Consider the following 130415-nt stretch of genomic DNA (forward strand, 5'->3'; position numbering starts at 1 on the left):
TTTATTGCAGTATTCTCATTGCTCTTTATCTTTCCTTCTCTTTCTCTTTATCTCTCCATTTTTGCTTTATCTCTTCCCTGTTTATTTATCTCTCTCCTTAATCTGTCTCTCTCCCTTCTCTTTGACCCTCTTCTCATTATCTCTCCTCCTTTTTCTTTTTTTTCTCTCTCCTTTCTCTTTCCTCTTCTCTGTTAATCCTTTCTTTTGACTTTCTTTATCGTACCACTTTTCTATTTATCTGTTGTCTTCTTTCCCTCTCCCTTTATCTTTATCTCTCTCTTGTCTTTCCTTTCTCTTTATCACACTTCCCTTTCTTTCTATCTTTCCCCTTTCTGTTTTATCTCTCCACTTTTCTTTAATTCCCCTGTCTCGCTACATCTTCTTTTTTTCTAATCTCTTCAATTCATCTATCCTGCTATTTAACTTTATCTCTTGCTTTTCTCCCAGTCCCCCCATTTCTCATTATCTTTCGCCCTCCTAATTATTCCTTCCTCCTCCCTCATTATCTCCACCCTTTCTCCCTCTCTCTCTCTCCTTCTTTCTCATCTCTCATTATCTCTCTTCTTCTCTTTATCCTAATCTCCTTTCTTCCTATCTTTCCCTTGCCTCTCCACAAGTAACTCACGCACACTTTTGTGATGGGATGACCTATACACCCGCCAAACTGTGCATCTTTCTGCCGAAACACCAGCATTTAACCCCTTCAGCACCAGACAGAACCAACATTGTAGCGAGAAGGGGGATGCCGCTAAACCGGAGCTGCATTGGTGCTGTAACTAGCCATACCTTAGCATATTCATCGCATGTACTGTCCTAAAAAGGACAGTGCGTTATTATAGCAGCCCACCCCAAACATCGGACAGGACCAATGCTGAGGTGAGAACAGAACTGGCTCACAAACATGACGCACTTCCCCCTTTCCCACTACTCACTTCCCGTCTCCCTCCTTCCCTCACCTCCCTTATCTCAACTGCAGATTTTCTTTGCACACTGTGCGAGCAGCCTCACGTTTAAGCGCTCATTGACCTTGCGTTACATGACCTTGCTCTATTCCTGCCTCCCTGGACCAGTACAAGATTGTTCGTAAAGGGTTGGTCTGACCTGGACTGGCTCAGATCGGCGGTTTTGCAGTATCCACGGAAGCCTCACAAGTGAGGCTGACTGTGGATCTGGGGAGGAAAGCCCTCCCCACAAGAAAAATGGCCGCCGCCGCACCGATCATCAAAGATCGCGGGGGGGGAGGTTAAAACAGCTTAGGAAGTGATTGGAATCGCTTCCTAAGCATAAATGATGTTGATTCCGAGGCATGTAGCAACACAACCCCTCTACCCTGATCGCCTTGTGATTGTTCCGAAGAGCATGCTTACACCTGTTTGGTAGGCCTCGTATTATACATTTGTATTATTTGAGCCTGTGACTAGCTTAGCGCACCGACATTTTTTCTTTTCCCTGTTTGCTCCGAAGAGCAACCACAAGCGCCATCATGTAAATGACGTTGCCGCCCCTCACAAGATGGGGTAAATTGAATTGGCGGCTTCAAAGATGTCCCAAATATGGGATGTGGGCACAGAGTGACCAGATGTCTAAATGGCAAAAAAATACACACCTCACAAAGGTGGCCTTTTTCCTCCCAAATAACACAACAAACCCATGCATGTGGTGTGTTGTTTGGAAGTGACATATACCAGGGGCAGTAAATTTATACCTGGAGTACAACATGTGTGCGAAAAAAAAAATAAAAAAAATGTTTACTACCATAAAGTTTGACAAGGGCTGATGGTAGAACTAGTGCATGAAAAGGGTTACAATACCAGCACTTGAAATACCTTGGGGTGTCTAGTTTTTAAAAATATATGGTTTGATGGGGTAAATTGCATTGGCCAGCTTCAAATCTACCTGGAATAGCACATGGAGCAGAATGACCAGTTTTGGGGAAAAAATGGTTTTGAAGTAGCAAAACGCTACTGGTACTTATTTCTCCATAACGTGCAGAAAAAAGCAAAAAAAAACATAAAACATTGGGTATTTCTAAACTCAGGACAAATAGTAGAATCTATTTAGCAGTTTTCTTCATTAGTTTTTGCAGATGAGTAAATAATTTTTTTACAAAAATGAGAAAAAGTCATTTTTTTAACAAAAAATCTACATATTTTAACATTTAATATCATTAAATGATATTTAATAATTTACTATTTTATAGTAAATTAGATGATATAATAAAAATTATGGTATCTAAAGAAAGCCCTGAAAAAAACCAATATATAATATGTGTGGGTGCACAAAATGAGAAAATCACAGCTAAACAGCAACACTGAAAAATGTTAAAAGAACCATTGTCCCAAAATGTACTATGTGTAAGAAACAGTCTTGTCATTAGGGGTTAAAAATACCCAATGTTTAATGCTTTTTTTTGTTTTCTTTGTAAGTTATAGGGCACATAGGATACAGGTAGCATTTTGCTAGTTTAAAACCATTTTTTCAAATCTGGTAACCCTGTCTCCATGTGCTAATGGTACATCTTTGAAGCCGATCGGGTAAATTTACATATATTTTTGAAAATTAGACATCCCGAGGTATTTAAAAAGATGTTAAAAAACACTTTCTATGCACTAATTTTAAGCTGTAAGCTGGTTCCATTTTCTCTCATGCATCAGAAAAATGTTGGTAGCCACCTTGTCAGGAACAGTTTATGAAGTCCAGAATACAGTCTGGATGTTTTATCTACTATTTATTAGCCTGTTTAGTTTATTTAATACATTTTGCATTCTTTACCTTATAGTGGAACTGATGGAAATCAATTATTTTTTCTTTAAAAAAATAAAATTATTTAAATGAAATTGATTTAATCAAACAACCCTGCTTGCGAGTAGAAAATGAAACTAGTAACTGAATTCTAACTCATACAGTTCACCTTGCATTACCAGCAAGTCGCTCTCTGATCATATATAATAAACTAAAAAGGGCCCATTCCATATATGCAGCACTCCATTTGTGGAGGGTGAAGAAATCAACTTTTTGAACTAGGCATCTGCACTGGCAACAGTTTATATGGTTGTCACCTAAATCTAACTGTAGCAGAACCATACAAGGCCCCGCCTCCCGCAAACAAACACGTTTCATGACCCCAGGCAGGGACTGGCTTACTAGGAAACCTAATGCAGCACTGGGGTGCAACACAGATGTCTATGTGGCCCGACGGCTGACTAACGTGGGCCCGCAGCTTAGGGTTACAAATGGGACAGGCAGCCTTTTTCAGTGGCATAGCTGGCACAGGCCTGACTGTTTCAGGGGCAGAGGTGACACAGACAGGCTGTTCAGGGGACACACATATGGCACAGACCTGTTTGGGTGTAAAGGTGGCACAGAAAAGCTGTTTGGGTGGCACTGTGGGATATGTTACTTGTAAATTCTGGGCCATGTAGCTTCTAGTTATACCCCTGGTGTGGCGTGTGGGCGATCACGCAATAAACCTGTGTGTGTGTGTGTGTGTGTGTGTGTGTGTGTGTGTGTGTGTGTGTTGTCCTTTTATTCAACTCGTGTGCCTTTGCCTGAAACTCTCAAAATGTAAAGTTGCGTGCACAACATGTGTGTTCGTGTTGAGCGAGTGTTGGAATGTAAGGGCATGTGACTGAAGTTGAGGTTGGTTAATTAAGCTTATAGAGGCAAATATCTAACACATTCAGTGGGAGTAGGCGTTTGAAGGAGAGCATTATAAAGGCCATACCTAGCAAATTTATCTGCAAGAAGGGCAGAGGTCACCCTGTTATAATGCGTAAATTGATGAAGTGACTTAAGAAAAGTGCTTTACAAACCATAAATGTGGTTTACAAAGGGCCATCCAATAAGCAAAAGCTTATTGGATTGGGCTCTTTATAAACTAAACTGAAGTCAGTAAGATGAAAGCTCATTGCCTGTTTAGTGAATAAACCTCCTTCCCTTCTTATGTGACTACTCATATGCATAATACAGTATATAAATTTTTATTATTATTTTTAATAATTATTACTATTAGTTTAAGCTGAGAAGAAACTCTGAACAGAAATATTAACCTTTCCTACTTTCCCTACAGCGGACACAGTGGGTCGGGTAAGACGAAGACGATCATGTTAATCACACAGTATCTAATGCAAAGAAAACAAGGTGGAAGGATTTCACAGGTGAGGGGCTTCCGCTGTACTACTATGTGGCAAGACATAGGTGAAATAAGGCTATAGTAAAATAGTTATAACAGGGCATGAGAACAATACAAGCTACATCTTTGAGTAATGTAGGCAATAATATATTTAATTTTATATCCAATCAGAGCTGACATTCACTTAGTGTATCTTTCTATTCTTCCGGTTACATCTTCTTATTATTTTCCCTTTTCGACTGTTCACAGCTCCCAGATTTCCTCACTGCCTTAGAGAGCTTTGGAAATGCTAAAACAGCATTGAACAGCAACTCCACTCGTTTTGGACATATTCTACATGTGTCCTTCCACAGGTAAGTGTCAGGAAGCAGAGGCATGATGAGGGAGGTGTGATGGGAGGGAAAGAGACGTCCCAGAATAGGCATCGTGCGGCTGTATAGATATATAAATAGTAAAGGTTGAGCTGGGCTGCATATGTTAAGAAGACAGATAGTCCTGCTATATTTCACCCTTTCCTTTACGATAACATGGAGATTGTAGTAGCTTCTCTGATTGGTCGGCCAAACTCAATAGAGAGGCAATCCTCTTGTGAGCCACCTTATCCCCGCCCCAAGGGTGTTAAGTAATTTGCCTCTTCTGATTTCTGGTTTCTTTGCATAAGTCCCCCTTGATGACAGGTCACGTACTAGGCACGTCACATAAATACATCCCGTTAATGACAATTGATGATTGCTTTCTTTGCTCAGCTGGTGTTGCTACAATGCCTCGACATTTGGCAACGCCAAATAAAAATGTAGGGGCCCTGTTTTGAACAGCCACCTGTTAGAGACATGCTGCCTCTAAAAAGATGGCGGCACCCATTCAAAATAAAAGAGGTTTCAGGGGGTCTCTCCAGACCTATAGCAGGCCATGCAGGTCAGTGGAGCCCAGCTCACTAATCACTGTGATCAATGAAATAAAATTAAAAAAATATATATTAGAAACATTGAAAATGTAAAATAGTAAATAAATATGTAAAAAAAATGCCACACTATGACATTAAAATGGGGACCATCCAGTTCAAAGAAATAGAAATAGGAATAGGTTAAAAAAATGTACCGTATTTGCTCGATTATAAGACGACCCTGATTATAAGACGACCCCCCAAATCTTAATATTAATTTAGGAAAAAAAGAAAAAGCCTAAATATAAGACGACCCTATAGGAAAAAAGTTTTACCAGTAAATTTTAATTCATTTAAACACTTTTTTTAATAAAAGCTATGCTTGAGAAAAATATTTTGGTTTTATTTCCTTCTATTTTCCAACCTGCCTCCTAGTTATGCACATCTGCCCCAGAAGTGCCTTATACCCCCTATATGCCACTGTGCCCCATGATATGCCTTTTAACCCTCTAAATGCCACAGTGCCCCATAATATGCCTTTTAACCCTATATGCCACTGTGCCCCATGATATGCCTTTTAACCCTATATGCCACTCTGGCACTTAGAGGATTAAAAGGCATATTATGGCATATAGGGAGGTTTAAGGCATTTCAGGAGGCAGAGTGGCATTAAAGGGGTTAAAAAGCATTTCACAGAGCACTCTGCCTCCAGAAATGCCTTACACCCCCCATTTAACACTCCCCCTCCCTCTTCCAAACTTACCGGTGCTTCTGAGTTGGGGGGGCGCATAACACAGGAGGATCCAGGTCCCCTGCATCTGAGCCCCCGGTGCTTAGTCCGGGCAGCATGTAGAGCTCCACGCGATATAATCGCGTAGAGCTCTACACGATACAATCGCGTAGAGCTCTACACGCTGCCCGGACTAAGCACCGGGGACTCAGAAGCACCGGTAAGTTGGAGGGGGCATAACACAGCAGGATGCATGTCCCCTGCATCCTCCTGTGTTATGCCCCCCCCCCCCCCGCCAACTTACCGGTGCTTCTGAGTCCCCAGTGCTTAGTCCGGGCAGCGTGTAGAGCTCTACGCGATTGTATCGTGTAGAGCTCTACGCGATTATATCGCGTAGAGCTCTACATGCAGCCCGGACTAAGCACCGGGGACTCAGATGCACCGGTAAGTTGGGTCGGGGGTTAACACAGGAGGATCCAGGTCCCCTGCATCTGGGTCCCCAGTGCTTAGTCCGGGAAGCGTGTAGAGCTCTACGCGATTGTATCGTGTAGAGCTCTACACGCAGCCCGGACTAAGCACCGGGGACTCAGAAGCACCGGTAACTGGGGGGGTGTTAACACAGGAGGATCCAGGTCCTCTGCATCGCTGCGGGGGATCTGGATCTTAGTCTCATAATCAGACCTATTTGAGGTCTGATTATAAGACGACCCTGATTATAAGACGAGGGGTATTTTTCAGAGCATTTGCTCTGGAAAAAACCTCGTCTTATAATCGAGCAAATACGGTATTTTATTAATTATTTTACAATAAGAGGAGTTAAAATACCAGCATTTGAAATACATGGGGGTCTAGTTTTCAAAAATATATAGTTTGGTGGGGTAAATTCAATTGTCTCAAAATAGAGCATAAGTGCAAACGGACTAGATGTCAATTTGTTTTTAAAAAATGTGCACCTCCCAAATTTGACCTTTTAGCCCCCAAACAACCAAACCTATGCATGAGTGATAGCACTGTACTCACAAGATGTTGCTGAACAAATATTGGGGTGTTGTTTAACAGTGACATATACCAGTAGCTGTAAATTCATTTAGAATGTGTGTGAAAAACATACACACAAAAAATACTACTGCAAAGTTTGACAAAGGGTGGTGGTAAAATGTGTGCATGGAAAGAGTTAAAATGCTAGCATTTGAAATACCCTGGGTTGTCTAGCTTCAAAGATGTCCCAAATAGAACATGGGGCACAATGACCACATGCCCTATTGCCAAATTGAAAAAATGATTTGCGCATGTCCCGAAGGTAGCTTTTTACAAGCCAAACAACCCAACAAACCTATGCATGGGTTCATACCTGAGCCACAATGTGTGCGAAAAATGCAAAAAAATACTACCACAAAGTTTGACAAAGGCTGAGAGTAGAATTAGTGAATGGGAAGGGTTAAAATATCAGCATCAGGCATATATGGTTTGATTGGGGGTAAAATGAGCTGACCCAAAGATGTCCCAAATAGCACATGGGGACAGAATGGGCAATTTTGAGAAAAAATGCGATAGAGAAAGTGATATGCTACTAAAACCCCCAAAAGAGAAAAAAAACAAACAAACATAAAAACATTGGGTATTTCTAAACTTGGGACAAATGGAATAGAATCTATTTAGCAGGTTTTTACATTAGCTTTTATAGATGAGTAAAAGATCATTTATAATTGTCATATTATATTTTTGCCCATTCATCCAGTATTTATGACGTCAGGCACTGATGTTGGACAAGAGCTAGCTGGCAATCTCCATTCCATTGTGTGTGTGTGTGTGTGTGTGATACTGGGGCGGGGCAAAGAAATAATGCACCAAGGCACCACTAACCCTGGGCTCAACAGTAATTATGATGATGGGGGTTGTAGCAGTTGCATCTGAGATACAAGAGAGTTACCATAATTGTGGGCATGTCTGTTTATCTACAGCTTGATTCTTCAAGACGATTATGAAATTCAAGCTCTTATGTGTGCCTCCACTGGAATATGTTGAGTTATGTCACAAAGCTATTAAGTTGGTGTTACTATTTAGTGTGGCAGTTATGAAGAAATAATGGGGGAAAATGTAAAAAAAAACTTAAGGACCAGGGCTGTTTTACAGGACCGGAACAATTTTCATGTTTTTACTCTCTGTCTCGGCATTTTTTCCGCACAAGTAAAGCTTTGTTTTGAAACCATATCCTTAAATGTAAGACATTATGTTGTAGTAATAAAATCGGCAAACCCCTCCCCAAATTTTTTTACAGTTTTACAGATATATAAATTGTACACAGCTAAAACGAATGGGAAAACAATACCCAAAATATATTAATTAAATTGCCCTGTTATGGCGCTCAATTAGAGCACATTCAATCTGTCAGCTTGAGTAGCAAATTATGGCCCCATTTGTCAGAGCGGAAAAACAGACTGTCATTTCACAGCTTGATCTCCCATTTACCAGCAGGGATTTAGCCCAAAATTCAATGATGATATATCCTCAATCATCAAGGAGCAGTTTCTTGTGATGTATCCTCTGTGTCAACAGTTGTGAATGGGTTAAACTAGGTATTATCGATAGGATAACTTGTTCTGGGGGAAAAATACATATATATGAGCGTATGCGTGAGTTTTCCTAGGTACAGTGTCAGCTGTTTAAAGGTGTCTCCCTCTGTCTAACTAAAACATATGTTTTATCTGTGTCGATGGGACAGAATCCTGAATAAGCCTTCAGTCCCGGCTGCTATTATTCTCTTACAATACCCTCTGAAGCTTAATCTAAACTTGTTGTCTATGTACATGTCTGGAAATGTTACCCCTGCAGTTTCATTTCATAGGCAGTTTCCTGGTCTGCTCCACACTGTTCCTGTCACAATGTTACATCCTTTTATTCATTTAGCCCAAAAGTACAAAGCAACCATTAGCTGTTTTCTTTTTGAAATATTTTTGCAGGGGAGTCATGGTGGGGAGCTCACTGTCTCATTATCTCCTTGAGAAGTCTCGGGTTGTTTTCCAGGTGGGTAAGTGTTAGGAAGTGCTTTTAAAAAGTTTCACTGCAAAGCTACTCTCTGAAGACCATCTCCATTCACAAAAAAATAACAGGCAATTGGTGAGAGAAGCTTTCACATCTTCTATGAGCTGCTAGAGGGGCTTCCTGAGCGTGAGAAGCAGGATCTGTATCTTCAGGAGCCAGAGACCTATTATTACCTAAACCAGGTAAGCTGGCCCATTCATAATTTAACGCATTTAAAAGAGAGATTCCAACATTTCCTCTAATTGCTTAAAACATGTAATTGTTTAAAGACCCCATATGTTTCTTTTGCTATGTAATCTTTTATGTTATTTACTTATCTGTCATTATATTTTCTGTGTAAAAATGTTGGACTTGATGCAAACCTGTTTTCTTGAAAAACATTTTCTTTTGTTTTATAGGGTCGTGCATGTCACCTCTTAGGAAAGAATGAGAAGTCTGACTTCCAACAACTTGGAAAATGCCTACGTGCGATTGGTCTTTCAGACAGCCAGCTGACCTTTATATGGATAATCCTTAGTGCCATCCTGCAGTTGGGCAACATCTGCTTTACATCATGTGAAGTACAAAGACTTTGACAGCACATAACAACAATTTGATCCACAAAGTCTGTCTCATTAGTAGATTTGAATCAAATAAAGGAAAATTTATTTTATTTGGATGCTTGATCCCATATGTATAAAATATATATAAAACAATATAGTGTGTCCAAAATTATGCAAGAAAAAAAATAAACAAAAAATAAAAAATATACAATGAATATCATACTAGCCGCAGAAAAAGAGAGACCGCTTGACGTGTTTTGCACCTCAAGTACTTTATCAAAACTTGAGGCGCGAAACACGTTTATTTCTTTTCTTGCATAATTTTGGGCACCCTATATTTTCTATAGATATGGGATCAAGCATCTGAATAAAAGACATTTTTTATACTTCTATCTTCATGGAGTGCCATTGTTCCTTTAATTGATTGATTTCAGTGTTGGAGTGGATGCTCCTTCTCACTAGAGCACCCGTGTGGGATAGCTGCTTTCGCCTTGCTTTTTATTTATGCGGTCTGAGCTGGCATTTTGTTTGTTATATATCATTAGTAGATTTAGTCTAAGGATTCTAGTGCCTTAGGCAAATTAGGCTGAATACAATTTCTGGAGCTAATCTATCACAAGTAATTGAATAGCAATGTGCAATACAGAATAGAGATATATTGGATCAGATTCATGAAGTGCATGACCTTAAATTGTGTTTTTTCCATTATAATATATGGAAAACATAGGTGTTCAATTGCCCAAAAGTATTCATTACAAGTTTTTCTCAAATTATTAAAAAAAACTCATTATATACTCACTCCAGTATCTGCACGCTTGCTAATTTATCAGAATTTGTTGGTGAGTCCTCCACCGAATCACCAACAAAAGCTGCCACCTAGGTCACCTCTATGGTGGGCACAGCACTAATTATTATGTCCTCTGCTTTGTCTCAGCAACGCAGAATTACATTCTCTTACTCATTTACCTCTAGAACTTTATGTGCATTGCTATTATATATGTTGTATACAACATGTAAGGTGTAGCTTACATTCCATGTTCTATTTCTAAAATATTTCAGACACTGTACATTTGCTAGACACAATGTGTTGGTGTCTTATTGTAGAATGAGGCAGTGGATTATCTTTTTATTTCCTCAGAGAGATTCCTATGGTCCAGCAACTGCTTTTAGCTTAACAGAGATTGGAATTGTGGCAAACCTGTTGCAGATATCCTCGGAAGGTCTTCAAAAAGCAATCACACAACGAGTCACAGTAAGTTGGTCATCAATGGGAAATCAAATATGGGTACCGATGTATTTGTGGTACAAAGCAAAACTGTTGGCCTAAGAAGCATTTCACAGCAATGGACTAAAACAATGTTGGGGCATGTAAAGTAACCAGCCTGTGGATCTTGCAATCACATGTCCCAAACAACTGAACAATAGGAACGTACTCGGTGCATTAACTGTTATCATAGAAGTGTGGCAATCCAAAAACACATTTGGCATACATACTATCAATAAAGGATTAATACACACAGGTCATTCCTATGAATAATCCCTGCATAGAAATATTTCCTCGCCAAACAGACAATCCATATTGATGTATGTTTTTATTTCTGCGATGAGTTTATTTTCATGATAGCGTAATTGTGTCATTCATGGGAAGTGAGGCCTGTTCTATTGTATCAAACAATGTACAAGTGATCTTTTTTATCTCCTTCCTCAGACAACATCCTATGATCAGGTGCTGTCCCCTCTCTCTGTAGAGTCTTCAATCGAAGCTCGGTAAGTACATCTGCATGGCAGGAATAGATGGTTAATTCTGTATGTGTCTGTATTTATGTATTTGGGGCATAGCAGGACCTCAGTCCATATTCATTGTAGCTGGAGTTCTGGTAGATGTTATATTTACCCTTTGGGTATTCTCCCTCTAGGGATTCCATCTCTCAGGCTCTGTACTCACTGCTGTTTGATTGGCTTCTGGAAAAAGGGAATGATTGGCTCTCTGTCCGCGAGACAGACAGCGCTCTTAGTATTATAGACGTCTCTGGGTTCGAGGTACAGTTTTTGTATAATGTATAATTGGTGCACAGGGTTGTGGTTTGTAGATTGCATGCTGCACTGCTTGGTGTGTCACAAACACAATGTGTAATTTAGCAGAATGAATATTGTATTACGTCTGTTACTTATATAGCCCCAGAAAACTCCCCAGTGCTGTTCCACCTACTCTATGCTGGTGATTGTAACACTTGTGCAGGCCTGGACTGGTCATCTGGCAATCTGGGCCCATGATAGGTGGGCAACTGCCCGAAATCCCTCCATATGCACCTGATCTGCACAAGCATGCAGCCCCAAACTGGATATGTCTGGCCACAGGCTACGTGAGCATAAAAACATAACGTGTGGCCTGTCATATACAGCGCACATATTAGGCTCTGGCCTTCATGTTCCAAGACCGCCTTGTTATCCCTACTCCGGCCATGCACTTGTGTTACTAAATGAACCATCCTTTCTATGTTGAGTGAAAAGGAAATCATGTAAAATATTGTTTTATTCATATTTTTGCCAGGAACACTTATAGAAAAGCTAGGTTGTTACTATAGAAATAAAAAAGCTTCTTAACATACTAGACAGTGCAATAAATGTAAATGTCCTGTTTTGTTATATTGATTCACTTACTTACTGCTCCCTGCTTGCTCACTGATGTCCCATACGCACTAAGGTCTGATGCATGCTGAATAACACGTGAATTTCTAGCTTGATTACACAGAGAGACATTGCTGTTCTTCAACTCCAGTCCTTGCCAGGTTGACCCTAAAAGATCGGTGTTGTTCATCTTCCATGGATTTCCTTCAATAAGGAATGATTACTGTTATGAAGTCTTGGTGTTGTATTACAGAACCTTGGGGTTAACAGCTTGGAGCAACTGTGCAGGAACTTTGCCAATGAGCTGATACAGTATCACAGTACACAGAGAATAATCATTCAGGAACAGGTACGCAGAAAGCAATTTGATGAACCAAGTCGAGTTAAATGGTGTATTCTCCCTTAACTTGTAAAATACAACACAGGCTGAGTACACAAAGGAAGGGCTCTCCTGGGCTGTTCTCTCTCCTGATGGAGCGATATCCTGTCTGGAGCTTATCACTGAACGTCCTCATGGCATTTTTCACATCCTTGAGGAACAAAGCGACCTTGCACAGGTTAGACCTTCAGACATCCTAGTATGAGATATGAGTGTTGTTTTGCAGGTTTTCAAGATGAAAGCATCATGACGTATGAAATATACACACGTAATATTGAAACAACACATTTCCAAGGATTTAAAGTGTGCATACTATGTGCGCAATGTATCAGTTGTATTTGCATTTACGTGATATTTTATGATAATGGTCAATGACCATCTTTGCTTGTACTGTACCCTCAGGCCACAGACCACACTTTCCTGCAGAAGTGCCACTACCACCATGGGGACAGCAACATTTACATCAAACCCAAATTACCTCTGCCTGTATTCACTCTTCAACATTATGCCGGGCCTGTCACATATCAGGTGATCTGTGCCATCTTCCCTAACTTACCTCATGTGCATGCTTGTAAAGCCATGTGGATTGAATTGTCAGTATCGCTCTATTTCATGATATAGGTTCATAATTTCTTAAACAAGAACAGGAGCAAACTCCCTCCTTTGGCCAGAGATGTTTTCATGAAGAGTCGGCTAAAGGTAATCTATAGATAAGTGTAAACCTTTTGAAAGCACCAACCAATATTTCCCATTATGAGTTCAGCTTTATATTCTGAGAAATAGAATTGCCCACTTTGTGAGTAACCAATGCTTTCCCAAATTGATTTTTGGTTCATCATTTAATTCATGTTTTTTTTTTTTGCATGATATTATGCCCCTTTGCTGTTTTTAACCATTGCACATTGTGCATTTTTATGTAGTTGGGTAAACAAACAGGGAGTTTGTCAATTGAATCCTGGTGGAGGCAAAATAAGCTGAAGGGTATGACAGGTAGGACATTTCTATAGGGCCACTGACATACTCAGTCGGTGTATAGGAATGTTGTTTATCTTGCCGTTGGCTTTGGCTTATTCTTGCCCATTCTGTTAATAATTGTTTCTTGTTAAACTCTTCCTACCCTAATCTATTTGTTGTCCGTATCTAAAAGTTCTTCTCCAAATCCAGCATCACCATTACCCGCAACATTCACAAGACTCCAAGTTGCACAGGCCAGTTCATAGACAATTTAGATGAAACTTAAGCTACCAAGGATGCATCTATTGTGTCTCTGTGCAATACAATAATCATGTCCATGTGTTCAACAAAGTGGTGTCCACATACATGCATACTAGCCACACAATGAATTATTTGTATTTTGATCTACCATTTTAATTCACATTGCTTCCCGTACTCTCATTATTTATTCCTATACAACAGCTTCTTTCAGATCTTTTAAAGAAGTCTAGCACTTTTAACCAGCAGGAAGTTCAGAAAACTAGAGGTAAATGCCCAGAGTCTACTCTGTCTCGGAGATTCCAGCTGTCAATGCAGGACCTGACCAGTCGTTTGGAAAGGTAAAGTAGGGGTAATTATAAAGTTTTTTTCTCTGTTTGCATGCATGCTGTTCGATCCATACTCTTTAGTGTTCTTTATCCAAGTGTCAAAATCGAGAAAAGCAGAATATGCCTTGCAAAGGGAGACCCTTAGAAATGTGTATTCAGTTTGAATGTGCCTTATTCGATGAATTGTATTTAACAGAGATGAAAGATGCATGATTATCAATTTAATGACCTGTCTAATATAAAAACGGGCACTTGTTAAATTAGGACACTTGCTTCCCTTTACACTGCGATACTTTTTAAGAACATTATCCCCTTTTTTTTAATACGTTTTAAGAACTTTTGCCAGAAGAAGTAAAAACATAATCCGTATTAAGTGTCAAAGTGAGCGAATTTCCACCAATGAAGACGTACATGATTCAGGCATGGGGCCTGGACAAGTGACATTTTCAGAATCTATACATTGAGATGAGTAGAAAATGATATATACATGTTTTATTTGTTATGTCATTTCTTTTAGGAATCGCACATTTTTTGTCCGCTGCATTACCCCCAATTCTAAAAAGGTAAAAGAGTGTCTAAAAAGGTAAAAGAGTGTCTAAAAAGGTGGAGGAGTGTTTAAACTAGGTAAAGGGGGGGAGGGAAACTACAATATAGAAGGGGAAGATAGTGTAGATAGAAAGCTGGGGCTTATAAATGTACCTGGGGGTGGAGCGGAGGGAGGGGTTAGAATAGTCAATAGGGATAGGCTTCATAGGGAAAAAAACCATACACCTCTAAATTGTATGCTTACTAATGCCAGAAGTCTGACCAATAAAACTGACGAACTGGAGTTAATAATGTCTGAAGAAAACTATGACATAGTGGGTATAACAGAGACATGGTTGGATGATAGCTATGACTGGGCGGTTAACATACAGGGTTATAGTCTATTCAGGAAGGATCGAAAAAAACGAAAAGGGGGAGGAGTTTGCCTTTATGTAAAGTCCAGCCTAAAGGCCACACTGCGGGAGAATATATGTGAGGGAAATGATAATGTGGAGTCATTATGGGTAGAAATATATGGAAAGAAAAATAATAAAATACTGATCGGGGTTTGCTATAAGCCACCAAATATAATGGAAGCAGCAGAAGATCAATTATTAAAGCAAATAAACAAGGCAGCAAATCACAATGAGGTGGTTATTATGGGGGACTTTAACTATCCCGACATAAACTGGGAAACAGAGACCTGTGAATCTCATAAAGGAAACCGGTTTCTGACTATAAGTAAGGATAATTATCCGTCCCAAATGGTACAGGACCCGACCAGAGGGGGCGCCCTACTGGACTTAATATTAACCAACAGACCTGACAGAGTAACTAATGTGCAGGTCAGGGGGCATCTAGGAAATAGTGATCACAATATGATACATTATAACTTGTCCTTCAATAAAGGAACTCTTAGAGGAGCCACAAGAACTATGAACTTTAGGAAGGCAAAGTTTGATCAACTAAGAGAAGCCCTTAACACTGTAAATTGGGAAAATGTCCTCAAAAACAAGAGTACAGACACTCAATGGGAGATTTTTAAGGATATCTTAAATTCTCACTGTGAAAGGTACATACCGTATGGGAATAAAAGAGTCAGGAACAAGAGAAAACCAATGTGGATAAATAAAAATGTAAAGGGGGTAATAAATGGCAAAAAAAAGGCATTTAAGCTACTAAAACAGGAAGGCAGTGAGGAAGCACTAAAAAGCTATCGGGGAAAAAATAAAATATGTAAAAATCAGACAGAAAGACTCATTGCCAAAGAGAGTAAGACAAACCCCAAAATGTTCTTTAACTATATAAATAGTAAAAAGGTTAAAAATGAAAGCGTTGGTCCCTTAAAAAGTAATGAGGGAGAAGTTATAGACGGGGATCAGGAAAAAGCTAATCTATTAAATATATTCTTCTCTGCTGTATTCACAGAGGAAAATGAAATGCCAGGTAATATACAGCAGGATGAGATAACTGCCCCAGTACATGTCGCCTGTCTAACCCAGGAAGAAGTGCAGTGCCGCCTAAAAAAAATCAAAATAGACAAATCACCAGGTCCAGATGGCATTCACCCCCGCGTTCTAAGGGAGTTAAGTAATGTAATAGACAGACCCCTATTTCTAATATTCAAGGACTCTATAGTGACAGGGTCTGTTCCCCAGGACTGGCACATAGCAAAAATATTCAAAAAGGGGACAAAAAGTGACCCGGGGAATTATAGGCCTGTTAGTTTAATTTCTGTTGTGTGTAAACTGTTTGAGGGTTTCCTAAGAGATGCTATTTTGGAGTATCTCAATGAAAATAAGTGTATGACTCCATATCAGCATGGGTTTACAAGGGATTGGTCCTGTCAAACTAACCTGAACAGCTTTTATGAGGAGGTGAGCTCAAGACTGGATCGGGGTGAATCGCTGGATGTCATATATCTTGATTTTTCCAAAGCATTTGATACGGTGCCACATAAAAGGCTGGTACATAAAATGAGAATGCTTGGGCTGGGGGAGAATGTGTGTATGTGGGTAAGTAACTGGCTCAGTGATAGGAAACAGAGGGTGGTTATTAATGGTACATACTCTGAGTGGGTGACTGTTGCTAGTGGGGTACCACAGGGGTCAGTTTTGGGTCCTATTCTTTTTAATATATTTATTAATGACCTTGTAGAGGGATTGTATAGTAAAGTATCAATCTTTGCAGACGATACTAAGCTCTGTAACGTGGTTAACACAATAGAGGACAGTGCACGATTACAAATGGATCTGCATAGGTTGGAGGCTTGGGCTGGGATGTGGCAGATGAGGTTCAACACAGATAAATGTAAGGTTATGCACATGGGGAAGAAAAATCCAGGCTGGGAATATGTATTAAATGGGAAAACACTGGGGACGACTGACATGGAAAAGGACTTAGGAGTTTTAGTTAACAGTAAATTTACCTGTAGCGACCAGTGTCAGGCAGCTGCTGCTAAGGCAAATAAAATCATGGGGTGCATCAAAAGGGGCATAGATGCCCACGACAAGGAAATAATTCTACCACTGTACAAGTCACTAGTCAGACCACACATGGAATACTGTGTACAGTACTGGGCACCAGTGTACAAGAAAGATATAGTGGAGCTGGAGAGGGTTCAAAGACGGGCAACCAGAGTAATAAGGGGAATGGGAGGACTACAGTACCCAGAAAGATTATCAGAATTAGGGTTATTTAGTTTGGAAAAAAGACGGCTTAGGGGGGATTTAATAACTATGTATAAATATATAAGGGGACAGTACAGAGATCACGCCCAGGACCTATTTATACCCAGGACTGTATCTATAACAAGGGGACATCCTCTACGGTTGGAGGAAAGAAGGTTTCTACACCAGCACAGACGAGGGTTCTTTACAGTAAGAGTGGTGAGATTATGGAACTCTCTGCCAGAGGAAGTGGTAATGGTAAACTCAATAAAAGAGTTCAAAAGGAGCCTGGACGTGTTTCTTGAAAGCAATAATATTACAAGTTATGGATATTAGATTCATAGGGACAGAACGTTGATCCAGGGATTTATTCTGATTGCCATATTTGGAGTCGGGAAGGAATTTTCCCCCTGGTATGGGGCAATTGGCATCTGCTTCATAAGGGTTTTTTTTTGCCTTCCTCTGGATCAACACAGTAGGGACACAATATGTATATAGGTTGAACTTGATGGACTTTGGTCTTTTTTCAACCTTATGAACTATGTTACTATGTTAGATCGTCTGAGCCCTATGACATTTGACACATCCACATTATCTTCTGCTACACTCCCAGACCTGTCCTCTGTGCTGACCTCTATGCAAAGACTAGGACTTAATGCATATAGTATGCCTGAATATTTCTTATAGCTGGGGCTATTTACAATCTTGTTGTTATTTCTCAGACTCAGACTTTGACTCATCAAAGAAATGACAACGATGTTTTATTTCACACATTTTGATGCTCAAAAAAATGTTTTATCTTCATCGCATTTAAATATGCAAATACATTTTTTCCTTCAAATAATAACTTAAAGAAATATTTAAGAATAATTCAACAGAGGGAACTCCTTTATAACATTTGTATTGATTCTTTAAATCCAGTTGTTCCTGCCAATGGAAAGGAGGACATTTCTTGTAATTTTGTACTGTTTCACGTATGTGGTTAGACTTAAGAAGGACATGGGAGGTGGGTGTTTTACTGATACTATGATTAATGTTTTGCATTATCCTGGTTCACATTTACAATAAATTATTGTAATATTAATTCTAAAATATATATCACCTATGTGTTATGGAGACCTAGGATACATCAATAGCATTGAAAACTGCTATATTCCCTAATGCCTAAAGTTTCCCTCGAGTTTATAAACTACATCCATAGTAGACACTTTATATCATCATTTCATAGGTTGCTCTTTGTCATTGAGAACATCTGTCTCTGTTGCAGCTTCCAGGTATATTTGATGTGGAGTTTGTTTCGTTACAATTGAGGAATTCTGGGATCATGGAAGTTGCTCAACTGATGAAAGAAGGTTACCCAGTCCGCATTCCACTGAAGGAATTTGTTGGGAGGTGAGATCTGAGACATCTGACAACATTGCTTAATTATATACAACCCTATAAGCATCCCCATTTATATTAGAAGTTCAGCATTAAAATATCCAAAAGACTTGAGATTATGTTTTCTTTTTGACAAACCTTTTTACTTGCTGGCCTCAGAAGAAACACTACTCAAAAAGATCAATTACATGATGTGAGCTCAAATGCAATCTCTAACAGTGTTACCCCTATAACTCTCAGGTATGCCCACCTGGCAGGAAAAAGTGTTTCATTCTCAGATGAGCGGGAATGCTGCGCTGCTGTCCTCACCAAAACTCTTGGGGATCCTTCGACTCTTTATCAAATTGGCTTTTCTAAGGTAAAGATAAACTTACAGGCAAGATGGTAAAGCTGTGACATATCAAATGCTGTTGGAAAGGGTATACCAAGGTACATAGGTTAACTTGTTAGTGCATCTTACTGTTTTAAAGTCATAGTAGCTATGTGTTAGTTAATTGATTGATATGTTCACATATGTCTACCTACATGAACTCAAGCTGCCCAGGCTTCAAAATTGTATCATGATGTTGATATTTCTCTAGTAGGATTTTTATGTAATACTTGGTAAAACATTTAACAGTTTGATAACAAATCTTTAAAAATCATCTTGCCAGAGAGGACTGGAATTCAACAAACCTGTTCTATAACAACAATGTGAAAACATATGTATTTTGTTGATTATTTCTACGTCTTACGTGATCTAATCAAAGTAAAACAGTGCCATGGCACCATAACGTGTCTAAATGGTTAGACAATTGGCTGAGTTGGTCCTATTGGGTTTTGCTACTGCTATACCTCAAGAAATTTACTTTTTCTAACAAGGAAAAATCTAGCATTTCTTGTTCAAAGTGGACAGAATGTAGTTAAGGGAAATAATTGTTACCCTTCAGGTTCCTCTCCTAATATGTGTCAATAAAATAATTAGATTCAAGAGACTCTGATCCATGTTGATTGTTAGAGCACCCTGGGTCCTAAACTAGACTGCAACCTGTAGAAACAGATTTTAGTGAGGTTTAGTCCACTATAGAAACTAATATAAATGGACCAGAAATTGTAGCATTAGAAAACCCAATTGCCATGTGGCATGAAATCATGCGCTGATAGATTGTTGCCATAGAAACAAAAACAATGTTTCTGCATTGGTTTTCTGTGATTATACATGTAAACAAAACAATACAATTTGAGGATGATAAATAATATTTTGTCTAAGTAGATCAGCATGTTAAAGAGTATTGAAATCTATGCAGAAGTTCTAATTCGGGCTAAAACTAGAGCATGTTACGTTTCACTTGGGGTTAGAAGAGGTTAGAAGAGGTGAGGTTATATTATGTCTCGCTGCCCTCTATAACACACTGAATTGACATTAATAATGTGGCTTTATGTACAGGTCTTTCTGAAGGAGCATGGAAGAGAGTTACTGCAGAAACGGTGGAAGGAGCTGCAGAGCATTGCTGCTGTTACTCTTCAAAAGAACCTACGAGGTTTCTTAAACCGCAAAAACTTCCAAGCATATAGACGCAAAATCACAGTAATCCAAGCCCATGTAAGGGGACACCAAGCAAGGTAGGCATCAGGAACATAAACCTTTTCCAGTTATGGCCAAAGACCTCGTTTGGGCTCAGATGCTTAATTATCTGTCTCCACTGCAGGAGACGTTACGAGAGGATAAAAAACACACGAGTGCAGTTTGGGGCTGCCCTGCTGATTTCCAGAATTCCTTCTATACAAAGGAGAAATAACCAGCTGAGGAAGAGGACAGTACGTGTTTATTTCATATCAATACAAAAATCCCCAGTCCTACGTTTCCCCTGTTCATTTATTCAGCTACATTAGCTAAATCTATATTGTATAAAGAAAAACTAGATCCCTCACAAATTATGGCAGTTTTACAATACAAATGTAGTCAGAAGAAGGGGCTCATATACATAGGGATAAAAAACAAAAAACAAATCCCACAATAGTGTAGTATGTTTGGGAAAAACAGACATACTACACTATTGTGGGATTTGTTTTTTTCTCCCTATCTTCTGACTACATTTGATTTTGGAGTATTTGGAGGTATACTCAGGCTGGGTGCTGCAGTGCAATATTGGGGGAGTATTATATATATTTTTGTTTTATTTAGTTCACATTCTAATGAGCACATATACCACGTGTTAAGGAATACTTTTTATTGATCAAGTTTTACAATACACGTCAGTAATACATTATACCTCATTTTATTTAATTGCTATATATGTGAAAAATGTGTAATCTAGCACTTGTACTTGAAACATTAGCTCTCCTCGCCTGACCCACCTTAGTTGATAATTAGCATGTGTTTTTTAACTGTCCAAAAGTTTTAGTTTGTATTTATTAGTGCTGAATATTATCTACCTCATATCTGACAGTTTTCCCAAACTAAGCAAATACTCTGCACATTAAGAGATGAATTGATAACCCTGTTTAACCATGTGAAATTTGTTCCCATATGCAAAATAGAAGCTTTCAATACCGCTTTATGACCTTTGATATATATATTGAAAATGCAACAGAATTCCATTTTAACTCTCAACAATGAGAAAATTCTGTTTATAACAACTCTTTGCTTCCTGTATTTAAACTAGTTTTCTATCCACGTAAAATTTTTATCCTCAAGTCTAAAACGACAAAGCCGTAGTAAGACACTGCATCAAATGCTTTGGCAAAACCTAAACAGACAACAGAATATCTATAGCACTACCGGTATCTGTTTGCAAATTGTATTTGTGACCCATATTAAAAAAAAAAAGAATAGCATACTCATATTTATCAAGTAATTTGGCAATGACCCAAAGGAGGGAATCTTGGAATGATTTCACTGAGCTCTTGAGGAATCCTTGGGTGATTGGCATGAGGACCAGTTCATTCAAACATGGCTGAATAGATAGACATTTACATATTTTCGATGTAACAACAACACACATTGCTGATTTTGTTCAAGCCCTAAGACCTCATATAAGCTCTTGTTTTCTCACTCATGGTGCGTTGTTTTCATTTTAACAGCTTTCACTTTTTCAGCTCCTTTGCTTGTGGATATGTTGAACTTTCCTTGAGATTTTGCAGCCAACTTGATATGTTTTCCAGCATAGTGTTCACGTGTATTTTTAGTCTATAGACAGACAGATTAGTAAAATGTTAATTTTACATAAAGGTAACCTGTATCGATGAATATACTTCATAAGTCTTCATTCTTTAGTTACAAACACAATATTTTATGAACTGATCTACTTTTCTCTAAATGACTAGCCAGTTTCATAGTCAATGGGGCTTGTGTAGTAGTGTTTAATATTATTTATGCAGACATTATCTATATCTTGCACAAATTATGTATCACCATGCAACATCTTTACATAGTCCTAGTAGACATGAGCGTTTGTTCAGCTTCTTGACAACAACCACTTATTTTGAAGCAGAAGGATACAACTAAATGGACAAAAACACAGTCCTTGTAGAGATTTATTCACTACAGAAGGATTTGACAGGAGAAGGTGCAACTCCAACGAACTTCTGCTTCAAGGAGAGATTGGTTGGTCTTGTATAATGTATGGTGGAATTAGTGATATTTGTTGAAAGGTTCTTCACTCATAGAACTATGGATTATGTAGGAACAGCTCAGTCCTTCTTTCAGGAGGAGCTCTCTGGGGTAGGCCCTTCATCGTGCAAAATTAATTTTATAAGTGGAACTGTTACGTCTCCTACAAACTATCACTTTCGTAAATAACCCCTGGAGGAATTATCCTAAAATCAAGAAAAGTTGTCAGATTCTCTGATCTTCCTGCGAAAAGGGAGATAAGATAACAGCTCTGAGTTTTCTCCTGTAATGCATGATTAGGTTGGAGAATAAGTTGCAAGGGATCTGAGACCATTCCTCCATACAAAATCTCTCCCGAACCTTCAAATTTTGCGGTCGACGCTGGTGGACTCTCCTTCACAGTTCACCCCAAGCGAAGGCAGATTGTTGTGGTAGTATTTCTCCTTTATAAAAAACAATCTTCCTTTATCGTGTTGATTCCCTTTAAGTATTTAAATGTTTCTATCATATCCCCCCTTTCTTCCAGGCTATCTATGTTAAGATCCTTTAACCTTTCCCGGTAAGTTTTATCCTGTAATCCATGAACCATTTTAGTATATACAGTCTCCAGTACTGTACACAAGACTCCCAAGTAAGGTCTCACCAGTGCTCTGTACAACGGCATGAGCACTTCCCTCTTCCTACTGCTAATACCTCTCCCTATACAACCAAGCATTCTGCAAGCATTTCCTGCTGCCCTACTGCATTGTCTACCTACCTTTAAATCCTCAGAAATAATCACCCCTAAATCCAGTAGACGTTGCGCCGGGTAGCCGGACCCTGACAAATATAGACATATAGACACATCCTCTTGATTCATAACATTTCCAGTTGGCTGCAACTTCTTAATTATTGCCCTGATGGTGTAAATGGGCATTTACAATGCTTTGGCTACTTTCTTATAGCCGCTTCCCATTTTGTGAAGCTCAACAACCTTTTGCCACGCATCACAGCTATATTTCGTGTTACCCATTGTGATAAATCACTAAAGGAATTTGGCCTATGTGTTACCTTATATTTATACCCCTGTGAAACAGGAAGTCATGGTTGAACAATTTCCTGTTTCTAGTAACCCAGGTGTAAAATATCAATTGGAATATACTTCATATATATATATATATATATATATTTACTCATGGGAATTCATAGGCGTGCCAATAATTGTGCCACACATATTCTGTGTTTTGTTTGTACCTTTTGTATTTTAAGAAAAGATTAATGGGATAAACAGTAAAGACAAATTTTAACAGCATTCTTTGCTCATATTTTCCAAGGGTGCCAATATTAGTGGAGTACATTGTATGTAACAAAATATATAGTATATATATAGTTCTTTTTTTTTCTGTATGTAACTACAGATACCACTACATGTACTGAAGACTATAATTTCTGTGAGATAGTGTGCATGTATGTATATGTATGTGGGTGTTTTACAATATATGTCCTCATCTTCTTGGATTCTTGAGGTATCAAAGGTCGGATGTCTAGAAGAGACACTCACGGGTATTCCTGTGTTCTTGAAGTTGTGTACACGTTTTCTTGTTCTCTTTTTTTTTCCTTTTGGACTTTGTTCTCTTTCGCTTACCGGGTGTGTCACATCTCTGTCACAAGGAAGCATAAGCAGCGCTAGTGAGATGTAAATCAGAGGGCTTGTTGCATGTCTTGCTGAAGGTATGTGTATTACAGGCCACAGAAAGAAGATGGGAGAGTAGTTTTGTGCTCTGGGGACAAGGGTAGTATCTGTGCATTGAAATCATTTGGCATGAGAGGGTATGTGTACTACATTGTTATTCTGGGTCCATTATTGTAAGAACCAATGTGTGCCTGTCATAGTTTATGTTTCTACATAAATATGTTTTTGTTTCTAATTTGGCAACCGTATATCGTACTTTGCATTTGTATAATTGTGTGTGTAATAACTGTCATTTTTTTACAGCTTAAAGATACTCGTCAGGAGACTCTACCCAACATGGTACGTTTGTATCTACTTTCTCCTTCGCCTCATCTCCGTACTCCATTTTACTTGCTTCCCTGTTTGGGGATGTTAGTCCCAGCGTTTCTGTGTAACCCAAAAACCTTTCCTATCAGCCTTTGAAAGGTTTTAACTCATTATTACCGTTTGTTGTGATTTATCTTGTGGCCTCAAACTATGTTCTTCTGTAAAGTGAGGTTTCTGGAATGTGTGATATTATATTCTACAGCATTAAACTTTTCTGCTGAAGGGTGTGTAATAACTATAGGATTATTTATACTTTGACCTGTTATGTTTACAGCTGAGCTTTGATACAGCCAGTCCCACATTATTGCTCCTGACACATACATTTGGCGCACTCATTCACAATGATGTTGTTAAAGAAGCTGGGGTTATGTGTTCACCAATCATGAAATTCGAAATGATAATTACCCATACATCTTTATTTTTTATTGTTAATTCAGACTTTCAAATATGCTTGTGGACAGGAGACCCTAAACACTGCATCAATGAAGTTTTAGTACGTAATGTTGGGTTTTCTGGAGCCAAAATACTGTAGAATGCATTTTATAAAAATCGTAGTTTTCTGGAACTGTTAATACAAAGACAGATTGGCAATGGAGACCATGAAAAAGCTTCGGTATTTCAAAAACACAACCCATTCTTTATAGAACCTATAGAAACACAGAAACATAGAATTTGATAGCAGATAGGAACCATTTGCCCCTCTAGACTGCCCATTTTTCCTCATGTAGAGACTCACACCATAATCAATCCTTGGTCTTGTCTAGGATAGCGTTATACCTATCCCATCCCTTCTTTAAATTCCTTCACTGTATTAACGTCCACCACACCCTCAGTAAAATAAAACTTCCTCGCATATCATGTAAACCTCCGACCCTCCAGTTTTAGACTACGGCCTCTTCTTCTAACGTATCTCTTCGGAAATAAACTTCCCTTCTGTACTTTGTTAAATCCATTTTTGTATTTTAAAGTTTCTATCACATCTCCCCTTTCTCAAAAAAATATGTACAGGTGAGAAAAGAACATAAATATTAAAATAATAGTAGAGGTCTATAATATACACTGAAACTAAAACAAAAAAAAAGTTTTCACGGTACAGTATTCATGTGCACAAACGTTAGGTGGCATCTATGTTGTCTTCGCTTTGAAATATACATGAATGCAGGGCCGGCCCAAGGCAAAATGCCGCCTGGGGCGAATTTTAAAATGCCGCCCCCCCCATTGTCTACCCTTCTTCTCACTCCCTCTCTATTATCTACCCTTACCCCCCCTTGTACTTACCTTTCAGCAGTCCTGCGGCGAGTCTCCCTGTTCGTCTCGTTGCCGGCTTGTTATGCTGTGCGTCGGAAATGAGGTAATCTTCCGGCACTCAGCATTACAAGCCGCCACCGAGACCGAACAGGGAGACTTGCCGCAGAGGAGAGAGAGAGGGGGACTGAGCGGGTACTGACAGCTTGGTAAGCGAAAACCACTCGGGGCCCTTTTCTCTCTCTTTCGCTTTAAAAAAAAAAAAAAGGGGGCTTGGGGCGGCAAAGTGCCGCCTGGAGCGGGTGCCCCACTCGGCTCCATTGTTGGGCCGGCCCTGCATGAATGATATATATGCATACACAACAATACTAGCTGCACTTGTATTTCCATCGTACATTTATCTGGTAGGTGTGCTTTTAATACTCACCTATCGCATTATAACTCTCCCATGTCTTTCATACCTTGTGTTTTACCTGCCGGCACTTGCACAGCAGGATTATTTTTACCTTATATATGCATGTTTGTGTCTGTAGATTCATATATTTATTTCCTTTTATATTTGGTAGAGCCTTGACGCTAAATAAAATAATATAAATAGGGCAATAATTTCTAATATGTAAAGAGCCATTGTATGGAAATGTTGTTGGTCCAGAAGGATTTTCACTGGAATGGAATCCTCTGCATTTATGTGGGTGCATGCTTTTCAGTAGCGATAGGTGAAAATAGGGCCATGGAAGTTAACAAAAAGTGCTATCATTCATGAAGTTCATTGTCTTGGACAGGACCTGACGCTACTGGATGTACCGGCAGACCTGGCTGCTGTTCTGAACTCCGCACAGTGTGAGTTTGAGTGGAGGATTGGGATATAATTTTACTTTTCAGTACAATGTGCTTAGCTCGTTGATACAAGGTTGCATTGTCTGTGTGGGTTGGTAAGGTGTGTGCCTCTGTATTTATGTCTGATAGTCTAAGGGACTCTCTGTTCACAGTCTCTTCCTATAGCACCTTGAAACATCCCTGTTTTCTCATGTTTTTCCCACAGTACAGTCCAGTTACCAAAATGCGCAAATCACTGAAGTTCCCCCACCTCAGATCGTGGTTCAGTCGAAGCTTTCTCTGCCTCCAGATATCGACAACTATCCATTCTCTCTTTTCATAAGATCATATTTTAAGGTATATATTTTGAAAAATACATATCCTGCCAGGGATATTTTGGATGCTCCTATGTCCTTGGTAAATTATGGTTTGCTCATCCAAATATTTTGTATATAAAAAAAAAATCTGGTGTGAAAACCTAGTATTTGTAGTAAAAGTATATTCTATGTCTTTACAGGATGCTGTCTTGCCACCCTTGGGCACACCTCTTCAGGATCCATTAACTCGTGTGTCAAGGGAAAGTCATGCTGCTGCTCTGGGGCTATACAAATTGGTGAGGAGTGCTAATGGGTGCACATGCCATACTGTCATAAGAAGCAGAGTACTTTTTAAAAGCAATATGTCATCATTTAAAATTATTTTGTTTGTCATAGGCTTTGAGGTTTGTGGGAAACACAGCAATGCCTAATTGGCAACTGAGAATTCTTGGTAATTACATAGCTGAGCGATGCCTGCAACAGACCTCTTTGACAGACGAGGTGCTGTGCCAAGTAGCAAGTCTGACAGTGCAGAATACCAATGAACAACAATGCCAAAACGCGTGGCTCTTGCTTTCAGCCCTTCTGAGCTGCATCACTCCATCACCGACCTTGGAAAAATACCTACTTAAGTATGTTTTGTAGGGTATTCTATGTGTAGTACCTGTTCGAAGGCTGTATTGTATGTGGTCACTCATGTATTCATATTCGTTATCACACAGGTATGTCTCGGATCAAGGCTTTGGGGGATATAAAGCCATATGCCAGCATTCTCTTCTTTGTTCAGGGTGCCATGGACAGAACAACCATGAAGCCTTCCGAAGTCATGCCCCCAGCATGCTTGAGTGGACAGCTAATGAGCGGAAAGGAAAGATGGTAGTTGATGTGCATACATATACTGGTGGGTTAAGAAAACATCCTGTAATAGCCTCTGCCAGATTTTACGACACCTACAGATTTTATGACATAATACTGGCACAACCCATGTTACCCCACAGTCTGTAAAAGGGAGCAGAAACCACCCATCTTCAGGAGGCCCCGTTAAATCTAGTGAATATAGAGTACTGTTTGTGCATTGACCATAATATGTTGTTTTTTTTTACTACGCCCCTATTGTATCTGACAAAATGCCTAACTTGTTGTCTATTTTGACTTCATGTGTCAATTACCCTTGCTCTCCCATTACTCTTATGCTAGTCCTGTGCCTTCTTTCAACTACTTGTCTAATTCTTATTTTTATACCATTCATTTCCACGACTAATTTATTATTACTTTATCTTTATTTTATCTGACTGCTCATGGATTATGTAGAGATTAAACGATGATGTAATGTGAGATTTCCCATCATAGTTTGGCATTTAGTATATCATTCACAAACTAAAGCAAGGTTATTAGTCTCTTCCACTTTATTTTTTTTAATTTGTTTTCTTCTATCTTCTTCTTGTGTACCAATTTCTTACCTATCCCTTCCCTTTTCAATTCCTTGTAAAAGTCCTAACCCTTTCTTTCCATCTTGTCTCCTTTAGTTTCCTTTTCTACCTTTTGAAACATTCTATTTTCATTTTGTTACTTTATTCCCTTTGTGTTTTCCTTTTCACTTTAAATATGTGTCTCTTGTTCTGATGTAGAAGAAAAATACTCCACTGAAATAGATTCTTGGACAACTGGAGAGCAAATTGCATGCTGGCTCCTGCAGTCCAGGTAACATTTTATTAATGTGCCCTTTGTGTATATGTGCAAATTACTCCTGTTTTTGTTAATTCGTTTTTAGGTCTGTTCCTTTATTATTTTGCTGATATTATTTTTATCTGATACAGAGGTATGGTGGAGACTCCCCGGGGCTGGTCTGTTTCTATATTGGATGGGGATCAGTGGCTAGATCTACCTGGAAATGAATTTTTGCTGGATGTGATCTCAGAAGTAGAAGATCGCACCCCTCCTGCTTTTTTGAAATCATCTGACTACCTTTTTGGAGACAACAAAATTCCAGAGCCCCCTCCAGACATTGCACCTCCACTCCCACCTGGACATCCAACATTCTACGCCCCCCCTCGTCTCCCACCCGCTCCTCCACCTGCACCACCTCCGGCACCCCCACCTATTCGGCCTACTATGGATAGGTGACATATCCATTATTTTATTTGAATGTTTTTTTGATGTTTAATGATTTTCATTCCTGTTGAGTGTAGACAGTATGGATGTGGTTCAGTATTTATCCAGAAAATGTGAGGTTTGGTCATTTTATATTTTCTATATAGCACTGTTACATACAGTGTGATTTATGTAGATTTAGTGGCTGCCTAACAAGCAGGATTGGGGGGAATCAAGGAAGGTTACTATTAAGTGTATTTAACGCATGCACGCAAAGACACTTTCCCCTTAGAAATATCACTCTTATAATCACCTCTCATTTTCAAGAGGATTTTCATGCATACATCTTTACCCATGTTAATAAATTAGAAGTCTACCATGACATGCAAAGGCATTTCTTTGTAGTGTACATTAATATAAATGGACACATTTATCACTTGCAGATGATGGCATAATGGTACAGTAGATACACAATCTTTAAAAAAAAGCACATATAAATGATATGATTATATAATATAATATGCAACTGTTCAATTATTTAATTTAATTGAAAGTAGATGTACAGGATGTACTGTTAGCCTGGAACCATAGGAGCAAAACTTCACAGGTAAAGACGATTCCACCACTCCACAAGAACACACGTGATAATTTTCATTACTCACCTTTTTACAATAAAAATGTCAGCATAATTCCTATGGTTTCTGACTTATGGGACACCCTGTGTGTTTCGTGAGACTTCCTAATAGACTGAGGTTTAATGACTGTAATAAGTTTAAGATTAGATGAAGTATTTAAATTTGTAATATGGATATTCCATGTCTTTCCTTTGTCACAGAGGTAATGTTCCAATTCCACCAGCCCCACCAATTCAAGCCCCACCTCTGCCAACTGCAGGTCAAGATGCTAGTTACTTGGACATATATTCAGCAAACATTGGAGGTCAGTGAATGGGTGTCTGTAGGGTAGTATTACCTAGGTGTTGCAGACGTTTGGTTTTATCAGGGCCAGCTACAAGCTTCCCAAAGCTCAAGATAAGATTGCTGTCATACGAAGGAACTTGGCAGCAGCAGCATCTCATACAGCTTAAAGCTGGATATGCACTGGCATAGGTCACCTGTGTGAGAGAGCTCGTTCTGGCTTTGATTTTCTCATTAATCCCTTTTATGGCTGTGATATTTATAATTTTGTGTGTCCTATTATCTTCCTTCTAACTTAGCTCTAAACAGGGCTGGCCCAAGGCAAAATGCCGCCTGGGGCGAATTTTAAAATGCCGCCCCCCCCCCGCTTATTTACCCTTTCTCTCCCTGCCGCCCCCCCCTTGTACTTACATTTCAGCAGTCCTGCGGCGAGTCTCCCTGTTCGGTCTCGGTGCCGGCTTGTAATGCTGAGCGCCGGAAATGAGGTAACCTTCCGGCACTCAGCATTACAAGCCGGCACCGAGACCGAACAGGGAGACTCGCCGCAGAAGAGAGATAGAGGGGCACAGAGCGGGTACTGACAGCTTTGTAAGCGAAAACCACTCGGCGCCCCTTTCTCTCTCTTTCGTTTTTTTAAAAAAAAAAAGGGCTTGCGGCGGCAAAGTGCCGCCCCTTCAAAAGTGCCGCCTGGAGCGGTTGCCCCACTCAGCTCCATTGTCGGGCTGGCCCAGGCTGTAAAGATGTTCTTACTCCATGTCCCTGTATCACATGTTATACTCTTAACGCTCTTTCATACTTCTGTTGTTCTCAGGACAGAGTGGCCCACAGAGACTTGACAACTATGTAGATCAGCTCTTCAATCCTGTGCTTTCCTCACCAACTGTAAGTATGCTTTCTGGACAAGGTTAGAGAGGGAGTCATTTTTCAGAAATAGGTTTACAGACTTGGCACAGGGCAATCACATTCCCTCAGAGGTTAAGCCCCGAGAAATCTGTTACAATAGCAGGTATCCAGTAAAGGGAAGGACAAGAGGCAAACTATGAATATCGTCTCCAAAGTCAGGCCAGGACTAGACGGTGAAACTGTACAGGTAGTTTGCCACCACACCAAGGGACATCACTAATGGAAAGTCCTAAAACCAATCCTGCTTCAAATTCACAAATTAATAGCTACTTGAGTTTAAGCAGGACAGTGTACAAGGCAAAGGCGACGGGGCAGTTGTCAACTGGACTGCTTCAATTTAAGGATTTAGGGCCACTACTAGAACCTTTTTCTGTTTTACTTGCAATGTGACATCCAACCACTAGAGTGTATGGGGTAACAGAGATATGTACTTTCATGTGAATTTATTACCCTATTCCCTCAAGCTAGGGTCTCATGAATACAGGTGGAATAGTTGGGCCCATATCAGCTTGTGATTTTGGGCTAATGATTTGATTTTGTTTGATTTTTGCATATTCTCTGCAGTTTGAGGTTTAGCTAACATTTATCTTTCCCTTTAAGGATTTGGATAGAGCCGAGAATCTTAATTGGCGTATGAAGGGTGGAGGTGGCATTGGACCGTCACACCAAGGCCCTTTTAGCCAAGGTGAGTAAGAATTCACTTATAGTCGCACAATTTACATTTTAGACAACTAAGCCACGAATGCAAGCTAATAGGTATATTAATGATTTGCAATGCATTTTCCTCTTTATTTAAGAAGACTTGATAATCTCATATTAAATTATTAAATTAATATTTGCAAAGATTGCCACCTTTACCTCCTGCGTAATATACCCTAACTCTGTCTAGATTACAAAATGGTTTGAGCGAGACCCTTCTTACCCTTTGTCTCTAAGTCCAAATTGTATGTTCCTGTTTACCCATTGTACGAGGGCACTATATAATTCAATAAATAATAACACTACTAATAATGATAATCATATCATATATGTACATGTACGTAATGCATATAACTGAGAGGTGCCTTTTAATTTGGTTTTTTCCTTGTTACTTTCATATGCATCAATTATTAAAGTGGCTTCCTGGTGCACTAAGTTATGTTATAACTATTAAAATCATACATTTTACAAACATAGAAACAGTTTTTTATTTAGCAACTTTTTTTATTGGAGTCTCATACTGTCACCAGAGGCAATGGTACATGGTCTTTGCTTAACCCAGAGGTAGAAACACAGTGACAGTAAGTCTCTGTGGTCTCCAATCCTGGAGGAAGAAATCACCTCTGGCCGCCTATGTAAGAACATTTTCTTATGAAAAGGACTGAGAATCCATGGATTTTACAAGTTTCAAAGAACACAAACAAACACTAAACAGACAAAAACCCACCAAAGTCTGTTACCCTTACATATGTCAGGTTACCATTCATTACCGAAACAAGTAACTCATTTAGCTTGCCTCGCCTGTTTTGCTGATTAAAACCCTCTTTCACCCTTTATTAATCATCCTCATCACAGTCAATAAGAAGATTGGGTGATTAGGCCCAGAAGGACTTGACCATAATACCAAGATGTGTACTGGACCATTTGTTTAATTGATTTTATTAACTCTAGGGAGTTGATACATGCACACAGAATTATAATGTCCCTGTGGAGACATTTATGTAGAATATCTCTCTTACCAATACCTAAACAATGACCATGAAACGTCCACAGGTTGTGAAATACATTGAGGTACTTTGGGTAGGTATTTCTAGGTGTTAAGTGGAAGGGATCGTTATCCAGACACCCCCTTTACTCCTAGAGCGAGCCCCTGGGGGTATTTCAAATATCCTATATGGACAAAACTATTGGGGCACCTGACCATTACACCAACAGGGACATGACATTTGGGACTGGTCCACACAGAGCCCTGACCTCAACTTCATGGAACACCTGGGATGAACTGGAATGGAGATTGCGAGCCATGCCTTCTCATCCAACATTAGTTTTTGACCCTTACAAATGCTCTTCTGTATGAAATATTCCTACAGAAACACTGTATATTGTGGACGATGTCATAAAAGTCCCTGTTGGAGCAATGGTCAGGTGTCCCAATACTTTTGACCATGTAATGTAGCAAAGAGAATTAGAGCATTAATTCCAACAATGCAGAGTATATTTGGAATGATGAACTACTGAGCTCCACTCCACACGAGTTCACCAAGGTTTTATATAGTACCTTAAACTCTTCTGTGAATTAACAGATCACCCATTGTGAATTTCTATAAACGTCTTTAATGACAATGAAGTTATAAGTGTATTAGAGAAACTACGTATAAAACCGTAACTATAATTTTCCACTAACAGTGTTATTATTATCATTGTGTTATTTAGGAGTTGGTTCAATTCCTTCATATGGAATGCCAATGATGAATGGAATGATGCCAGCCATGGGAACCATGCCATTGATGCCCACTTTGCCTGGTGAGTCTGTGCTGGCAGTGAATAATTCATTGTATGAGGGTTTGTTTGATCTACAAAATCAATATCTAAACCAACAAGTTATAAATAAAAAAACCCTTACATTACATTTATTACAAGTGATATTACACAATAACGTTAAAATTGACAGTATAAAATTTGACAATAAGATGATAAGATTGACACACATAAAAACATACTATAGAATAAGTATAGAATAAGTAGATGCTCTCGGGGCTTTCACTCTATTATCTATTAGCTAATCTATCTATACCTGATATAATATGCATGAAGGAGAGACCTAGATCGTCTCGAAAGCTTGCAATCCATTATACATCAGTTAGCCAAAAAGGTATTGTCTTTGCCAAATTTTCTTTCTCTCTTTCTATGGATAACAGGGTACAACGTTATACCGTTAAAGACATAATATTTAAAAAAAGATACACTGCATAAAAATGTATTTCCATCTGTTAAAGACAAAGTTAAAAGTTGGGGGCTTGACCAGTGTAATGAGGTCACTAATGTTTGAAAATATTGTCACCATAATGGATCACATTCTGTTACAAAGAAATCTGCATATGTAACTTCACTAATTCTCATGTATTTGTTTTAATTCACACAGCTATGATGCCCACGCAAGCAATGATGCCCCAAGTTATGCCACAGACTATACCGGTGCCTGCTATAGATCCCACACAGCTAGCAGCACAACAACAAGCATTCATTAATCAGCAGGCTCTTCTGTTGGTAAGGAGTTCAACAACAGATATGTCTGTTTTCTGCATGTATATCTAATACAAACCCTGAAAGGCTGTGATCTTTGAGTTTGTAAATTGACAATTAATTTCAACATTAAAACAATAAATAGCTTATCCCGGTGTCTAGTGCAGGAACATAGAATTTTGCCGCAGATACAAACCGTCAGCCCAATTTTTGCTCCTGCTGTAGAAACCTTTGCTTCTTGGTGTTGTCTACTGTTCAGGATAGCTTTATACCCAACCCATCTATGTTTAAAATGCCTGACTGTATTTCAAGATGCTGTTCCATTTAGACAAAACCTTGATGATCCATCCAAAATTCAGACTTAAAGAGCAAAAGGAGCGGACATCAAGAAAGATAAACATTTAGAACAGACTGCAGAGGAGAAAGTCGAGACAGTGGAATGCCAACCAGAAGAGTGTTGCCGTAGTCAAAATATGGCGCTACATGCTACATGTAGGATGCATATATTCTAAGACACAATATGATTCGGTAATCAGGGTGCAGATCTCATTGTATAATGAATTATCTGTTTTATATGCATCATACATACTGCCAGGCAGCATTTTGCATGGACGTAGTTGGAAACTAGGGATGTCTTTCTTGATTAGAGCAGGAGATAAACGAAGATCAACAGAAGTGGGAAAGGACTGGATAGATGTGTACATGGAGTTATTGGAAGAGATATAGATAGAGGAACTGCTATGAAGACCTTTGTAGCTGAGATACAGAATTTTACAAATGACCAGAGAAGAGATTACCGGGGAGGGGGTGTTAATAAAGGAACAGGCAGCAGCATTCATGATGGATTGTAAGGGAGCAACAATTAATATAACGGACACCAGCTATAAAACACCCCCTCCACCAATATAATTAATGTAAATTAAAAACAAAACGCTTTATTCCAGGCACAGCAAATGACTCTTCAGGCCACAATGCTATCTCAGCAACAGCAGTCACAGCATCTTCAGGATCCCCCCCAGTGGACCAGAGACCCTCCCGTGCTTCCTGCTTCCAAACCCGCTCCAAAACCAACACCCAAAGCTGCTCCTAAACCATCTCCTAAAGCTGCTCCAAAACCAGCTGTGCCCCCTGATCCAGTTCCTGACGTTTCTCCTCCTGCGACACACCCTGCTCCAGCACCTACCCCTCCGCAGCCTAAGCCAGAGATTCAGCAGTCACAGAAATCGAAAGAGGTAAACCGGCCGGACCAATTGGTGGCTGTAATTATATTGCAGGAAGGGGCAGAGTAAGAATTGAAGAGGATACAAGAATCTTCACCTTTCCTAGTGGCCTAATTTCTTGACTATGTTTGTCCCTTTCTACAGAGTGTCTTTGAGACTGATGATGAATCTGATTACTCCGAGCAGAGACGAACATTCCAACAGAAGTGCCGGTTCTTCCAACAAATTGGCGAGTATCTTCGGTGTACTTTGGGTAAAAAATAGGTTTATGTTGCTGCATAAAGTACTTAACCATTATAAACGTTTTAATTTTTTTTAAAACAGCTTCTCAAGATATTAAAATAAAATCATTGAAGCCTCCTTCCAAAATCCTGCTTCCTGGTACCGGCTCTGAGAGTAACAGTGATGAAGAGTTTCCTGAACCAGCACAACCAGAGCCCCAGCCAGCTGAGAGTAGGTGCTGCTATTTCATACATGCTGCATTTTGTGATGCCAAATGAGTGCAGCGGTGGCATATCTAGCAGCTTAGCATATTTCGATACTAAGGTTACCGAGCAGTCACCAAACGAAAGGATCAAATCAACCGTCAAATTTGCACCTTTCTGTTTTGCAGATATCCCCGTTCCAAAGGCAATTCCAGTGAAACCTCCTCCTCCTCCTCCTGCTGCTTCTAAAAAGGCAAAGCCTGAAGATAAAGACCTAGTTAAAAGTGTTGTAAAAAATACTCCAAAACCCCAACCCAGTCGGGAAATACGGGAAATTATTATGATGTATCAAAACCGCCCACAACCAGAGCTCAAGCCTTTTCAGCCAGTCAGGTGGGTGATCCACAGATCAGCTAATAAGAAAAAGCTAAAGTAGAGAGAATGGTAACATAATCATATATTGAAAAAACATGTCTGAGGCTAGAATGTTTTGGCTATGGGACCACAAACTATAATATAAGTGGCAGTTGTGGGGTCCCTATGTCATATTTGACCATTGAGTAGAGGAGCAGCACCACATATTTCTAACTCAAATTACTTATGGTCCCTGCTTCAAACATTACCAGTGGGCACTAATTTCCAGAACCATAACAGGAATATAGGTGGAGGAGAGTGGTAGGTTTTAATGGAAACAAATGACCACTCTACATGTGAAAATGCAACTTGTGCACTCTCTTCATATTCAATGGACTAGGATAAGAGAGGAGACCATGCTGGACCCAATAGCAGCACCTTAACACTGTGCATGTATCATTGATTACCTAGAATGTCAAAGGCATCAAGCTGACATTGTCTTTTTACAGGAGACCAGCAAAAAGCTTTCTGAAGACAAATGACCCAAAACAAGAGGCTCTAGAAAGACTTCAAATGGCTGTAAACCGTCCACCGGTGAGACAACTACATATTACATTTTGGGAAACGGTTTTAGGGCTGTCACTTCATAAAGTGTGACAAGTTTTATATGTCTCAGCTGCTACACTTTTCAACATTTTTTTGCCTTCAGGACCCTCCTAAACCACCCAAAGAAAAACCAAGTGAGAAATCCAGTTCTATTCGGGAGAAGCAGAAATCCCTTTTTGATGTGTTTCCACCGAGCTTTATTCCTCCTCCGCCAGAAATACAGGCTCCCAGAGAGGCAGGTGAGGAATATCAAACCAAGTAGGGTTTTGGTAATCCCCCAAGTAGGGTTTTTTGCCTTCTTTTGGATCAACTTTGTGTGAAAGGTTAAACTTGATGGACTGAAGTCTTTTTTTCAACATACTATACTATCAGATTCATCTCCAGTTTTCTTTAAAATCTTTTTTTTTTTTTACTTCTTGCTTTTCAGGGCGTACTCTCGATGATGACAATTCAGTAAGATCCATCCTCTCCAAGCACACAGCTAGCGTTTTCTTCTCATACAGCGATGTCTCCTGGAGATTGTACATGCGCAAAGAGGTAACTTCTGGAAGTCTTCTGAACAAGTCTTGAATTTAATTCTGTATAATACAAGAACATCTCACCACAATTTTAGCTTTTAATCCATTCAGTTTAGCCCAGAACTTGTCATGTGTTACGTTCCTCATGCATGTTAAGTATTTTCAGTTACATTTTATTTCACTTTTTACAGCTTTTCTATCCAAAAGAGAAGTTCACGCACCCACACTGCCTGAATCTCCTGTGCGAGCAGGTGAGTGGTCACGGGGTAAAAAGCAGAAAACAGAGGTGAATGTCTACAAGAAATATGTACCTAACATTAAGTCCTGTATGACAATGAGTATTTGTGTTATCAAGCATAGTGATGAAGGCTGTCATCATAACTTTAATTCTACAGACCGAAAGGAAGAATTTGAATATCACCTACTGAGTGAGGAGTCTTTCACACATATTATTAAATAAAATATTTGTTATACAGATTAGTGAAACAACTTGAACTTGACTTCAGAAAAAATGCTGCCTGTATGCGGTGTATGCGGTGTATGCGGTGTATGCGGTGTATGCGGTGTATGCGTGCAAACAGTCAATGGTTTTGCACATAACTTCAAGGCTGCCGCTGGGTTCACCTTTGCCATTTCCACGAATGTTGGATAAAAATCGCACCACACAGAGGGCATTTCAAAGAAATACTGCATTGGGCACAGTTTGATGTGTTGTGTATTTTAGGAAACTTTAAAACAGAATGTTTATTGGCTAAATACTGATGTTATGGTTTCCATTAAGAAATTGTGTTGCTATATCACTCCAGATCATTCGGGATACATTCTCAGAATCTGGATTCAGACTTACACGGGACGAAAGAAAGAAGATGAGGGACCTTCTGGGTGAGTGGATTCTCAGCTACGTCAGAAAACATCACTGGCAGGGATGGCATTACAATATAAGCACATTAAGGGGCTGTTCATATATAAACTATATATTTTCCAAAGCCAGTTCTTGCAGGGCAAGCCCCCCATTAGATAAGGTAGAGCGTATAAAGGATGGTTAAGCCATTAATTGAGAAATTATTGGTTAGTTAATGGGATATGTATACTAAATGAGTCCTTTATATAGGTAATATACATTGCTACTTATTGACTTTACTTACTCCAGGTGAGTTTCACGTGGGGAGTGATGCTCAATCCATCCCTGAGGAGTCCATCAAGAAACGCATTGTGATAGCTGCACGGGACAACTGGGAGAATTACTTCTCACGTCTTTTTCATGTTAGTGTAAGTGAGGAGAAATTATTGTGATGATGTTGTGCAAGTGGTGTGTTTGACAGTACAATACTCTCAAATAACCTGTATATTATATAAGCAAATACTATGTGGCCCTTGGTTAAATATTTTCAATGTGCCTGCATTCTTGCCTTGATAATGTCCCAGTTTCATTTTTTATGTTCATTTTAATGATTTCTGATGTGTTTGTAGCTAGAGGAGGACAGTGAATTGCTGATGCTAGGAGTCTCTCATAGAGGGATCCGTCTTGTGAAGGAAGTCAGTGCCACAGGTATCCAGAAGAGACACTTAAAGACTTTGTGCAGCTACAGGTAAGATGGAAAGTGTGACAGTAAAGAATTAGACACATAGCAATAGGTGCACATAAAATGCCGGAGACAAACTGGTGTCTTTCAGACTAAAAAGAAAGCCACGTCAATGAGCCCAAGTCATTTGGTAAAAGCCAAGTCAATAAGCCCAAGTCATTTGGTAAAAAATGTTTTCCTCAATAAACTTAAAATGATCTGCACAGAAAGCAAACCTAAGACCAGGGCCGGCCCGACAATGGAGCCGAGTGGGGCAACCGCTCCACTTTGCCGCCCCAAGCCCTTTTATTTATTTTTTTATTTTTTTTTAAAGCCGAGAAGAGAGAGAGGGCGCCGAGTGGTTTTATCTTACCAAGTTGTCAGTACCCGCTCGGCGCCCCTCTCTCTCTCTCCTCTGCGAGCCCTCTAGCTCGGTCTCGGTGCCGGCTTGTAATGTTGAGCGCTGGAAGATGACGTCATTTCCCGGGCTCAGCATTACAAACCGGCACCGAGACCGAGCAGGGAGACTCACCGAAGGACTGCTGAAAGGTAAGTACACGAGGGGCGGAAGGGTAGATAATGGGGGGCGGCAGGGAGAGGAATGGTAGATAATGATGGGGGCGCGGCATTTTAAACTTCGCCCCAGGCGGCATTTTGTCTTGGGCCGGCCCTGCCTAAGACTCATAGAAAGGATCCAACCCGTCCAGCATTTTCCAGACAGCCTGCCAGCCATTGTAATGTTAGTGCTTCTAATAGACCAAATTCTTTGAATCATGATAAGCCTTCACTAGATTGATAGATGTTGCATGGTACAATACCTTGAGTTGAGTTGGCTGACCAAGATTTTAACTTGCTGGACTTTTCAGCCCATTTAAGGTTTTAAGGTAATGTATAAATTATATATATATATATATATTATATTCACGTTTGTTACCCAATCAGTCATTGTATGGTTATCAGCAGGTATACCTAGAAAATTATAGTTTATAACAGGATAACCACACTGATGACATCTACTGTTTAAAATATTGTGTCATGGCTCACCTATATGACTGTACCTGTAGTTTTGCAGATGTCCTTTCCTTGGAGATGGCTGACTCCTTCTCTATTAAATTCTGTCTTCGGAATGAGGATCTGCTGTTATATTGTGACAAAGCAAAGTCATTAAAGTCGTTGGTGGATGTTTTCATGCAAGAATTGGTCAAGGTAGTAAGGGGGTGGGGGATTGAAAAGCACATTGTATATATTTATTAAAAGTTAGGTAGTTAATTTCTGTTTTTTTATATTAGGATTCAAATCATGTAGTTGCTCTACGCAGCTACATTACTGATGACAAAAGTCTCCTCCAGTTCAAAAAAGGCGACATCATCAAAGTACTACCAATGGATGGACTGCAGCCAGGTACGTACAGCAATAAGTATCATATAAGATGATTTTAGATGTGTCTTTGTATGTTGTGTATCTTTTGCTTAAGGTACTTGGACTGGAACAAAGGTTGCTGTCCCTCATTTTTAACATATATAGATCTAGAAAGAGACCCAAAATAAGATTTATTGGAGGATTGAATGTCATCGGAGAGTGATGTACATCTTTTTGATATAGAATGTAACCTGTAATTTTTTTTTATTTTTTTTTTGTAAATATATGTTTATTGTTTTTATCATAACAACAGAACAGGAAATAAGTGGGAAGGGACGACAAAAAAAAAAAGGGGGTCCATAAGTCCACAGAGCACAGGCAGATATAAAGCCCAACGCAGTGGGCCATCATTGTCAAACACAGGGCGCGTACAGTGGCAAAAATAATGCAGGAAACATAACACATTGCGCACCACATTGACATACCAAAAGTAAGGCAACAGAAATCATGTCAGCATACATCCGCCCAGGCATAAACAGTAGGCAGAATAGAGGGTCTCAGGGGCCGAACAAAATAGGACAAGATGGGGGTAAGTGTGGAGGCGCAGAGATGTAACATCCCTGACATAACAAGGGAAGGACACAGGGAAGGATGACACACAAGAGGGAGAGGAGAAGACAAACAGGAAGGAGAGAGAGAAGAAAGAAAGATTTAAAAAAAAAAAAAAAAGGGGGGGGGGTGAAGGGTGCTCCCAGAAACCAGCACAGCGCCCCACCCCGGAAACGACCCCTCACACGTAACCTGTAATTTAAATACATAGATTGGGAGCAAAGACACCAAGTTTCCAAAATGATGTGATCTCTCCTGCAAGCTGTGGTCATAGTCATGAAACAATGTACTATCTTTTCTGATGTACTTCCAAGCTTTTTAAAAAAGTAACCACATAATTAACTCTGCTGAAATCAAGAATGCATACTGGTTCTATAACTAAGTCCGTTGCCATGCACTTACAATAGCAGGCCCTGACTGACTTCTATGCTTTCTATGCTTTCTGTCCTGAGAAGTCTAACAAATCTTTAATTGAGGTTCTTGTACAGTATGCTCTGGATGGGGGAATGCAGGATGGGGAAATGCAACTTTGGTCCAACTATGGTTAAGTTACACGCATTGGTGTTATATTCTACACTTGTCAGTAGAATTTTTTCCATGCAAGGATCTGTGGGGTGCAACACAGCAATTAACCCCTTCCTCCAGTCCTGACTCCCAGACTTACCTCTTTATCTCCCTAATTTCATCGAAGAGGTGTTGTTCTGCTGGGTCATATAATGATGTGTGACTGTGTGCAAGCTGTACTGAAGACAAGATGAGACTTTGCAGGGAAAGCGAGTAGTCTGTGTGTGTGTGGTATTTGTGAGTGTCTCTGTGCATGTGTGTGTTCAGGTGTGTGGTGTTGTGTGAGTGTGTGTATTTGGGAATTTTCATGTGAGTGTCTGGCTGTGCGGTACTGTGTGTGGTAGTGTGAGTTTCTAGGTGTGAGTGTGTGGTAGTGTGGTGTGTGAGCAGTAGTGTCAGTTGTTTTACTTTGGAAACAACATTCAAGGAGCGTTCCCCAAGGGGTAGGTCCCTAAAACCTTCTGGACTCACCTTTCACCTATGTCGTGCTGCATCTCAAGGTTAAGGAATTGTTGCAAACTTGGTTTTGCACTGCAGGGTCACCAGTAACAGCAGCACTGCACCAATTGATACAAACATCCAGCACCATGCTATGGGACTCGATTTCCCAAAGTAAGGAAGGGCATTGAGGCACAGGGCAGGGCACAGGGCAGGCCAGGCAATGTTAGACAGGCACATCCAGCCACAAGACTGATCCCCCATATTAGAAAAAAATAGGAATTGATTCCCCATTGTAAGAAAGGTGAGACAGGAGTAGCAGCAACCCTACGCACTGAACCTGGGCAATTAGGCACTGGAAGATGATAGGCACATGGAGCAAGAGCAGGAGTGAATTTCCCCAATATTACACAAATTAAAATAAGTGATAGCCCAGAGTAAGGACAGTGAAAAAGGAGCGCCAACAGTGGGTCAGTAGGCCTGGGCCGGCAGGCCCTGGCAGATGATAGGCACAGAACATGTGGGAAACAAAAATCAATAGAAAGGGTGCAATATTTCACCTTTCCTTACACTGCTTTATATTTTTGGCAAAATTACACAATTGTGTTTCTATTTATTTTAGTTTCACACATAATGAAAATTGGCAATGGTACTTTAAGGCCTGAGACTGATAATTGACCTACATGCAGCTGCCTGCTGGATACATCCATGTGTGGAATTCAGCCACATGTAAGGAGACTTTGGCTGGGAGTCCTGCAAATTATGGCCTGATCAATATGTTCTAAAGTTAATGGGTTTGAATTACCGATATATACTGAAAAAAACCAATAAATAAATAATAATAATATATATATATATATATATACCATTTGAGCTCTAAAATTAGTAACTTTATTAATAGGATATTTCTATGGTAGATAGGAGCCATATTACTTTTTAAAAGACCCATACATTGATAATTGAGAGGTGAATATGAAAGTGCTGCTTAACAATAGAACATCAATCAATGTATTTTGATCTTAAACCACATTTACAATGATTGTTATTTCAGGTGGTTTTGACTGGTGTTGAGGTCAGATAATGGAAACAGAAGCTGGAAATGCTTATCTTTCTGGGGGTTTGTATTCCCTAATTGTCTTCCACAGGATGGCAGTTTGGGTCCATTGGTGGACGTTCTGGTCTTTTCCCCTCTCATTTGGTGCAACCAGCAGCCACCCCAGATTATTACACAGTGCTTGAGAGGAAGGTTGAAAGCAAGAAGGAACCACCGATCTTGAAAAGGACCATAAGCAAGGAGGTTAGTGGGTATCTACCAATGTGGATAGCGAGACAGTATTAGTGTGCACTTTGCAGAGTCAGAGAATAAACAATATATTTTCATGACAGAGTGGCCAGACTAGTGAGAGGTCCATTTCCAGAGAAAGCCTATCTCCTCCTCCCATTTACGCTCCTACCCCACCACCAATCGATGCTACCAATTACACAATGGTGGAATTTGCACTGAAATATTTCCGGGAACTGCAAACTATGTAAGCACATTTTTTATGATTTATGATTTTTTATGTAATATACTGGTATGTGCATGAGATTTATTTTAACAATATATAATTTGTATATCACTATCACTGCCAGGCTTGGCTGGAAGGGAATGGCTGCTGAAGGAAGGAAGCCTGTTGAAATGGTACAACACATAAAGGTAAGAACAAACCAATACAGTGATGGCAGATCTTTATTTATTCTTAAACACTTGCTGTATTCCGCCCTTTCCTGCACACTTAAATCCCAATTCTTCATTTAGGTTCCCATCCAGGAGTCTCTGATCTATTACACAGATAAAGAGCTAAATGAACAAGCAACAGCTAATTTCATGAGTATGTACCATGACCGTATTTGCTGTGTGAATGTGTGTTTTCTTGCATGTGTGTGTTTCTTTGCGTTATTTTGTTCAGAAGGCATATGCATATGTTTTTCTCTGTCCTAGCTCTGATGAGATTTATGGGAGATCAACATTACAGAGAGCAGGATGACATTGAATGTCTATATGAGATACTGCAGGTAAGAGATCGCAGAATAAAAAGAGAAGAGCGTTGAGAATAAACAATAACTATTCTTTTCCACTATCCAGCTTTGCAGAGAGAAGGAAACACTAAGAGATGAGGTTTACTGTCAAGTGCTGAAACAAATAACAGAAAATCCCAAGCAGTGAGTACTTCTGAATACATTGTGTTATGTGAAAATATTCATATTTAAACTTCCTAAACATGATAGTTCACCGCATAATGAGGTTTATGTGAGGTTTGATTGTGGGACTTATATGCAGGGATGTGGAACTATAACCAATAATTAAAGCCAAGGACCAGAGCCAAATAACCAGAGAGTGCTTCACGCAAAATTAGTAGCCAGTGCCTGGCTCTAATGAAATGACCTTATAGAAATTGCTTAGATTTTTACATTGTGATGAAATCATCACTTACGCGTCCCCTTTATAGTGGAAGAATGACTTATTATTTTTGCATTACAATGCCCCACAGTGAAAGCTGCAAACGCGGATGGATTGTTCTAAGTCTGCTTACTGGATTCTACCCCCCATCTAACACATTACTACCATATGTTACCAAATACCTGCAAGACATTGAAGGCACCTACCAAGGTACTCAACTCTTAAACTCAATTATGAAGCAACAATGAAAAACATTTTCGTTTAACACAATAGAACATAAGCACAATATACTGTTAATGTACAATGTTGTTTTTTTTTGTTAAACTTGGATACTTTATTTGGGATTCTTTTGAAGAAGCCATGCACATATTTTAAAATGTACTGTGTTCTCTGAGTGACAGGCATTGATATTAAAATGTCTATATGGTGGGGCCAACCTTGTCTACACTCCTGCTTCTTTCTCCTCAGAAATGTCACGGAATTGTCAGGAACACCTCCGTCGAACAGTGCGGTATAATGGACGCAGACATCTCCCACCGCGCAGAGAGCTGGAGGCTTTACTGGTAACTGTGATTCTGGGGCAGGTCATATTTTGGTCAGAATTTCAAATCTTTATACTGTGCATGGGCATCTGCAGCCCAATACCTTCTTACCTGCCACCCATTCATAGGAAAAATGATATAACCATGGTAGTAGCAGCTAAGAAACCAAATGGGAAAGAAAATCGTTGCCCGCGAACAAATGGGCCAAAAATCAACCGAAACACTTGTCCAAATAATTTTTGGCCCATTTGCACATGTCTATCACTAATTCTTAGCATGAAACAAGAAATGTCCACATATTATCAACTAATTTTAGCAGATGGCTTGCAAATGAATGCAGGCATGGGCGGCTATATCTTATAATAGTCTGGACAACAGTTTGTGTATTGAATTAATAATTACCCCTTCGCGACAAAGCCCTACACGGGCTCACGATGCAATAAAGTTTGACATAGGCTGGTGGTAGGATTAGTGCATGGAAAGAGTTAAAATACTAGCATCTGAAACACCCTAGGGTGTATAGTTTTCAAACATATATGGTTTGATGGGGTAAATTGAAGTGGCTATTTTTGATGATCTCCCAATTAGGAGACGGAGGCAGAAAGACCATTTCTGGAAAAAAAAGTAGTTTTGAAATAGCTAAACGCTACTTGTACTTATTATCCTATAACATTCAAAAAAAGCAAACAAAACATAAAAACATTGAGTATTTCTAAACTCAGGACAAATATGAGAAACTGTTTTCATTAGTTTTTGCAGATGAGTATAAGATTTTTCAAATAAAAGTGAGAAAAAATCCTTTTTTTAAACATAATCTCCATTTTTCACATGGAGATTATATTTTATATTTTTAATAGTGTATTTTATATGGAGATTATATTTTATATTTTTAATAGTGTATTTTATATGGAGATTATATTTTATATTTTTTATAGTAAATTAGAAGATATGATTAAAAATAATGGTATCTAAAGAAAGCCCTGCTTGTCCTGAAAACAAAATAATATAGTGTGTGCACTAAATTAGAGAAGAAAACCACAGCAACACTGCAAAAATGTTAAAATAACCTTTGTCCCAAATGAAGGGGTTGAGTGACTATTATCACTCTCTCCATCTCTCCCTCTCTTCCATCTCTCCCAGGTGCCATAACTCTAGGCTCACCCCTAGCACCACACGTTGACACCAACACTCGTACTAGCACCATAACATGGGCACATACATACACACCACATATTTTAACACTATACACTTATACATATGAATACACACATTCCCCCACTGCCCTCCTCACCCCCATGTGCTGAACCCTACGTTTATGCATCATGCGTGCTGCACTATTACTGAGGGTTCATAGTACTTGTGTTACACGAGCCCACTGGCCACCTTGGTTACTGGCTGGGAACAGGATGAGTGCGAGTGAAGGGCCCAGAAGGGTACTGAGGTAGGACAGCCCTAGAAACACAGGGCTGAAGCAAATGCCTCAGAGTCTCTATTTGCCCACCGCTAGCAATTGAATGGATTGTTCTTTATGTTCCTTTTTCAGAGCGGACGGGTTTCCCGACGTCTTGTGATATTTTTGCATGGCGGAATTGAATACAGCACCAAAATCACAACTTTCACGGCAAGTATCACCTTGTGCTCCTCAGCCCTCTACTATTCACAAACAGTAAAGCTTACAATAGAGCAAAACTTTGTTGCGTTTTGCAATAACTAAAGGAAGTTGAGATTATATGGACACTATTGAATTAGTGACGTGTCTAAAAAAACATTTTGCTTTCTCTATCTCACTCGCAACCCCAGCTTCTGTAGCAGGAAGAGTTTGGTTGGCCCCATTATTGCATAGTTTAATTGGTTGCAAGTTCTCCAAAGTCTCTTTATCCATTTAATAATAGATTATGCAGGCTTAGCTAAACATAAAGTAGGGCTGGCACTATCTGGACCATGGGCAGATAATGCAAAGTAGCCCCATTGTCCCCTTGACCACCCCAGAAACTAACATACACACTGACACACACACACTGACACACGCATTAATGCAACACCTTAGTATTTTTATTAACTACAGGCACACTTTAAAAGTGAGGGCTTGCACAAGAGGTGAGCATTTCAATTTATAGACTTCTCTCCGCATTATCAAGGGCAAACTTCAGTGAGCTTTTTCTGTAATAGGGACTTTATTGGCATTGCACACTATAATCCATAAGTAATGTGGAACATTTCATAAATATCTCCCCAATTATTTAGCTATACATTATACAGACCCCCTAGGCATCTCTTCAGGAAGAAGCTCACTGAGGTTTGCACTTCATAATGCATAGTGATATCAGGATCTTGAAATGATTGACTCCCCTAAATAGACCCTATCGTGAAGCATGTATCAAAAATTATAACAAGCCAGATTAGTTGTAGTGTTCAATATTATAACATTAAGGAATGTTCTTTTATGGGGTTTTTTAAGTGACCACCATGGTTGCCAAAAAAATGGAAGTAAATACAAATAAAACTGTTCATTCACATTAAACACTCCCTAGGCAGATGCAACATGAAATCTTCCATGAAACAAACATAATATAATTCAGCATGATGAAGCAATTATCGGTAATAGGAACCAGCTTGTGTAACACATGGAGATGGAAACCCCAACAGTGCAACTGGAAAACAAGCCCTGGAATTATTTGGACACCAGCCCCATATATTTTATTGCATGATTGAGCTCATGTGCCCACACGCCACACCAGGGGTATAACTAGAAACCACAGGGCCCAGGGCACACCAGTTTCACAAGCAACATGCCCCACAGTACAACTTTTGACCCCAAACAGCTTGTCTGTACCACCTTTGCACGCAAACAGTTTGTCTTTGCCATCTGTTCCCCCAAACATGCCTGTGCCACCTCTGCCCCTAAAACAGCCTGCATGTGCCACCTCTACCCCTGAAACAGCTTGCTTGTGCCATCTCTGCCCTTAAACAGTCTTCCAGTAAGCTGTTTCCTGGTAGGCCAGTCCGGCCCTGAACCCCAAACAAATATCCTGTCCTCCTTCCACTCCATGCTCACGCAAAACACAATGAGGGGGTCAGTAAAGTAACCTGGTGATATTGATTTATTAGAAATTATAATGGAAGGGGAACACCCTTCCAGCAAGAGTGCTAAGGGTTAACATAGGAAGGACATTTACATATTCTGAATGTAAGACAAGACAAAGGCTGAATGAAGTTTGATGTTTCCACATCATTATTTGTGGTCAGACTTTATGCTTCTATGACATACAATGAAAGTACAGTAATGATGCATAATATGTGTTTTATTAATTGAAGGTTTTATTTTTAAAATGCATTCTGATCTAGTCACATTTACCTTTGTTCATCTTTTAGGTGGCAGGTGATTTGGTATCAGAGATTTGTGAGCACTTGGCGGTTTCTGATCCAAAGGAGATGGAAGAATTTGCCATTTTTGCTAATAAAAACCAAGGTGCTTATTGAAATGTATCCAAGTAGGTATCTGTGAGGGAAGCTGTAGAGCCCTACAAGCTAAAGATTAACTTTCTTCCTTTATAGGCGAGATTATGAGGCCTCTGCGTCCTGGAGAATACATCCATGATTTTCTGCTCCAAGACAATTCCGTGACTCTGGAATTCAGACGTGTAACTTGGAAAGCCAACTTCAGCAAACGCAGTGAACTTTATGTGGAAGTGCATTTTAGCCAAGTATGTAGAAAATGACATTGTTACAATAGGGTAGTATTGTTACAATAGTACAGTAAAAATAAGACTATTTAAAGATCATAAACAGACATTACACATAGTGATACAAAAGGAGGGCCCTTTTGCAAGCAGAGGCGTTGCTGGGGGTCGGGGTAAACCCTGAGTCATTTCACACACAGAGGTAAACCTCCATCGGGGCCAGAGCTGCATGGGACAGCTTCAGCATCCGGCTCTCTGTATTCACAGAGTCCTCCACAGAACTGATTCTGTAAGAGTGCTGCAGGGAGACCCCTGCTCTTCAAATCCTCAAGGATGAGGTAACTTCTGTCAGACAAGCTGTTTAGGGCACATGGATGATAGCACATGGAGGCTGTTTGGGGCAAACATGGCACAAGCAGGCTGTATTTTGTACGAAGAGAAAATCTCTGCTACAGTTTGTTTTTTTTGTTTGCAGCGGGTGAATTGTTAGAGAGCAAAGCTTTTCTTTTCTTCATTTTACGTTTTATGTTTTGTTTGTCAGACCTGTTTAATAAAAAGGACTGTAACACTGGAAGCAATACAACTTTGTGTGGTATTTCCATCCCTAAGACTGTGTGGTTATATGATCTCAGCTCACAATATATATTATATTACATTAGTGTTCAGTAATTAGAACCTTTATTTTCCCAGGTGCATCAGGATTATATGCAGGGAAATTTCCTGCTACTTAGTCCTTCAAGTAAACTGGAGACGCAGACAGGGGCCGTGGCAGCAATCCTACATCGAATAAAAGGTCTAAGCCACCCTCCTAACAAGTATGTTTTTCTCTTTCCGCAATCTGTAATAGATCAGTCTATTAGGGCTTCATATATGCAGAGTGTTTATCACAATTGTAATTAAAAGTGAAAGGAATCAGCATAGCCTATAATTGAATAATATGAGTGTTTAATGTGTAAATTCAGCTAAACCTTCTTTTGTCGTTCATCGTAGGCAGGAGCTTATGACGTACATACCAAGCTCTGTACAGAAACGTCTTAACTTGCAGGCTGTTCAACAGTATCTAATGCAAGAACTTCGCTCAACAGAGAAACTTACTATCCAGCAGGGCAAGCTTCGCTTTTTAGGTGAGGACAACAAAACAAAAGCTTGATTGCTTCAAATATTGTACACAGAACAGAGTCTCACTTTAGACCCCAAGTATGGCATGATTACAGTATGTCACTGGTCTCAATGTCCTTCACATTCTCAGTTCATCATATTTGTTTCCTTGTCAACAGCTCTTTTTATGTCATTTTTCACAATGACCTGATAAAGCATACACCCATCTAAACTTCTGTGGTGCTAGGACTAGGACTGAACTAAAGCTACTGACAATGTTGTTTTATTAAATCCTATTGTGTCCATACCAGGGGCTTTATAAAGATCTAAAAAGATATGGGATTCGAGTCCATGGCATTATTGAACATCATGGTACTGACAATAGCCATATTCACACATGGAGGGAATCATATTCAATAAAACCTTTTATGGTTCTGAAATGCAAAAAAAACTGTTTAAATTGTCGTCAAACTAGAATGGGTGAACCAAACTGTACTTTGACAGGGGTGGCAATTTGCCGCCCAAAGGCATGTTCTTTTGGGAGCATGGGCTGATCTGGGGGCCAATGGGTAATTGCCCCCATCGAGAAAATTACCCAAATTCAAGGAAAGGGGGAATGAACAGGTTCACAAATACCTCTTGGTATTTGTAAAGAGCCTCTTTAAAGGGCTTTAAATTGCATTAGAGTCTCAGTGGGTTAAAAGGCATTGCAGTCCCATGATTCAGCACCAAGCAGCATAATGTATTGGCCGGCTCTGGCAGCATAGAAGGCCAGATGGTGAGATGGCATATGAACAGATTTAATATAACCGTATCTTTCCCCTTTACAGAGACCGTGGCAGCACTTCCTCTCTTTGATTATAATGTCCTCCAAGTGGAAAGAATCAGTGAGCCTTGTGTCACCTCTCCATGTTTTGTGGCTCTCAACCCCCAACATTTACTTGTTTTGGAAAACAACAGTAATGTACGTCTAAAACATTTATAAGGAACAAATATTATGTTTTACATGGAACGTTTGTCTAGTCTAGGTATTCTAATCATATCAGCAGTATAATACAACTCTCCATAGGGTAATGTTTCACATAGCATTGTGGTTAATTAAATGAGTTTGGAGACCACTAGAGTGTAAGGAATTTACAACACTACTCTAAATTCCCATCTTTGCCTGGCTCCGCTACCAATCTTTTGACGGCATCTCTAAAATTGGAATTTGATTGTTCCAATACATATAAATAAATATATTTTTTCATTATACAGCATCCGCATTTAGTGGTCAAACTACAAGACATCAAGAGCATGCGTACCATGCGTTCACTGGATAGCAACACTCATCCTGGGGTAGAGATACATTATGGTTCTGCTACTGACCCCCACACACTGTGGGTGGAACTCCCAGAGGTAAGTCTATTCGGAAGATATTTAAACGGCAAATTAATTTACTCAATGAACTAAAAAAAATAAATTATACATATGCCTGTGTGCAGTTATCTGTTAGGAGTCTCTCATTTAAGGATTTTTAAACATTGAGTCCAATGGAATTAACCCCTTAATTTGTGTTCATCCATTTAGAGCTTCATAAGTCTAAAACATTACCCTGAGCTTCTGTAGCAACATAAATTTACAGTCATATCCACCTGTCTTGCCATGAACTGAAGAATGTGAAATAATCTGCAGAGCTGTTCGGTCCAACTCAGAAGGGTACAGGTGGGTCATGACTTAGTTGAGTCCTGAACCCAGAATGTCTTAGTAGAAGATGTATTGCGTGCGGGAAAAACACAAGTTTCTTTGATGCTTTAACTGGGAAGCCAATTACCTGAATAATGGGTATGGCTTACATGAACAACAATATCTCCACATAGTTTGGGTAAAAAATATAACCTAGGTATACACAGGTGACGTAGTTAGATAGATCTGATTGTATTCGTAACATTTTTAACAAGATTTGGTGATTATGATATAGTAATAGATCAGAAATATTTTTTAACTTAAAGGTCAACTTACAGATCTAATTGTTGTCTCTCTTTTGCAGGCAAAGTTGCTGTACCACACTATAGCTTTAATGATAGAACATTTGGACACCACACCTCAATAGACGTGTGTCCTGACGGAAGACATTTGTGATCATGTATAGACATAAGTGACTGACATGCTAGTTGATATATATCATTGTACCCCATATATCTGTAAACAACCATATTTAAGATAAGAATGCATCTGTGTGATTGTCTAGATTATTCCTGATTTTCTGAATGAGATCACTAGACTTAGGATCACTTGTGCTAATTTCTAAGACGCCCTCTGCTTCCTTCTTCCTTTACCAGCTCATATGTACCAGACTGTAAAATAATTTGTCCACTCAAGGTGTCATAATTAAATAGCAGACTCTTTTTATGTTGCATACAATGTTATGAAAGATGGCAAATGTGTATGTTGTATTGTATAATATAGTAATGATAATGACAGATTAAAATGTAATATACTGCAGGGTGATAACGTAAGAGAAGTTAGAACAATCTACCAATCACTTGGCAAGCATGCAATTTTTTTTTGTGTGCAGGTAATATATTTCCTCTAATATAAAAAAAAACAAAACACCTTTTTCCCAAATTTGATCCTTTGGTCATAATATACAATATTTCTGTATCAACAAGAATTTGATTTCTGGTAATAAATATCTGAAATAAAGTTAAAAATTGTGAGAAATGAAAACATATCATATAACATGTTAAAATACCTCCATTACCAAAATAATAGAAGTGGAATTGTGTGTTAATAGAATGTTCTCAGCAGTATCTGTGGCTAATATTTAGTTTTTGAGTAACCTTATTCTATACTTAACCAACCTGATGAATTAGTTCTCCAGATCTGTTCCAGGATTTATAAATCCAGGACCTATTAGTGGTAGAATAGTGTTTTTTGTTTTTTTTTACTTAAAGTTATTTCTTTAGACAAGGAAGACCTCTAACAGTCTACATACTATTTGATGTACACATGACGTGACAACTCTGAGAAATCTGGTATTATTATTATCTTTTATTTATATAGCGCCAACAGTTTACGCAGCGCTTAATACAATACATAAATTCAAGGGCTATGACAAGACAAGAATTGACAGACTAAGACAAACCGGTACATTTGGTGGAGAGAGCCCTGCTCGCAAACTTACAATCTAGAGGGAAATGGGGTGACAAACATAAGGCATAGAGAAAGGGTGAGAGGTAGTGTGGTGGTTGAATCGATGACAAGGAAGTTCTAGCAGGTGATTAGGACAGCCGTGCTGAGCGTGGGAGTCCTGATCACCGCAGATTTTAAAATGGGAAAATGCAGATGGTTAACTCATCCATTAGAACGCTCTCTATATTGCAGGTAAGAAGATAAGGCGCTCTGTACACCACCTCTCCTTAACAAAAACCCCACGGGGAACTAAACATATAAAGGACCATGTAAATTAAGAATAAACACACCATGCCAGTGAATCTGCAAAAACATTTAACAAATCCCTTAACAGGGAAACGCGGGCAATTAAATATGCTAACAAACAGCCCTGGATCAGTAATAGAAGAAAACATTGTAACAGAAGCCAATAGTAACACAATAAATGTAACAAAACTATCCATGAAAAGTAATTGAAAAACAAAAAAAATTTCCAGACCTAAACCCTATTGAGCATCTGTGGGGTATCCTCGAATGGAAGGTGGGGGAACGCACGGTCTCTAAAATCCACCAGCTCCGTGATGTCGCCATGGAGGAGTGGAAGAGGACTCCAGTGGCAACCTGTGAAGCTCTGGTGAACTCCATGCCCAAGACGGTTAAGGCAGTGCTGGAAAATAATGGTGGACACACAAAATATTGACACTTTGGGCCCAATTTGGACATTTCCACTTAGGGGTGAACTCACTTTTGTTGCCAAGGTTTAGACATTAATGGCTGTGTGTTGAGTTATTTTGAGGGGACAGCAAATTTACACTGTTATAGAGGCTGTGCACTCACTACTACTTTACATTGTAGGAGAGTGTCATTTCTTCAGTGTTGTCACATGAAAAGATATAATAAAACATTTACACTTTTGTGAGATACTGTAAATATGTGCAGGGTTCTCTCTTGAACAGACCAAATTCATCTTATTGTGCCCTGTGCTGAGAATGCACCCCAACCCTGAATGGAAGCATCTGTAGTCAGCGTTACGTCGAACGGCAACTCTAAAAGAGGATGAGGAATTATCAAACCCAAAACAGAGTTCCATTTGGGGTAAGAAAACCTTCGACTCTCAGAGGCCACCCTGCCTCAGTTGATCCATAGAAATAACTGGCTCCATCTGCATAATGGGGGAGTCTTCGTAGCCTGGTGTTAATGCTATCAATGTCCCTATAGTCTAATTCTCTCAGAGACCAACAATGTCGACAGGGAATGAAGCTAAATAGGCCAGATTTTTTTCCCATTTGTCTTGGGAAACTCCCAGGTTCTTGGTGTCTAGGATAAACCCCAGAAATATGATGTTCTGGGTGGGAACAAGTATAGCTTTTTGTAGATTCACTATAAAACCCGTATTTTGTAAAAGGGAAATTAATTCTTTGTTAAACGATAACATCTACCTCTGGGTTTAACGGTAAAATATTGTCCAAATAGTAAAGACATATGAAGCCTTTTTGCCGGACTTGAGTCGGATTTAAAGCTTATATTATCCTGGAGAAGGTGTAAGGTGCGTTGGATAGGCCAAACACCATCACTGTCCAGTGATAAATCGGTTTCTTCCAGAACCTGAGAAATCGCCTGTGTTTTTTGGCGATTGGGAACTGAATGGAAGGCATCTTTGAGGTCTAACTTGATGCAGAAGAAATTTATCTTCACTAGGCCTGGAATGTCTGATAAACCTTCCATTTCTGAATCTTTTCCTTTTTTGCAAAGTATTCAGAGCCTTGACATTCAGTACCGGTCTCCAAGAACCATCTGATTTTGGGAAGATGGGAAACAAAGGGCTGATGATAATAGGCCTCACCTTCTTATTGTAGACATAATAGGCTGAATTTACAAAGTGCATAAATCTTCTACAGTCCATATGAAATGACATGACCAAAAGTATGCGGAAACCACTGTGGAAATTTAGAAAAAGGACCGAAAACAGGGTGACAGAGAGTAGGAACTGATCGATAATATTTCAGGCCAGACTTTGACTAATATTGAAATAAAAGTTTTGACTAGACTTGTGCATTCTTTTTTGGGGCGAACATGAAAACGGACACGAATAGTGCGTTTTTGTCGTTCAAACCGAAAAACCAATAGGCTCACTCGCACGGCCCTTTAACTCCTTACAGTGCAACTTGGCCGGCAGAGCCCACTGGTCTCCCTGCTCCAACAGTTAAAAGTCCATACGTGCCAGCAAGGGGCTCGTCTGCCATCAACCAATGAAGTACAGATGTCACTCATACAGACTTTAAAAATCCTGCTGCAGCAACTTGGCCGTACGGAAAATCTGTCCACATTAACCCCGTATTAACCCCTTCTACAAAAAAAGCAAAAAACAAAGGAAAAAACTAACACGAAGAATGTACACGAATATTTGCCCAAACCGAACACAGGAACGGGTGAATATTTGCAGAATACAAACATTTTCCCCCCACGAAGACGAGCACGAAGAGTTGGCCGACGCCCAAGTCTAGTTTTGACCAAAGGGTTATCTTTTGCCCAAACTCCCCCAAGTGGATTGGGATAGCATTGATGTTGATCTATATAACTTGTTTTCAGGACCCTTTTTTCCACAGACTCACAGACCAGGGGCTGACAAAAAGACTACAGACCACTCAACTATGTCAGAATACATCAGATTAACTAAAACACCTCCAACTTTGCCACAATTAGCATAGTGCTATTTAAAAAAAAAAAAAAATATATATATATATATATATATATATATATCTGGTCATCCTGGGTTCATGTCCTATTCTGGGACATCTTTGAAGTTGGCCAAATAAATTTACCTGATTAAACCATACATTTTTTTTTTTAAACTAGACTTTTTCCATGTCAGGATTTTTGGGAAGATACAATGCTAATTTTAACACTTGCTCATAAATGTTTATATTTATATATCTTTGGAGTTTTTTTTACATTTTGTTGAAACTATGTTTCCCCTGATGAAGACATTTATTGCATTATTATTTTTAAATGTTACCAATTTGTAAGGGAGAGGTATTAGCGGTAGAAAGAGGGAAGTGCTCATACCGTTGTACAGAGCACTGGTGAGACCTCACTTGGAGTATTGTGAAAAGTACTGGAGACCGTATCTTCAGAAGGATATTGCTTTACTGAAAGGGTAGTGGATGCATGATATAGCCTTCCAGCAGAAGTGGCAGATGTTAATACAGTGAAGACATTTAAGCAAGTATGGGATAGGCATAAAGCTAAGCTAGATATAGGATAAGGCCAGGGACTAAGGAAAACATTCAGAGGTTGGGCAGACTGGATGTGCCGAATGGTTCTTATCTGCGGACACTTTCTATGTTTTCTACACTTGTCTTATGTTGTTAACTGACCATTTTTCCGTGACGTGCCTGGCATGCCACTGGTCATTAAGAGGTTTAAAGTATCTTGACTGATAAACTCAAAACACTCAGACAAAGTTTTACCTTCTATTGATTAATGTAAAGTATTTTATGGATTAAAGGATTACTTTAAGACATTAATGATAGAAGTTGGAAAACCAGTCAGGGTAACACAGGAACCATTGCAAGTTACTCGCCAACATGTTAAACCACTGCAGTGATGAAATCAGTGCAGACGATCTTTAGAATATTTTCTATTTAAGTGATACAGTGGGAACTTGCGCTATGGAGCGGTCATCATGGAGTAGATGGGGTGTCCTTCACAGCAAGAATTATTCTCACCAGCATACATACCTTTTAGACAGTCACTGGAGAGCAATAGCTGGGCAAGGGGCAGCTGTAGATGGGCCCTGTGTAGCTGTCTCTCGAATAAACACATTTCTCCTACTTCTTAAAATAATTTTTGATATTATCTTTGTGTAACATTCTTCTAACCAGTCCATTCTATAAAAAATTTCATGCGCCTTAACTCGGGAAACATAGCTCTTGCCTTGAAAATAAACATAAATTGGAACTGGAACTTTTGGTAACTTGTCCTCGCATTGTGTATATGTTAGAAGAGACTTTGTGCTTTTATCCAAAAAGTATGTAATCCTGTAAGCCCCACTTGATTCCATCGGGTGAATGGAAGTTGTGCAAGGTTGGTGTGCAGGGCCGGCCCAAGGCATAATGTCGCCTGGGGCGAAGTTTAAAATGCCGCCCCCACCCCATTATCTACATTTCCTCTGCCCCCCCCCCATTATCTACCCTTCCTCTGCCGCCCCCCCCATTATCTACCCTTCCTCTCCCTCCCTCCCTATTATCTACCCTTACTCTCCCCCCCCTCCCTATTACCTACCCTACCACCCCACCTTTGTACTTACCTTTCAGCAGTCCTGCGGCGAGTCTCCCTGCTCGGTCTCGGTGCCGGCATGTAATGCTGAACGCCGGAAATTACATCATCTTCCGGTGCTCAGCATTACAAGCCGGCACCGAGAAGAAGCTAGAGGACTTGCAGAGGAGAGAGAGGGGTGCCGAGCAGGTACTGACAACTTGGTAAGCGAAAACCACTCGGCGCCCTCTCTATCTTCTGCTTTAAAAATAAAAAAAAAGGGGGCTTGGGGCGGCAAAAGTGCCGCCTGGAGCAATTGCCCCACTCTGCTCCATGGTAGGGCCAGCCCTGTTGGTGTGGAATTTACAGTTGAGAAACAATAATACATGCAGAAAGAAGTACCATTGCAAACCCTAACTAGTTGCAAAGCCATTGAATGGCTGGAATGTTGGCTACTTTCAATGTGCAGATTTGCCAAGGAAACATCAGATAAAAATGGTTGGTTTAGAATTTTTGTATTCATGTCATTGTAGTAATTATGATGATGTTAAAAATAAGTAAAAAGAAAATGAGAAACAAAAAGAACCTTTTATTTTTTAAATATTTATATTTTAACTCTATATGTTATCCCTTAGCATAAACTCTAATTTCCAAACAAAATACAGTCATGTAGTAATTAAAAATAATACCTGAAAGTCACATAATCACTAACCCTTCCACGTCACATAAAATTATGAAGGTTGATGGTGGAATTAAGGGCTTCAATGAGAATGAAACGGTTAAGACAAAATACCAAGGGAAAACACCAATAGCAGCATATACTGAACATCTTTTCAGGGCCCAATAAGCAGAAATAAGGCAACATAGCCATAGCCATCACATGGTGAAGCACTATTGTAGCAGCAAGGAGAACAATACTCAGAACTCAGGTAAATCTATTTTTCCTAGCAATAATTTAGAAAAGCATTCAGGGAATACTACTTCAGCTGCAAGATATTATATTCAGGACTGGACAATCTATATGTAATTTAAGCGCCAGACTAAAATGTATTTGAGTTAGGACGGTATGCATACATAGAGACCTAAAAGAACACGAGTTAGGACAGTTGGAGCAAAGTTTAGGAGCCATGGTTATTCGGAGCCCGGGATTTGTTCAGAACCTGGTTATGCTATGTTATGGTCATCTGCAGAACCAGGATAGTAAACTCTAGTCGTTCAAAGTCTTTATCCTACCAAACTTCACAGACTTCAACTTCTACAACAGAACTAGAAATTGAATACATGGGAGCAAACCTGTGTTACCGTGAGTGGTAATATCACCGCAGCATGTTGGTACGCATTGTGCTACAAATCTGTCGAATTGGGAAACTGTAGCATTGAGAGATAAATGTAGCATAGAGAGATTCCCTGAATAAAATAAACTTCTTGTCTTCCTCAGGGGAGCGAATCCTGCCACACAGATTGTATAATGGGTTGAGGTAGCGACGTGCTTATAAGGACAGTATTTAGTGCATAGGTAGCATATCAACTGTATCCAGCAGCTTCACCCAGCTTCCATCATCCACACACTTGGTATCCACAAAGACATCAAGTAGAAGCACTCAGCAACAGTTCTTCCCACTCCTTCTCACTCTCACAACGTGTCCGGTTCTTAAAAAATGCCTTGATCAGTCTCTGGGCTTCTTCTTTTACTGGGTGTCAGGAGAAGACATCACAGCGTTAAGCAGCGACTTACACTACACCGAGTTACCAATCCTCCGTAACTAATAGTTACCTGCCGGTCTTACCAAGTGACTTACCATTCTTTCTCAGTGGGGTCTTGTTCTCCCCTGCTAGGTAATGAGACAACTGCCGTGCAAATGCTTTAAATAAATCCTATGAAAGAGACAATAGGCATTTGACATGTAGTCCAACTCATGGCATAAATGCATCACAAACTACATGGCACTATTGACTGTTGTGAAAATGTCTGATATACACTGTATTACACAGGCCACTTTACTACACAGTGTAACCCTGTATCACATACCAAAAACATCATCACATCACAGACTACATGTCCTGCTATAATTTGTTACGGACACTGGAGTCTTTACCAAACATGATATCTTTTATTGGGCCAACATAGAAACAGACGCAGAGCAACAAAAGCTTTTGGAGCTTACAATCTAAGTCTCACAGTCTACAGTCTTACATTCTTCCAAAAACCCACAAACTAGAAAATGCAGGCAGATTTGGTAATTTATCTTACTATTTCTTCCACAGGATGGATGCCACTGCTGAAAGAAAATCCAGTTCATGTTTTGCAACATTTCCACGTGCAAGGTTTAATGTTTATGAGGGTCCAAAACAGTCCCATTCACATTCCAGTATTTTTATACATTTTAATACAAAATATGTTCTGTTTTCCTTCCAAATCACACATTTATTGTTGGGAACAAAACAACTGCAGTGCATGGCTAAGTTACTGGCAATCTCGACTCACCTTTGATGCAAATTTCCCATCACGGAAGAAAGGTGTTAAGTACTTCACCACAATGTCAGCGGTCTCCTTCAGGGTAACTACTTTATTCCCAGATGGTGGCTGAAGGATTTTAGCTGTTCCTTCTTTGTCTTCCCTGCTCAGGTTAGGGTCGAAGGTAACTTTCTTCTTTCCTTGACCACTAGGTACTTTGTCAGGGTGGAACAAAATGGAGGAAGATTTATCTTCTATTCTTGGCTTCTTGTTGGCAGGAAGTCCAGAATCCTGCAGAAGTAATGGACAGGATGTGGATATAGTATTAACAACAGGGAGAAGTCAATTAAAAAAAACGTCATAAAAAAAAAAAAAAAAGTAAAGTCTAAGAGAAGATACTGTACCACCTTAGTTGGCGCAACTCACCTTCTCGCCTACCTCCTCCTCCGGGGTCCTCGAGTTCTCCCTGTGATACACGTAAACTATTATTGCCAGAACGGCAAAGATTATTGAACGCACTAACCCCAAACATCAGTCAACAAATGTCTCACTTAAAGGTGAAATAAAATAAAAAAACATGCCCAATAAAGTTAAAATAATGAAAACTAATTCAGAATTTAAAAGAATTTTAGTTGAAGCTGGCTTTGATACTCTAAACATGTAGGCATGGGTGGATGCAGGGGGGACAACGAGAAAGTCCCAGGTCAAGGAGGAGGTGGGGTTGAGCGGGAGTAGCATGAAAGGCATAGGAGTCCATATTAACATTAGGTATTTAATAGTTGTTTGCAGTATTTTTTAGTTGTTTTGTACTTCTTTTAAATAAAGGTTAGCTCTCTAAAGCGTTTCAGATTATTACTCTAATGTAACTGCATATGCTGAGTGTTTTACAAGAACAAGAAAAGGACTACATGATCTTCGCGCAAATTGAATGACTTTTAACTGTGTTTTTCTAGGTAATGATTGCTAGATATAAATGATCTGCGGTCACTGTTGTAATGGTTTTAGATTTAGTGCCACTCACCTATTATCTATCAAGTTAATGTTCAAGCTGACATTTTGGAGTTCCTGTAGATCCGGAGTTGGCTTTGGTAGGTCTTGCAAAGACTGCATTATGTGTTTGTCCTTAGAGAGGACCTTTGTGTCTGAGGGCTGTGCATCCTTCAAGAGCTCATTTGTTTCTAATTGCTTTGGACATCCTGTGCTATCCCTTATATGTGATGTTGGTAGAGCTAAACTATCCAAACAGTGTGTTGTTCTGTCAGAACGCTGTAGATCTGGGGCGCTCCCAGAATGTTCTTTGCTACACACTTGGTGTCCATTAAGCAAGCTCTCAGCCTTTTGTTCTTGGCTCACCACTGATTCACTGATGCAGGGACTCTCAAAAAGTTTTTTGCCATCACTCTCTGCAGTTTTTCTCTTCTTTTGCGATGTGAAAAACTTTGAAATTTCCTGTGAGTCCTTCGAGGCTGCAGTTGCAAGGTCTTTCTTTTTCTTGCCGAGTTTCATCTTTTTGCTGGGACTTTCAACTTTTTTGCTTGGACTATCCAAGCTTTTACTACCTGTATGGTTTGAGGAGTCATCAACACTATTCGATGGTGGATTGTGGCTGCTCCCAAGACTAGACAGGGAAAATCCATCGTCGTCTGCTTTGGTGGATTCTAAGAAACTTGATGCGGTCTGAAACAGTGCAGACCCCGCTCCCATTCGCTTCCTCTTAATCTGGATGAGAGACAAAAACGTCAGCACTTTACAGTAAGAAATGCTCTCTGTATTAAAGCTCTTGTCATTAAGACAACGCTGTCTAAGAAACCATAACCTGCTATGATTTCTACAACAAATTACCTGCATTTGCGATGCAGTCACAAATTCACATTCTGGAAAATTCGATTTCACCTCTGACTTCTCCGTACAATCAGTGGATCCGAACACAGCATGCAGCTCCCCGTCTTTTGATGCCTTGTTAATATCAGTTACCTGTGGGGGAAATTGAACCATTGCCACCTCTCTTAAAGTAAGGCTTTGTTGTTCAGTACAAAAACAATAAATTTAAAAATGATGTCAATGAAGTTCATCAGATTTAGCTGCTATGGCATCCTGTGTCATTCCCAGCAGCTACAAAATAAATCTATTCTTAATCTTCACAAAACACTGCAAGACAACAGGCTCACCTTTTTCAGTATTCCTGCCTTGTAGACATTGGACACTTTGCTGCTTCTGAAAATCTCAAATTCTAAATTTATAGCCAATGAACCCACGTCAGAACTGCCAAAAATCAAAGGAAACAGTCAGCCAAGAGAACGTCTAGCACACATACTATAGACATTATTTCAAGTGTAGGTCACTCTAATCAGGGAACACATGTAGGGCAAAATGTTAGAAAGAGGTTGATTCTACTTTTCATTCCAAAACGTACCAACTATGGGGGTCACGCTAGTGACTAAAAATATAACTTCAGGGGCTTTGGCTACATAACCCCTGGTGTTTTAGAAGTCTTAACAGTAAACATATTTAATGTGCGTGAACTTACATTTATATGCATAAATACTACACAGTGATAGATCTGATTAGGTATTTGGATCTTCCTACCAGCTTTCAGATTTTGTCATTTCCAGATTTTTGCTGAGAGCTTCTTCCAACATCTTCAGACAATGCTCCCTGGCCTATAAACATAACCCATACATTTAATATTTCTGCATATAAACACTGGAACTGTGGCAGAAACTCAAGCACTAATAGTGTTCCTAGAACACAAATAAAAAGGGGTCACTTCTGCAACCATCATCATACACAACAGTGTACATCCGGTACCTTAAAGATATGGAACTATAATTGTAGCAAGACAAAGTAGTTAAAGGGACACTCCAGCCATCATAATGGACTTTAATGCATAGGATAGCTGCCCTTTACATTTTCATGTCCATTTCACAAATGCTTGCAGGGATTCTCCAGGATCCCCACGTGTATTTGGCCCTTTTCACAACCCAGCTAAATGTCTTGTAGATGTGTTTAGTCAATCCCATCTCCATGCAAGTGATATACTCATCCACAGTCAGCTCCAATGCTGGCTTGGCAAATGCTGTGGGGGCATTTGGACCCCAAATGCATGTATGGAAAGTGCTGCCATTATTTTCAATGGCAGCAATTTTCTGTCACCGACTACCTGCCTCAAGTAAGCAATCAGTGGCAAGATCATGAAGGGGTGTCCAGCTGCGCAGCAAGACTGCAACGTTAAGGACAGGTTAAGTGCTTTAATATGGAATTTTTGGAAGGGTTATATGGTTTACTTTGATAACACCTTGCACAATCAGCTTTTATTATCTTGTATTATTAAACCTGACTTAGAACCTTAAGTGTTTTGTATTCCTACTACTGAAGCACATTGCTTATATTTTGTGCACTTTAATTTTAGATTGTCATTTGAAAGGACCAGAACTAGATATAATAATATCTCCGAGTCTTCTGATGCAACTGTGCCCCACTTACCTTCACGGTCAATTTGGGGATCTTGTCATTGGCAGCATCTTTAAGAAGGCAGTCATCATCTGTGGAGGTAAAAATATTATTCTGTGAATTATAGGACACGCGGAAACATATCCGGTCTGCCAGCATGTATAAAAGGACAAAAGTTTACTAAAACCATTATCAACAATTTTACAGGTACAATTTCAAAAATATGTCCCACTAGAGAGGGCAAAAAATAATAAAAAGAGAGAAGGAAATAGTACCTACTGATCACAAAAGTTATCAGTTGGCATTACTACAACAAACACATTAGACATTCATGAATAATGTAATAAAAATGTCAATGTTCTAATGTTTTTTTTAGCTAACATATATGGCTTTCTTGAGGAATGCTGCTTTAGTACTCATCACCCATTACCCCCCCCCCCCAATATCATAGATTTAGTGAATTAACAGAGAACCAATCTAGAGAACCAGGTAAAGTGACACGTATGTAAGGGCACCCACACGTGTGTCCCTCTGATTAAGCCGGTAGAGGAGCCAACTTTACCAAGCTGGACATCCTTGCAGTTGTTGTCGTTCTGGTAATGTTTGTGTATTTTTAGCCGCTCCTACAAGAGTCAGACCACGTGTGCTCATCCATCTCTGCGCTCAGTGATTGCCCCACACAGAAAAGTTCCTACAGACAACCATTCGTGTATGCTTAGGAAACAGAGGCACAGTTGTCGAGCACCTAAAGTATTCTCCTTGTGGCTCCTAATGATTTTCATTGAAAAATCAAAAGGGCAGTTTTTAAATTCCTAGCAAATGGATAAGTGAGAAAGTTGGTCGAAGGTTATCTAGAGGTCTTTGGCACAGGTGAAAATTACAAGACTGCAACCTAAGATGCTCTCTTCAACTGAAAGCAATAGCCCAGCACGAAAATGTGGCTAGCAAAAATAGTTCTGTATTGAAATGTTTTTATTTATAGATGGCAGGACAACTTCAGTAATTAACTCTATTGTACTGGGAAGAGTTGTAGGTATGGCAAGTTTCAGAAATTCTATTTGTTTTGTTATCCATTGTGGCTGTTTAGGGAAAACCCCTTTTAGTCCAACCATACCATGTACACCCCCATATGCAAGACTCCATTCCTTACATTGTCGAAATTAGGCAAAAACACCCAGAGCTGGCCTTAGGTGTTCTGGCGCCCTGTGCGGACTACTCCTCTGGCGCCCCCCCATCCCAAAAAAAGAAAGGAATAAAAACTTGTAACAAAACCCCAATCACTATATACTACGCCAAACATTGATGTGGTCTAGGCCTACCACTTCATTGTCTGGCTTAGTAGTAGGGATGCACCGAAACAAATTCTGGACTGAAACCGAAAGTGCAGCATTTACCTGGCCAAAACCAAATATGACCCCCCCAACACCATAAAAAAATCTAACACTTTTATTTAAAGTACGTAACACACCAAAATAGGACAAAACAATTAAATAACAATATTATATATATATATATATATATATATATATATATATATATATATATATATATATATATATGATTAACAGCAATCACATTCCTATCATGCCCAGGCATACCCAGATTCCAGGATGTACTCGCAGACTTGGCATGATAGAGTATGATTGCCCTATCTACCCCTTCTCACTCCCTTCTCCCTATCTACCCACTTTAGATCCTTGAACCGGCTTAAAATCACTCAAGGGAGCCGGAGGTCTGTTAAAGACCTCCGATACCGCTCCCTTGAGAGCCTGCTCCTCCAGCGGCGGACATTACTGTCCGTCTCTGGAGGGGTGCTGGGTGCCCCCCTGATGAGCGGCACCCGGTGCGGACCGCCCCTCCCCGCTAGGTACGCTGCTGGCCCCCGCGGTGGCGCCCCCTGGAGTGTGGCGCCCTGTGCGGTCGCACAGGTCGCACACCCCAAAGGCCGGCCCTGAAAACACCAGTTACTGATTACCTAGCAGAGCTTGACGAAACCCAGGGGCCAGATTGCCATGGCGACAACAAATCGCTTCCTGGCACCTACGGTTTGGCAGGGGAACCCTCAATTCCAAAATCGCTGTCCCCAACCTCCCCATGGCCAGACATACTACGCTCCCTCAGTACCAGCATGTACAATCTCAGGATGGGTATATGACATCTGTTCCCGAGTGCTCAGAGCATGGAGGAATAGAGCTGTCCTAAGCAGTGGCGTCGCTACAGGGGGGCAATTGCCCCCCCCTAGGTTAATCCTTGCCCCCCCTGTTGCCCCCCTGCCGAATTTGGAATAAAGTCGCAATGCGACTTTAAATCCCGTCTTTTTTTTATGCGGAGGAGAGAGAGGGGCGCCTAGAAACCGCTCGGCGCCCCCCATTCTCCTCCACGAAGCCTCTACCTCCGTCGCAGTGCCGGCATTTCATCCTGAGCGCCGAAATATGACGTCATATTTCGGCGCTCAGCGGTGAAGCAGCGGCCACCGCAGCAGAGAACAAAGACAGAAGCCTTGTGCTCCCGTCGCTGGACCTAAAGGTGAGACAACTACAAAGGGGGAGGGTAGATAGTGAGTAGGGAGAGGGGGTTAGAAAGTGATAAGGGAGGGAGAGGGGGTTAGAAAGTGATAAGGGAGGGAGAGGGGGTTAGAAAGTGATAAGGGAGGGAGAGGGGGTTAGAAAGTAATAAGGCAGGGGCGTCCAACATGCGGGCCAAATGCGGCCCGCGAGACCTCGAGGTGCGGCCCGCGAGACCTCGAGGTGCGGCCCGCGTAAGATCGGCAGCCAGGGCAACCGATCTTACGCGGGCCGCACCTCAAGCATGTACTGGCTGACTTGGCATGATAGGAGTGTGATTGCTAACAGCAATCAAAGTCCCATCATGCCTAGGTTCCAGCACTTACACATCCAACCAGTAAATGCTGGAACCTAGGCATGATGGGACTGTGATTGCTGTTTGGAATCACACTCCTATCATGCCAAGTCAGCCAGTACATGCTGAAACCTAGCTAGCTGCCCCCTTGTGTATTGATGCTGCCAGCAGTATGGGGTCTGCACATTACTTACAGCCACCCTGTACCAGCATGTACTGGCTGACTTGGCTTGATAGGAGTGTGATTGCTAACAGCAACCACAGAAAGCACAGTCCCATCATGCCTAGGTACCAGCATTTACTGGTTACCTGGGTATGATAGGAGTGTGATTGCTGTGTGGGCAGTGTGGACGCCAGGGCTGGCTTTGGGGTGTGCAACCTGTGATCTATGCGTGTAATTTAGGGGGTTTTAAATATACCTTTTAATGACGTGTTTTTATGTGAATTCCAATTGATCTATACCTGCAAAGCTGGGTTTGTGTGTTATTCTGTAGATCCATATCTGCTATGCTATGTTTCCATACGTTATTTATTTATACCTGCAAATACAAGGTTAATATGTCTTATTCAGTTGATTAATACCTGCAATGCTGTTTCCATGTATTTATTTGATCTATACCTGCAATGCTACGTTTCATATACTATTGTATACCTGCAAATACAGGATTTGTATGTCTGATTCTGTTTATTTGAGATCACAAGTGAATTTCAGTTGATCTATACATGCAAAGCTTGGTTTGTGTGTTAATGTGTTGATCTATACCTGCTATCGGCAACTGGGGCTAATGTTAATATATATGGGCAGCAGGGGCATCAATACACAAGGGGCAAAAACACTAAGGGGGGTATAAACGACAATGCAGTGTGAAAAATCCGTTCTGATGTAGACGTCTGTTACGTAGATCCTGGTGTGTGTGTCTGGGTGTCGGTGTGACAGAGCCTGTCCTGGTGTGTGTGTCTGGGTGTCGGTGTGACAGAGCCTGTCCTGGTGTGGGTGTCGGTGTGGCAGAGCCTGTGCTGGTGTGTGTGTCTGGGTGTCGGTGTGACAGAGCCTGTCCTGGTGTGTGTGTCTGTGTGACAGAGCCTGTCCTGGTGTGTGTGTCTGTGTGACAGAGCCTGTCTTGGTGTGTGTGTCTGGGTGTCGGTGTGACAGAGCCTGCCCTGGTGTGTGTGTGTTTGGTTGTTGGTGTAGCAGAGCCTGTCCTGGTGTGTGTGTCTGGGTGTCGGTGTGACAGAGCCTGTGTTGGTGTGTGTGTTTGGTCATCTGTTTCCTGGCACTTAACTTACAGTAGGAATTATTTAATTTATATTTATCCAGAGATAAAATGCCCTCTTGAAGTTCAGGGGACAAAACATTCAAGGCCCTGAAATCATTTAGTGAAAAAGTTATTTATTGTGTTATAATATTTATTTCAAGGATTAGTCACACTCAATTGTGGCTTCAGGCTTCCCATGTTGAATGATATTATTTTAGCCCAATAACAAAAGTATAATTCCATAGCACATTACTTTTGGAAATTATTAATCCCCCCCCCCAGTTTGACTGTGGTATCTTGTGTGCCCCCCTATATATTGTTTCTAGAGTCGCCACTGGTCCTAAGCCAACAAAGGTAAAGGTAAAAAAAAATGTGTGTAAGTATGTATGTTACTGTGTGTGTTAGTACATATGTGAATGTGTGTAAGTAGGTGTTTTAATCTATATATGTGTGTGTATGAAAGTATATTACACTATGTATTAGTATATGAATGTTAAATGGCCTCTAAATCCCAAACAAATTTGTCGACCCCTGCCTTAGAACATACTATTACGTGAGTGAAGTGTCTCAAATGACTTAGGACGTAATAGTACATCTTAAGTGGTTTGAACTGACAGGAAGATTTTTTTATCAAAACCTGGAGTCACCCCTGTCATTTAGAACTGATGACTCTGAGCTGATTAAATGTAACTGGGCTCAGTGAACTTACTGCTTGCCTGAAGTCCTGTTCAGGGATTCTTTCCTAGTTGTTTAACCCCTTCAGTACCGGGACGTACCTGGTACTTCCTGGTTAACTGTCACCGGTAGACCGGGACGTACCAGGTACGTCTCCTCCAAAAAACGCCCCCACATCACCACAATCGCGCTGATCGTGGGGGCGCTGCTGCTGCTGTCTGCCCAGGAGTCCTGGGCAGACAGCACAGCCTGTCTAAGCCCGCCCCCAAGCCCACGATCACTCCCACGGAGTGATTCTCTAGGCAGAAACTGCGATTGCAGAAAAATCTGCAATCGCGGTTTCAGCTGCCACAGGCAGCTTCAGGGAAGGGTGGGGGGGGGATTGAATGGGTCCAGATCCAACACCCCCCTGCTGCCTGATCGCTCCATGAGAGCGTCAGTGCAGCGTTAACCCCTTCAATGCCGCGGCATTGAAGGGGTTAATTCCCGTTTTTTAGGGGGTTCTGCTGCTGGTGGTCTGCCTGGAAGCCCAGGCTGACCAGCAACAGCAAAAACGAGCCCCCAGAAGTCCTCTGATCAGTCCTGTAGGACTGATCAGAGAGACTCCTCCCCTACAATCTCCAGTCTATTGGAGATTGTGTCCCAGCTGCCAGAGGCAGCTTCAGGGACAGGGAGACAGGGTTCTTTGGTCTCCACATGAGTGTGGAGACCAGACCTCCCCCACCCTTCCTCAGTTAACCCCTACCCCCCTCTTCCTCAATTAACCCCTTCAATGCTGCGATTGTGTATGACCCCCATCGCAGCATTGCAGGGGTTAATATTAGTCCCCACAAGCTTGTGGGGACTAAATATCAATCAATGCTGTGCTTCAATGGAGCATCAGCATTGAAAGAGTTAAAAAAAAATAATGTAAAAAATAATAATAATAATGAAAAAAATTTTTTAAAAAATAAATAAATTAAAAAAATTAATAAAATAATAATAATAATAAAAAAAAAATAACAGCACTGACCTGAAAGTCCAGGGTGCTTCCAGGTCAAATGCTGGGCTGATCAGATCACTCCTGGCCAATAGGAGTGATCGGATCATTATGGCAGCCCACGGATGACCCTGCTCTACAAAGAGAGAGGGGTCATCTAGGGTAATTATGAAAAAACACAAATTATTAATAAATGAAAAAATCATAATTATTACCTGATCACTTGTCGGTGACATTTTAAGTTGCTGATTATTGATCGGTCTCCCTGATTGATGTCAGCGGCCTAAACCTGTCACTTACAAGTAATCTGATGAAAAAAAATATTTAAAAAAATGTAAATGCACATGTTCCAGTTTTGCCCTCATAGCTTCCTCAAAAAATACATGAACCATGCATGTGAGGCCTTGTTGGAACCGGGGGGTGTTGGTGAACAAAATGTGGTGTTTTTTTTCCCAGTGTTACACATATGCTGTGCAAGAAATAAATTGCAACATTGAAATGTATGCGTTAAAAACGCAATAAAATAATTTCCCTGTGAAGTTTGGCAGACATCAGTGAAGAAATGGCTGGCTGAAAACTGTCAAAACTACCCTAGTTGAACACCTTGACTCATCTACTGTTCATAAATATATACTTTTATGGGGTAATTTACAGTGGGGGGGCTTCCAAAATGTCCCAAATGGGATATGGGCCCAGGAAACTAATTTCTGAAAACTTGCGCATGTTCCAGTTATGGCCTCATAGCTTCCTCAAAAAATGCATGAACCATGCATGTGAGGCCGTGTTGGAACCGGGGGGTGTTGGTGAACAAAATGTGGTGCTTTCTTCCACTGTTGCACATATGCTGTGCAAGAAATACATTTTAACATTGAAATGTATTTGTTAAAAACGCAATAAAATAAATTTTCCGTGAACTTTGGCAGACATCAGTGAAGAAAAGGCTAGCTGAAAACTGTCAAAACTACCCTAGTTGAACACCTTGACTTGTCTACTGTTCATAAATATATACTTTTATGGGGTAATTTACAGCAGGGGGCTTCCAAAATGTCCCAAATGGGATATGGGCCCAGGAAACCAATTTCTGAAAATTCCAAATGTGAAAACGAAAATGCGCATGTTCCAGTTTTGCCCTCATAGCTTCCTCCAAAAATGCATGAACCATGCATGTGAGGCCTTGTTGGAACCGGGGGATGTTGGTGAACACAATTTGGTGTTTTGTTCTGCAGTTGCACATATTCTATACAAAATATAATATAAAATCTAAAGCAACATTGCAACATATGCAAAAAAACCCCCAAAAAATATAAAAATACCTCAAAATTTGGCAGCAATTGGCGATAAAATCCCTGTTTGAAAAGTGTCAAAATGACCCTAGTTGTACACCTTGACTTATCTACTGTTCATAAACATATAATTTTGGGGGGATAATCAGTATTTGTGACAACTATTGCAGTTATTAGACTACCATGCCAAATTTGAAAAAAATTACATTTCAAAAACGTGATGCATGCCTTGCAATATTTGCCCTATACTGGTCAAAATAGATAAAAATCCTGGCCATGTTGGGTGGTTTCCAAATCAGGACAAGTTAATGAATATATTTGGGATAATTTTTTCCCATTGGTTTAATGTGTGTACAATTTGTATGTATACAAAACTGTAAAAAAATGCGTTTTTTTTCATTTTTTCCCCACTTTTTTTCAAACAAAACAATGTACTACCCAGCTTACTATGGTTTCAAATGAAAGCCCTACTTGTGCTGAAAAAAACAATATATGATTTGTGTGGGTGCACCAATTGATAAGAGAGAAATTACAGTTGAAGAAAGACATGGCAAAAACACAAAAACGGCTCCGGTCCTTTAGCGACACCCTAGCTTAAAAATCCCGGTCCTGAAGGGGTTAAAGCCAACACAAAATAAAGAAAACGCTGTACTGACCCAATTCTAAATGTTTTCAAAATAATAAAAACTAGTATGGGCAAGGGTTCCCCAAACCATCCAAAACATAAGAACCTGTGGGTTATTGCAGTACAGGGAATTTTGCTGAACATAATACAAAAGTATAAGATATAGTTAATATGTTTATATAAGATCTAAAATGAATATTGTGTGTGCCAAAAACACTTTACATTGCATGTATTTATAGTGTTTTAGCTATAGTCTGTAGCACTGTTACATACAATTTAAAATGGACAATAACTTTAACACAGGTTAAGACATACTGGTGCAGAAGGAGAAGAGGACCCTGCTCTTACAAGCTATTTTGGGAAACGAGACAGAAGGTGAGAACTGCTTGGGTGAGGAGAACTCTGGGTTGAAATCTTGCAGGTAGGGATGCTGGATGGCTTCTTTAGGATGCAGGGTAAGGGTAAAAAGAGGGTTTTTTGTATGCTTCTCTGCATTGGTGGGCTTTAAGGAAGCATTAAAAGATTCAGTAACTAGGAGATAGTCTAACAGGATCTGGTAGGGAATTCAGGAGGACTAGTTCAGCATAAGTGAAATCCTAAATATAAATGAAGAAAGAAGAATATTTGGATATAAAAGCAGAGCTATAGAGAGGGTGTAGCATTGTTAAGGACTCTAGTTCATGGTTAGGAGACTGGGTTTAATTCTAGCGAAGAAAGGGTGCAAAAATAGGGAATGGCACAGTGAGGCAGCAGAAAATGAGCAGTGGGATAAGAAAATTAGTCTGCCAGAGATGTTCAAGATCGACTGGTGCGGCGGAAGAGGGGAAATTCAGTTAGTAGGGAGTTGCAATAATCCAAACAGGATATCACAAAGGAATGGATTAGTATTTTGGTTGTTTTTTGTGTGAGGAAACACCAACAAGAAATGTGTCTTAATGAAATGTGGCAGGATTTTGTGTTTTCCCTGATGCCATCTACATGGGCGTCGGAACCGGGGGGGAAGAGGGGGGGACAGATCCCCCCCAGTAACTCATGCGGGGGGGACCGATAATGAAGAAATCCCCCCCAGGACCGTAGGACCCCCCCCGCATTGAAACGCCGCAAATGCGGCCCGCAAGACCTCGAGTTGTGGCCCACGTAAGATCGGCAGCCAGGGCAACCGATCTTACGCGGTCCGCACCTCAAGCCCTGCTACAACAAGAGCCCTGCTACTTACCTGTGGGAGGGTCTTCTGTACTGCACAGAGGAAGCGGAAACCAGCACATGACATCACATGATTCTGCTCCAGTCCCGCTTCCTCTGTGCAGTACCAGAGAACGCAGAGGGAGGCCGCGCCCCCTGCTGAAGTCTGTGAGCGGCATCAAGGAGCTGCAGTGCAGGTAAGGGGGTGGGGAGGGTGTTTGAATGAGTATGCGTGATTGAGGGAATGAATCTGTGAATGAATGAGTATATGAATGAGTGTGTGTGTGTGATAGCATGGAGGTGTAAGTGCTGGAACCTAGGCAATCACACTCCTATCCTGCCAAGTCAGCCAGTACATGCTGAAACCTAGCTAGCTGCCCCCCTTGTGTATTGATGCTGCCAGCAGTATGGGGTCTGCACATCCCTTACAGCCACCCTGTACCAGCATGTACTGGCTGACTTGGCATGATAGGAGTGTGATTGCTAACAGCAATCACAGTCCCATCATGCCTAGGTTCCAGCATTTACTGGTTGGGTGTGTAAGTGCTGGAACCTAGGCATGATGGGACTGTGATTGCCGTTAGGAATCACACTCCTATTATGCCAAGTCAGCCAGTACATGCTGAAACCTACCTAGCTGCCCCCCTTGTGTATTGATGCTGCCAGCAATATGGGGTCTGCACATCACTTACAGCCACCCTGTACCAGCATGTTCTGGCTGCCTGGGTGTGATAAGAGTGTGATTGCTGTTAGAAATCACACTCCTATCATGCCAAGTCATATTGCAATTTTTTTTTTGTCCAATTGTGGTGTGTTACCTACTTTTATTACAAATGTGAGTTTTTATTATTATTTTTAAAGGTGGGGGTCATTTTCGGTTTTGGCTAAGTGAACCTTGAATGTTTTGGTCCAGAATTTTCATTTTGGTGCATCCCTAGAATAAATAGAACTATTTCATTTTTAATTATCCTGAGTCCTGAATTTGTAGTCACAAAACTTTCTAGGCCCAGAAATCAGTGAGAGGAAAAGTAAAGGTTTTGTGTCATTTACTTTATTTTAATCTTCATATTTTATTAAAGGCCTTATTTTCTCACAGTGAAATGAGGGGGTAGATAGTAAGAGAAGGGAGGGTAGGGAGGGGGTAGATAGTAAGAGAAGGGAGGGTAGGGAGGGGGTAGATAGTAAGAAAGTGTGAGAGGGGGGAGAGGGGATAGATAGTGTGAGAAGGGGGAGAGGGGGTAGATAGTGTGAGAGATGGGGAGAAAGTGGGGATCTGATGGGGGAAAATGCTGTCCCCCCAGATTTTTAGGGGTTCCTACGCCCATGGCCATCTACTTTATTTTTAAAATGGGAAGCAAGGTCTTGGGAAGAGAAGTAGGAAGGGGGAGGTGCTGGCATAAAGAAGATGGTATTATTTAGGTTTGCAAGAGAAAGTAAGAGCTGGAGAGCAGTGGTGTAGTAATGGAGCATACATTTGTAGTCCTCATGTAAAGTATCTCACAAAAGTGAGTACACCTCTCAACATTTTTGTAAATATTTATTATATCTTTTCATGTCACACTCTCATACTGGTCACTGGAAGTTCAACATAGAACCTAATGGCAAAGAACTCTCTGAGGAGCTGAAAAAAAAGAATTGTTGCTCTACATAAAGATGGCCAAGACCCTGAAACTGAGCTGCAGCACGGTGGGCAAGACCATACAGTAGTTTCACAGGGCAGGTTCCACTCAGAACAGGCCTCGCCATGGTCGACCAAAGAAGTTGAGCGCATGTGCTCAGCGTCATATACAGAGGTTGTCTTTGGGAAATAGATGCATGAGTGCTGCCAACATTGCTGCAGAGGTTGAAGGGGTGGAGGGTCAGCCTGTCAGTGCTCAGATCACACTGCATCAAATTGGTCTGCATGGCTGTCCTCCCAGAAGGAAGCCTCTTCTAAAGATGATGCACAAGAAAGCCGCAAACAGTTTGCTAAAGACAAGCAGGCTAAGGATATGGATTACTGGAACCATGTACTGTGGTTTGATGAGACATGAGTCAAGCGTGTGTGGCGGCAACCAGGTGAGGAGTACAAAGACAAGTGTGTCTTGCCTACAGTCAAGCATGGTGGTGGGAGTGTCATGGTCTGGGCCTGCATGAGTGCTGCCGTCACTGGGGAATTATAGTTCACTGAGGGAACCATTAATGCCAACGTGTACTGCGACATACTGAAGCAGAGCATGATCCCCTCCCGTCGGAGACTGGGCCGCATTCCAACATGATAACGACCCGAAAAACACCTCCAAGACAACCACTGCCTTGCTAAAAAAAAGCTGAGGGTAAAAGTGATGGACTGGTCAAGCATGTCTCCATGCCTAAACCCTATTGAGCATCTGTGGGGCATCCTCAAACAGGGGAGTGCAAGGTCTCTGACATCCACCCGCTCCGTGATGTCATCATGGAGGAGTGGCAACCTGTGAAGCTCTGGTGAACTCCATGCCCAAGAGGGTTAAGGCAGTGCTGGAAAATAATGGTGGCCACACAAAATATTGACACTTTGGCCCCAATTTGGACATTTCCACTTAAGGATGTACTCACTTTTGTTGCCAAGGTTTAGACATTAATGTCTGTGTGTTGAGTTATTTTGAGGGGAAGCAAATGTACAGTTATACAGGCTGTACACTCACTACTTTACATTGTAGCAGAGTGTCATTTCTTCAGTGTTGTCACATGAAAAGATATACTAAAATATTTACAAAAATGTGAGGGGTGTACTCACTCTTGTGAGATACCATAGATGTGATTTTCTCCAAAGATGCCTTGTAGTGCAGGAGTACCTTTCGAGGTGGGGGTCAGAGTGGTATGGAAGACCTAGGGCTGGCGAACAACTTCAGGACCAACCTCATCTAGGACTAGCATGTGGTTATACATTAATCTGACAACATCAGGGCAGGAGTTGGGGGGAACGCATCATAAGGTGCTTGGTTATGCGGACGACTTGCTTTTTGCCGTGACTGCTCCGAGGGTTTCTCTTCCTAACATCATTAAGGAGTTTCGGCTCTATGGGAGGCTCTCGAACTTTAAGATTAATTCTACCAAGTCGGAGATACTCAATGTTTCTCTGCCACAGTCTGAGGGCAGCTGGTTGATGTCTACTTTTCCCTTCAAGTGGGCTGCCGGTCAACTGAAGTATCTGGGCGTCTGGCTCACAAGTGACTTGTCTCGTATGTACGCCAGCAACTTTCCTCCACTATTGGCTGCCCTGCAACGCGATCTGTCCCGCTGGTCCCCGCAGTATTTGTCCTGGTTTGGGCGGATTGGTGCCCTGAAGATGAATGTGATGCCCAGGATTCTTTACCTGTTTCAGACGATTCCCATTCAGCTACCCCCGTCCTTTTTTGCTTCTCTCAAGACCATGTTCCTTCGCTTTGTGTGGGCTAACAGGAGGCCCAGGAATAGATTCTCTACGTTAGTCCTCCCTAAGTCCTGTGGGGGGATGGGCCTGCCGTGTCCCGTACTTACTATCACGCCTGCCATCTTTTGAGGATCCTGGAGTGGGCACATGGTCCCTTGCACAAATTGTGGATAGCTATGGAGTCGTCGCTCCTGGGCATCCCTGTTGGTCACCTCCCGTGGCTGCAGCGGCATCACTCCCGGGACCTTGCTCGGGCTCACCCCTTGATATCCGCGTCGTTACGAGTCCTGCATTCTCTCCATGTTAATTTGAGTCTGACATCCTACCCATCACCACTGCTGCCACTGCGCAACAACCCCTGATTTTCCCCCGGGGCAGGCACCGGGCCCTTACTTGCGGACGGCCTTGTCGGATTACGTCCCGCTCTCTATGTTTCTTGATGGACATCGTCTGCGCTCCCTGGCAGACATATGCGGCGACTCGGGGCCTTCCCTCCTGGAACGCTTTCAGTCAGCTGTCCGGTTATTTCTCGTCCCTCCTGGGGCCCGGCTCGCCCGCTAGGGCTCCTACTCGTTTTGAATCACTGTGCACCACATCTGAGCTCCCGGCACATGGTGTTTCCCTAGTTTACCAACTCATAATTCAGCACCCGAGAGCCGAGCCATTACGTTTTCAAAGTCTCTGGGAACAGATGTTGCGCATTACGCTGGACCAGTCTGATTGGGACAAGATTTTTCTTCTGACCCACAAGTGCTCCAGACAAACGAAGGCGCAGGAGACTTCCTACAAACTCCTTACCCACTGGTACATGACGCCTGTGGCGCTCCATAGAGCTTTCCCCGACTCCTCCGACAAGTGCTGGCGCTGTGGTGTTGCTCCTGGTACTCTACTCCATATCTGGTGGGACTGTTCTAAGATTGCTCAGTTCTGGTCGAGTGTCCATGAGACGGTTCAACGCCTTTCAGACGACCCTCCACCGTTCCTACCTAGTTTTTACTTGCTCAGTCATACCACTCAGTCCATGGCTGGCTTCAAAAAGTCGGTGACCCGTCATTTACTATCTGCTGCACGGTCGCTTATCCCGCTCCACTGGAAGGACGCTTCTCCGCCCTCCTTTCGCGAATGAATCGAACGGGTCGAGTCAGTCAGGGTGTTTGAAGAGCTGGTGCTGCAATCCGAGGACCGTCATGCACAATATCTCCGGACGTGGTTTCACTGGCTCTCGTTTTTGGCGGACCCTCTTACTAAATCTCTCCTGCGGCAGTGATACCGCCATTTTGTGTTGTGAGCTGCTGGGTGCTGGGTGGGACCTCCGTCCCTGTGTGTGTGGTTTGTTTCCTTTTTTTTTTTTTTCTTTTCCCCTTTCTCTCTCTCTCTCTCCCTGGTGTCTTGTCTGTGTGTTTGTCTCCTTTTTTCCCTCTTGCTCTTCCCTCTGGTTCCTTACCCTGATTCCTTTTTCCCTCCCGGGTGGGTGGTGGGGAGGTCTACTTGTCCTGTGTAATTTGCCTTATCACACCGCCTTTATTTACCTGGGCGCCACCGTTTCTTGTTTGCTCATGTTCTGATATTCCCATTCTGTACGGACCGCTGTGTCTACATGGCTGTCCAGGTGCCGGTGTTACATTTGATTTTGTATTGCCTTTGCCCGCTGCGTCGGGTATTTGTGCCCAGTTTTATCTCCTTGTGCCCTCCTCCCGTCCGTCCTATCCACCTGTACTCATCCTCCCTATTTCCCTTTTTGCCCTCTCCCTTTTTCCCTGTTCTTCTGTTGTTCCTTGAAAACTAATAAAAATTATATTTACAAAAAACATCAGGGCAGGAGAAGTAATTGCAAAGGAGAGACACTGTTTTATACTTGTAGACTATTAAGGTCACAAAGGTTTCTTTAGGTCTGTGGTGGATTTTTATGTATTGGAGATGTGCAAAAGTGGGTGAACACCAGGTCGATTTTCAGTGGGAGAGGTGGTCCACGGTCCAAGACCAAAGGAGGTGGTGACAGAGGAGGATTGAACAAACACATGGTAAATAAAAAGAAAGTTCCAGTCATTAGTGTGTGAAAGACCCTAGTCAGGAAGGGATTAAACCTGGCAAGGTGATACTTATTAATATACATATAATGTCCATGCAAGTTGATAATACATTTAAGTGGACCAACATATTCACGGAAGATGTTGAATCTTCATATGGAACCCATTTACCTTAATACTACAAAGATGCAACTTAACCACGCTTACCTGGCGGTATGAACTCTTCCAGCTGCTTACTCTGCAATAAAAAAAAACACTTTAGTAAGATTGGCTTAGACACCAAGTAGCAGGTGTAACAAAGCCACGGATACCAAGCTAACCTTACGCAGATTCATCTGTTTCTGGTAGAAGCTGTTCCACTCTCGTTTGTGATCGTCTTTGTTGTCTGCCTGGCCCCCTTCATAACTGTCATCACAACTACAGAGATGGCGAATCAGCAAGAATACCCAGAGGAAGATAATAATGACAAATACTTGTTTCAATGCAATTCATGAAAACATAGAAAACTTAGCTACGGAATATTGTGTATGTCCTCTTTACTCACCTGGCAAACCCGTAGCCCTTCTTCCCTCCCTCATAAAGCTCTCTGTCGTATCCAAATGGTCCAGTTGGTTTGTCAGGCTGCTGGATGCAAGTCCTGCTTTTGCCACTCAGGAGCAGACCCTGCAAATGCTCTAGCTGGCGCTTCACCGCCAGTGGGTTCTTACAGCAGTCACAGGCCTTATTACACAGCGGCCGCTCGTCCCCAAAATAAGATGCAATAATAGCGTGACGACACCTAAATACAAAGGAATAGATCACAGGTTGGTCTATCTGTTCAACAGTCAATGGCTTCAATATTGAGAACAAATGTTTGTTTTAATGATTTTATTCTGTCTACATGCATAAATAACAGCTTTATTACAGCAATGACGCAGCCCTAAAGGGTCACACTGACATCCTCAGTGTCCTTGGCTACAGATATTCTATTGGAGGCTTTCACACACTCTGTTTTCTTGTTATCTCCAAAGCAGGGAGTGAGAAAAAAAGCAAATGAGAACAAAATCCTAAGCAACTCATTCCTAAATTATACTAAGACATGGTATGTAATGAATAGGCTTATTTCTTGATTGACTGCATGTGTCATCACTGGCAAACCAGACGTTAGATATGGGGGAAGGAAACACACAGCAAGTGACAAATAGAAAGCACAGAGGTTTTGTGATGTAATATGAATAAAATGCACTTAGATCACCACACAATAACAGGTATTGTCACTGGATTCACTTCTCTCCAAAGTGTAACAAAACACTCTGTACTGATACAATTGCTAAGTACGTTTCATTTAAGCCAAACAGCTTTTTTAGTGTCAAATATACATTTAAAGGGGGATTTCCATTTTGTTTGTAAAAAAAGTCCTAGTTTTTGCATATGTTTTCAGAGGTTGGGCAGACCGGATTGGCCGAATGGTTTTTATCTGCCGTTGCTTTCTATGTTTTCCTGCAGCTGTATACTTGCCATGTGTTCTAAGCTCTTTTATCTTAGCTCAATATACTATGCAAACTCTCTGACTCTTTATGGTACTGGTCATGTTAAACAATACAATGCCTCGATCATAATTACCCAGCCATAAACTCTGGCTATTGTAAGGCAATGGAGGAATAGACTTCATTAGCAACCGCCATAAACATGCCTAGAAGACTCTGGGAGAAGGGCCGCTTATCTGGTTCTCCAGGTTGACACCTGAATCCTCTGGGTCGCAGGGGCCCGACACGTTCCACTCCTCTTCCATTTCCCCCAGAAATGGGGGGGGGTCCAACATCATGCCCGCTGTCATCAGCAGGAAGGCCCACCAACCTCAGCAGGAACACCCATTGATGTCAGCGGGCAGTCCTGGGCGCATCCTGCAAGGGGGACCTCTGGGGAACCAGAGCCTAAAAGATCCCAGGTATGGCCATAAAGAATCTACTGAGTGTGTAGTTGCATGAGGCAAAGAGAACAATGGTATCTGTCAGGTCTACATTATTGTATACATGACTTGACTTTACGCCCATGGGACTTATTCTTTATTCTTATTTAATATTGATTGTCATTGCGCATATTTTTCACAACAATGCAATGGTTCTGAATGGCTTGACTGGGTGTCTGACATTGCCTCGGCCATGGGTTTTCCTATCTATAAAGCACTCTACGCCAGAACTTAATGAAGAAGAAAATTGACTCGTATCCTGGGTGCAGGAAGTTAAGATGGTGGTCCGCAGGGCACAGACAAAGTGGGTCTCCAATACAAATTTTGTGCTTGGATAATGAACTATACTGCACTATTAAATATAAACAGGTCTCTGCTTTTAAGCAAAGGTGAGAATAACTATATTTATAAACCCAACCGTATGCATGAAATCCTAAAATCCGTACTGCTGGCTGTATTTTATATTCTGGTCAGGAAGCCTTGAATTAGTTAATCCTGGGCTGTAATCTTCAGTCACACTCATTCATCATAGTTCTAAAATCTAAACGTGTGTTTTTTACTAGTATATAATTACTAGAATGCAGATTGATTTATTGGTACTGGTGCAATATGGTGTTTTATTTAGCTTGTATATATATATATATATTGCCATGCCGGGGTAAAGGGACTGATGGAACCTAAACTGATAATCATAATCCCTTTTTAAAAGAACATTTTATTAGTATGGACCGATATACCAATCGTAATGACGCAGAACTTCCAGAGTGAGTGGCTGCCATCCATGAACAGCATCCACAATGGTGCCTTTCACTACGAGTCCTCGCAGGAGACGAGCTTTGAGTCTCAGTTTTCAAACCAAAGAAAAGCTCCTTTCAGAGGCAGCGTGGCATTACCCAGACAAGAAACGTCTATGTGCAAGAAGCAGCCTTGGCAAAGCCACACCATTAAAGCGTTCCACAAACAGTGCTCACGAGTCTGAAAGCCCAGATTTGTTCACTCTTGAGGGTAGGCAATGACTACCCAGCTCAAGCTTTCTATAGAGACATAAAGTGGATCGTTCGATTGTAAGCAATATACGAGAGTATAGCATGACCATAGAGAGGTCTCTCCAGTAATCAAAGAAGATAGAATGTCCAGGGTGAAATTAGGAATCTCATCACAACTCTCAAGAGCACAGAGCCAGTGGTTCTCTTCTATTTCCCCTCTCGTTCCTCCACACCCCGGCACAAACCCTTACTTCCCACCCCTTTGAGGAGAGCCTGTAATATAAAACCTCCCATCTCCAGGACAACCAAAGGAGCTCGGAGAACGTTTAGGGCAGCTGTCAGAGGAGCACACCAGTCAACTGAGGGCTGCATGGGGTGAAAGAAAAGCCGGGAGACATAACAGTTTCAGAGGAGCACAACAAACTGCAGGAAAGGGTAAGACCTGGCGTGTGCTCCTAACATGCTTTATAACCATTATTGTTATTAGTACGCTCTTATTTAATAATATTCCTTCGTACACACATCTGGGACAGAGAGTCAAATAACAAACCATTAGTTAATAATAATCTGGTTCATTAACAACAGATCGGCCGCCTGCACAATAAATGTAGCGTTGTTGTAGATGTCGTGGCTCAGCGTATTTAATTTTTAAAATGCTGTACATATTATTTGGTGTTTCAGACGGCACGCATCCTTACAAACAGAGACATGGTTCTTAAAAAAAGGGGAAACGATTTAGGCTTGGGTTGCCAGAATGACCATTTAAGTTTGGACTTCCACAGTAAGTACATAGACATAATAATATTATTATTAAACAGAGATATGAGTAGAGCACGGTACGTTTGTGCTGAAGGCGTCCGCTCAGAGCAGCTGCACAGTACGGTTATGCAGGATATCATTAAACAAGAAACAGGTGCAAGTAGACAAAGTGCAATAATTCACTATAGCTCACTGCTAAAACACAAATGTTTTGTTACTTACTGCAGACTTCTGAAAACCATTGTCTTTTTCAGCTCATGTGATGTGTGTGCAATGTATCCTTGATAAGCCTGAATGCTACCATTCAACAATCACTATCGTAAATGAAAAATACAGAAAATCGCCATGAAAGCTATTGTGTATTAGTACAACACAGGGTGGCAACAATTAACAATTAATTCCCTGCCCTACCTTGAGGCACTGAGGCATTTAAACCATAACATTGCTTCATCGAGAGGGAGTGAAGGAGAAAAAGTAGATTCCAGAGAACAACAAAATATCAACAAGCACAAATAGGCTAAAGGGTGTTTGTTTGGAGAGGGAAAAAAAGAGAAAATATTAAAACAGGGGAAAAAATGATTGTCCCAGCCAACATTCCCCTTAATAGTTGCAATACTGGCAGTGGAAGGATTACTGTTATAGGGAAAAAGACTGGACTGCAATGAAAGACAAGAGACTGGCAGAGATGTAGTTAATGAGGCAGAAGAATAATAGGTTGGGGCTGGATTTGGGGAATAGAGAATTGGTAAGTGGAGTACTATAAGATGTAGAAGACACTTCTTGTAGTAAGACTGATCTTCTCAGTGGATTTAAAAAGCAAATCTGAGTGGCTGCAGCCTTCAAAATGTTGTTGAACTACCAAAACCACTAATATCCTGCAGGATCCATGAAACGTAAGCGACTACAGCATAAACAAAGTGCGCCCAACAATGAAATGCTGTGTACAAATAGAAAACATGTTATTATATGACATAACATTGTTTATAGGTCTGGCCAGATCCTCCCAGTGAAGCAAGAATGTACGCAAACATTAAAACGAGTCGCACATGAAAAAATATCAATAAATTGTTCTAGCCAGGCAACTGGCAAATATCCGACGATATTCCATTAAAAACTATTTGCTTCCATCTACATTTACAACATTAACAATGTCTACACTGTATTTCTGATTCATTTAATGTTATTTTAATGGACAAAAATGGCTTTTCTTCCAAAAACAAAGACATTTCTATGTAAACCCAAACTTTTGAACAGAAGCATATATGATCAGTTCAATTGGGTTTTGCGAATAAGCATTGCTTTCAGAGCTGTGAACTTGTCTCGTATCTTTACAGTTGTCTTACATCAGATTTATAGTTCTAAAGGCGTATACATCTTTTCAAAGGTTACTTCCATAATCCACTAAATTCAGTATCTTAAAGAAAACCTACAACTAATACAGGAAAACACACACCTACTACTTGGTGTTATGTTCTATATGTCGTAGTAACGTGTGCCGTTTGACGTAAGAATGTTCTTTTCTTCTATCAGTGTGTTCAAGGAGCAGAACTACCGGTATGTGCTGAACTATTTTACAAAATAGTAGCAGTTCTTCTGAGAATTACAAACATGAGGGCTGTTGGTAGGGCATGCTGAATAGAACTGAATGAAAAAAGTTATAGAAAGACAATAGAGTTTATTCACTAAAATGAGAGTTGGCAAGACAGTTTGAATCAGAGTTCTTTCAAATTCTGAATGTATTACGCATAGCAAATTTCTCTGCAAGAATGGCTGAATAGGTCATACATAATGAATATTTCAATCAGAGACATGATACGTTTCATTCAGGGGCATGCAAACTATTCTTGAAGCTGAAGCTCCCTGCGGTTGGCCCTTCATTATGTATAGTGCAGTCAGAGAGGTAAAACTGCAACTCTCCTGCCAGCTCCCCTCTTTATTGAATAATCCCCAATGCACTGCTGGTCCCTCTCATGACGAGGCTCCATTTTTGCAGCTGTCACTACACTAACTTTGGCCTGAACTGTCATATTGTCTCCATACAGCTGGTCCTTGTTTTGGATTTGACCATGTCTTCACAAGCCCTGCAGGGCGAAATACAGCACATGGGGGAAAGGCTTTTATGGAAGCTAAAGCAGATGCCACAGGCAGATACAGTGGAAATCATATCATTTGTTATCATCCTAATATTCATTGGTGAGTATCAAGCTAAGGTGCGGTATAAAAGGATCATTCCCATGTATTTCACATCACTTAACGCATAGGGTCAGTGGCAGGTACAATCCTCTATCCACTCTTCACACCCTGAGCAAAGATTGCACTTATACCTGAACTGAGCGTTCTTGTCACATATTCTCCTTTTGTCAGCCTCTCTCTGTTATTGACCAAGGTCTTTTTTTTCAATGCACCAGAAAGATGATTGAAAAAAATCAATAGTTCATGACAGCTTTTAGTGGGCCACCATAATGATTGTTCATCCCTACAAACTTTTTCAAGGCTCCGTTCTATTCATGAACTCTATTCAGTTGTACGCAATTGTATCCAAGACAAATCACACATAACCAATAACGCCAGTAAAAGCAAATTCCATTTGTAAAAATATATAATTCCAGTTTAAATTGTCCTACTATAAACATACAGCATTTAATCAGAATTTAAACAAACGTAATGCTTGGGATTTGCAGACTGTACAGACTTGTTCACCATCTAGATTCTTGTGACCTTTGGTTGTCACAAAACCTTTCCACAGAATCACACTCAGATCTTCCAGGGAAATCTTATATTACTTAGAGGCAGCAATACTCAGATTTTGTCTTTCAGTGGAGCAAACTCCTACAAAAAGCTGGAAGAGTGAAGGGTCTCCACAAACCAATTCACAATGAAACACTCAATACAACTTGATGAAGTAGATTTAGTTAATGCAACTGTCCTATCATGACTGTCCCTTTAACATTTATAATATGTTCTTCTGGATATGGTATTTGATCTACACAATTGTGGTTAATGCAGCACTTTTGGAGGTTTGGATAGTTTCTAAGTAATGTTACGCATCTTCTCTTATACACAGGAGTGGTGTTGCTGATGGTAGCCGTGGCATGTTCTCACTGCTGCATAAGTAAGAGACACAGGGTCAAGCCAAATCCTGGGATATGACAACATGTATCCACGGACTGCACACACTTTATCAATACATCAACAAGACAAATACGCCTTCTTATACCAAGCGAATGCACTTTTATATCCTGCTGAACCATTTATGGAACCGTGCTTTGCTGCCAAGATTGTTCTTGTCCTGGCTTGGCCTAAAGAACTGGGTACAGAGGAACGAGGACTCAACTGAAGGATATTATTATCTGGGCAGGATAAAGCCAATAACTACAGGTAAATCAATGGACTGATTGTTTTAAACACTGCCCAGAATAATTTGAACTGAAATAATTCTGCACTGAAGACACGTCATATAATCTCCTGATTTCAAGGACAATATTATCTCTGCACTGATGGACGACAGAAAACACACAGAATTTGTTAACTCTCAGGGATTAATACATTATTTTGCGTCCATTTTAGGACAAAGTGAACCAAAAAAAGAAACACAGATCAGATACCTGAAGAAGAAAACACGTACATACCCGATATAATATTAACACACGTACAATCAACATCAGAATTTCTTCCTATAAAATCCGTAGTCATCTGACCCTATATAAGCACATGAAACTAGGCTCAAAAAGGGACTGCTGAATGGTGTCCAGTGTTTGAAATGTAAAGTGAGCAAAATATACATTTCTTAGGTCTCCATGAACTTAGAATGTCGTACTCAAAGCTTTTTTTTTTTTTAAATAAATCTGCAGAGGTCATAAAAAACAGTATAAAATATATAATATATGTTATATGGAAATTTTGTTACTGGTGGGTCAAAAATCGGCAATGTAATGTAAAATAAATCAATGGTATTTAAAGTGCAAAAGATTAAAGGGCCTCGAATGCCATATATGTTCTTTACTTTCAGTCAATATTACAGGACCAAGCATACAATAAGGATTAATATTTTACCCTAGTATGCCTGAATATGCAGCTAACCAAAGAAGTCAAGATGTTGACGAATTTGAATGTTGGTCTGTGGTTTTAAAGCAAATACTTGCTTCGCCTTTATGTGCCTTAAGATATTTTTACATGTATAATGGAAAACAGATTTAAAAAAAAAACAGATTAACTGCATTACATGCAAAACAAACTAATACAAAAGAAAGCCAATCATATCTTATTGTGATTGTGCAGCCTTCTCAAACATGCTAAATGTTGTATAACTTATGTATAAAATGTCGTTTCTTTTGGAGCTCATACCAAAAAGTAGATATCACTACCTGTGATGTAGGGGGTCTAGTAAATATTTTTCTCTTTTTAATAAAAACTATGAAACTCTTGGTTTTAGAATAAGGGCATCTTTGTAGCTTAAAGCAAGAGTCTTGCCAGATGATCTCGGAGAATTGTTACTACATAAACTGCAGAGCTGCTTGGTCCCTTCATTATCTGGTAGGCTATCCTGTTACATAGGGCCCAAAATGGGTCACAGTTTGGTTCAAACCCTGAACGATCTTGGCGCATACACAATGGTACCTGCAGCCCCAGCTGCCAAGACACAGCGCCAGGGAAAATAAGTATCATTTCTGTGCAAAACACTTTGGATTTCCATTCATAGGGAGAGGTGTGGATTTAACTCTCATTATGAAGGCCAAACACTGGAAAGTTTCTCCAACAAGAAGATCTGAGCTTTTCCTGTATAATAACTAAATGTGTAAACAGACTTTCAACAACCTTCACTGGTTTGAATACACACCACACAGGGTCAGTCTTAGTTCCTAGCTAAAAGCAGGCAATGTAAAGTTATTAGTCATTAAAGCAATATGGGACTTTAAAAATATGCTCAAATTATCAGTTCAGTACATAAATTATTAAAACATCCATGTTGAACTGGAGCATACTAGCGTTTGACGATTTAAATGTCACCTGTAAGGAAGGAAAATCTCTGCTCCTTCTAATGTATGTATCAATAGAATATCATGGAGACGGGTTAGCTTTTGCTACAGTTTATTCATTCTTTCATACATCATCTGACAGAACGTGTTCTGGTACATTGTGTTTATGATAAAATGGGTTAATGTCACTTGACCTGTTTGCAGAGCGCGTTCCCACGGAGCACCCGCAGGTGAAATTACAGCTTAAGCATCATCAGCAGGTTGGAGAACCAGTCACCCTACAATATGCCAACTTTACAGTGACTCTTCTGTAAGGGTGTAGACAAAGCAGGAGACTTAATAGTAGCAGAGGAGCCATTCACTGGCTCTTCTGCGAGGCATGTATGTTCTTGTTAGAGGGTGTACCCTTGTGCCAAAAGAGTTTATTGTACATATTATGTACAGGCTGTGACATAATACAGCTCACATGTCACCCTGCCATAATAATTTAACAGTAGTGGATATTACGTAGATTTCTGCCTACAATACTGGTTCTCCCCAAAGCCTTTTTCATTGTTAATCTGAGGCAAGTATCTCATCTGCCCTTGACTTTTCTATAGCCTTTCTCTGTGGCAGGGGGTGATCACGCTCCATTAAACATTTAATATGAAGAAATAGTCATCTAGAAAAAAAACACTATTTATCTCTTTAACAGAGATAAAATAGCCATGCGATAAATATACATAATATTAAGAAAAAAGGACTGAAGGGAAACCATAGAAGAACCAGCACAGCAATGCAGAGTAGAAATGTGTTCTACTTGTGTCGAAACTATAGGCCAATCATTGTAACTGTACTCATGGTGAGTAGTAGTCAGATATGTGCATTGCCAGTTGGTACATAGTAATGGGTTTGGTGAAAGCAGCAGTCACATGAACTCATACAGCATATTTTAAATGAAGGAAACAGAGCGTGGAGTGGTCCTTCTTGAGGTCCTTCTTTTTAGCACTAACGCAATGCTAAAATACGACAGGCTATAAAACATTATGGCTGGTCAGGTCATTGCATTGCTGGGTGCAGCTGAACACTTTCCAATGGATAAAATTAGGATAGTAAGTTATAAAGCACCACCAGGCAGATGAATTCCTCGTAACCCCACCGAGGAAGTGTTGGCATGGTGGACCATGATCTAGTTACATTCTTTTTGATTTTGTACAATGAAGTCAGGCATGTCACATGGCAAGAAGTAAGCAGGTGTTTAAAAGTTTAAAAAACAAAATGGGTAGGTTTTTATTATTTATGTGTCCTTTTGGCTAGAGAGGAATCAAAGTGTAGGGGAAGTATTTTAAGGGACCTGTAATTGTATCCTTACACTTGCAGAATATAGGTGAGGGAATGAGCTCCAATAAACTTCTCAAAATGGTTTTGCGTGAATGACAATGAGGCTGAGCTATTAGACTGTCAATATTTTAAAAGTTGGGTGAGTGTACGTCAATACTCGGTGCATTGCTCATTAACCATAATGATGTTAATCTTTCACCTACTGACTGACTAACGGCAGGGTCACTTACTCATTCACCTAACTGAATTTTAGAACGCAAGAGGTTATTTATTGATTAAAGTGAGCCTGCCACACAAAACTTTCATTACTCGCTGATAAATTGCATATTTTTCAGATGCAAAAGGGTGTTTGTGTTCAGATAAGTATAAAATGCCACAACTCCATAACTTTTCATTTATTAGCAGTTCAGCTAGGACAAACAATATTTTTTCTGTATAAGAAGTAGACCTGTTTTGTGAACATGTTTGCATACCATAACTGCAAATGTCAGTTAAGTAACATGTTATAAATACATTTGCTAGCTGATATACATGCTCATATATATATTCACAACACAAAAGTGTGAGTATAAAATTCTTATTAAAACATACTAAAAACAGCTTTTTCAAAACCATTTTTTCAAAATCTGGTAATTCTTCCCCCCTTGTGCTATTTCGGGTATCTTTGAAGCCAGCCAATGCAATTTACCCCATCAAACCATATATTTTTTGAAAACTAGACACCCCAGGGTATTTCAAATGCTGGTATTTTAACTCTTTCCATGCACTAAATCTACCACCAGTCTTTGTCAGACTTTGTGGTAGTCAATTTTTTGCGTTTGTTTTTTCTTTCAGGTATGAATTAACAGGTATTGGTATATGTCACTGTCATAAAACACCCCAATATGTGTTCAGCAACATCTCCCGAGTACAGTGATACCCCATGCATGGGTTTGTTGGGTTTTAGGGGGGCTAAAAGGCCACATTTGGGGCATGTGCATTTTTCAATGTAAAACTTTGACATTTGGTGCCCATGCCCTATTTGGTACATCTTTGAGCTTGGCCATTTCAGTGTGCCCCAATAAAACCATATATTTTTGAAAACTAGACGCCCCGGGTATTTCAAATGCTGGTAATTTAACTCTTTGCATGCACACATTTTACCACCAGCATTTTTTCAAAGTTTGCAGTAGTATTTTTTTGTGTATGAATTTACAGCTCCTGGTATATGCCGCTGTCACACGACACCCCAATATGTGTTCAGCAACATCTCCTGAGTACAGTGATCCCCCATACATGGGATTGTCAGGGTTTTTGTCAGGCTAAAAGGCCACATTTGGGGCAAAAACACTCACAGTGGCGGTTGTGACCGCTCCGGAGCGGTCACGGCTGTCCTGGAGTGGGAGTTCGGTGTCGCTGAATGCCTCGTGTATGGCGGACATTGGCGTCTCGGGGAGGGCCTAGACACGGCCCCTGATGCCGATCGCAGTGTCGCTGAATGCCTCGACATCGAGACATTACAGCAACACCATTTGGGTGCAGAAACTGAACATAGATCGCTTTCTGCAACCGTTTGAAGTCATCAAGGTCCTGGCACGTCAATTTTCATAAACCCTTTGTTTTCAGGTGACGTGCCCGGACCATCAATTGTCATTAAGGGGTTAATGAACAAACCGGGTGTTAAAAAACAGCAGATTGTGCACACAACACTTATCTCTATCACAATGGCGTTTCTCTAATCGCCTTCTTATTTTACTGACATAAAATCTATATTTTAAAGGAACAAGAACACAAACACAATATTTCTCAAACTAGGTTTTAATACGTAAAACACTTTTTTAAATATGAATTCACATGTAAACTATTTTTTCATATTTAATAAAAACTATGATTGAGAAAAATGCATTTCTTTTTTTATTTCCTTTTATTTGCCAACCTGCCCCTTAATTATGCATATCTGACCCCAGGCTTGCCACACTGTCCCCCAGATATGCCTTATAATCCCTATATGCCACTGTGCCCCCCTATATGGCACTCCGCCCCTCTAATATGCCTTATGCCCACCTTATATGCCTTATACCCCTATATGCCACTGTGCCCCCTCATATGACTTATACCCCCAGATATGCCATTCTGACCCCGCCCTAGAAAAAACAAATCCCTGGAGCGAGAACCCATAACACATTTTCAAACATCTTATTTTAATCTATATAGACGGTTCCCTTCCCATTTCCTAAAGATACCAAACTGGTAGCTAAAATTTGGGCTTATAAATGATACACAAACATTTCTTATTTCCTATTTTCCTAATTTCTAGCAACAGCATTTTGTATTTTAGATAAACAGTGCCACAGTGTGGTCTGTAAGATGAATGGTAAACCAGAAATTTTATTTAACTATAGTAGAAGTATGCCCTTTAACCCCTTCAGGACTGGGGGGGGGGGTTTATGACGTTTGCGCTAAAAGACCAGAGCCGTTTTTGTGTTCTTGCTGTCTTTCTTCAACTGTAAATTCTCTATTAGTGCACCCACACAAATCATATATTGTTTTTTTCAGCACAAGTAGGGCTTCCTTTTGAAATAATAATTATATAAGCCATCATTTAGTATGGAAAATATCTAAAAATGTGGGAGAAATTAAGAAAAAAAGGAAATATTTTCAGTTTCACCTATAAAAACTTAATCTAACCAGTGCAGATGGGGAAACAACCTCCAAACATGTATTTAGGTATTTGTCCTATTTTTGGAAACACCACATATGGCTCGTATTTTCATTTACCGTATTGGCCCGAATATAGACCACACTTTTTTCCTGCACTTTAGGCCTTTAAAGTGGGGGTGCAGCCTGTGGGTGTTTTTGTTCCATTTTCATTTATCCACAGCGCTGCAGGGACCTGGATCCTTCTCTCTGGCTGCCGTGGACGTCTGCGCGATGACCTCTGCTGCCGGAACTTCCGCCTATGGTGGAGCGCCGGCATGACATAACCTTCCGGTTCTCCACCATGAAGTGCCGGCAGCAGAGGTTGCCTACGCGTATTGCGCAGATGTTAACCGCTGGTCTGCCCAGACACCTAACTAAGACTAAGATCCAGATCACCCGCAGCACTGCAGGGGACCTGGATCCTCCTCTCTGGCAGCAAGTGAACGTCTGACAACGTCAGACAACCTCTGCTGCTACCCGACACTTCCACTGGAGCTTCTATGAAAGAGCACTGGCGTGACTTGACCTTCCGGTGCTCAGTCATAGAGCAGCAGCGAAGGTTGTCTGCGCATTGCGCAGACGTCCACTGGCTGCCCCATTAGACACCAGGGAGTCTGGAGCACGGGGGACAAGTCTAGGGATGCATCGGTAAGTCGGGGAGGGGCATATAGGGGGGAATAAGGCATATCTGGGGGGCAGAGTGGCATATAGGGGTATAAGGCATATCAAGGGGACAGAGTGGCATATAGGGGGTATAAGGCATATCAGGGGGGACAGAATAGCAAGCTGTGGGGCAGGTTGGCAAATAAAAGGAAATAAAATACATTTACATGCATTTACATGTGATTTCATATTTGCTAGTAAAACTTTTTTCCTATAGGGTAGTCTTTTTCTTTTTTTTTTCTAAAATAATATTCAAATTTTGGGGGGGTTGTCTAAAAATCAGAATCGACCTCTAATCGAGCAAATACGCTATATATTTTTTTCAAATTTGTTGAGAAGGGACAGCGTAGATTTTCCCTATTTGTCTCAGACCAAGGGCAGCGTTTATGTTTCAGACTCTACCCTTATTAGCGTTCACAGATTCCAAATCCAACCTACCAAAGTATATACATTCCTAATATTGGCCGTACCCCTATAGTTTATATAAAATTTAATAAAAAAGCACATTATCTGAAGTTTAAAAGAGTATTTTCCCAATCTCTCAACAATTCTCATACTCACCCTCTCAATGTCTCTGCCAACAGCTTCCATGTTCTTGTCTCATTTCACGCAACTCTGCTTCTTTTGTTGCCTCTTCTGTCTTCCGCTTCTCCAAGTGTCTTCTTGCTTCGTCGCTTCTCTGTTAACCAGGCCTACCGCAGCACTTCAGTAAAAACGATTCTCTTTCTCTGTGAATCTGTGTGTATTATACTGGCACATCGGAGTCACAGGACAGCCCCTCCCCTTTACCTCCAATCGGGAAAGAGGGTGTGCCCGGAGGCGTCACCTTTTTACAGGAGTGTGCCGGGAGGCCTCATTCATGGAGAAGCGGACGAAGAAAGAAGACATGGGGAGAAGTGGATGAAGTCAGAAGAACAAGAAAATGCAAAAGAAAAAAGCTTCTGGAGAAAAGGAGACAGGGACACAGTGGTTGGTGGAGAAGGTTGGAAGACAGAGAGAATATCTAAACCCTGATAATAGGCTGCTCCCCAATTTAAAGATTTAAATTATGGGAATAAGCACAGCCTATAATCAGGACAATATGGTACTTTAAAAAAATGTAACCCAGGCTATTTTACAAGGGTCATTCTCTACTGATTTTTGCTACAGAACAGGATAAGCGGCTCCACACAAAAACATTTATGTTCTGCAAAAGTATAGTAACACCTGTTTATTGATTTTCAACACAGGGTACAGAAACAAGAGGGAATTCGCATATGCGCACTACTGCTGCTAAGATTAGGCTTAGGAAAATTCATAACTGGCACTCACCCCAAAGACTCACAGAAGTTCACCATTGTCTCAAATCCAGCCATGGCAGCTCTATCAGATGCTTTGGAAGCTCTTCTCTTTGCCTAAAGGATTAAAGTTTTACAGTTCTATTTCATTCTTTGTTAAATCATTATAAAAAAATAAAGGTATCGAGCTGTTTGCATTTGACATGCCATGGCAAATAGACAGTTGCAGATGTGTAACCAAATAGTAGTAGAACATCAAAAACTCTAGTCCTAAAAAAAAACCTGCCCCTATTTGAGAAGACAAGTCCCAACGTAATTTCACAGACACGGATAGCCTTACCATGAAAGAGCATGATGTGCATACCCTCCTAATCAACTGCAATACTCCCTCTCTCTACCCAAGGTCCTTGGCACTGTATATATATATGCTAAGGGGGCTGAATGATTCAACCCAACTTAAATACACCATATGACCTAAAGTATGATGGCACCTCTCTTATTAAGTATAGGTGCTTCAGCCATTGCTAAGCACATAAGCAGCCATCTCTATAGACAAACATTGGCAATAGAATGCGTTGTACTGAGCACATCAGTTACTTTGAACATGGCACTGTCCTAAGATGCCACCTTTGCTACAAGTTAGTTGTAACTAGCATCTAGGAGTCACAACAGCTATGAAGCTATGAAGCAGTAGACCACGCACGGTGACAGCAGGGATGCTGAAGGCTGAAGTGTGTGACCCTGTAAAATTCACCTGTCCTCATTTACTACAGAGTTCCAAAAATGCCTGGAAGTAACATCAGCACAAGCGCTGTATGCCATGAGCTTCATGAAATGGGTTTCCATGGCCGAGCAGCTGCACAAAAGCCAAAGATCGCTATGCACAATGCCAAGCGTAGGCCGGAGTGGTGTAAAGCACACCGACACTGGGCTCTGGAACAATGTTAATGTGCTCTCTAGATTGATAAATCACGCTTCATTATCTGAAAGACGAAATTGTGTTTGGCTGATGTCAAGAGAGCAATTTCTACAGAATGCATAGCGCCTACTGTAAAGGTTGGCAGAGGATGTATTCCCCTAAAACAATTAATTAATGTACCAAAATCAAAGTAATAGTCATCCTACAAATTGATAGATGTCAGCAAAGGAATGGTTAAAAATCCACTGGTATATCTATATAAATCCTATCTATAAACTATGGTAGGGCTGTACCGCCTGTAACTTGTGATTAATTACTTAAATAGTAAATGGATTGGAATTTCTATATTCTCTATTCATAGAAAGGTCAGGTGGTAGGCCATTCACGTACATAAATAATCAAATAAACCACCAGTGATTCATAAAACACAGGGCTGTTTGGCAGACACTCACTCCCCAGGAGTATGGGGAGAACATACCTTCTGCAGCTACACCGCCTGTGAGCTCAACCCAGAAGGTGAAGGATTTATGTTCAGAGTAACAAGAAAATAGGAAAACGGGACAGTTACTCAAACAGGGAAACAGCCCAGCCATTCATAAATACGTGGAATGAAATGGAAAGATGTGAGCCAGGCCGTCTCGTCCAAAATCAGCGACTGACCTCTCAAATGCTCTTTGGCTTAATGGGCACGAATTCCTAGAGACGCATGCCAAACCCCATCCCAGAAGAGTAGGGGCTGTTATAACTGCGAGGTGGAGGGGGCAACTCCATATTAAAGCCCATGGATTTGGATTGATATGTCTAACAAGATATAGGCGTGATGGTCAGGTGCCAACATAATTCTGGTCATATAGTGTATAATGAAATCAGAGTTGCTGCAATTTGGAACACATGCCAAATTTCGACACTAAAGGCAGCAACAATTATTTAAAAAATTAAATTAAAAAAAACCCCAATGTAAGCTCAATTACAGTTTTTCTATAATAAAAATCCTGCACATTTTATCAGCAAAATGCAGAATGAATTATGGTTTGGCTCAGACAGGTTGTGTGACTGTTGATCATCTGCAATATCTGCAACTTCTTTCTTCATTTTGAGCCAATTTAAACTACCGTATTTCCCCATGTATAAGACGCTCCCATGTATAAGATGCACACTAATTTTGGGGCCCGAAATCTGAAAAAAAATGTATTAAATAAAGTTATTGTACTGGCAGCCAGTACATGCACATCACTTTCAGCCTCCCTGTGCCCCCTACACACGCATCCATGCTATCTCACGCACACACATACACACACACACATATATATTCATTAATTTACTCCCCCACCCTTACCTAAACTGCAGATCTTCTGGTGCCGCTCGCAGACTTCCGTGGGGGCCGCTGTTTCCCTCTGCGTTGCTCGAACAGGAACAGGAACGGAGCGGAGTCATGTGATGTACATTCACGTGACTCCACTGGGTTCCTGTGTCGCCTCGACGGAACAAGAGACGGTGCTGAGCAACACAGAGGTAAGCAGCAGGTCCCCTGCAGATGATTATTTCCGATAAACAAAAAAAATAAAAAAAAATCTACCACCAATGTATAAGACACCAAATTTTTCTAAAAAAAGGTGCGTCTTATACATGGGGAAATACGGTATTTTTGTAATAGTATCAATTATGCTGACTTATTGAAACAATAATATATGCTTTGTTCAACTAAACTCCATCAGCGCCCCTAAGAACTATACAATGTAAAACCCTGTCGCTCACCTGGGCTTGTGAGATTTCCTTGTTGATGAGGAAGCTCACTTGGTCCCGGTCAGTTCTGGAGTAATAAAGACGACAGAAGGACTGCTTGCCATCACGGCCGGCTCTCCCTGACTCCTGGTAATAACCTGCCATTGACTTGGCAACGTTCCAGTGAGCCACAAACCTACCAACAAACCCAAGCAGCATGTCATACTTCAAGTCAGTACATTGCTCATCACAACAAATGATTTTTAAATGTAAATTACTTAAATGTGGGTTTCCTATTAATGCACTCGCTCTCGAATTATGAGGTGTATATTTCAGAAGTAGGATCACTTAATGCAGACACATACAACTGTAAGGGAGCTAGCTTGGGGAAATGTGTAAAGGTCGTGAAACGGGAATAATGCAGGGATATAAACAGCACTCAAAGTAACACATATAACAAACAACTTTTGATTACTTGGTATTCATAGATATGTATTGTACATGCTTGAAGAATGGGTACCTGGAGGGTTACTGAAGGGGTTCCAAATAACTGTTACAATAAAGGAGTAATAATGGCCAAATAGTTGAGGAGTTATCGTTCTTACCTTACATTGGCTTTATCAACACCCATTCCAAAACTAATCGTAGCCACAATAACTGGAACAACCTCCTCCATCCACTCGTTCTGAATCGTCACTCTATCTCCAGCTTTAAGACCTGGTGGCAAAACACAAAGTGCTTATACATTCTGATATATTGTCGCACGCAATTATCCTCTATATAATAACTCTGTCACAGCTCTGATTCTGCTCACACCTTTAAAAGCTAAAAACAGGAGCAGAATCAAAACATACTCTCCAGGTGGTGCAGCAGCTGGAGCCCATCTTCATGCACCATGTGTGACAGAAGATACTGGATAATCAGAATAGAAAAACACTGCAATGAGGAATTGGATCCAAACGTTATACCACAAAGATTAGCCTTTTTATGCGTAACCTTGCAGGTGATATGTTCAGCTGATAAATACACAGTATTAACAGCTAGACCTATTATTCATGTAAACCATCAATGCCTCATGCAGGCCAAATAAGTAAATGTGTTTGCTCATACGGAAAAGTATAGTTCCACACTCACCAGCATGATAGGCTTTGGACTTGACCCCTCGTTGGGACAGCTGGATAGCCACCTCTTCACAACTTTCTCTGGTCCTGCAGTAAACGATCCCACAGCCTGAGAAACCCTGTGAGATTGGGTGATGCTGTGAGTTTCAATCAAATCAAACGAGGGCAGGAAAATGTGCTTGGATCACTTTTATGATCTTTTCTTACTTACATGAAATGAGTTTGCTTTCACATCAAGATTAAAACTCAATATTGAACTCAGCTTTGGTACCTATATCCTTGTCTAGCAGTTACTGGACAATAATAGGTATAGAATCTATAAATACCACTTGTATCCACTAATTCTCTACTGAAAAGAAAATCAGATTCATGAAATGGACAGTTTTATTAGTGAAGGCTACAGTTTTTTGGTAGTTTATATTTATATCTCAAGAGCTGGCATACAAAACTTTTCTGTGGGGCTTAAATACTTCATAAATGTGCCCAACTCTGCAACATCCTCTTACTGCTATAATATATATAGCCCCACAGAAAAGTTTATATATATAGTAAAAATATAGTAAAAATACTAAAGTCTACATAAATGCACCAAGCTCCCCAATTATCTCTTCGGGTCATACTAATGCAAAACAATATAACATTTTCCAAAATAAATATCAATCATAGGAGCAGAATCAAATATTTAAGTCCTTCCCTACCTATGGATTATAGGTAACCTGCCAAGAGGTCTTTTTTGACCTTTAAATTTAAACACCTGGCTGTGGGATTGTTTTATCGTTTGGTAACCAAAAATGTTTAAGGTTGTATTAATCTCATTAGAACCGTTAAATACGCATTTACCGAGATAATATTTTAACCTAATTTCTTCACATCTGACAGATATTTTGGTCAAATGAGGGAAAGACTCAATATATGCATTAACCATCAGATCTTTTTATGTACTGAATGCCCTTATCCCTCTAGTTGGCCAAAACCAAGGAAATGTAAAAATTTGATGTGTTGGTCTTTCTCAATATTATTCTTAAGTTTAACGGTGTCCTCTGAGTATGGATTTAAATGGACACTAGATTGTATGGGTAGGAATAGATATTGAATTGTTCTCATAAAAAAAGTAATCAGTCATATTAGCTATTTAATCTCTGTTTTCCTTTTTATACATAAGATAATCGTCTAAACTCCAAGTGGTGAATGGTGATTTACTTATATTATCGCAGATTTTGAAAAGTACTGCGGCCAGACCAAGTGCTGTCACTTATAAAAACTTTTTTGATCCTCTTAGGTGAGTTGGGATCTCCCAGAATCATATTCTGGAAAAAGAACAATGTACCCTCGAGAGGTGAAGTGTCTCTGTGGGGTGGTATATATGCCAGATATCATATAGATTTGAGGCTTTAATGAGACTGTTCAAAGTCAAATAAAGATTTAAGGCTATATAATTAGTACTTAATCTCAATAGAACAGTTCATACAATGCCTTTAGTTTTCAACCAGGTCTAATTTATCTACCAAATCAAACATTTCTACTTGTCCACCCTTGATAATGCTAAGTGTCAGTAAGTTCCCATCTGTATTTCCCATTATGTTGTCTTACAAATTTTAGGACCAAAAAAGTTGCACATAAAAGTTACAGTCCTGAAACCATAACAAAGTCGAAGCAAAGTATATACAGTATATGTGTAAAGCATTTTGGAGAAACAAGCTGAGGGGAGTTTGTCTTGACCACTACAGCATGTATTTTTTAATTTAGTAGATGAGTGGAAATGACTAGACAACTGGTTTCCTGCTTCACTGGAATACTGAATTACCATATTTGTCTGTATGAAGAAAATTGTAAAGAAGATATCCCTTTATCATTTGGCAAGGCCGCTTTATTGAGCGGGCAAAGTGGGCTTTGCCCAGGGCCCACTAACCTTCGGGGGCCCACTGGCAGTCATACTGCCGGTTTGGGGCTACGGTGACCACATGTCACAGATTGCCCGGGACATGCCTTGTCCCGGAATGAGGAGTCTGAGTGAAGGAGGTCTCAGCCAATCAGGAGAGACTTCTCAAGAAGAGAGAGTTCCTCCTTCACACCAACTCAATGTAAGCTGCAGCCAGCACCACGTATGTTTGACCATGTGTGTGACTGTGTTTGTTTTTTCACAGTGTTTGTTTGTGTGACTATGTCTGTGTAATGTCTGGTAAGAGAGGAGTGAATTCTCTGAATCTACTCATGCCTGGTATTAGAGGGGTTAACAGTCTATATCTACTCATGTCTGTAATGAGTTATTAAATCTGAAATCAACATGGTTTAAAATTCTTCTTAATAATTAATATATAATAGTATACGTGAATCAGGGTGTATGTGAGATATATATATATATATATATATATATATAAATATATATGTATATAATGTATTTTATGTGTATGTGACGGTGTGCATATGTGAATCAGTGTATATATATATATATATATTTGTACAGTGGGGGGGCAGTGGCTGTAGTGGGGGGGAACAGGGCTAGTGGGCCCTCCACTACAAGCCCCTGTCTGTCCCCCCACCTACAGCCCCTGTACTCCCCACTACAGGACAGGAGGGGGCCCACTACTATATTGCTTGCCCAGGGCCCAACAGAGCCTTGAATCAGCCCTGCGTGCATATATAAAGATTTCTTCCAGAATTAGTCCAGTGTATAAGAATGCCGAAAAAACAGAATGTTGCTGTTAGTCCAATAAAAAGGTATTACAAGATTCTGTTTTTTTTGCATTAAATACTAAAAATTGGGAGACAAATAAAAACACACGTTTTCATAGTTTTGCTGAAATGTACTGACTTTTGCTAACATTTTACCTCACCTTATTGGCTTCATTCTATATATTTTACGTATGACCTTGTTGTCACTTACCCCTTGGGGCTTTTTTTCTCCAAGAGCTTTCAGACAAAATTCTTTCAGGTTCCCATAAGGATCGCCTAGTAGCTCCTTCATCTGCACGTCATAAAACAGGTTGAAACGGAAGCAAGGCGTTTTAAATATAGCAATGGGTTGGCGCAGCTTCAGTGAAGTCATGATGTCTTCTTGCACTTGCTTAGTGGCAGTGGCAGTGAGGGCCACACATGGTGTTTGTGGTATGCGGGAGCGCAAGGAACCCAGGCGCATGTAATCGGGGCGGAAATCATGCCCCCACTCTGAAACACAATGCGCTTCATCTATGATGAGGTAGGACAGAAGGCCACGTGAGACAAGCAGTGTCAGAGTGGGCTGAAAACCTGGAGACGCTGCCATCTCTGGGGTGATATAAAGTAATTTGATTTTTGGATGCTCGCTCTCCAGGTCTTGCAGAATATTTTTGCGTTCCTGAAGAGGCAGCTTGGAGTTCAGAGAGCAAGCTTTTATCTTTAGAGCAAGCATGTGATCTACTTGATCCTGAAACACCAAAGAACCAGATAAATCATTGTTAGTATTTGTTTCAGAGGAACTGCTTATTTGAAATCGTCACACATATTTAAAATAACTTCTTGACAGAAATATCCACTTTCTTTGGCTCACTGTTGCCCTTTGTTCACCTCAATGAAACACGGCTCATTTTCATTTACAAGTGGGTGCTAACTTTCTCCTAGCTAATGGGACCTTTGGTGCACTGCATATGTTCTTTCTTAACCCCTTAATGACAAAGCCCGTACATGTATTGTTTTCAATGGGTTTAGGGACCGCCCATTGTCCTTAAGGGGTTAAGTACTTTCTCCCCTAGTTAGTGAGTTCAGGAAAGAATCCTACTGGTACAATGCTTACAATGATGTAAAAAATGAAAGGTCAATTCAAATAAAACCAAAAGCGACAATTACTGATCGCTTAATGACAAGCAGACCGACCATAATTATTTCCATATTGGGTCTGTTTAAGACTCAGAATATGTCCAATTGGCATGAGCATTACACCTTTTATATATATTTGGCTACTTCTCACCTGAATCAAAGCAATTAGAGGAGAAATGACAACAGTGATTCCCACGGCTAGAACAGCTGGAAGCTGGTAACACAGAGACTTCCCTGCTCCGGTCGGCATGCACACAAACACATCTCTGTCCCCTAAACAGAGAGAGGAGAGTGGTTCAGACACATTTATAATAGTATAGGAACTATACCTCACTTCTGCATCCAGATTATGTATCTACAACAGTAAAGAGAATAAATAAGGCTGATTTGAGCTGGTTGTTCCTTAATTCCATTGATACTAAGGAGCCTTGCAAAGTAAAGAGTTAGTAGATATGAATATTACCACTTACAAGGGAGAAATACCAACATATTTTTGTACCAGGGTCATGGACTATAGTAGTCTGTACAACAGAACAGTATACGTATGAATGCAAAACACATAGAAACATGAGAGTAACCATCTTAAATGGACAGTAATGGCAATTTTAACCCCTTCGTGACAAAGGCTGATTTTACTTTTTGTACCCTTCGTGACCGTTTTAACATTTCTGCGCTGCTCGTGTTTAGCTGTAATTTTCTTCTTTCCCGTTTACTGAACCCACACACATTAGATATTGTTTTTTTCAGGACAAGAAGGGCTTTCTTTAGATGACATTGTTTTGATTGTATCATATTATTTACTATTAAAAAAAGTATAAAATATGGTGAAAAATTTAGAAAAAAATGACTGTTTCTAACGTTTAGTTGAAAAATCTTTTACTCATCTATAAAAGGTAATGAAAAAACCTGCTAAATAGATTCTACTATTTGTCCTGAGTTTAGAAATACCCAATGTTTTTATGTTTTTTTGCTTTTTTCTGCACGTTATGGAGCAATAAGTACAGGTAGCGTTTTGCTATTTCAAAGCCTTTTTTTCCAAATCTGGTAATTCTTCCCCCCATGTGCCATTTCGGGTATCTTTGAAGCCGGCCAATGCAATTTACCCCATCAAATCATATATTTTTGAAAACTAGACAGCCCAGGGTATTCCAAATGCTGGTATTTTAACCCTTTCCAAGCACTTATTCTACCATCAGCCTTTGTCAAACTTTATGGTAGTAATTTTTTTGCATTTGTTTTGTCACACACATTTTACTTTAGGTATGAATAAACAGGTTCTGGTATATGTCACTATCACAAAACACCCCAATATGTGTTCAGCAACATCTCCTGAGCGCAGTGATACCCCACATGAATGATTTTGCCTGGCTGTTTGGGGGCAAAAGGGCCACATTTGGGGCATGCACATTTTTCAATGTTGAACTTTGGCATTTGGGGATCCACTGCCCATGCCCTATTTGGTACATCTTTGAGCCGGGCCATTTCAGTGTGCCCAACAAAACCATATATTTTTGAAAACTAGACACCCCAGGGTATTTTAAATGCTGGTATTTTAACCCTTTGCATGCACACATTTTACCACCAGCATTTTTTCAAAGTTTGCAGTAGTATTTTTGTGTGTGTATTTTTCCCACACACACCTACTTTATGTATGAATTTACAGCTCCTGGTATATGCCGCTGTCACACGACACCCCAATATGTGTTCAGCAACATCTCCTGAGTACAGTGATACCCCACATGCATGGGTTTGTCATTTTTGGGGGGAACTAAAAGGCCACATTTGGTACGTGTGCATTTTTCTAATTGGAAATTAGATGTGTGGCCATCCTTCCCCCCGTGTTAATTGGGACCTTGTTGAACCGGAGCGGTCACAGTCCATCCCCAGGTAAGTGTTTGGTGTCGCTGGATGCCTCCTAAACGCTTTTAAAACGGGCTGTTGACGCCCCGGGGAGGGGCCAGAGATGAGGTCGAGGCATTACAGCAACGCCGTTTCGGTGCAGAAAGCGAAAATAGATCGCTTTCTGCACCCGTTTAATGACGTGCCGGTCCTGGCACGTCATTTGTCGTTATCGACTTGAATTTCCGTGACGTGCCCGGACCGGCAATTGTCATCAAGGGGTTAAGCTTTTGTTTGGACGCATACAATGTATTGCAGCTTATAAATAAATATGAAAGCCTATTATCAGATCTGTATTCACTGATAACCCTAAAACAGAGCAGTTTCAAAGACTGACTATAACATGCGAGTATACACTGTATTAGTGGAATACAGGGTCAAATTGAATTTGTACTTGGATTTGTGTGTGGGTATCATGCTCCTTTTCATGGTTACCAACAGTGGATGGAGGATTAGCAACGCCCCACCTTTCACCACAGTCCGTGTTGCGTTTTCCTGCAAATCTGTCCGGAAAGAATCGAACCCAAAGACATCCTTAAGGGCCACTTGGACTCTGCACTTTGAATTGGCAGGTAAAGAGGTAGAAGGTTGGGAACACATTTTCTGGCTGAGGAAAAATAATGGAAAGTTAGCAGAGTTAGAAAATTAATATTATCTTTCACATCTAATGCTATTAACAGAAAAACGTTAGGAGATTTATTTAATCTCACTATCTACCCTCTACCCATTTTTCTTTATGTCACTGCTCTTCTTTCCCCTGACAACAACCCCATTACCTTATTATTATCATCTTTTATTATATAGCGCCAACAATCTACGCAGCGCTTATACAATACATATATTCAAGGGGTATGACAAGACGAGAATTGACAGACTAAGACAAACCGATACATTACGGGGAGGGAGCCCTGCTCGCAAGCTTACAATCTTGAGGGTAACAAACATAAAGAACAAAGAAAGGTGAGAGGTAGTGTGGTGGTTGTATCGGTGACAGGGAAGTTCTAGCAACTAAGATGGTGCGGCTTCTCTGAAGAAGTGGGTTTTGAGATTTTTTAATGTTGGGAGGGAGAATGAAAGATGAAGGTTCGGTGGAAGTAAGTTCAAGAGGTATGGGGACAGCACCAGTGGAAAAAACGTAAAGATCGAGTAGGGGAGTATTGTTTCTGAAAGTTTATATGGATGATACAAAAAACAAAAACTGTCTGCGCTTCTTACCCTAATAAAGTTGGCAAGAAATATATAAACATAATATAAATGAGAGGTTTTGGTTATATGAATTGGCCAAAGCATAATTAAGCTCACCTGCCACGTCAAGGCACACTCTCAATAGGGTGAGAACCTACTCTCACCTCCTACATAGTGGGCACACAAAGCAGTTTATACTGCTACCAAAACCTTATTAATGTGTTGGGGGAGGTGCAATTAAACCTCCTCCCCATTAATCTAGTTTATATGGATGATACTGAAGACCAAATGAGTATATTACTTTGCCAAGAGATGAAATATAAAGAGAGAACAGCAGAGGCCCAAGGACTGATCCCTGGGGAAAGTCAACCCAAAGTGGAAGCAGTGATGATGTCTTGCCAGACAGAGAAGGAACGGTTAGACAGATATGAGGAGATCCAGGAGAGAGCTGTATCCCGAATGCCTGTAGAAAAAAGTCAAGAAGAAGAAGGTGGTGATCAACAGTATCAAAACCAGCAAAGAGATCCAGGAGCATTAGAACGGAGGAGTGACCTTTTGCTTTGGCAGAGAGCAAGTCATTGGAGACTTTTGTTAGAGCCATTTCAGTAGGGTTTGAAACCAGACAGTTACATGGAGGAAACATCAATGACAAACCATCTGATTATCACACCTTTGAGATCTCTAGGCTGCTGGATTCTGTATGTGACTTTTACAGCAATCACATCATCCTTTTTCAATGAGTCCTCCACCATGTCTCAATCCCCTTAACCACCTAATAGAATGTAAACCCACACGAGCAGGGCCCTCCTCTTTTCGTTATCTCTGTTCATAATTTGAGGCTAAATAGGATTAAAATAAACCTCATGAACTGGTTGATAGTTTAAAAGTTGATACGACACTAAAAAGACCCCTAAGTGCTTAACAGTAGAATATTTCTATTGCCCCACACCTACTATGTTGCTAGAACAGCATGGGTCAGTCATATTCTGTCATTCTGTCTTTCACTTACTCATGTTATTGTTATTTTTAATGTTATTGTTCAACTTGTATTTTCCTTGTACTGTAATAAGCCTACAGAATCTACTAGTGTTCTAAAAACACAATGTAATGAGTTTACATTTTACAGAACCTCTTATGTGCCATGTGGAATGTGTTGGGGGTCATACCATGGAGGCTAGGAAAGCAACTGTGGTTGGGATGTATGCATTTCAGGATATTAGAAGTCAAAGTCTGTATAAATAGCTTGGTAACCATACTAACTTGGTGTTGAGAGTTCCACCAAAGGCATCTGTGTCCTGCTGAATGGCAATTTAAAGCCATAGCCTATTCATGCGACTATGGTGGCCATTGTATGTTCAGTGAGAGTGGGTTGTAGAAGAACATTTTTAATACTGCTTATGGTTCCCTGAAATGATTATTCAATGTAAGATATCACTACTAATAATGCTAATATAAGTAACTTTATTTTAAAACGACTGGATACATATAATATAAATATAGCAGTAAAATGATTATAAGAACATGAGGCAAGTCTACATCATGAAACATTAAAGGGTAATTGCTATTTATGGATACACTCTGTATTGTAACTGACATTTCCTTCCATTGTTTTAATGACGGACACATCTGCTAGTAATAATACAAATATCTGAAGATGTATTGTCTTCATGTAAAATGTCTGTGTCATTTCTTATTGCTTCCAGTTTTCAGGCTTTCAAGTTCACCCTACATTTCCAGTGATCCTATCCTCAGGTTTGACTCAAAGTTATTACTTCTGAAAGTGTAATTCGTATTTTAGTAATTGCTTAGAGAACTACAGGTAATGCATGTTTCTGTGTGTCTATGACCATAACTGCCCCATGCCACTCTCATTACAGCTACATAATGTAAGATTTCAGTAAAAAGCAATGTAGAGACAGCTAATTTTATATGATATTCATCCCCGGCTGGAAAAGTGTCAATTTAAAGTGTCTCATTGGCAAGCTTTGAGATCTAGGGTTCAAACACTGATTAAATATATATACAAACAACACTTATGTAACATGTGGCGGGTGTGAAAAACCACTTACTGCCAAGTCATCAATTAACGTTATACGAAAATAAAAACTGGATGAATTCTCCTCCAAAAATGATCATGAAGATCACGCATTCCGTTAACATAGATTCACCCACTGATCGTATAACAAATGTTCTAAACAAAGTAATCCATAATATCAAATAATACCTAAAACATGCAACCCAGCCAGCCACAGCATCTAACCACCGTGCTGTCACCCGAGGTGTCTAGACTTTAACTACAGACCATTATATGCGATATATATATATATATATATACATACATACATATAGGTTATCCAGACTATGCTTTGACTTTTACAATTAAAGATTATTCAGGCACTGAACACACATTCACCTAATTGTCAAACCCTTGTCTTATATAACTATCACCATTTACGGTCAGGAAGACATTAAGCGTGCTCTGTCTTGCGTACATAGAGTTCTTAATGAGACCTTTAAGGATGTGTTAAGACAATGTCATCCATATCAGGAGTCTCCCCAACTAGCCCTGTACACAGTAACTGCCCAGGACTAAAGAACGAGACATTATTATCTCGGTTCCGTTATACTGGCTTTAGACCCGTTACCGTGCAATAGGCTTACAGGTCTCATGAATATGCGACCGGTTATCGCTAAACACAAAAAGCTACACAGAAACACATCGCCACCTCATAAACTTCCTCTCAACTTCCGCCGGTCCCGGCGCGCTGTGATGACGTACTCACCAGCCAAGTCTAGGAAGCGTTGCCGTGGCGTATTAGCGCCTTCCTTTCGGTCACGGTTGCTACGTCACACGAGCGACGGGAGAGATGGCGGCGAGCAGGAAGAATGTGTTATCCTCTTTGGCGGTGTACGCGGGGGACTCCGAGCCTGACCTGGACAGCGACAGTGACGGGGACACCGAGGGTAAGAAGGGCGGCACAGGCTGTAAGAATTTGGAGCAACGAAGGAGGCGTGGGGCAAATCCACACTGTAGGGGCATTTGTGAGACAAGCTATGGCTATTTGTATTGTTTAGTAGTCCGTTTTAACGGGGTCGTAATTATGGTTGAATTCGATGAGTGAGGAAAGGTATAGTATAGGTGCTGAGTAAGAATCAGAAACTAAGTTAGGTGAACGTGTCCATTTCTGCTTCATTTCCAGCCGCTGTTTACTTTGAAAATGTTGATGATTTGCTAAGATTTGGGATGTTAAGATATGTTAACTAGGCAGCACTGCTAAGTATTTGATTTGGAGCTCATGATTTCTCAGGGGGACTGTTCTCTCTGGGATCAAACATTTCGGTGAGCAGGCGGGGAGCTAAATATCAAGAATAAAGTCAGCATGCTTTCTGGGTCCTCCCGAGTCCTTACTGGCTAAATCAGACCTGTTAACTAGCCAGGTTGCCCATCTGGTGTTTATGAGATACAGTCTCGCTACAATAACAGAAAGGGAAGATAGAACATGAAATGCTTTAGAAATCAATAAATAATAATAATCATTTATGCCGGCACAATAGAAAGCACCCTACTGTTTTGTTAACGTTGAAGAGAAGGTAGCTCCTGCGATATTCTTATTTTGTTTTTCTTTTTATAATATGTACACCCGGACTGTATTTTGAAAAACATTTAATTTACTTTGGAAAAAACTTATGTTCCTTAAAAGGAAAACAAAAAAGCACGAAGAGATTTAGCAAAGCGATAGTTTCACGCATAGTTGGACATCAAGCCCCATTCATAATGATATTTCTCATAACAAAACTAGACCTCATCATCCAGTCTAATCCGTGGGCAATCTATACCTTTTAATTGACAAAAATGTTTTGCCAATGTATGTTTTCCTTCTTTTTCTTTTTCCTTGTGTCCCGTTTTTAATTACCTTGTCACTGATGTACTGCAAACACTAAAGCTGCAAGTAAATCTGTTGTTACGCTAAAGTAAAAAAAAAAAATATATATATATAACCTAATACTTCTGTATACCCTTAAAGCGCAGGGGAGGATATAGATAATATAGAGAATTATGAGAGACTCGAATGTATGCTGTTTCTTAAGGCTGCCTCCATCATTTCAGATGACAAAGGTGGCCTGGTGTCCAGAGCATATGGCGACCTCTCAAGGGTTGAAGAGGATAGGTCTAACAAGGAGGATGACGATGACACCAGCCGGCAGTCAGTAAGTAAAAGCAGTCCTTTTTTTGGGGTATTCTCAGCCGCTAGCGTGACTAGAAACCACAAGCCCCTGTATATAGTGTGACGTTTCGGCAAAAACATTATTCTCCTCTTTTCCTCGGATTCTGTACTGTTTTTGTTTTCTTGTGTTATGCAACACTAGATCAAAACAGTCTCTCTAATGAAGCAAAGATATCACTGAGGGTAAAATAGTGTTAATTGTTTATTGTATGCCCCTTTTCTGTTTTCTCAGCCTTAATGAAATTACTTTAGTTGCATTTTTGTCTTGATGTCTTTTTTGAATTTCTTGTAAACACAACGATGTTTGTGTGGCCTGCAGTCTTTAGAATATCTGTACCGCTTGTCATAATGCTACATGTTGAGTAAAAGAGTAATTCATTGTGTTAAGTGGATACGGCACTGCAAAATACCAAATTACACCTACACCGCACACTGGTAAAATCTACCTCTGTCGGAAGTGAATTAAACTATTTTGTTCAATTTGACCTTACCAAAGATCAGATGTCAGTTCTTTTAACTTACAATTTAACCATTCGCCTCTCTAGTCTGCCCGACCTTCCCAATATAAAGACTCTGACCTTTATCAGCTTTATGCCTATCCCATGCGTGCTTAAATTCCCTCGCTGGATTAGCCTCTACCACTTTTGATGGAAGGCTGTTCCATTTATCTGCCAAACTCTCCGTAAAGTAAAACTTCCTTAAATTACATCTAAACTTCTGAGCCTCTGTGGCCTCTTGTTCTAACATTGCTCCTCCTTTTTAAATAAACTTTCCTCCTGTACTTTATTAACTCTCTTTATCTATTGAAATGTTTCTATCATGCCCTCTCTTTTCTTTGCTCCAAGCTATATATATAATATATATAATTTAGTTTTATCCTGAAAATCATTGCCAATTTAGTGGCCCTCCTCCGAACTCTCCCCAAAATGTCAATATCCTTCTAGAAGTAGGATCTTACTAACATTTGTCACTAATTTTGAATTTCAACTATTTAAGAAACACTTTAGATTTCATTAAATTATAAACAATTAGTTTGTGCAAAAATTATTTCGAGCTTCAGCACACGCACCTATCAGCGTTGGTCTACCACCACAAACATATGGCGCGTGTTTTGCGTAGTAGTTGTTTCCGCCAAGTCGGTCGATTAAACCGTTTCCTTAACCCGGTACGTTTGTTTTTTAGGAAGAGGAAGACTCTGAGACAGAGAATCAGGAGGCTGATGAAACCAAGGTACCTTTCGGGATGGTCATCCTATACACTTAATAATACCTTTCGCATTTTGTTTTCGATATTACTCCTAGTCAGGGCCGGCCCAAGGCAAAATGCCGCCCCCCCCCCCTTATCTACCCTTCCTCTCCCTCCGTCCCTGCCGCCCCCCACCCTATCTACCCTTCCTCCGTCCCTGCCGCCCCCCTTGTACTTACCTTTCAGCAGGTCCTGCGGCGAGTCTCCCTGTTCGGTCTCGGTGCCGGCTTGTAATGCTGGGCGCCGGAAATCTTCCAGCACTCAGCATTACAAGCCGGCACCGAGACCGAACAGGAAGACTCGCCGCAGAGGAGAGAGCGAGGGGCGCCGAGCGGGTACTGACAGCTTGGTAAGCGAAAACCACTCGCCGCCCCTCTCTCTCTTTCGCTTTAAAAAAAAAAAAAAAGGGCTTGGGGCGGCAAAGTGCCACCCTTTCAAAAGTGCCGCCTGGAGCGGTTGCCCCACTCGGCTCCATTGTCGGGCCGGCCCTGCTCCTAGTAATCTTGCAGCGGAGGTTTTGATCACCCAGTCAGACACGCTTATTCCTGAAAGTCAGTGGAGGAAACGGCTCTATTGGCAATGTCCTAAAGAATCGGTGTGGTGGGGGCCCTGTGGTTTTTAATATTGTTTCATATCATGGAGTTTGTTGCATTGTTTACCATCAAGACTGTAGGTCTGTAGCAGATATTTTCCAACCTGTACACAGTTTCTGCGTTTTTATTCCCTTTTTTGTATATTGTAGGTATGATAGCAAAGATGGATGTTTATACCATTCTAATTTATCTTCCCTTCCCCTTTGGTATTGTTAGACTTCTACCCTACACCTCTATTCAAGTAATGCTACATTGCTTACTGTAGTGAAATTGGGATGTTCTCTCTGTTAATGGTACCATCGAATCTATTCCACCTCTTGTGATAGAGAAGCGCTACAATCACACAAAGCATTCTGATATGTAAGGTGGGTTTGTGACGCATTCGTATTAAACGATAAACACTGTCACATAGATGACTGTCTGATCTGCTTTTAGGACGTATGGACACAGATCAGATTGACTGTATATGTTTACCCAGTACAAGCATGGATTATAACATACAAATAGAATTTTGGCCACTAGACCGTTACTTTAGACACAATTTAATGTAAAATTCCCATGTGTAAGAGTGGTGATTTATCCATCCAAAGGCCTGGCGGGTTTTAGCTTGGATGTTTCCTTGATGGCCTAAAAAAAAAAACTGACCATTTGACACCTAATGAAAAAAGGTGATCATTAGTTTTTCCGTCCCTAAAGACAAAACCCATATGTAATTTTCACATTACGAAAAATCAGTGTTCTCTTTAGTCGTAGGACTTATCCTACGGACCTATAGACATGGTGATCAACAATATACTAGCCAATCGTGCTCTGAATAGGTTGCTCTATTTACTGAATGGTTATATAGATAACTATATTTTGAATTAATGTTATGTATTTTGGGGTGAAATGTTTGCGGAGCTCAATATGGTTAGTACCAGGGGACACCAGCACTTTTATGTGTGATTAAGGTGTCTCTGTACTGCAATTTAATGGGCATTCCTTGGCAAAAAAAAAAATAAAGTTTCATAAACTATTTGTAGTTTTTGTTCAGATCAGCAGAAGCTTGCCCTTACATGCAGAGTACATTCCAAATACTTGCAGGACTTGGGTGTAATATTTTTTTTAAGCCAGGGGGCAATCACAATCTTTGTATGTGTGTTTCCATGGAAATCTATGCATAATGCTATTTGTTTTTATTCTAAATCACCAACAATCTACATAACTGTATTTTCCATGGCTGCAAAATTCCCAGAAATGTTACATCTCTAGGTGTAGGGTCTTATCAGTTACATTGATCGTGCACTAGATGTCTCCCTAGCACATGTAACACGTGTTTGTGCTTTTTCCCTCATGATGTATGTATGTAATTATTGGGGCTCTGCGATTAGCAATTTGTGTAATGACAGAAATGTTAGTGGCTTAATAAGGATGTTTTTAAGGTGATGTTTATCTCCAAAGTCAATGTTTGCTCCAATGTAAGATACTTCTGTCCTGAATTACAAGTTACCTTACGGACAACTGGCCCAAGTTATTGATGCAGAACGTTGGAAATTAGAGCTTTAATGAAAAATGCATTTTAGAGACATAGCTAGTTTTTAAAGGCATGCACTTTAGTGCATTAGATAGTTGTGTGGTCCCTTTTTTGTGCTGTCCATTTTGCGAATGAATGTGGGCATACTGAAGAATCCCCCTATGTGCGTTTGCCCATTCCACGCTCCCCCAATTACTTTAATAGTCATTCTTCTTTCGTAGGTATGTCAAGGACATTAGACTGTCCTTCTAAATCAGGGCTCCACTAAACCCGTTATGAATCCGGCACCCTATTCTTCCCTGTGGGTGCCATGAGGCTCCCAACCGGGTCACATAATACAGGAAAGCATAGGGTGCCAGATTCACAATGGCAGAACGTAGGCAGCGGTGCGGCTGGTTTCAACAAGGTGAGATAGGGAGGGAGGGGGGGAGTAGTGTATATGAGTGTGTGTGTGTGTGTGTGTACTATCATGTCAGTCAGTGTCCATGTGTGTATATAGTGCTGGAGTTAGTGTGTATATGTGTAGTGCTGCAGTCAGTCTGTGAGCGCGTGTGTAAAATTATAGTGCTGCAGTCAGTATGTCTACTGGGTATTTGGTGCTGACATGTATGGTATTAGCGTGTGTGTACATAAGTGTAGAGTGTTAGTGCATGTGTGTTACTGTAAGCTGTTAGTGTGTAAATCTATGCTAGTGTATGGCAAGGCTCGACAAACCCCGGGCACCAGAAAAATAAAAACATGATTGAGGGGAAAAAGAAAAGCTGGTTCTTAGATCCCTACCAAATTTGTCGACCCCTGCTTTAAATGTGTTAAATAGAAATAATTAAAATGTGTCCGGTAACATGACAGTGCATATTGGGTGTTTAGCGTTGTCTATTTTATTCTACAAAACTGACTTTTTTGTACTACCAAATATTCATTGATGCCTTCCCATTCTGCAAAGTATTTCTGTAAGCTGCTTGGCACCTCTTCTTTCAGCTTAGTAGCCAGCTAGCCCGCTTAGCAGACTTTCATGTCAGACGGCTACAGGTGGTGTTTAATCCTGAATCCTCTTGTCAAGGGAGAAAGCATTGGCTGGAACAGTGAATACAGAATATAACTGAAGGTCCTGTCTGCTTGGCATCAGCCCTCAGGAAAGTGAAGCGCCCCTCATTTCTGTTGTAGAACTTAACACGGACAATATAAAGACTTTCCCCATCGGCTTGTAATGCACCAGCTCAGTTACTCTTCATGTAAAATTGCAGTAATAAAATCCAGAAAGTATGTTATGATAATGTTGCTTGGTTACAAGGATGGGGTTTTGTCCGGCTCTCGGAAACTTTTCTACCAGTGGGAGCAATCAGAGCTTTGATTTCCTCTTGGACAGTAGCGGCCAGCTAGCAAGTCCTTATCTTTGGGACGCCTGCATGGGTTGGGCTCGGGATGTGTCTTATATACACGCACCGTCACGTAGCCTTTCATAGCTCAACAAAAACTGAAATGCGGCGTCTTCTGCTTAATGTATCTCCTTTTACTCCAACAATGCAATTCCCACCTCATTCGTATTTCAACTGTTCATGAGAAATAATGGGTTACACCATGCAAGTTATCACTGGGGGCAATTAGGTTTCCATCCCAATCATTTATATAGAACAAAATTTGGGGCTACAGGGCCGTGTGATCATCACTATATCTCATTACATACGGTATTTAGTCACTTTTGATCGGGCATCGTTCTGCTAAAAGTTTTTTTTATTTTTTATATTATTGATATTTTTAGTTAACTGGGTAGCCATCAAGGCATCCTATTGGAGAAATTATGCCTTACAACCAAGTGTTAAATATTTACCGATTCTGTGGAACGTACTCAGCCCTTCCGCTACACTCACCGCTGGGATTACTCAACCAAGAAATCATTAACGTGCAAGCTCTGATTAAGTCGATTGCCCCTCATACAGCATCGCACCTCACACGCCACTCCCTGTATACCTGTGTCTGCAGATATGAGGCATTGTCCACATCAAGAAGGACTGATGTCTGGTTAGAAGATACGTATAGACATTGGATCACGTATATTATAGCAGCATATTGTTCATGTAAGATAAAAGGACCCATGAGCATTAATACAGGGAAATATCAATGCCAGGCATGCATGCTGATGCATTATATGATGCACAGCAACCAAATCATGGACTCCAAACCAAGATGACATTAAGAGGATTGGATATATTGCCTGCGCAGAATACTCCGGTGTAAAGAAAGATGCCCCCTACTAGCCATAAGCCATACATTACGCCTCTGCACCTTGGCAGTGAAATGGTTTGCAGATGAGCCATACCTGGCATTGTATTTCTGCCTGGCAGGCATCTGCATGCTCTTACATATCGTTCCTTCCCTGCGGTGCTGAATACCTGCCATTGCTCACACAGGCGTGTTTCCACGAATGCGTAGAGACTGGGAGGAGAGCAGGAAGTGAGCCGCACCGTACAACATATCCCTGATTTCCATCACCTTGGGCATGGCCGCCTCTGCTCATGTGCTTCTGTTAATCATTTCGTTTGTGTGCAGAGGGATTTGTGATTTTGCAGGGGAGGAATCAAGTTGTTCTCACTCTGTCTAGTATTATTCTGAGCTCCAGGGTTTTTGCAGTCCCGACCTCCTCTTTTTACCAGTATAGAACTTTGTTCTGAGAACTTAACCTGGACCGTGGGGTAAAAAGCAAATGCATATAGGGGGTTCTGCAGAATTCCTCCATGAATTTGCAAGGGACCAAACACAAGGGACTACTTGGCTATCATATGCATCAATGTCCATGTGATGGCTGGAGAGCCCCTTTAAGCTTTTAAACAATAATTTTATAACTATATTTTTATTTTTATCAACATATCATGTGATGAGAATGGGATACACGGTTTGGCTTAAACTAGTTATGTATGAATAGCTTAATGTGTCCTGGGGGGAAAATATGGGTTTCCCTAGAAAAGGTGTTGAATTTAAGGTTGTCTCCTAAATATAACTTATGCAAAACTTCAAAAATTGGGCTGGTGTCCTGGGGAAGAAGATTGTTCTGACCTTTGGCATTCTTGGCAGTTAAAAGTGGGATTTGGAGAAGGCAGATTTGATTTAAATAATGCATTACCTGTGTCTGCCCCCCCCAACACACACACACACACACACATTCTCTAGCAGCATTCGTGTAATTGTCTCGCCCTGATTGGCCAAACACTTTATTGTTAAAGATTTTTTTTTAAACTTTCTTTGTTGATATGTGATGTGGTTGATCGAGATATGTTACAGACTTTTTAAATTGAAAATTATATAAAAAAAAAAAAAAGCTTGTGACAGGCCCACGTTAAGAATGTGTAGTATATGGATTCCACAGGCATACTTTGGCAAGCTGGTGTTCTTGGCCGGTATTCTTCAAACGACCCTCCCATCCTCTGGCTTTTGTATATATATTTACTCTTCACAAGTTTTCAGTGCCCTCCAGCTCCTGCCCCTGTGTACCGGGCAGCATGCCGGCACAGACAGGATACAGGCAGGAAGCCTGCAGGTTGTAGATCACACTCTCCCAGGGGGTGAAGGCTGTGTGAATATGACCCATTCCATACACTTGGCACACAAAGGGTTGGGGGAGATACAGTAAAGGCCCCATCCGTGTCTGACCTGTTTACAATAGAAAGTGTCTCATTCCCCCAGACAGACATAAATCACATATATGCGGGGCTTTGTTCTGGGTTCTTTTTATTATTAGTCAGCAGTGTTTTTAGAACAGTGCACCACATTCAGATTTAAAATGGGTAGAAAAATTTATATTATAGGAAAAATGTTGTCTAAAGTGTTTTTAGAGCAAATAGGATCAGGTTTTTAGTTGCCATTGGGTGTTGTGTGGAGCTGTGACTTTAGATTTAGCACGCTTGCTTACCAAGTCAAATTCCAGAATGCGAAGGAGTTAGTGTTCTGGGAAATACCAAAGTGCCACAACATTAGGCACATTTCCCGACTGGGGAGGCAAACCACTTTTGTTGTCCACCGCGTAGTGACCGCCCTCCCTGCGGCATGGTTGCCAGGCAACCCTGAAACACATTGTGTGCCTGTAATGAATAGCCACAGTGTTCGGAAAGAGGAGGAATCTCACATCTTTATCCACGCTAAGGGCTCCCTCTCCTTTTCATATCTTGACGTTAAGTTCAAGATTAAACATTGTGCTAGCCAGAAATGACAAGTATTTGTGATGTCACTCTGATCTCATCTCTTATTTGATGTTATGAGGGTAAAGAGCAATTGTTAATGGTTGGCACCAGAATTTCACCAAAAAACACTTAATGCATAATCCCCTCTTGATATATATTTATGGCCTCGGCATAATACATACGTCACTTTTGTAAACTTAAATAAAACATGTTCACGTGTCGTATTAAAGTATGTGTGTTTATATATCCAAATCTTTACAATTACCCCATAAACTATCTGTATAATCTAAGAAGCATACAAGTAAAGTATTTAGTATATTTTATAACGTGAATATCTGAACCTCAATAGTGATATTTAATCTGCTTTTATTATCCAAGAAATGTGGATAAATAAAATAGTCTTGTTTTGTCTGCCATAATGCGGCCATCAAAAAGTCTTTTGTACAAATAGCTTCAATGGTTATCCCTTCTTGGACAGTTATTCTTCTTGGTAGGTTATCCTCCGTTAAAACGTGGACACCAAAGACAGACTTGGCTTATTATTTTTCTGCCAAGCCTTCTTACTTCTCAGTTCTTCCTTCTGTTGCCCTGTTGATCGTGTTGGAAATGACCATTTATGTGCTATTTTTATTTCTGATCTATTTTCCCTCAGCAGAGTACACCCCTTACACCTGGTGTGTTTGCTTCTCTTGGAAGTGGTGCACCACTGCGTTTAACCCAAATGTATGTGCCCCCCCCCCCGGCTGCATGTTCATCTTATACATGCCTAAAAGTTGTCACCCTCCATTCCCTCAACTATAATACTCTATCTCTGTTATTGCAGGAACAATCGGAGCTGGAGATGAAAGACCCTCAAGAGCTTGTTGGTAAGTTTCCCTATGTTGAAGGTGTAGCCAACAGGTTGCTCTCCAGATTTTTAACTACAAGTCCCATGGTACTTTACTCTGTGCAAGGCTCACCTGGATTCTTGAGAAATGTGCGCACACAAGACATGTGGAATGAATGTTTTGTGTGTACAGTAATCTCTTCTACTGAGCCTATGTTATACAAATAGTATGACGCATCTTTAGGACAGACTGCGGCTTTGCTATGTGTTACTGTATGTATTTGCTGAGGCAGACACACCCTGCCTTCTCTTGTAAAGTTTATGACTGCAGGGTATGTTGATGACTGAAGTGCGTATTAATGAACACACTATCCAATGCTTTGTATCGTACATCCTGCTGGGGGGAGAAGTGACCCCGATATAATGAATGCAAAGAAAGGGGGCTTCTGGATCGGGGGGGGGGGATCAAGTACAGATAACATTGCTGCAAATATCGTTACAGTGATTATTTTGTTCACCTGGCATACCCAAGGCTATCTGTATTTTGTCAGGCCATAATATCACATGATATTTATTGGTACGTCCTGCCAACTGCTGAATATTAGACATGTTTACATTAGAATCAACTTGATATTATTCCAATTATTGAATCATTAGATACTCACCAGCACCCTCCCATCTCCTGCTTGAATGCAGGAGCCCTGACTGTGCCATTCCCCTCAACGCCCGTTAGGCTGGTAGTTGTTCTGTTGAGAGTAAAGGAGGGGGCTTAGAAACGCTTTACAAGGCACAAGGAACTTGGTGTGAAACGCTTTTGTTACTGAATAAACACCTGGAGGTTCACCTTATCCATATTCTGTCCAAGTGATCATTCCCATAGTTTTGAGGATAGTCAAATTCGGTGGTATGAATACACAAAACAATGTCAAGTGTCAAGGCAATAAAATGTTACAACTACACACTCGCTTGCTACATACATCATCTATACATGGGATTCAAAAACATAACTTTCCATAGACCCGCGGTTTCCAGCACAAAGGAATCTTCTACTCCTGCCGACGATCGTTCTGCGTTCCCTGCGGGGAAGTGGCCCGTCTTCCTCCTCTGCCCCCTGAACCACCAAGCCTCCGAATCCCAACACATATTTCACCATTTTGAAATGCGTAAGCGCACTCATGCACTTAGTGGATTGGACATAAGCAGCTAAAAAAATAGATGATTTTATGTTAACGTTTATGTCTTCGCAAGCAGTGCGTGAGAGATCACAAACGATTCCGTCTCACGACTGCGTTTCTGTATTTGTCCGTTTTGAACGTCAGCATTATTATTTCGCTTACGTTGAATGGTTCTGTAGCCTTAGAAACATCATCCGCGGCACAGTTCAATGTCCAAACTCTTCCCAGAAGTAATTGGATCGTACAATTTTTATTTGGCATAATTAATGGTCACTATAGAGACCAAAAAAATACTTCTTATAAAGATATCTGCGCTTTATGATTGAACATACAGAAGAAAGAATAAAATGGTCTTCTGAAGTTTTTCTAAACCAGTCCAGAGCATTTCTCCTGTACATTTTTTGTGTGTTTAATATTAAAATAACTTTTCCTCCTCTTCTACATGCCCTGCGCACAGCAAAAGACCATGCCCCTTAGTGTGGGAATATCTTAGTGCGGGCTTTTAATTCTGTACCTTGTCACGCGTGCGGGTGACTTGCTGAAAGCTCTGGCATGTCAGCCCAGCCATTGCAGTACTTGGGTATAAAATGCTGAAAATAAACGCCTTTACCGAGTCCAATCTCAGCCTAGCGTTAATTAAGTTATTCCAGTAAGCATGGACTTGGTTTATCCAATGGTAACCTTAACTATTAATGTGTGTGCGTCTCGGCCAACTGCTGCTGCTGCACAGAAAGTAATTGTTCATTGCGCTTGGGGGGGTCAAAGGCAATTTGAGCAGAATAGGCTGTGGCATGTCTGCTCCCTCCTCCTCCTCTAAAACAGTGGAATTAATCCTGTGATTTGGCAGCGCTGAAATGTCATGTTTCTCACTCAGTTTACTTAACTCTTTAACAGCGAAGTTGATGAGGATGGATACTCCGACTACAGATCTCATTACATTAGTCCATGTTTTTATGTTTTTAGCGTCGTTCTCCGAGAGAGTGCGGAATATGTCTCCAGATGATATCCGAATTCCACCGGAACCCGCGGGCCGCTGCTCTAACCACCTGCAGGTATAACTAAAAAGTGAACCTATCTGGTGCCCTGATCTAACCTGGAAAGTTCAACCTGTGGAAAACGTTGTCGATGTGTTGTTAGCCTTTGCAGCGCTGCGTTTAAGGGTGGCGTCTGTAGAGACCGCGCACAGGTGTGTGGAATGTGGAACGTAGGTGCGAGTGGCTGCTGGGAAAAATGCAACCCATCTGTTTCCACCCAGATTATTCGTGCTTCAGCCTGTATGCTAAAGACCTCGAGTCACTTGGTGTCAAGCTTTCCCACCTCAGTCTCTCCTCACCGGCATCTGTTATTGCCTAATCCACAAACATGCTTCGATCTATCCATACAGTCACAGAATCGCTATCATAGCGGAGACTGTGGTCCATTACCTTGCTATGGTTGATGATGTAAGAGATATTTTACTTTGTAGACATGCATCATGAAGAGCCCGGTGGCTCTGCGTAATTCATAGTTAAATCGGCAAAATAATCTCACCTGTGTGTTATGCGGGTTCTAGAGGGCCTATCCTTCTTGAAGGGTTTGACCCTTCATAGTAATAAAGTATGTAAACTAATCTTGCTGAAAACTAACCAAGGAGTGCATCTCCTATTTAGAATGTATATTTCTGATTTATTTTTTTGGTTCACACCAAAGGTCAAGATGCTGATACATCCTCCTTTCTATTACATGGTAGATTTTTATTTTTTTATTTTTTTTTTTAAGAAAAAAAAAATAAAAATTGCCTTTTCTGAAAAAGCAGTTCTTTCAGTTTTGTGTAATTTTTTTAATAAAATATAATACAGCAATACACTTTAACGCTAATTTTACATAATCTTAAGAGTGTTTTCATTGATTTTAATATGTTTTTGGTTTTTTTAAAGTTATGTTGTGATTAGCTGAATGTTCTAAGCAACTGCCCAATTTTTCTCTGTAAATGATGATCTGTCCACCCAATAATCTTTAACAATAAGCATGAAACATAACTTCATGCTTATGCTACAGACTGACTTAAAGCACTACTTACCTAAAAAGCTGGACGTCACACTTTGGTTCAACCAGTTTAGCTTTGCATGTATCCTGGTAGCAAGTATGTAAAGTTTAAGGACAGTGCTTCTGCGGAGACGTGTGCTAAATGTTTGTTGTGGGCACGGCAGCGGGCAGCATAACATTAGTACACCGGAAATGTTTCTGCCGCGTCGCGTTTGATAGGCAAGCACTGAGGGTCTTGAGACCAACCACCTAGTGCCTCCTGCTGGATGAGTCCCTCTGGGTGAATTATTAGGGCGTACATGTCTAGAATTGCATACACAAGTATAGATGCCACACGTCATTTAAATCCAGTGGGGTCTTGATTAGCTATCAAGGAAAGCTATTTTCCACCTTTGTTTCAAGTGTTCGATCGAGTAATATCCTACAGAGAGCCTGCAAGGGACATATAATGGCATATGGCGATTAAGGCATGCACATAGAAAATTGCATGTGGTTTTACTCTTATTTTAACTTCTCTTCTTAGGAAAAGATACACAGACTGTATGAGCGAAAGCTAAAAGAAGGCACAGACATGAATCACATTATTCAGAAGAAAAAAGAGTTCCGCAACCCCAGGTCAGTAAGCAGTGACTAAAAGTCTGAGGTGCCAAGGGCCGGTGGCCTGTGTATTTTTTTGATAAGTATTACCTTTCAGTACTTGCCATTAACTAGTCCTTTTCTACTTCAGCATCTACGAGAAACTCATCCAGTTCTGTTCCATTGATGAACTAGGCACTAATTACCCCAAGGTGAGCGTTTAAATGTTGCGTAACACTATTGGTTTGTCAGTGTATAGTCTTGGACTCCTTGGGCTCCATCAACTATAAAAGACCCTTTATATATTTTCATCTCTTTCCCAGGATATGTTTGACCCTCACGGCTGGTCAGAAGACTCTTACTATGAGTCACTTGGTATGTATGTCATATTGTATTCCTTCTGTTTAATACAAAACCACTTGATGGTTTGAGTTACGAAGGGACATTACAGCCATCATATGAACTTTAGTGCATTTGATACAGGGGAGAGTTGGCAAGTTTCCCCCAAGCTGATCTAATTTGTACATTTTGGGCCACTACTGTAATTTTAGCTTGCAGTTTAATACAAGAGTGTCTAGAGTAACACTGATTTTATATTTATATATATATATATATATATATATATATATATATATACTGTATTTGTTCAATTATAAGACAAGGTTTTGTTTCAGAGAAAATGCTTAGAAAAATACCCCTCGTCTTACATTCGAGGTTGTCTTATAATCAGACCTCAAATAGAGGTCAGGGGACCTGGATCCTCCTCTCTGGCAGCCGGTGGACATCTGCGTGATGCGCGCAGACAACCTCCGCTGCTTCCGGCACTCCCCCCAAGGCTTCTTTGATGGAGTGTTGGCGTGACATGAACTTCATGTGCTCCACCATAGAAGCCCCAGCGGAAGTACCGGCCATCAGCAGTGGAGGTTGTGTCTGCGGGTTCTCACCGGCTGCCAGAGAGGAGGAGAACCCGCAGAGCTGCAGGAGACCTGGATCCTCCTCCTGTCAGCCAGTGAATGTCTGCAATGCGCACAGACAACCTCCGCTGCTACCCGACACTTCCGCCTGGGCTTCTATGACTGAGTACCGGTGTGACGTGACCTTCCATTACTCAGTCATAGAAGCCCTGGCGGAAGGCATTGCGCAGACGTCCATCTGGGGGGGCAGAGTAGCAAGCCGTGGGGCAGATGTGCATAACTGAGGGGCAGGTTGGAAAATAAAAGGAAATAAAAACAAAAAATGAATTTTTCTCAATCATAGTTATTATTAAATATGAAAAAATAGTTTACATGTGAATTAATTTTTACTAATGACTCTTTTCTTATAGGGGTAGTCTTATATTCAGGCTTTTTCTTTTTTTTTTTCTAAATATTAAAACTTTTGGGGGTCGTTTTATAATCTAGCAAATACGGTGTGTGTGTATATATATATATATATATAATATATATATATATATAATTATATAATATGCATATTCTGTATTGTATAGGGCATTAGACTTTTGAGGATGCCAAACTTAATTTTTGTGCAACATATACTGTCTTCTACTTTTACATACTCTTGACATTCTTTTATCTGTCTCAACTTGTAGCTAAGGCCCAGAAGATAGAAATGGACAAGCTTGAAAAAGCAAAAAAAGAACGCACCAAGGTGAATGTTTTTTGTTTTGGCGTTTTAATATATCAGCAAAATATTGTGGAAATACATCTCAGACAACATAAAGTGACACACTGAAAGCTGTCAAACTATATAGATTGCATTATACTGTATGTATAATCCTGAGTTTGAAGGTAAAAATTTCTGCCTTCTTTTGGATCAGGAAGGATAAGTAGTTGGGCTTAATTACTATGTATTACAAAATAGTCTTCAAATATATGGAAACATTAAGTAAACATAATTCTTATAAAAAGTCTTTAAATTTAAAAGAGCACAAATAAATAAATGCAATAATTTTGAAGTATAAGTTTGTCCAACATTCTCATAGTATAGTATATTTATTTCTAGTTTTTGTTCTGACATGTCTTTCTGTACCACAAAATAGATTGAATTTGTGACGGGCACTAAAAAAGGCACCACGACCAGTGCACCCACAGGAACCACCAGCACCACAACAGCCGCCACTACAGGTAAGATAGTCCCTGCTACAAACAAAGGCTCAAATGTGGAGGAGATGTACAGTTTCAGAAAATCATGTTTCTGTAACCCACTAATGTTTTATAATCTGTTCTCCTTCCAGATGCTCAGAAAAGGAAGAGCAAATGGGACTCTGCCATACCGATAACCACCATTGCCCAACCTACTATCCTTACCACCACTGCCACACTACCCTCTGTTGTAACTGTAACCACCAGTGCCAGCGGATCAAAAACAACAGTCATCTCTGCTGTCGGCACAATTGTGAAGAAGGCCAAGCAATGAGGGAGAAGAAGGGCCATTGAATGAACATTGATTGTAAGCAAAAGCCTGGAATTATTCACTCTTGTTGCTGGCTTCGACTATTTTAAAGGCCCCCTAGGCAACAACCAACAGCTTGATGCGCATAACCGAGGCAGAATAAAATGATATTGATTCCCCATTTTGATTGTAAACCTGTGGGCAAAACTCTTTTGGACACTGTGGGGCACTGTGGGTGGTATTTAAACAGCAGTTGCCCTGCATTTTTCCCTCTTTTATTGCTTTGACATATTATTTTTAATTTTTGCTATTAAAAAAATATAACACCAGTGTTGATATATGATAAATGGCAATTTTCTTTCCATTGGTTAATATCTCTTAGATTTGTGTTATTCTGTACATCACAAATTATGATTTCCAGCATATTATTAGATGTTTTTACCCCGTGCTGTATATCATATTATAGCAGAATCTGGTAATCTTTCATTTTGATGTCAGAATTATCACATTCAGCAATTAAAGTGGTCTTTATAAAATCTTATTGGCTATTAACAAACCTGAAGAAATTTATATTCGTTATTAAATAGTTATCACTTGAACAACAAACACAATGCTATATTTTGTTATGTTTAGTGTTTATTCACTAAAGGTTATGAATTTAAACTCTCACACTTCACCGTTCATTATAAAGGGTCAACATTAGCAAGTTTCTCCAGGGTACTGAACTCACCTCTTATAATGCATAATTCACAGTGTAAGAAGACTGTAGAAATAGAAGAATTTTGTTAGTTGTTAATTGAAGTGAGTGACTAATCAAAAAAGGATATCCTGGAAAAATCCAGACATGCTCGGACCAGGGACTCCTACCTCTATTCTATATCAGTGTTTCCGAACTAGAGTTCTCACTCCACCCGTTCCAAGCAAACCGGGAGTATGTTGTTACTTAGTCTGAACCGATGGTCAAAGCGCGTTATTAACTTTAAAGAAAGAATAGAAACTAAATAAAGATGCAATAGAATCTCATGAACATTAGAACAGTATTTTAATCATTAAGTTTAACCTGCTTATATGTAATTCATTGTTTTGTTTTCCGTGGTGTACGTTCGGAATACTGCCTTTTTAGAATGATTTAATAATTAAATCCAAAATGTGCAAGCAGACACAAGTAAGGCCAGTGAAAATGTATTAAAAATACCTTCAAGTCTCCTGTAATGATTGAACTAAATAACAGCCATTACCCACCTTAAAATCCCACCTTACAGGTATGTTTACTATGGGAACATGTACACTATATGACCAAAAATGCATAGACACCTGTCTGTCACATATATATGAGCTTGTTGGCCTTCCAAAATCTTTAATATTCATTAGTATGAAGCTTCTTCCCTCCCCCATACAGACTCCACTTTTCTGAGGAGGCTTTCTACGAGAGTGTCTGTGGGAATTTTTTGCCACTCAGCCGAAACAGCATTTGTAAGGTCAGACGCTGAGGTGAGAAGGCTTGGCTTGCAATCTGTGTTCCAATTCATACCAAAGGTGGTAAATGAGGTAAAGCCTGTGCAGGCTGCTTGAGTTCGTCTTAACCAAACTAATTTAACCACTTCTTTATGGGCCTTGCTTTGTACCAGTTGTGCTGAAACAGGAAAGGTGTCTTTCCCCAACCGGTGCCACGAAGGTGAAAGCATACAATTGTCTAAAATGTCTTCTATGTATTCTATAGCATTAACATTACCATTCGCTTTGACTAAAGGGCACAAACCCTAAAACAAACAGTAGGCGCTATGCATTCTGGTAAGTAGCATGCCTCCTGAAAAAGTCATAAAGCAAATAATTCAAGTTATTGCTGCTAAAGGTGGTTCTACATGCTATGAAATCATAAGGTGTATTTAGTTCACATGGGTTCTCCATTTTGGCTTTATTTTTGTTGAATAAATCATGACACGGTGTAATCTCATGTGGTGTTGTGAGAGGTTGAATTTAATTAACTTTTAGACCTGCTAAGGAACAGATGATTGTTATTGTGACGGGAAGCTTGGTTCCACAACTGGGTACACCCACCAGACAGTGCTTCCTTCTGCACATAGCCACCAGGAATACAAGACTTTGATCATCAGGTGGAAATAGTGTCGAAGACAGCATGGAGCGCAGCTCCTCAGGACTCTCTGTGGTAACATAGCAATACAGTGATTTACTATTCTCACAAGGACAGCGCCAAGGCTTACCCCAATAACAAGAACTCTTATTAAGGTAAAACAGGCACTGACTTTATTGGGAACAGTACAGATATTTACACACACAACATAATTGGATCAGAAGTATAATCCCATCACGTACCAGACAGCCTGGTGCCTCCATACAGTTTTATGGCCAAAAAGGCACTATTTTCAGGATGATCCTGAGGGAGTGGCTACAATCCTGGGTTACCAATGGAGAGCTCAGTGTCCGAGAATGGTATGTTCCAAAAAGCGACGTGATCCGACCATGGGACCCTGATCGACAGTGTCGGGACCGCCCCATTGTATAGTCCACGCGGTAGCTGGGCCAGAGTTCCATAGCCATGGCTGGGTAAACCCCAGTCCTATAGGTGGGTAATTAAACCATGGTTCCCAAATGTGCTCCGTCTCCATAACCACTACCCAGTGTTGCCCACCACAAGCATAGTGTAACCCCAAAGGCGCAACGTGGTGGGACAACAGGTGTCCTAAGCGACACAGTTATAATTGTCACCAGGCATTGCCGTGGTTCCTAGCCGTCACACAGTTCCATGGATTTGCGGCTAGGTCTCGGTCAGGTGTATGGAGTGTTTCCGGCCACATAGAGCCCCCGTAGCCTGGTCACCCTGTGCCCCCCAATTAGCACAATGTGACTTAGACATAAGAGGGGACATCCATCAGTGCCCCCTCCCAAACTCAATTCTATGCCCCATGTGTCCACCTCAGGGAGTTACCGTGACCCTTATTATGTCCTGATATGTAAAGCCATACATATCAAAGAGGGTGTATGTTCTTTTTCACACCACTGTAGGTCACATAGTGTTTTTTTACCTTATGTCAGAATTGTCTCATTATTGTTCCCAATAAAGTAATTTCTTTTTAATAGTACAAAATTTTAAAACACAAATTTTGAGAAGTGACATTATTAAGAATACTTCTCCTGCGAATAATAGTTTTCATGAGGGTCTTTCTATTGTGTTACCTCCACTACAGCACCAGACCTGCCTCTGGAGTGGGGGGTATCGGTAAGTATGTGGCCCTACTAGCCTGCAACCATCTGGTCAATGCACCAGATGACCACTCCGGGCCGGTTTTTGATGAGGTATAAAGGGTTTGTATTGGATATTATGCAGCTCAAGTTCCAATAAAAGAGAATTCACTAGATTGTTTCCAAGAATGACAGTTTTTCAGCTGGTAGACTGGATGCTGTCATGGCTGTGAGGATCTGTTAGCAGATGCTTTGAGACATAAACAAATCAAACCCTACCCTGTTTGAGGGAGCCCTGTAGGATCATCATGTACAGAGAATCTCTTGACGCGTGTTAGAGTCGCTCCTCCCTCATTCCTTTGAATCCATCGCCTTCGGCAGCGCAAGCCTAGACATATACCCAGTACATACATACCCAGTACTAACAGTTCTGTCCCAAGATCTAGCAGATGTAAAAAACTTATGAAGCTTTCAAGAAATATAATGCATGAAAAAGCCAGGGTGCCCCTGCATTTCCTAAATGTTCCTTCAATTCATGACCAGTAAGGGGATCCTCTTTGTTATGTGAACACTTCAGTCTTATTTGCAAATCAACGCTTTATTATTACCAGAGTAGACGCCAAAAAAATGTGCCTTCCAGCAGTATAGCAAAAGCAGATACAATAAGTGAATTTTGAAATGTCTGGAACGGAGACATGCCGCCCCAAACTGGACATTTAATGGACCCCTCTTATGTGCATCCCATGGAGAACGCAAGATCTGCATGATCGTCCCTTCAATTATCTCTGTACTGCTGTTAAGTTGCTGATTATTGTTGATTGGTTCAGACAGCGCTTGTAAGGGTAGGCGAATTTAGTTAAGCTAAAAGCTGTGATGACAACAGTTCTCCTATAAGCATTTATTTTTTAAATCAGGTGACCATGTAACTGAGAATTCTATACTCTTGAAGAGCGGTTCTGTGACCATCAATGCAATCAGTCAAGTTCCTGCAGACATCTGTTTGGCTCCAGGTCTGTTCTTTGCCTACATATTCATTCATGACCTGCATTAGGTTATAAGTGATTCATTATGGTGGCCACACACAACGGGGCTTGTGGCCACACTTTAGAGGAGCCAAGGATAAGAAGCTGTCGCTTTATGGAGGTGATCATGTGTAAAATGACCGTTGTGTACCTGTTTCTAAATTTAGTCCTAGTTGTTGCTATTTAAGCCAGAGGAAAATGCTTTGTTTTCCACCGGCCCCGTTTGTTCTCTTTCGCTCACAAAAGCCATTGCTTGCTTTTTACTATGCCACAGAAAAGTTCAATTATGATTCAAATGAGGTCTCTCTGCTTCTGTCATGGCCCCTGTATGGGGTTAAACCCGCTGGAAACTCCATTAACTAGACTGTTCCCACAGCCCTCGTGTAGGATTGCATGTCGCATACAATGAATGTATAAATATGAAAGAAAAGCAAATATCGTCCAGTAAAATAACATGAAATGGATCAGAAATACATTGTAAATGTTGTTTATGTTGTAAGTGACTATTGTAGCTAGAGATGGCTGATTTTTACAGAGGCCCTTTTTCACCCCAAGTTTAAAAATACGAGGACACTATAATGATGCTCAATAATGAAACGGCTTCTCACTTTGTAAGTAGATAATCAGACAGGTTCATGAAAGTATGATGTTTATTGGGTTGAATAAGAAAATATTACAGAGAAGGCCAGAACATCATTTAGGCATATAAAATGTCAAATGTTGCAGAGGAGCCTCCAACATTGCCTTCTGTTGCTTGCTTTCAAAATGAAGAAACAGAGATCATAAACAAACAATATACTGTAAAATATAGCATGATGACATAAGGGGAAGTGTGTACTCTTACCAAAGCCAATCCATTATTGCATATTATCCGGAAATATGGCAGTTGGATGGTGGATGACCTTGGCTAATCCAGCCCCAGGGGCATCAGTGTGTTTGGTGCTCTCCTCACCTGGCAATTGACAGAAATGGTTAGAGGTGAGGAACTGACCAGTTTAGCCACCTTACCCCATTCTGATACCCTTTGCCATATAAACCAGGCCTTCCATACTATGAATGTCGTTTGACATTATGCACCCATCACGGTATCATCGGAGGAGAAGGTGACTGGCAGCGCAGAGGGTGTCAGTAATTATTTGGAGGGAGGTGTAAAAGTGCTACCTTTGGATAGACTATCAGGGGTATGACTGTCCCTGCCAGCCTGGCACCTCCAACATGCTAAATGATGCTTAAATAGTTTGTCATATTCTGAGTCTCTGGAAAACTTGGGTCCTTCAAGCACATTGACTTTAAAAAATTGGAAATATTAGAAATATATACATTTTGGGGCATTCCTGATACATTTTCACCTTTACAGTTCTGCTGGGAAGGGCACAATTAGGAAAGTAATAAACAGCCTCTCCATATGACCAGAAGAACTGAAGATCTAAGAAAAATGTCTATGAACAGTACAGGACAGACATCCCGAAATTCCAGGTCAGATTCCAGCTCAGAACACCCTCGAGATTTAAGTTGTTTGTTATTCTTCATATGTTTCAGTGTTGTTACTATACTCCTACCATCCATGCGATATGTGTATTTATTATTCCTTGTAATACAAACTTTCAAATGTAACAAGAAGGTGGCATTTTCTATAAAACATAAGGACATTCCCTGAAAGTAGGAGGAAGGAGACGTATGCAACAGTTGTGAATGCATGGAATAGCCTTCCAGCAGAGGTAATGTGATTTAATGCAAGCGGGAGAGGGGAAAGGCACATTCCATATGATCAATGCTGTTCTAAGCAGTAAATAATATTAACTGGCGACATTTCATATACATATTAAGTGCTCAATGATCTTCCAGATAGCTCTAATCTGCTTCAATCAATGCCTCTGTGTTCTCCCTCACTTGTCCTGTCAGTTCATATGAACAATGAACCCTTTCCTTGCACCTTTCCTTCTGCAGCACTCTCTCCACCTACATGCCATGATACTCACTTAGTTAATAAATGACTATTTTGCAATGTTGAATATAGTAGAATTGAGTAAATGTACATTGTGCATCAATCAATATATATTATAATAATATATAATATATATATATATAATATTATATCTCATACAGAACAGGCTCAATCCAGCATAACTGTAAAGTTCATCCTAATTCTGCATTCAGGGTAGGGGATGGACAGTCTAATTCACTGGTTCTGTCTTTTGTTCTCCCCCCCCAGATCCCCTCCCTGCACTCCACCCCACTAACAATGGGTTTTCAGTAACACTGGTCTTGGGCTGAAATCTATCTCACTTCCAGCTCTATCCAACAGGGGTGTGGAGAGAAAGTGAGATGGCGCAGAGAGGAGGGAGTGCATAGTCAAAGGGGAGAAGAAGGCTGTTCCAGCCTTGTACCTGCCCTCCAGGTGTGCTCACAACTTTGAGGAATGTCAGAGACGGCAGACCAAGGTCTGAGTCACACACAACACTCCATAAAACTGCCTGGTTTCCTTCATTTGAACTTTTCCCTAAAGTGGAGGGGAAGACCTGTCTCTCCAGAAGCAGACTGAGATCCAAAGCTCCTTTCTGCAGACTGATTTCACTTGGATACAATCTATATGCCACCTTGGACAAGGAAGGGAGCTGAGATTTGATATACAGAAGTACACCAGGTCAAAGAAGCTGTAGATAAAGCGGACGCGTTGATCCTATGGTTCTGAAACAGAGAAAACCTTTGTCCGGTAAGTCTGCAGAACATTTTGGGTTTACAGCTTTCTAGATTTAGCTACAATTCCGAAAGTTCTAACTTTCTTAGATGAATAATGCATATAAACAATGAAAAAATAGGGAATTTATGGTAAAAAGGAAAGAGTAAGTTTGTATATTTATGTACTGTAAGTGTGCGGCAAGAATAGTGTGAAAGAAAGTAACTTTTTGGAGTTAAAAATGTTGGACACACGGGAATTTTAATTGCCTGGAGAAGAGTGTGGAACAGGACACCTGCTTAGAGCTATTTATGAAAACTGTACTCGGTGGGACAATCATTTCTTATCTGTCTTATCTGATCTCGATGGATGTATTTTCATATCTTCATAAGTCTTTGTCGTATTACATTATCATGTATGTTACCGAGAGGGCGGTAGATAAATGGAAAAGCCGCTCAGCGGAAGTGGTAGAGGGAATTTAAACATGCTTGGGTTAGGCATAAAGCTATCTTGAATCTAAGACATGACCGAGGACTGATTATGGTCAGAATCCTTACGTCAAGAAAAATGGACAGTTTAGAGGGGCTGAAAGGTTCTTATCGACAAAATTCTGTTTCTATATTCCCAAGATGGCTTGTAACAGGTTAAACAGCAAGCGTCTGAAAGTAGAATTGTATTGCCTTAGGAGTTATACATTGCTGCGGTAATAAAGCCATGCCTGAAAACAGATTTGTCTATCATGTAAAGCGCCGTGGGGTAAATGTGTGTGTTGGTTCTCATGATCTCGATAGGTGTTTGCGTAAACTGATCCAAAAGGCAAGCTTTCTAGAGAGGAACCAACACTCCCCGTGCCATGTTGACTTTAACTGCGTCTGTGCCAGTGGTGCCCGCATGCTGTCGAAAGTCATTGTGAATATATTGTGAAAATGGAAGAAATCTGCACACCTCATCTGACATTTTCTACCAACCGTGTTACTTAAGACTATAATTATTCTACCAAACATTATATTCACAAGAGTTGAAGTTCTAGCCCAGGACTCAACTACTTTTGAAAATGTAGTTTTTAATTAGAATATCCATATATTAACCGAGAAACCTAGTTGGAATACAGTAGTTATGTTGAAAAAGTACCCGTTTTGTTGTCAGTCTTCTCCTTGTGCTCATTGAGTGTGTAGAAGTGAGGACAGTTATCCAGAAACATGTCTCCAGGGTGAGTCTTTTGTGTGTTGTGGTTGTAGCAGAACACAAAGCTTTTGCGGCACCGCTAAGGGTACAGAAAAAGTTTCAGTCTGGAGCTGGGGCGAAAAAATTGGGGATTGTGCCGCTTCAAAGTAAGGAACTGGACCACAGAACCTTCCTCCTGGGGAACAAACGGCAATCAGGGCACAGAATGCTGTTACTTAGCATGGAAGCTGGGGCACGGAATACAGCTACTCGGCAGATGCCATTACAGAGGGTGCTGGAGAGTCAAGAAGTCCTCCGAGTGCTGAGTTATGCTTCAGTAGGAAGCTGCTGGGAAAGGTTGTCCATCAGGAGCAGCCAATACTGGCCAGAGTACAAGGCCTTTCTGCTATAGACAGCGGCGTGTGCTTTAGATTTAATGCTGCATTTAATGCCGCTGTAGTGAACCCGGTGTTCAGAAGTACACTTATTGTTCTATGCCGTGTATACTGCAGGCACGGATATGTTTTCTTGCTGCAATAATTACAGGAGGGAAGTAAATTTCAAATTTCAGGGCAAGAGGTCAGTATAAAAGTAGGGATCAAAGGCTCAGATGTAATGATATATAGTAATTCTTCACTGGGAGGGTGGTGGATACGTTGAGTAGACTTCCATCTGAATATTAACACAGAGTGGGAATGTCCTAAACATAAGACTAAGCCGAGGACCAAATAGGGATTGACATCCTCAAGCAGACTAGATTGGCCAAATAGCTAATACCTACTGCTGGGTGTACGTTTCTGTAATCAAACAGGTTGTGTGGCTACTGTACATTCGTGGCAACAAATATAATAATTATTTTAAAAAAATATTACATGTGACAGATGCCCCAAATCGGTGACTGCTGAGCCTTCATGCAGCTGTCAAGTATTGTGTTCTGGGACTGATGGGGCAATCCCAGAGAATTGCCAACTATTGGAATATATATATATATATATTCCTTATTTTATTTACAGCTTTACTGAAACCAACCCTTATTCCCCATCCTATGTTCATTGGAGGTGGTATTTATCCCGAAATGTAATACCATTTCTTATTTTGCAAATAACTTTACAAACTTGGGCGTCAATGAATATGTCCCGCCATCACTTATATGTATTTCAGAGCAAAGTAAATACTTCTCTGCTTAATGTAAAGACGCAGGAGTCCAAAATCTATTTAATATTAATATTTTTTTCTTTGAAAATATCAACCAGTAACCAGTAATCATGCGATGCAAGAAAATGTAGTTTTAAAATAATATTTCAATTTCACTCCCATATATGAATTTCCTTTTATATTTCTTATATTTTTAATACAAGTTAGAACCACAATTGGATTAACATGTTTAGAGCTTGTGACTTCTGTAACAGTAGTAGTATTCTTCACTTTGTGTATCTCGGACTATGATTTGCTCTCGCCCCGGCGGGCTAAACATCCCCTGCTTTTAATATATCAGTAACTGTGCAAATTAGAATGGACTTAAAGGATACATATTTTTACTTATAAATCATATTTCTTTTCCTAGGACCGGCTATGAAGCTGAAATAGAAATTGAGTCTCTGGAGCTCGGTTGGGTCTCTGGAGCTCGGTTGAGTCTCTGGAGCTCGGTTGGGTCTCTGGAGCTCGGTTGGGTCTCTGGAGCTCGGTTGAGTCTCTGGAGCTCGGTTGGGTCTCTGGAGCTCGGTTGGGTCTCTGGAGCTCGGTTGGGTCTCTGGAGCTCGGTTG

General features: G+C 40.5%; 3 protein-coding genes across 3 annotated transcripts; 2 read left to right on the plus strand and 1 right to left on the minus strand.

The window, feature by feature from the left end:
- Window positions 1-35217: 35217 nt before the first annotated feature.
- Window positions 35218-51099, plus strand: LOC149281585 (unconventional myosin-XVB-like). Its single transcript, XM_089499154.1, has 26 exons — window positions 35218-35630; window positions 36101-36185; window positions 36301-36436; window positions 36625-36734; window positions 36907-36966; window positions 37522-37597; window positions 37866-37984; window positions 38186-38304; window positions 39342-39483; window positions 39567-39678; window positions 42393-42544; window positions 42634-42776; window positions 42880-42943; window positions 43046-43118; window positions 43229-43302; window positions 43373-43449; window positions 43779-43897; window positions 44156-44250; window positions 45773-45850; window positions 47602-47698; window positions 47785-47933; window positions 48600-48724; window positions 48900-49033; window positions 49838-49971; window positions 50265-50405; window positions 51037-51099. Exons 1-26 carry the CDS (start codon window positions 35218-35220, stop codon window positions 51097-51099), a joined length of 3090 nt encoding a protein of 1029 aa, XP_089355280.1.
- A 6905-nt stretch (window positions 51100-58004) lies between these two features.
- LOC149281586 (ATP-dependent DNA helicase Q5-like) lies at window positions 58005-102597 on the minus strand. The gene is made up of 20 exons (XM_089499155.1): window positions 102500-102597; window positions 101128-101267; window positions 98913-99034; window positions 97854-98372; window positions 94983-95088; window positions 94454-94565; window positions 93882-94044; window positions 91242-91324; window positions 77144-77377; window positions 76920-77016; window positions 76807-76837; window positions 62356-62414; window positions 61459-61532; window positions 61041-61134; window positions 60715-60846; window positions 59894-60591; window positions 59299-59338; window positions 58903-59163; window positions 58217-58292; window positions 58005-58108 (listed from the first exon to the last, which is right to left on the minus strand). Exons 1-20 carry the CDS (start codon window positions 102595-102597, stop codon window positions 58005-58007), a joined length of 3243 nt encoding a protein of 1080 aa, XP_089355281.1.
- Window positions 102598-104712: 2115 nt separating this feature from the next.
- LOC149281587 (SAP30-binding protein-like) lies at window positions 104713-120611 on the plus strand. Its single transcript, XM_089499156.1, has 11 exons — window positions 104713-104809; window positions 105954-106054; window positions 107254-107301; window positions 114418-114460; window positions 116559-116647; window positions 118144-118235; window positions 118348-118408; window positions 118520-118571; window positions 119785-119843; window positions 120235-120319; window positions 120430-120611. Exons 1-11 carry the CDS (start codon window positions 104713-104715, stop codon window positions 120609-120611), a joined length of 909 nt encoding a protein of 302 aa, XP_089355282.1.
- Window positions 120612-130415: the final 9804 nt, after the last annotated feature.

This window comes from Sceloporus occidentalis, unplaced genomic scaffold (genome assembly GCF_023333645.1).
Source record: "Sceloporus occidentalis isolate IW3139 unplaced genomic scaffold, rSceOcc1.0.p SCAF_130, whole genome shotgun sequence".
Classification (NCBI taxonomy): Eukaryota; Metazoa; Chordata; class Lepidosauria; order Squamata; family Phrynosomatidae; genus Sceloporus; species Sceloporus occidentalis.

Bases quoted from the DNA above. Each gene is read 5' to 3' on its own strand.
- LOC149281587 (XM_089499156.1), top strand. From the start codon at position 104,713: ATGGCGGCGAGCAGGAAGAATGTGTTATCCTCTTTGGCGGTGTACGCG. The intron at 104,810-105,953 runs GTAAGAAGGGCG...CCATCATTTCAG, and splicing joins CAGTGACGGGGACACCGAGG to ATGACAAAGGTGGCCTGGTG. The intron at 116,648-118,143 runs GTATAACTAAAA...TTCTCTTCTTAG, and splicing joins GCTGCTCTAACCACCTGCAG to GAAAAGATACACAGACTGTA.
- LOC149281585 (XM_089499154.1), top strand. From the start codon at position 35,218: ATGAAGAGTTTCCTGAACCAGCACAACCAGAGCCCCAGCCAGCTGAGA. The intron at 35,631-36,100 runs GTGGGTGATCCA...GTCTTTTTACAG, and splicing joins AAGCCTTTTCAGCCAGTCAG to GAGACCAGCAAAAAGCTTTC. The intron at 36,186-36,300 runs GTGAGACAACTA...TTTTGCCTTCAG, and splicing joins TGGCTGTAAACCGTCCACCG to GACCCTCCTAAACCACCCAA.
- LOC149281586 (XM_089499155.1), bottom strand. From the start codon at position 102,597: ATGGTGGAGGACTCATTGAAAAAGGATGATGTGATTGCTGTAAAAGTC. The intron at 98,373-98,912 runs GTGAGAAGTAGC...TTGGTGTTTCAG, and splicing joins CTCTAATTGCTTTGATTCAG to GATCAAGTAGATCACATGCT. The intron at 94,045-94,453 runs GTAAGAACGATA...GTTTGTTGGTAG, and splicing joins GTTGATAAAGCCAATGTAAG to GTTTGTGGCTCACTGGAACG.